This window comes from Mauremys reevesii, linkage group 2 (assembly GCF_016161935.1).
Source record: "Mauremys reevesii isolate NIE-2019 linkage group 2, ASM1616193v1, whole genome shotgun sequence".
In the NCBI taxonomy this organism is placed as follows: Eukaryota; Metazoa; Chordata; order Testudines; family Geoemydidae; genus Mauremys; species Mauremys reevesii.
In genome coordinates this window covers 195,079,408-195,223,586 of record NC_052624.1, presented here as the reverse complement: position 1 = coordinate 195,223,586, position 144,179 = coordinate 195,079,408, and the positions used below count along the sequence as shown (strand labels likewise).

Genomic DNA, 144,179 nt, shown 5'->3' with positions numbered 1-144,179 from the left:
AGGGGCAAATAGGTGCTGGAACTAGGGGTGCGGGGCAGCTTGAAGTGGTTTCTGTAATATACAGGGTTTATGGTTTGGTTCAATGGCTCTCAGCTCCCTCACTATCAAATTGTTCCAGCACCCCTGGGGGCCCCAATTTTCTTGGCAGTTTTGAGCACAACTATAATGAATACAGTTAATAAATAAATACATAATAATGATAATTCGGGGGGGGCAGTTGGAGAACAAGGTAAAAAATGAGAATGAGTATTTGTATTTGTTCTTTGTGTAACATTTCTAAGTGGAGTATTAAGAAATTGTGGCCTGAGTAATTGTATTTGGTGGGACACTGTCTCTAGTTCTCACAATGGGAATGTACATGCAACTGCGTGCGCACACGCGCGCGTGCACACACACACACACAGCATAAAGTACCCCAAAAAAGAGAGAGAAGTAGGATGTGTTATATTACATGGACGTGTCTTAGCTTGCCGGAAAGAAAGTTAAATAGAGAACAAAGCTAAGATTAACCATTTTAGTGGCCTCAGGCTTTCCAAGGACTTCATTGCTTGCAAAATAAACCTCTCTGCCTTCATGGTAGATTGCCTTGCTGACAGGAACGCTAGGCTTGATGATTGATCTATAGAAAATAATGTAGTGCTCAAAATGTGTTAAATTGTTAGCAAGGAAGGACACTACTTTTATACTAAACAAAGTTTAACCATGGTGAGCTTTACCTGTACCAGCCATGCATCAAGCAACAGTTCTATGTATTTCTAAGTACCTATATATGAGAAGGTTTTGTTGTTGTTTTTCCCCACGGTGTCTTACAAAATTACACACACAGGGCCTAATACGCTATCATGGTCTGGCTCCTTTCTACTGTTCCACCAGCACAAAGGTGCCCTAAAACTGGTAGATCTGGCCTGCTGGGATTACTAACTCTATGTTCCTTAGCTTGTGACAGGGTTTACTATACCTGGCATCAGATTCCATGGCATCTGGTCAATCAGCTTCACAAATGGCTCCTCTGTTTAACCAGACTTTTTTATTTGGAGAAGGAGGAAGGTTCTTCTTACAAGTTTATGATGTGAGAAGATTTATTGTAATTGTTAGGGCTGTCTATCACAGTTAATGAATGCAATCATGGCAAAAAAAAAACTAGATTTAAAAAATAGTTGTGAATAATCACAGTTTTAATCACACTGTTAAACAATAATAGAATACTAATTTAAATTTATTATAAATATTTTGTTTTTCTATATTTTCAAATATATTGATTTCAATTACAGTACAGAATACAAAGCGTACAGTGTTCACTTTGTATTATAATTTTGATCACAGATATTTGCACTGTAGAAAAGAGAAAAGAAATAGTATTTTTAATTCACCTCATACAAGTCCACTCAGTCCTACTTCTTGTTCAGCCCATCACTAAGAAAAACAAGTTTGTTTACATTTACAAGAGATAATGCTGCCCACTTCTTACTTACAATGTTACCCGAAAGTGGGAACAGGAGTTCATATGGCACTGTTGCAGCTGGCATGACAAGGTATTTATGTGCCAGACATGCTAAACATTCATATGCCCCTTCATGCTTTGACTTGTAGGCTCTAAAACTTTACAGTCTTTTGTTTTTGAGTGCAATTACATAAAAATATAATAATTCTATAGTTATGTTTCACTTTCACAATAAAGAGATTGCAATACAGTACTTGTATTATATTAATTTTATTACTATTTTTTTGTAAAATTGTCTTAATTATGACCCATCCACTGCTCCAGAGCTTGTCTCATCTGATGGGATCACAACACAAGGCTGTATAGGTGCAAACTAATTAGTTCTTGGCTAGAAGTACCTAGAGTGATATATTTATTTCTTTTTCAATCATTCCAAGTAGTAAGACACTGAGCTCAATAATATAAGATTAACGTCCGCGTATTTTCATCCTTCATACCATTTTTGTTAGTATTTCCTTTCAGGGCCATTAATGCATTCCTCTCTGCTGACTAAAGGAGCATATGTGTATATAGTACTGGTTAGAAAATGGTAAATATTTTTCACAGGCATTTTTGAAGGAGATGATTTTTTTTTCCAAAATGTTTTTAGATCCATTCTGGTTTCTTTCACTTTTCAAAAATAAAAAAAGTTTGTGGATTTCAGGTTTTCACTGAAAAAAAAAGAGGAAAATTTCAAAAGAAATAAAAATTCTCTGTGAAAATTTTAGTTTAAGGGGAAAAAAGCCATTTTTAATCCAAATGTAATATGTAAGCTTTCAGATATCAGAGGGGTAGCCATGTTAGTCTGGATCTGTAAAAGCAACAAAGAGTCCTGTGGCACCTTATAGACTAACAGACGTATTGGAGCATGAGCTTTCGTGGGTTAATACCCACTTCGTCGGATGCATGTCATGCATCCAATTCGTCTGTTAGTCTATAAGGTGCCACAGGACTCTTTGCTGCGTTATGTAAACTTTGCAAGTTCTGATGCTATTTATTCAGTACTCTGCCCTCTACTTTTGGTTGGTTTTTAATTCTGCAGCAGCTTGTTTGACTTTGAAATAACTTTAGTTTGCAGCATATTACTCTACATTTCATCCATTATTTTTCCCACTGCTACCATTTCTTGCAATGAATATAGTCAGTAGAGTGACTACCACATACAACACTTCTTATAAGACTCATATCTTAGTCAGGTAGTGGCCACTGGCCAGTGCAATCATTTCCTGAAAACAAAACAAAGCAAACATAGATGTCTACACAAAAGAAGAAATGGACACAAATCTGACATCAGGAATCATAACATTCAAAAAACAGTGGGAGAACACTTCAACCTCTCTGGTCACTCAGTAACAGACTTAAAAGTGGCAATTTTGCAACCAAAAAATCTCCAAAAACAACTCCAATGAGAAACTGCTGAGCTTGAATTAATATGCAAACTAGATACCATTAACTGGGATTTGAATAGAGACTGGGAGTGGCTGGGTCATTACACATATTGAATCTATTTCCCCATGTTAAGTATCCTCACACCTTCTGGTCAACTGTCTAAAATGGGCCATCTTGATCAGGGGCGGCTCTAGAGCCCAGCGGGGCAAGCAGCTGCCTGGGGCGGCCCTTTCCCAGCAGGCGGCGCGCTGGGCGCGACCTGCCGCAGTCATCATGCCGGGCGGGAGGCCGGACCCGGGACGGACTGGGCGCGGGCGCAGGCATGACTGCGGCGGGGTCGCTGGGCTGGCGCTGGCTCCGCAGGCATGACCGCGGCAGCGCGCAGAGCCGCCCTCGCGCCCGCCGGACCGCGCGGCGCGCCCGCGCAGGGTCCAGCCCAGCAGCGAGCCGCGCGCGACCAGCGGCCTCATCGGTCATGCCCGCCCGCTGCTCCCCCGGGCGCGGGGCTGGCGGCGGCGCCGGGCATGATTGCGCCAAATTTGTTTGTAAGATCTTGATTATCATTACAAAAGTTTTTCTTCTCTCCTGCTAATAATAGCTCATCTTAATTAATTAGCCTCTTACAGTTGGTATGGCTACTTCCGCTTTTTCATGTTCTCTGTATGTATAAATATTTTCTTACTATATGTTCCATTCTATGCATCTGATGAAGTGGGCTGTAGCCCACGGAAGCTTATGCTCAAATAAATTTGTGAGTCTCTAAGGTGACACAAGTACTCCTGTTCTTTTTGTGGATACAGACTAACATAGCTGCTACTCTGAAATAGATCTTTTTGTTCCTCTTCTCTTTTATTAAAGAATTTAAAAATATGCCCAAAGATATTCACACACATTTTGTAAAACAAAGATATTTGAAGATGATCGCCACATATAGCCATTTTAGATTTTAAAGACTTTATTTTTCACACAAACTAGTGTATCTGAATTAGACCCAAATACTACAATTGAACTCATGCAGGCAGACCCCAGTGTCTATGTAGATCCCCATTGACTTTCATAGAGCACTTTATGGGAGCAGGGAGTACACCATTTCAGAGACAGTTGTGCGATCCAGATATTAATGAGATAGGCATGGCCTAGTCAGTGACTATGGGCCAAGGGGATCGTCCAAGGTGATCATAATAGTCTCTCTAGCCTTTCAAATCTATGAATCTAAAAATCAATATGCCTGCAACAATCTCTACCCTAAGTGTGACTATGCCAAAGCTAATTATATAGAAAGGCTCTATATCTCCCTGTCTGAAATATTCTTCCAAAATAATATTTATCTCTTTGACTGTTTCTTCTCCTTCACTTACTCTTAATAAGGAATCCCATTTAGAGTTGGGGCATAGCCCTCAAGGATTGTGTAAATGTAGAAACTGCTATTGCAAGCACGCCATTAATGATACAGAGTTTATTGGAACTGATTCTCTTCTCACATATACAGCTTTTACATGCATTTAACTCCAATGAGCTAAGTAGAAAGAACAGGAGTACTTGTGGCACCTTAAAGACTAACAAATTTATTTTAGCATGAGCTTTCGTGAGCTATAGCTCACTTCTTCGGATGCATAGAATGGAACACACAGACAGGAGACATTTATACTCCTCCTGATGATAGCTCATCTCAATTGATTAGACTTTTCCTGTTGTTATGCATACTTCCACCTTTTCATGTTCTCTGTTGTATAAATGTCTCCTGTCTGTGTGTTCCTGTAACTGTAACTCTCTTACTCCCCTTAGTGCATCATTAAAATGTGTCTGTTTCCACAGGCATTGACTTTTGTTTTTGCTGGTGGGTTCTTCTCTCTCTCCCTCCACCCCCGGCAGGTGGGGACATGGGCATAAGTGGCTGAATGGGGGCGTGGCCTCAGGGTGGAGCATAGGTGGAGTAGGGGGCAGAGCCATGGGAGCCAGGACCCACAAAAGATTAATCTGGCCTACGGGTGCTGAGCATACCCTATTTTTGTTTGCTGGGTGCTTGAGCCCTGGAGCACCCACACAGTCAGCGCCTAGGTCTGTTTCTAGGCTTCCATGTGAAATTATTGCTCACTAAAGGGAATGGCTGATAGCACTGATGAGGGCAAGACAGTGTGGGTAAGTTCTGACTGTATGCAAAATGCAAAATATGGAGAGAGAGGGATGAGAAAGGCACTCATAACTGTTTCATTCACAAAGAGTGAAGATGAATACAGCTTAAGCTGAATAAGTGAATAAAGCAGAGTTGCTTCCAGCCTAATTTCCCAAACTCCCTGTTTCACTGGTGACCCATCGAGAACAGTCCCTCTAGGAAACATGGGCCCTCTGATTGCAGTTCCACTGATCGTGATACAGTAACCACCCTCCAAGATCCATCACCCATGTGAGTCAACTGGTTGCTTTATTCACAGTTCTCTCACAGTGCCCTGGGCTCCAGAATACCAGTAGCTCTGATGTGGGAGAAAGAGAGGCTGGAAAAAAGACCAAGTCCATGATCCATCCTCCCTTTCCCTGTATTTCCCTTTGCATGATTTCTCAAGGCATGCAGTAAGTATTATTATGCATTTACTGCAATAATATTTTCCACTGGTTCAGAACTCCTTATGCATCATTCTTTTTATTTATTTTATTCTAAGAATGATTTGGAAAATAAATGTTGTTATTAATTATTAATTATTATTATAAATAATAACAATAATACTTAATAATAACACACACACAAGCCCACCCCAGATCTACTGTAGTAAACAGAGCAATTTCCCAAAGGGACAAACAATAGAATTTTATGACCCAAACATTCTAAAAGTATTTAGTGAACGTTACACATTACAAAAGTGGATCTTCCATTGTAAATCACTTGCTGTCACATACAGTGCTCTGTTTTACAATTAAATCAGTCATATAAAGATTATTGCAACTTGGAAGATTAACTCATGAAATGTTATGAGAGCAGAGCTATCCATTCCAAACTAGCTGTAAATTCACCATATGCTGTGATACAATAAAGGTTAATTTTTTCCCTTGAATAGCATTCACAGTGGACATCCTATGGCCCTAAGTGTTACTTCATCAAATACATTTCATTCATTTTTATACCACATATAATCTCATAGAAATCAAGATATTTCATGTTATTCTCTAAATGATTTCATGAAATGCTGTACAGTTAAATGTTAGAGTAAATTTGATCACAATATTATTAAGCCAAATATTTGAGGCTTCCTACTCTGTACGTCCAGTCAAAGCCATAAAATTTGATAATTCATGGATTTCCTATCTCAAAATCCCAATTGAATTGAAATTTAATCTACCTTTCAATAAACATTTGGAAATTATGGGTTAGATCCTCAGCTAGTGTAAATTGGCACAGCTCCATTGACTTCAACTGACTTGAACGTCTGAGTGTTACATGAATTTACACTAGCTAATGAGCTGATGCTTCATGTTTACATATAGTTTTATGATCTTATATATAGAACATACATTCCATGTGGCAATTTGCCAATAGTTCTCTAATATTCTTCATTCTGCAATTTGCTAGATTCATTCATGAAACCTAAACTCAGTTTCTCTGATGCTTGATTCTCAGAATATTTCATTTTGCATCCCATCAGGAAGAGCTCTGAGAACTATAGCCCAAGAATTTGTGTGACACAGCATGGTACGTCAAAGAGGACGGGGCCAGCAGATCCAAAGTCCACATCATTGGCTGATATAAGACATAAGACTTTTTCAGCCATAGATCCCAAAGCACTTTGAAAAGGTAAAGAAACCTCATTGTTACCACATTAAAGATGGGGAAATGGAGACAGAGAGAGATAAAGCTAATATTTTCACATTTGGATGCCTAAAATCAGGCCTCTCTCTGTATATATTTCAATACCTAAATTTGTAGTCTGATTTTCAAAGATGCTGATCAACTTCACCTTTCACTGAAGAAAATGGGCCTATTCATGAGGGTAAACTGCACTCATGATAGTGAGTGTTTGCATGACCTAAATGCCGGGATTCAAAATAGGATTAAACATGTAGATAGATAAAGAGAACTTTAGTTTCATTAGATAGGATTATAAAAATCAAATTGTAGATGCGTCCAACCTTCAAATGAACTGGGCTTCAAGAAATTTTTCCTCTGTGTTGAGTGTGTAATTCCATAATAGGTGAGTTCCAGGTTTCTTACAGCTTCCGGTGAGCCATCTATGTCTAGCCACCATCAGAGGAAGGCACTGGTTTAAAACGACCAGTGGATTAATCTAGAATGGTATTATTGATATTCCTGAGCAAATTTCTAGCAGTTGCATCCTAGGCTCTCTGAGAGAGGTGTTGATGGTCTCCACTGATCCTGGACTCTATCAGATTGAATTGCCCATTATACCTGTGAATATTGAGAGTAACTCCATGAAAGCTTATTGTAAAACCAATATAAGTGAGAGGAGATTCTGGACCATTATGGCTGCTAGATTTTATTAAGCAAGAGTGAGAATTGTCTAGTTTGTGAGTGATGAAGTGAAGTTTCTCAAACCCCACATCTGGAACAGAAGTCAAGACTAACACTCAGAATATCACATGTTTGTGCTTCTGCACCAGAAATGATTCTGCTGCCAAGGGGAATTAAAAAAAAATTATAGTTGATTAACAAAAGTTTAAATTAGAGGGAAGAAAATGTTTCAAACTTTTACTAGCTTTGAAACCAGAAAAAACTATTTGAAGAGACTCATGAAATCTTCAAGTTTGCAACCTTTGCCTATGTCTATTTTGCAAGTCAATGTTTAAGTATTATTTGCAGAAATGTGTAGTAGGAAACCAAAGAAAAGAAAGAATAAAGAAGAGAATACAGACTAAAGAGATGTTTATGTTAAAGTAGAATATTTCCAACTGAAATGTTATGCTGATAACAGACATACATTTATTAAGCCCCGGAATGAAGTATCCCATCTAGCTGCAACTGAAAAGTTAATCACAATGTGAAGCTAATCCTGGATATCGGGATTTTCCCACCAATAAGCTCTATGCTATAAAATATAGACCCTATTGTAGCACATCTATGCTTTACGTGCTCAGACTTGAACCCATATAAATCACCTTAAGTTAAAAAAAAAGCAAGAAAGAGAGAAAAGAAAAGAAACACAATAATCAGCATTTAACCTAACACAGGAGCATGAAAGGATCTATATAATCACCTACTTAGTGGAAGCTGCTTGTAAAGTAATTCTCAGTAAGCACTGGCTCTAGAGTTCTCTCATAAAGCCATGAACATTCACTACTTAAATAGATGACAAAACTATTTTCCATTGTCAGCAAATAAAAAGTTGCAAACATAGCCAGAATTATTAACGTTAATAATTTTGCAAAAATACTGCAGATAAAAAATCTATGCTTTTCATAGGCACATTATAATGATGCAGATTCTTTCTGAACACTTGTTTTACTATAGAGATTCCAATATCAACATACTGTATTAAAATTCAAAAACTCTATCGCCCATCTTCTCTCCACTCCAGGGCGATCCTGGAATGCTCTCACCATGCAAAGCAGCCCCAGCATAACACAGGAGCGGGACCAATATTTTCAATAGTCTTTCAGGGCCACATTGGAGGCAGGGATAGCTCAGTGGTTTGAGCTTTGGCTTGCAAAACCCGGGGTTATGAGGTCAATTCTTGAGAGAGTCATTTAGGGATCTGGGGCAAAAATCTGTCTGGAGATTAGTCCTGCTTTGAGTAGGGGGTTGGACTATATGACCTCTTGAGGTCCCTTCCAACCATAATATTTTATGATAACATAAGAATAATATACCCATACAAATGCAGAAGGTGAACAAATTAAAATAAAACAATTTAATGGGCCTATTTGCTGATCAAGGAACTCACAGTCTTCTATGCTACGGTTATGTTATTGCTTTGTGTTTCTTTCTTGGTCAATATTAGGCTTAGCAAGCCTACATTAGCAATAAGTAACCTCATGGCCAAAGCACCACTTTACAATATCCCAGAATTTTAAAATATCTCCAATATGACTTTATTTGATTTTTAACACCACTTCTAATATATATGTTTTATTTTTTCTTGATCTTTTATGTGGTTATTCAGTATTGGTCACTGAGGCGTCACTGCAATGATTTTCTAGGAATACTTTTTTTTCTTTTGAGCTTTGATGGGCGCTTGCCTGCTCACAAGCTCTAGAAACTACAGCAGATTGAAAAATCTCATCTTTCTCTAGTATCAGTTTTGCAGGCTATGCCATGTAGCAATTTAGGGAACTGAAAATAGAGTTTAAAGGATAGTTTTCATTGCTCTTATTTTGTAAATGATGTGGTTAAGTGTGCACTGGGGATTTGGTGTACCAGGTTCAGGCATTAGGTGTTTAGAATGTGTTGTAAATTGGATAATTAGCTTTTTGATGAGGAAGCATGGAGGATAAAAAGGAGGCATCTGGGAGCACAAAGAGGAAGTTTCTGAAAGCTGTAATGTCAATTGGTGCTGGACTGCCTGAAATGTGTCCCTGCTCAATGATTAGTTTATGAACCAAAAGGGGGGGAGGGGAGATTGCAAAATTGTTTCTAGATAGGGCAACCAAAACCTGGCATTAAAAAATAAACACATTTTTGAGAGTGTAGAAGGTGAGTGAAGAGCACTGGCTACTACTGCAAGGTACTCAGAGAAGAGAGAAATAGGGCATTTGTGCATTGCAGCCACCTGTCAGAAGGGGATGTATGGAAATATTTCTAGTATGCCTACCTTTAAATTATTAGCAGAGCTATGCAAAGGCCAATGGATTTGTTCCCCAGGGGCGTTGCAAAAAATATTTTTCCTTTGGTTTTGAACCAGATAGACCCACACCTTCTGTCTCCTTGCTCTTTTCATTCCTCCCTTTGAATTTCAACTTGAAATGAACTCAAAACTCAGTCAAACTATGCACTTTCACTAGGCTTTTCAGTGGATTGCAAATGAATGGTTTCAGAGTAAAACCATGCAAGATATGCTCAGCTTCACTCTAAAATTTGGCCATGTTTGTGAACTTTTGATGAACCTGCTCTAAGTGTTAAATTTCTAATAATTCATGAATTCAGGTAAATTTTGGATGGTTTCAAGTCTTGATCTAATTGTTATCATTTTTGCATAGCAAAGAATTGTTGGATATTATAGAAATAGTAGGCACTTAAGAACTCAGGGTTTATATGCTCTCCTTGTCTGAATATATGAACTACAATGCATGAAGCAAACTTAGTTGCCTCTCCCACAAATCTGGCTAAAAAATATCCTTTGCCTTGGGCTCAGATTCTGCCAGCAGCCTTTTAGGTAGCCAGATGGCTTTTGCTAGTTAACAGCATGTGCATTTCTTTCCCCTTAGCTAGAATCATTTTAGATATAATTAATATATAAGATCACTCAGTTCCAGCCCTTAAAAATTTATTGCCCATTAAGTTACCAAAAGAGCTTTCCTGTTTGAGGAGCCTTGACACACAAATACCATACATAATGGGTCAAACTTTACTTTCTGTTTCATTGCTGCAATTCCTTTAACTCGGGTAGTAATATCTACCCTCTTCTGTTTTTTTCTCCCATATAATTCCTTCCAGTATTCATAGATTTTTACAGCCAGAAGGAACCATTATGATCCTCTGGTCTGATTGCATGCATGTAATGGAATAATGTTAATCTAGAGGCTCTTTTTCTGGTTTTGTATGGCATTCCTATCTTTGCCTCTAGAGAAGGGTATGGTTAAAGAACAAGCAAAGCTGCTGTGTGCTCCTGAGTTCTAGTCCTGATTAGCTTTGTTGCCAAAGTCGAGTCATTTGATCTCCATCCTTTAATGTCCACCTCTGTAAAATTCTAAGAATGCCTACTTTGGAGAGTAAGATGGCAAACACTAATTAATTAAAGTTTACGGAACTTTTAAAATGCTATTTACAGTAAGGGCTAAGCATTATCTCATACAGCTTCTATACTTTTTAAAGGATGGAGAGTGAGACTTTGAGTTGAGGAATAGGTGAAATTTCATTCATTGGGCTAGAGTACCAATTGTCCACATCTCAACCTCAGTAGCAGTCCACACTTACAAATACAAGGCAGTAAATTGCATACAGCTAGAAGTCTGGTGTTGATAACACATTTTCACTCAATGGGTTTGGATTAAGAAGAGAATTCAAAGTGAACTCAGTTATAGCAAGATCTATGGATACTCAAGTAGAGTGACAGCTCCTAATTCTTTTAGTGCATTGCAAAGGTGAAAACTGCAACTCCAAATAGAATGAACGTGTGTGTTTAGTGAAGTTGCTCTGAGAAAAAAATTGACTTCACTATGGGGTTCAGTGAACGACAAAGGTGTTTACTAAGTGCACCATACTATATGTACTTCATGTTTTTTGCACCAGGTCAAAGCTTTTCCATGTTGTATCTATGGACTCCACTATTTGGCCTGTCTAATGTTTTCCCTCCATATATTCCTTAATAGTCTACTGACCTTGTAGGTTTATATGTAACTACTTATATGTCCCTCACCACCACAGTACCAGATCATCTTATTGTCGCAAATAGCCTTCTTTTCATGGGAAATGTAGTTGCACTTTTATTGCATAGGGTGGGTAGATGCTTTTTACTTTTTTATTATTTGTCAGTAGTTTTTGATTTTTTTGTTTTTTAACACAGTGAACTCTGCGATTAGACTTTTGCTTTTCTTATTTAACCAATTGTCCTGACTAGCCTTTCCTAATAGTTTTTCAAGAATCTGATGTTACTGTGTCAGAATTATATTGAGTCCCGCATTTAAAACAATAGCTCTTCTTATATTTGTCAATATAGATATGAATGGCATCTTGTGCCTTGCAAAGGACAAATGAAGTTCCATGTTATTTGTTCATCAGACTTTAAGCAGTTGAGCAGCCAGGCAGATCCAGCTCTGAGTGTGTTTGACAGCGTGTGCTGCAATGGTATATAGACCTAGCCGAAGTCTCACATAGCTTGTTGGGTTTATTTTCTTACTGGTCATGCTTTGTGGGAATTTGCTGTTTGAAAAAAATGGTTTTCTTCCTGAACAGCATGAGGGGCTCATCAGTGGAAATGCTCTGACCAAAAAGTGCACACCTGGTAAAATTCTTCAGGCCAGTAGATCAATAAGTAGATATAACTTCAAAAGCTGAAACTGTTTGGATAGTCTCTGGAGAGAAAGCCTAAAAATTGTAATATTAATGAGTGAATCTCAGGAGCAGTAGATTCATGCCCTCCGCACTGCAAAAGAAAATCAGAGAGCTAATCAGTACCTTTTTATTTGGATCACTTCTTGTGCCTGACCTAATACATTATCTCAATAATGTTTGCAAGAACCCATTTAACCTACAAGAGCTGGAATATGACACCAGATTGTTCTCATTTTGCATTAGCTGTTACACTGCAGTCTATATACTGTCTCAGTAATGAGTGACATTTTGATGTTCTTTTTATGAATAACAAAAACAACACTACAAAAAAACTCCAAATTCATCTCTATATTTGTGAGTTCTTTGGCTACGTTATTTGTGAATTCTTAGATTGCGACTCATGTCCCTGAACATATTTGCGTACCCTGAAAGTTTTGTCATTCTCCTGATAAAGTTTGTCCTCTGATCGAGAAGCAGCTGTTCAAATGTTGAAAAACAAACAGTTGAAATCAACAGTTTGTGAAAAATCCGTCGGAAAATTATTCATCTGACCTGTTTGGTGGATACTTACAAATAGCAGATATTTGCAATTGGAACATATTCAACTCAGGTGTGAGAGGGGTTTCAAACTAAAGTTTTAGTGAGAGCTCAAGTGATTTAACCTTGAAAGCCTGCATGTTGTCTGGCTCCAGGAAGAACTGAGGGCCTAACTCCTTTGGATCCTGGGACATCTGTAGGGAGGGCTAATCTCTGTGTTATTTAGTGGGGCCCCCTTCCTCATGCTGACACAGACCATACAGGAGTCATGCTGCCACCTACTCCTTCATTTGCAAGTGACCATTCACCAAGGTGTACTGGAAGCTGCAGAAGGGAGTTAAAGTGGAGTGGAACACCATTAATTCCCATCTGAATTGCCTCTTGAAATTTTTCCTAGTTGCTGAGAGAGAATGCCATGAAGGGGGAGGGGGATCTCTTCCTCTTATCGCATTTCATCACACCTCTCCCCCACAACTCAACCACATGGAGGAGTTTCATGGATCATTAGTATTAATCCACATTTGAGTGGACTTTCTGCTTTGTTCCCTTCTGCAACAGGGAACCCAAAAAGCTCTAAGAAAAGGTACATACAGTTAATGGAGAATAAAAAGAGCATCCTCTAAAATGTTTGTGGTGCTCTTTATTTCTAACATACAGCCTTGCTCCTATACTGTGCCCTTAACTTGCACTTGTTTGTATTCTAAAAAGCCATTCATATGCCCTCATGGTCTAGTTCCTGTGGGGAAAAATCATCATAAACAAAAACAAGCAGTTGCATTACTTTGACCTGACTTCACAGTGATCACATGAGAAAAAATGTTCAGTGTGACCTACAGAAACAGAGAGGAGACCTAGTAGCTCAGATGAACCCAGCATATTTAGTTTAATGGCTGTATTCCCCTGAGGCACTGGGGATTTATGCCTAGAGCTACAAAAATTAACTGAAATGTTCTAATAATGCATCAAAAACAAAATATGTATTTTAGTGAGAAAGGCACTGGACTAGTAATCAGGAGACTTGGGTTGTATTTCCAGCACAGCTGCTGGCCTGCTGTGTGACTTTGAGCAAGTCATTTCACCTCTTTATGAATGCTTCCCCTCCCATCCTTTGTCTGTCTAGTGTATTTGGATTGTACAACCTTCAGGACAGGGATTTCCCAGTGCATTGCACAATGGACAACTGATGTTTAGTGGGGCTTCTAAATGCAACAATACAACAGTAATATAACAAAACAATCATCAGATCAAGATTGTCAGATAATCACTGTAAAGAAAGATGTTTATGAAATGGATTTTAATTGCTAAAATTTGTGTTGTAATTTTTCTGGTTCTCCAAAAATAAGATTTGAAAACTAGCCCTCGAAATAGGCCTCAAATGTAAAAATAAAAGCATGCTTGGTTAGTTCCTCTCTAATAAGAATGATTAAACCTTGTTAAATGAAGACAAAATCCTCCTTTTATGCTCAGAGTTTGAAGATATGGACTCTGCACATGAGTGGTTCTAGGGAAGAAAGAATCTTCCTTTTCAGCCCAGGAAATGTCAATGGAACTATACCATAGTCACACATGTCCCCTTCTGAAGAGAGTGGGGAATAGCTGGTGGATTTGTGTAGTTGTTCATTGATTGTCCACCCCACCCCAAAAAAACACTTTTGCTGTTGTTCAAGGAAAGTACAAAAGGGTTGGGGATAGCATGAGATCCCTACGTCCTTCTCCCAATCCACACAACAGAGGAAGAACAGACTTGGCTTTGGGGTGATTTTCATTACAAGATCAGATTCTCTGATGGTGAAAAGAGAATTTGGTCCACAATGTGATGATGAAGAAGAAGGCCCTCTTCACTGTGAATCCTCCATGGTAGCACTATGTGTGAACTAGTTGCATAGGGGTCCTCTGCATATCCTTTGTCTCTGAAGTGGGTCTCCGAATCAGCCAGCATGCAGAAGGCCCCTTGGAGTAGATTGCAGATGCACTTACTGCAATTAAATACTATCCAGTTACCTGGAATCTTTGTTTATGAATGCAGAGGGGCTGTAACAGATGTTAGGTTAGAACAACTGTTGCTGAGGGCCAAAATTCTCTTTGCAAAACGTGTCTGTTTGTGCTTTGTGTAGGGATGGGGTGAATTTACTCCTAAAAAAACTGTACTATGGTATCAGGCATATCTAAATTATTCCATTTTTTTTTCACATACCAGTTTCATTAGAACTCACAGAGGAGTAAACAACATTACTTTATATATTGGCCTGTATTGACCTGTATATTACTAAAGAAAACAATACAGTTCTGAAACACAATGAACAAGTTTCAACATTCAGATAGCACAGATTATTCTATTATGGCCTCTGTTATTGTAGATCGCTGTTAACATTCTCTAAAGTACAATGTCCTCTCACTATTACTACTTCCCCTTTTTTCCAGGTGCTTTTCACTACTGCCAATGCTTGTAGATTTGTGTTTGAACCTCATACATGGTCTCGATCCTTGTTATATTCCCCTACGTCTTTATGGGTAGAATTCACCTCTGTGCCAAGGGCCAGCACACAACCAGTGCACCATTTAATTTCCGCTGCCCTCTTGCACCCTATGTGTAGGAACTGAGAGGAGAATGTAGCCCTTTTTGTGAAGGATTAATCTTTTTGTGATATGTGAATATGAGATGTAAATTACTGCTGTGAAAAGGAGTCTAACCGTACATAAATAATACCAGACCATATTTTTATGTATACACGCTTTTACTGGCATGTCAAACAATTCTGTGTTCTATTCTCATGATTTGTGAGCCAAGGGTAAAACACATTCTTTGCCAGTATGTAATATATAAACTCTCTTAACTCCCACTTCTAGAGTGGAACTTTCAGAGAAAAAGTGTGCATTAAAACCACTTTAAGGCATAATAATGTATGCTGTCTGTTGAGTCATATATTCCTCTTATTTGACATGGTTACCCTGTATGATTAAGTATGCATGCTAAAACAACTGTATTTCCAATGCAAATTTAGCAAGCAAAGCTAGTATAAGAATGACAGTATTTATGGCAGGAGATGTGGATACATTATGTGAATTTAAGATTCTCTCTAAAATGTTGGAAAATATAATCTCAACTATACACACAAATGATGGGGGTCTACATTAGCTGTTAGCACTCAAGAATTATATCCTGAAATCATTGTGGATAGTTACCTAAAGTCATCTGCTCAGTGTACAATGGCAGTCAAAAAAGCTAAGAGAATATTAGGAAGTATTAAGAAAGAGAGAGATAAAAAGACGGCTTTCTCAGACCCAAAGTCCAGAGTTTGGTCAAGAGACCAGAGGCCTAGCAAATAGTGATTAGCTAAGAGAAAGCTGGGGTAAACAGATAATCTTGTTTTTGCTAAAATAGGCCTGGTCAGCAAATTGCCAGGTGTTGGAGCTAAGAACTAAATAATTGTGTCTTATTCAGAGTTTCAAACTGAACAAAGGATCCCTGTTCCTATTGTGTCAGTCTCTTCTGTAGGGAACGTTCTTCCAGCAGATCCAACCTTGAGTTTATGAAAAGTTGGCATATGTCAGTATAAGATATGGCATCCTTCCACCTCCCTTCCCAGGGACCAATGCCCTGCCTTAAGACATAAAGGGGACAATCTTTATTGTCATATACTTTCACTGTTTCTTTACTTTAACCTCTAGGAATGTACCTGTTGGACAATCAAAGGAGTTGCTCCATTCCTATGGACCTCAAATCAGAATTCAACATATATATTTTATACTAATAACATTTTATCAAAGTATTAATTAAATGTTAATTTGCTAACTGGAGACCATGGGCGGAGACATTATGTAATCTTTTAACCATTGGCTAATGTGCTATCTTGTCTTGCTGCAAAACCTATCCCGAGGTGTGGAACTGCCTACCCCATCACTTTCCCCCGCCCATGGAAAATCTATATATTCTATTATAATCAATTGATTGACAGTGTCTCTGAGCCTGATAAGCCAGGTGACATTCCGCCAGCGCTGTGTGTAATAAACTCCTATGCTTGGCCTCTACACGGTGTGGATTTATGTCTTTCAGGCAACAAAAATGATTAGGAGTATGGAACAGTTTCCCATGTGAGGAGAGATTAAAAAGACTGGCACTGTTCATCTTTAAAAAAGAGACAGCTTAGGGTAATATGATAACGGTCTATAAAATCATGAGTGGCATAGAGAAAGTAAATAGGGAAGTATTAATTATCCCTTCATATACACAAGAATTAGGGGTCACCCAATGGAATTAATAGGCAGCAGGCTGAGAACAAATATAAGGAAATACTTCTTCACACAATGCAGAACTCTTTGTGAAGGGATGTTGTGAAGACTAAAAATATAACTTGGTTCAAAAAAGAATTAGAGAAGTTCATGGAGGATAGGTACATCAATATCTGTTAGCCAAGAATGTCAGGGATGCAACCCTATGCTCTGGGTGTTCCTAAAACTCTGACTGCCAAAAGCTGGGACTGGACAACAGGGGAGGAACCACTTGATAGTTGCCTGATTCTGCACATTCCCTCTGAAGCACATGGTACCAGCTACTGTCAGAAGACAGGATACTGGTCTAGATGGACCATTGGTCTGACTCAGAATAATGTTCTTATGATTATTTTTAGCAGCAACCAAGAGATAGTTTTGTCAGTGTTCTGATCATAAAACTACAATTTGAAATGCAAATGAAGACAAGTGAAATATTTTACTGGGAAGTGAGTGAGCAAGACTTTTCCCCCCTTGAATCAGAACAATGACTCATAAGTCACAATGTGTTAACACAACTTTTGCTTTGTTATACCAAATTTATAATAAGTTTACAGACATCTTTTATTTCCTTATATCCCAAAGTGTCAAATCACTAGAATACCAGAAGTTAGAGGTGGAAAAGAACTATCATTAGAATCATAGAATTTCAGGGTTGGAAGGGACCTCAGGAGGTCATCTAGTCCAACCTCCTGCTCAAAGCAGGACCAATCCCCAACTAAATCATCCCAGACAGGGCTTTGTCAAGCCTGACCTTAAAAACTTCTAAGGATGGAGATCCTACCACCTCTCTAGATAACCCATTCCAGTGCTTCACCACTCTCCTAGTGAAAAAGTTTTTCTTGATATCTAACCTAAACCTCCACCACTGCAACTTGTGACCATTATTCCTTGTTCTGTCATCTGGTACCACTGAGAACAGTTTAGACCCATCCTCTTTGGAACCCCCTTTCAGGTAGATGAAAGCAGCTATCAAATCCCCCCCTCATTCTTCTCTTCTGCAGACTAAACAATCCTAGTTCCCTCAGCCTCTCCTCATAAGTCATGTGCTTCAGCCCCCCCAATCACCCCCATTGCCCTCTGCTGGACTCTGTCCAATTTTTCCACATCCCCCCTGCAGTGTGGGGCCCAAAACTGGACACAGTACTCCAGATGAGGCCTCACCAATGTCGAATAGAGGGGAATGATCATGTCCCTCAATCTGCTGGCAATGCCCCTACTTATACAGCCCAAAATACCATTAGCCTTCTTGGCAACAAGGGCACACTGTTGACTCATATCCAGCTTCTCGTCTATTGTAACCCCTAGGTCCTTTTTTGCAGAACTTATGCCTAGCCATTCGGTCCCTAGTCTGTAGCTGTGCATGGGATTCTTCCTTCCTTAGTGCAGGACTCTGCACTTCTCCTTGTTGAACCTCATCAGATTTCTTTTTGCCAAATCCTCTAATTTGTCTAGGTCCCTCTGAATCCTAACCCTACGCTCCAGTGTATCTACCACTCCTCCCAGTTTAGTGTCATCTGCAAACTTGCTGAGGGTGCAGTCCACACCATCCTCCAGATCATTAATGAAGATATTGAACAAAACTGGCCCCAGGGCCGACCCTTGGGCCACTTCACTTGATACTGTCTGCCAACTAGAATGGAGCCATTGATCACTACCTGTTGAGCCCGATGATCTAGCCAGCTTTCTATCCACCTTTTAGTCCATTCATCCAGCCCATACTTCTTTAACTTGCCGGCAAGAATATTGTGGGAGACTGTATCAAAAGGTTTGCTAAACTCAAGGAATAACACATCCACTGCTTTTCCCTCATCCGCAGAGCCAGTTATCTCATCATAGAAGGCAATTAGGTTAGTCAGGCATGACTTGCCCTTGGTGAATCCATGCTGACTGTTCCTGATCACTTTCCTCTCCTCTAAGTGCTTCAGAATTGATTCCTTGAGGACCTGCTACATGATTTTTCCAGGGACTGAAGTGAGGCTGACTGGCCTGTAGTTCCCCGGATCCTCTTCCTTCCCTTTTTAAAAGATGGGCACTACATTAGCCTTTTTCCAGTCATCTGGGATCTCCTCCAATCACTATGCGTTTTCAAAGATAATGGCGAATGGATCTGCAATCACATCCACTAACTCCTTTAGCATCCTCGGATGCAGTGCATCTGGCCCCAATGTCTTGTGCTCATCCAGCTTTTCTAAATAGTCCTGAACCACATCTTTCTCCACAGAGGGCTGGTCACCTCCTCCCCATGCTGTGGTGCACAGTGCAGTAGTCTGGGAGCTGACCTTGTTTGTGAAGACAGAGGCAAAAAAAGCATTGACTACATTAGCTTTTTCCACATCCTCTGTCACTAAGTTGCCTCCCTCATTCAGTAAGAGGCCCACACTTTCCTTGACCACCTTGTTGCTAACATACCTGAAGAAACACTTCTTGTTACTCTTAACATCTCTTGCTAGCTGCAACTCCAAGTGTGATTTGGCCTTCCTGATTTTACTCCTGCATGCCTGAGCAATATTTTTATACTCCTCCCTGGCCATTTGTCCAATCTTCCACTTCTTGTAAGCTTCATTTTTGTGTTTAAGATCAGCAAGGATTTCACTCTTAAGCCAAGCTGGTTGCCTGCCATATTTACTATTCTTTCTACACATCAGGATGGTTTGTTCCTGCAACCTCATTAAGGATTCTTTAAAATATAGCCAGCTCTCCTGGACTCCCTTCCCCTTCATGTTATTCTCCCAGGGAATCCTGCCTATCAGTTCCCTGAGGGAGTCAAAGGCTGCTTTTCTGAAGTCCAAGGTTCATATTTTGCTGCTCTCCTTTCTTCCTTGTGTCAGGATCCTGAACTTGACCATCGCATGGTCACTGCCTCCCAGGTTCACATCCACTTTTGCTTCCCCTACTAATTCTTCCCTGTCTGTGAACAGCAGGTCAAGAAGAGCTCTGCCACTAGTTGGTTCCTCCTGAACTTGCACCAGAAAATTGTCCCCTACAGTTTCCAAAAATTCCTGGATTGTCTGTGCACTGCTGTATTGCTCTCCTGGCAGATATCGGGGTGATTGAAGTCCTCTGGGAGAACCAGGGCCTGTGATCTAGTAACTTCTGTTAGTTGCCAGAAGAAAGCCTCATCCACCTCATCCCCCTGGTTCGGTGGTCTATATCAGACTCCCACCATGATATCACCCTTGTTGCTCACACTTCTAAACTTAATCCAGAGACTCTCAGTTTTCTCTGCATTTTCATACTGGAGCTCTGAGCAGTCAGATCGCTCTCTTATGTACAATGCAACTTCTCCACCTTTTCTGCCCTGCCTGTCCTTCCTGAATAGTTTATATCCATCCATGACAGTGCTCCAGTCATGTGATTTATCCCACCATGTGAATTAGGTCCTCTAGTTCAGCAGTTCTCAACCTTTTCCAAATTGTTACTCTATGTTATAAAAGAAAATAAATATATATTTGTCCCTTATAGACATGAAGAATGAGAGAGTGGTCATGATTCCACTGAAACATGTTTATAATCTTCCCATGGGTCATGAACCCCAGACTAGGAACCAATGACCTCCTGCCATTGAAGGATTGTTTTGTTATAGTACCTATTCAACTGAATTGTCCAGTCTGAGTTTAGATGGCCTAAGTAATGGAGGCTTTCCTTAGGAGGACTATTCCATGTGGCGTTTTGATGACCAAGTTGGAATTGCAAGGTATCACTTTAAGAATAGGGGTGATTTCCTGCTCATGCGTACAGGATAGGGGGCTCTGTAAGAAAGCATGAAATCAGACTCATTATGCAAAGAGACAGCCTAGAAAATGGTGGGGTGAGTTGTCCATCTCTGCTGTAGGCAGAAGCCTGCTCTGTCTCTGTGTTTTCTTGTGTTATCGTTCTGAATTATAAGAAATAGTGTTAAGTTGCAACTTTTCCATCAAGTGTATTTATGTTTTTATCTAACTTCTCTTTGTTTATGCTGTGAACGTAATATTCCACAGAGTAAGAGATCTTACAATCAGGAATTATTGCCTGGCATTCACACTTTCTCTTTATTGGTTTTATCCCATTATCCCTTATTATATATCCCTTTAATCTATTTACGTAATTCCTGTCTCTTCTTGGTGATTACATTCTTATATTTGTAGACATCTAATAATATCCCTCTTTAGTCATTGCTTGGCCAAATTAAACCTGGTTTGCTCATATAATGTTTGATCATGTCCATATAGGAACACAGGAATTGTTACATTTTATCAGACCAGTGATTTGCTGTTTTTTTTTTATCATATATAAACATGAGTCCACAAGGTTAATATTGGGCCTGATTATCAGAAATCTTTTTGAAATCCACTCCAGTGCCAACTTACAATGACCCCTGCTTACTGTGAAATTTAACTGCAGGACCCTCACTACTAGAAGCGTAGTCCTCTATCACTTGAGCTAAAGGAGTAATTTCTTTAGCTGGTAACAGTAGTAGTCTCTTACCTTTTATGTGGAGCAGCTACTAGAAAGAGATATATAACACAATGAACCAGTAGGACACAGTTAAATAATTTTGTAATTATTATATGAACATACACTCAAACTGGATGATATATGGAGCACAACCTCAAGCAGGATCAAAGGCAATATCAGCATAAACATGGATTGAATCCTACTCCTCTGTCTGAACAATTGAACAGTGACCATTTTCTTACAATCCACATTGAGATACAAAGGCTGACATCCTTCTTCCCATGAATGCTATTCCATTCCACAGGAGGTTCAATTAAATGGGACCAACTGTGGAGTATGGTACCTCTTACGGTTTCAGAATCTCAATGTAGATATGTACTCCCTGTAAAAGACTCCCCTTAGGTTTTTCTCCCAGATGGTGGAAGACACTCACCACGTCTAGGTATTTACAATGGATGGCTCATGCACAGGGCCCAGATTCTTACTTCTTGCAAAGGGACCCTCCTCTTTGTGGGCCTTCTTAAGTGCCTTCTAAAGGAGGATCATAAGGAAAGTTAAACACCCAAGCATACCCCAAAATAACTTTTCACTGGGGCCCCTCAAATGGAAAAAGTCCAACAGTACAGCATCTGTGCAATGGTTTTCAAGGAGTCCCTCAGGCTGGGCTCCTGAATCACGCTCACACTGTCATGCTTGCTCTGGGAGTTTGCTGGACTCTTGATAGGGTCACAGTGGAGATCTTCTGGATGGAAATTCTCCTCTGTGGCGCTGCTTCAGCAGTTTCCTGCTGAAGGTGGTCTCTCCTCCCAGCTGACTGCAGTTTCTTCCTTTTTAAAGGTCTCCTCCTTTCAATACATGGTTGACAGGGATGGAACTAGCCCCCCCCCCCACAGGGACTCTGGTCCTTTCCTCATCTGTGTGAGTTGTATATAGCCCTTCACACTCCCATTCCGCAAAACAAACAAATACAAGCTCATTTGTTGTCTCATTCCTATTCTTTTCCATGGAGCTAATGATTGATATGCACAATATTATCTAACTAGAAACCATTTTGTCACATCTGTCTGAGTGCCATTGAATACAAGCATTAGATCTATCATTGCAATGCTTCATTGGCATGCATCTTTTAAAGTTACTCCGTGGCAACTCTCCTACGGAGGAACCTTAGCATTGTTCTCACAAAAAAAACCAACTTTCCCCCATTATGCATGTGCTGGTTCATCAGCTGCTAATCACATGCTTGTCAATATTGTTCAAGAACAAATAGCATCTGTAGTTTTTCTTTTCTGGACACACACCCCTTTGTGTCCTAATTCCCTTACTTTCTCCTGTGCTTTATTTTTAACTTGCAGGCATTTACAGTGTCTCTGTAAATTATTTCTGCTTAGCTGACATCCCTTGTTTTTCTTTAATAAACAAATAATTTTACAAGCTCTGTGATGTTTGCTATGCTCCATGCATTTTCATTTCTTTTATAAGATTTGCCTAGTTTTTTGTAATTCAGTGGAGCTTACCTGAGAGCTTAAATAAAAAAGCTAATTGCTCTGTTTTTCTTATCCTGATGCCAGCTTTCAGCTGTTGAAATGTTTCAATTGATTACATGTTGCAGATACTGTAAAATAAACAGCTAATAGAAAATGGTGAATAAATATAAGGTGGACCCTTCTATACTTAGCCAGACATTTGAATATATTTGATGGTTTTTAGAACATTAATTTCTGTTGATCCTCCATACAGATAATTGAAAAGGAATAGTTCTGAGACAATTTTATACTCACTACAGACTGTGTAAAAAAATACAGTAGGAAATTGATTTTGAAGTCTGACTCGATTCCTTCAGAATGATGGGGGATCATTTTCTGAAGAACTGGATTAACATTAAAGTGTTTTACTATCTAATGTTATACATCAAGTTTTATATCCACCAGCTTAGCATTTTAAAGATCTTTAATACTGTTACAATAAAATTGAGTACTGCAGCTAATTTTATATTCCATAATAAAAAAATATCTGTGCTGGGAAATCAGTCATCTTTTAAGCTCTTAATAAAAGGGGAAAAAGCCCAGATGTGAATTGTATTTGACGCTATGCACAGTAAAATGTAACATGGTTGATTCTATTGTATTTAAGTTGAATATTGATTCAGACTTGAACCTAATACTTTTTGTCCTTTATAATTTTTTAATGCATTAACTGATAAATTAATTAGGAATTTGACACACTTCCCAACAGTTTAATAAAAATTCAAATGTAATAGTGAATAAATGTTGACTGTAACAGGCCTTTATTTCTACATGGCTAAAAACTGCATTTGCTTTAGTTTTATCCTAAAAAAAAATAAATAGAAGACTTTGTAAGTGTTTTTGACAATCCTTTAAAAATATGTCTGGTGTCTACATTTTTACACAATAGTATTTATATTATGAAACATAATACAAATATGCAAGCTTTAACTTTGGTTAATTAATGTGAAAAAACAAAACAAAAACAAAACCCAACCAAGTCAGCCTTAACTTTGGAAATAGTTGTAAAGCCTAAGCTAGGTCAAATATTTCCAGGAACCATAGTTATTTTGTTTTGTTTTATCCTGTGCTTGTGGGACCTGTTTTAAGCACCCACCATTGGAACTAGATTTTCAAAGGAGCGCAGCTTGTATTCAGGCACCTGAATAAGAGCTGACTTTCAAAAGGGCTGAGCATTCAGCACTTCTCAGAGTGACACTCACAGGCAGATTTTCGAAAGGTTCTCAGCATCCACCATCCTTTTGAACTGCTGTTCTTGAAATCCGGCCACTTATTTTGATGCTTAAATTGGTCTCATTTTCAAATACAGACTTGATTTTGGCTGCCGAGTACTTTTGAAAATGTGGCCCCATACTGGTTGCTAATCCCTTGTACTCTTATTGGGGTCATACATGCATGCTAGTTGTTTAAAGTCCAGCCCCCGCTCAGTAAGGTAATCATAATTCTCACCCACATATGACATGCTTGATCCTAAAGAGCTGAGGGATCCAGCCAATGAGCCAGTCCCCTCAAATGCATATGTCTGAAGGGAATCATATGGCGGAGCAGTAGGATCTGCATTAGCTTCGTTAAGCTTTTCTAAAATGAATTCCCTGAACACAGCACTGTCAGGACCAACTTGCAGAGATTGTCTGTAAAGGCTTTGGATTTCAGTTGTGATGTTTCTTCTAGATTTGTGCTCTCTCATGACAGTACGAGTCCTGAGTGTTGAAATATCAAAAGCCTCTGTGTCCTCCTCTCCCCCTCCTTCATCATCATACCTGACAATGTTCTCTCTGAACTCTTCAGGCTTGTCAGGAAATAGAGACTGCTTCCTCCGCTGCCTTAAAACCAGCATTGCCAAAAAAAACACTGACAAGAAAAAAGAAAAGAACCAGAGACTTTTTATGTGTTTGGAAAGTCTTAAGAGTGGTAAACCTTCCTAATGTTGAAGCATGTGCAAACTCAAGCAATCTAGGTGGATTTGTAGAGCTGTTTTTTGTGTGTGTGGATTTATGGTTGTAAGATGTAGTATTTTTGGTGGGGAAATGGCTACAAAGGGACTTATAAAATGGGTTAAGGAAATGGAGCAATTTGTTTGGTCAATGAGAGTTTGGAGCAGTGAGGGAATCACAGGTTACTTGTGCTGTTTGAAACTAGTTTGTTTTATTACATAATATATCAATGCTGCATTGAAGATTTCATTTCCCTCTCCCAGGTCAAAACACTGTAAGGGCTGGGAAATAAAAAAAGAATGTTATTGGGTTAGATCCTCCTCAGTTGGAGTCAATTGGTTCAAATCCTTTGACTTCAATGAAGCTAAGCTAAGCAGGTGAGGATCTGGTCCAATAGTTTCTCGTAATTGGTTTTGCACATTTGAGAATTTTTGAGGATGTTGTACCTCATATCTGTGCACCAGCAAACTCTATCTGTAAGAATACCTTGTTTGTAACTGACATAAAAGCTTGGATTGTAGAACGACTGGCTCAGATAGAATTTTTAATTTGTTTATTTTTTTTAAGTAAGCATTCATTCCCCCGCCGCCTCCCCACAACAAACCCTGGCTCACTTCATCCCAAACCAAAGTGTCCATTTCAAATACACGATTTCAGTTTGTAACTAATTATAGCTGGAAACTGAATACAGTTTTAAGCTTAAAAAACAAACCAAACAAATTTGATTGACAAATTTGATTCTAATATTAGAAAATATTTATCCATACAGGTTTGGACTGTTAATTTAAAAAATGCATTGGACCTTTTTTATAATGATTTTTCTCATTTCTGATGTTACATCTTTGGTGATAGTTTTCTTAGGAAGAATTCTGAAGGCTTGAAAAACAAGTACAATTCATGCCATGGCTGCATGATTTAGAACAGTAACACCTCTTCATTATCATGCCCTTTGTAACTAGTGGAATCAATTTTAAATTGGGATTCTATTCATTTTTTTTAATTAAAATTTCACTTCCAGTGAAACAATTATGTTTGCCTAACTTATGACTTTTAAATCACACCATCTGTGAAATAACTCTAGTGATGGTGAATTTATATAGTTCTGATAGTAGCTGATAAGGAGGCACTGAAAAAGTTGTCCTTGCTTTTGATGACCCACATCTTTAGATGATGGATGATGTTTTGCCCATGTCATGCTATCATAAAGTGTAGCATGTCAAATGATGTGCTATGCCAATGTTACCATAAAACAAGCTCTTTAACAAGCTCACTGGGGTTGATACATCCCTCTAAGGAAATGCAAAATGAACACTCTAGTGCTAGCAGGGATTACTGTGTATTGCATTTAGATGGAGGTATGGTGGCTGAATGGTTAACACAGGGTTTCATAAATTATTTGCCTGTGTGAGCCTATTTTGAGGCTTATTGTGTCCTTTGACTCAAGATAGCAACAAAGCACCACAGCAGCCAAGGAATCCAAGGAATTTTCACATTAAGTACATTATTTAATGCTCTCTGTGATGCACGGGCTTCCGTATTGTGACACAGCTTCTTCATGTCCGGTGGTGAGGTAGAAATTACACATCTAATCTCTGATGTGACATCAATGGTAGATTGATAGTGAGACTTGATGGGCACAAGAGTGCTGAATCCAGCTGCACAGAAATACTCGTGAATGGCACTATCAGTTCTGAGGTGCATGTTGAGAGTTCAGGATATTCATTCTTGACCGTACATAAGAACATGAGAATGGCCATACTGGGTCAGCCCAGTATCCTGTCTTCTGACAGTGGCCAAAGCCAGGTGCTACAGAGGGAATGAACAGAACAGGTAATCATCAAGTGATCCATCCCCTGTCACCCATTCCCAGCTTCTGGCAAACAGAGGATAGGGACATGGTTTTGCATCTCTGCCCATCCTGGCTAGTAGCCATTGACCGACCTAGCCTCCATGATTTATCTAGTTCTTTTGAACCCTTTTATAATCTTGGTCTTCACAACATCCTTTGGCAAAGAGTTCCACAGTTTGACTGTGTTGTCTGATGAAATACATCCTTTTGTTTGTTTTAAACCTGCTGCCTATTAGTGTCATTGGGTGACCCCTAGTTCCTGTGTTATGAGAAAGAGTAAATAATACTTTCTTACTTACTTTCTCCACATCAGTCATGATTTTATAGACCTCTATCATATCCCTCCTTAGTTGTCTCTTTTCCAAGCTGAAAAGTCCCAGTCTTATTAATCTCTCCTCATATGGAAGCTGTTCTATACGGTTAATAATTTTTGTTGCCCTTTCCTGAACCTTTTCCAAGTCCAATTTTTTTGAGACGGTGAGACCACATTTGCACGTAGTATTCAAGATGTGGGTGTACCATGGATTTATATAGAGGCAATATGATATTTTCTGTTTTAACTATCCCTTTCACAATGATTCCCAAACTTCTGGTAGCTTTTTTGACTCCCTGCACATTGAGAGAATGTTTTCAGAGAGTTATTCACAATGCCGCCAAGATCTCTTTCTCTTTAGGCCCCATCATTTTGTCTGTATAGTTGGGTTTATGTTTTCCAATGTGCATTACTTTGTATTTATCAACATTGAATTTCATCTGCCATTTTGTTGCCCAGTCACTCAGTCTTGAGAGATACTTTTGTAGTTCTTTGCAGTCTGCCTGGGACTTAACTATCTTGAGTAGTTTTGTATCATCTGCAAATTTTGCCACCTCACTATTTACCCCTTTTCCCAGATCATTTATGAATATGTTGAATGGGACTGGATCCAGTACAGACCCGTAGGGGACATAACTATTTTCCTCTCTCCATTCTGAAACCTGACCATTTATTCCTACCCTTTGTTTCCTATCTATTAACCAGTTAAAGTTCAACAAGAGGACCTTCCCTTTTATCTCATTACATTGACACAGCTCTCTGGGAAAGAACATTAAGTATATGTTCCTTGCAGGAATCGATCACAGGAAATTTCTGAGCTGTTTGATTTCAGCTGCTGGCAAACCAATGGCATCAGCCTTGCACTGAAAGGGGTTTCATACCTAATCATACTTTGTCATGTCCAAGTCGGGGAAAAAGGATACAAACTGGTCCTTGAGTCATCTGAGATACTCAGCCATCACCTGTGTGTAACCCAGGAACTTGCAAAGCTTCAGGAAGGATTCATAGTTTGTCTTCAGCAAATTATTCTTCCAGAAAACAATTTTCTTTGTGACTCCTGTGTTGTGATCACTCAGTTGAAGGATGTGGTGTTCTCTCCTTGCAGACATGTATTCAATTCATTCAGTTTCCAAAATATGTCTGTGACATAGGCCAGAAGGCATATCTTCCTTTGGTCACCCAGAAAAATCAATGAACTTGGTATTTTTTGCAATCCATTACATAGGCACGCAGCTTGTCTCTCAGTTCAAAAAATCTTCCCAGTACTTTTCCTCTCAAGAGCCAACAAGCTTCACTGTCAAAGAACAACACATCATGATCAGATTCCATTTCTTCACACAGGTTTGCAAAGAGACACACGTGAAGAGGCTGAGTCTTGATGTAGTTCACAATAGATGAGACCTGCTGCAAAACTTCACATAGCTCTGGACTCAGAGCTTTAGATGCTAGTTTTTCTCTTTGAATCATGCAGTGAGTTCACACAGCAAATGGAGCTAATTTCTCTACCAAGGCATGCACACCTGCTTTGTGGCTTGCCATAGACAGAGCTCCATCTGTGCAAAAGCCCACCAAGCAATCACACTGTAAATTTTTGTTTTGCATGTAGCTGTAGCACATTGAACCATCTTGCGCCATCTTCTGTCCAGGAAGAGGAAGAACAGAATGTCTTAAAAAAATGTACCATCACGTGTATTTCACAAAAGCCAAGAAGTGTGCATCACAACCCTCAATGCTCATATCAACTTGAAGAGCAAAATAATCTGTGTTTTTCTGACACTCCATCTGTGTTTGATTGATCTGCTGCTGTCACTTTGATCCTTTGCTTCACTGTGTTGTTGGAGAGTGGTATGGCTTTGAGCTTGTTTGCTTCAGTTTCCCCAAACATTATGTTCATTGCCTCATTTGCGGCTGGCAAAATCAAAGTGTTTCCAATTGTATGAAGCTGCTTGGCCTGTGCAGTGTGGTAACTCACCACAAATGATGCCTTTTGAGCATGGTCAGAGATGGACACGGCTCTCTTGAATTGCAGTTGTTGATGTGAAAGTTCTTCTTTCTGACACTGAAAAAATAACCTTCATTTTTCTATGTGTTCCTTGTGAAAGGTTTTTCTATGTGTTCCTTGTGAAGTGTTGTTTAAGCTTATTAGGCTTCATGCTTTCACTAGGTGACACCGTGTTATAGCAGGCATTTTGGCCTTTCATCTTTCTTGATGAAATCACTGGTGAAGTCATAATCAAAGAAAGCCTCCTCATATTTTCAATCATGTTTCTTGGACTCTTGTTTTTTGTTCATAACTGCACCATAAGATTCACTGCTAGAGGCTGAAGCAGATACTCTGGGTTAAAAAGGAGTCCTCTGTGCCTCTTAGCACAAATCTGAAAGAGGAATTCACTTTTCAGCAAATGAAGCCAGGATTTAGGAAGGTTCTGCGTGGTGATACTAGGACAGCAAAATGATTCTTTATCCTCAAATTACAAGGGTACTCAGGGTGGCATGAAAGAAGATATGGACTTCGCCTTAGTGCAGATTCACATCTAAAAAAAGGCTAGCACAGGTTCCTACTAGTTCAAGCAGAGAGGAGTCTCTCTTGATGAGGCTGCTACCCACAGATAAGGATTTTCTGCATTCAAGTCCCTCAGATAGATACTTGTACAGCTGCATGGTGCAAATGGCCAAATTGGTGTCCGCACAGCAATCTCCACACAGCCAACGTGTCTGAACCTGCTCCACAAATGCTGCACTAAGAGGCCATTGTTTTGCTCTACAAAATGGTGGTCTCCACACAATGTGACCTCACACACATCATATATGCTAGGTCATGCTGCAAGGCTGCCATTCTGATCTACAAAATGGCAACCTCTGCACAACATGACCTTGCACGCACTGTTTTATTAATTATTATTATTATATGGAGATATACCTATCTCATAGAACTGGAAGGGACCTTGAAAGGTTATGCTGTGTGAAGGCCTCCATTTTGTAGACCAAAATGGGAACTTCCTGATGCAGTGTTTGTGGAGCAGGGCCAGGCATGTTTGGGGGCAGATGACATCACAGTTTGGCAACCTGTGAGTTAAGGCACTTGGGTTACAATCCTGAATGTCTGGATTTGAGTCTTGCTCAAACTCACACTGAAAGTTTGGATGGACCAGATTGCTTCCCCTTGTGCTTTAGCTCTACTCTGAATAGGGATGGGCTGAGGAGTGAGCAGAAGCAAACAGTTTCTGCACTTGGAGTGCAGGGCCTGCTACTGTGAGCAGTCCTTTCGCAGCAATGCCAAAACGGAAGCTTCTTGCTTGAACCTTCATCCCTGTGCAGGCATAAGGGGTTGACTCATACTCTATCTCTTTATTTATAGGGAATATATCTCAAACTAGTAGAATCCATCTAAATGGAGGAAACATTTTAGGTGCACACACTGTATATGTGACAACAAGCCTAGCACTGTGCTTCTCAAATTTGTATCAACCCTGGAGGGGGGGCGGGAAGAAAAGGGGAAAGAGTAGCATACGAGTGGTTGTATTTGAAGAAGTGACTATGTAAATATGTCACTTTATTATTCAACAGATCAACCCTGTTTGTATTCAGAGTCAGAGCTGCCTCCTTTACAACAAAAATAAATAAAAATAAAACAGTAACAAATTATCTTAGCTCTAGAGAACCACACAGTTATGGTGGAGAGAATTGGATTCTATTCCTTCTCATGCATCATCAGTAGAACTGTCAGCTAAATTTCAACTGTAAGGCTAAATTCTGCTTTAGTTTTACATGTGCTAAGACAAGATTTTAGCCTTCCACATCTTCATGACAGCTGATGATAGATGTGCATACAGGAACACACCTACACTTTGGCCAGATTTTCACGGATGGCAGTTACAAAGACATTTATTTTTTTTACTTGTAAACCAAACCGATTTGATTTATAATCAGTGAAACACAATAAATACAACAGCTTAAATAGCTCAGCCAATCCAAAGAACCTCTATTCAAATGATCAAGTCTAGCATATAGCAGAAGAGGGCAGTAGGACACATAAATATTTTTTTCTTACCTAATATTACTAGTATGCAGGCCAAAACTGCAACTAATGCTTCTATGCTGAGACCCATGGAAAACATGAAAGCTCCAAATCGACAAGACTGGGTACTAGCTTCAGTATCACAATCACAGACGCTGACAGTTAGGGTGTTTGTGCTGGTAAGTGAGGGGGTTCCATTGTCCACAATTAGGACTGGCAGGAAGAAAGAAAACTGCTCTTGTCGACTGAAGCCATTTTTTGCTGTAAAAATTCCAGCCGTGTTATCTAGAAGATAAAGTATCTGTATCAGATATTTGTCACTTTAACAAAAATAAATAAATAAAAAAACTGGCTATTAACTTATCCTTATTTGCAATCAATGACATTCTGAAAAGGTGCATGTCATTGGAGAGGAAAAAGAAGTGTGGGGAGAAATTCACTGATTTAAATGAGTGTTAAATCAGCAAAACCAGGTAAAATGCGGGGTGGTCTGAGTGGGATAGGCATTTCACTTTCGATAGATTAAAAAAGCATCAGTTACAATGCACCATGCAAATCAGCTTCCAGGGACAACTCATGACTGTTTATACAGCATATTTTTTTAGTAAATTAATATAAACATGGACCTAATACAAAGCCATTTATCCAAACCTTCTGTACTTTGGAATATTGATATGGTTCATCAAAACAACCCCCAGTTTTTGTTTTGTAAAACCAGCTTTTCAATGAAGTATGCAAAACAAATGAACAACCCTGCCCACCCCCACACACAAACATTCAGTTTTGTTTGTCCGCATGTCTGTGTTTGTTGGTAACCAAACCGGAAAAGGGCAAATTCTGCTCTAACATCGGTAGATCCAGAGTAACTCTATTTACTTCAGTGAAAGTACTCCAGATGTGATGGCAGACTTTGTTTTAATGTTCAAACCCGAAAGGGGAAAAAAAAACACCTAGCCCATATTCAAACTGATTAACTGATTCTTTGAAATGGACCCATGCAACCAGCTGCCATCCTATCCAGCTGCTTATAGAGCATATTGTATAACTGGCTAATCAAAAGGTTCAACATTCAAAGGACGGCTTTCTGATAGATGTGTGTGTGTGCAGGGGGAGACAGACAAACTTGGTTGTGAGCACCACAACCTCAAAACAGGAGCCAAGTGTGCTCCTGCTACTTTGGCCAGGGAACATTTCAGTTTAGAACAATGTTTCTCAAACTGGGGTCACCGCTTGTGTAGGGAAAGCCCTTGGGGGGACAGGCCAGTTTGTTTACCTGTCTTGTCCGCAGGTCCGGCCAATCACGGCTGCCACTAGCCGTGGTTCACTGCTGCAGGCCAATAGGAGCTGCTGGAAGTGGCGGCCAGTAAGTCCCTCGGCCCACGCTGCTTCCAGCAGCTCCCATTGGCCTACAGCGATGAACCATGGCCAGTGGGAGCCGCGATCGGCCGGACCTGCGGATGGGGCAGGAAAACAAACCAGGCTGTCCCCCCAGGAGCTTTCCCTACACAAGCGGCGACCTCAGTTTGAGAAACATTGGCTTAGAAACACTTTAACTATGTAGCTTGTTGGAAAAATATTTGGGGCAGGTGGCAGGAGGCAGGGGTGTTTGGTTCTGTGTGATTAGAAAGTTGGCAACGCTACATAGCATTCCACCTCCTGGCAGTGGGTCAGAGGTAAATGAGAACCAGGAATTTAAATACGTATTAAAACATTGCCTTTCCTTTTGGAGACATTAAGAAAACTAGTTTCCTATAGAGTAAACTTTCCAAAAGTTAGTCCCATTGATTTATTCACCTAGCCAGAACATTAAAATAATTAGCAAAGCCAATATAAGTAATGTGTATTTTAGTTGAGTTTAAAAAAGCTCTTCTGAGTCTCAGAAGACTGACTTTAACAGGTCATCTTTCCTGTAATATCACCAGCTGTTAAACTTAAGTTTTCCCTTCAGATTAGTTTTGATTGGTGACCATTCTTTTGAAGCATCTGGATCAATACCAAAATGGTCCAGCATTAGGATATGCAGAGAAGTCATTCATATCATGTCATCAGTAATCAATGCATACGGTTTTAAATGTAACAGGATGCAAAGTTACATAATGGTGAATTGTACTTCTGTTTATAATTCTATTTTTGCTGATCTGAGTAAAGGAGTGGACCCTTATTAACAGCATTTCTCTATTTTATTTGCAAAACATTCTTTTTTTTTCTCCCTTAACACCAACATGTGACAATTTAGGAGTTAAAGTTATGTCCCATAACACATGCTATATTTAACTATCTATTAAGTAATAGAAATCTATTTTTCTTGATTTTGTGCTAAGTATTTTTCTCTCTTCTGTAATACTATCTTTTGTTGATTAAAGTTATTTGGATTCTAAAAGAACTATTCTACATGAGGTTATTGAATTATTATTATTATTATTAAAATTTGCTCATGATAACTCTTTTGCCCTATTTCAAACTTAACACCAAACATTTCTCTATATGGGTGGACAAGTATACAAAAATGGTGATGTGATCACTATTAAAGCATGAATCTTTCATGAAGGGATTTTTAAAAAGCTACATGAATGACACTACCTTGATTATCTCTGACAGTAAAATTTGAGTTGTTTGTGGCCTCCCGAGCCAGAGTGAAGTAAAAATGATGGCCTTCTACTGAATCATCTTTATCCACTGCACTGATGGTCTGGATTAGCTGCAAACAAGCATTGATATACATGACTGTTTAAGAATAAACATGATTTACTTTCTTTTAACACAATACATGTCAGACATTATAATGAATTACTGAGGCTACAAATTTTACACCAAATAAATGTATATAATTGCAATCATGTTGAGGTTATTGGTTTTCTAATGTATTTTTAGTGTCCTGCCATTATGCCACTTGATTTTATGTTGATTTGAGGGAGATAAGCATTAAAGACGTAGGATAATGTAAATAGCTTCCAGAATCAAAATGCAAAGGGTAAATAAAGTTTTCATACGCAAACAAGAATCATATATACAATATTTTGCCCTTTCCTTTTTCCCGCAAGGTGAAAAATATATCATTCTCCATTTGAACCAACCCTCCAGTGCAAAAGCTATTTCCTTCCAGCCCACAAACACAGCAGCATCATTCAACTGATGTATTATAGTGGCAGTAAGTGAGAGATGGTGACAAATCCATGTGCTGAATTGTTGATTCTGGAAATTATGATAGACTGATTATGGAAGTTTTTGTTTTGGTTTTCAAGAAAACAAAATAGGCCTTATTTACAAACGTGTCAAAGCAGATTGTCATTTGCAAGCAAACAAAGTCAAAATTAACATCTTAGCTCTGAAAATAATATCTTCCATCTTCATGAATAAACAACCAAGTTGAAGTTAATATAATGAGCAATATTTCTGCTTGCAAAGAGCAAATATTTATCACTATTATCAGTTCAGTGAATCATGCATCATCAAGTACAACATTCAATGAAGATCGTCACAGAGCTCTATAAAAGCCAATTTGTTTCTTTCATTAGCAGAGACTGGTTTCTTAAAAGTATGTTTTAATTGGATAAGGACCCAAACCAAAAATCCAGACCTGAATCTTTGATACCTTGGAAAATCTCATGTCCATTTTGAATAACGTGACACTATTTTATCAGTCACTATGTCTTCATGTCGTATATGGATTTGAGCTCAGGACTACTCCAGTACACTAACTCCATTGAAACACAAGAAGCTGAGAGACTCCTCACTGTTTTTGGTTTTTTGTGGTTTTTTTCAGCCAATGGCACCTAACTGCCATTCTTTGAAAAATTGAAAAAAAACAAATATTTTACAAATATTTTCAGTTCAAAAAATAAATAAATAATTTTTTTTTTTTCTTTTAATAATAATGGAATAATCATGATATCTGTTTCTTGATATCTGCTTTTTTTGGAACTGCGAGGCAAAATGTGAAAGCAACAGGATTTGCTGCTGCTGCTGCTGTGGTGGCCCCCTTATTCTCTTCTTGTTCATGTGAGCATGTGCTTCCAGCATCTCATCTCTGTCCTATGGAGAAAGAGCCTAAAGAGAAGTCCTATGTAGCCTTATTGTGCCGCTGCTGCTAATGCATGCCTGCATCACACATCAACAAAAATCCAACATCACACCTCTTTCTTCCTTTCCTCCCATTCTCCAAGAGTAGAGTATCCCTGTCAATTCATAAATGAGAATAGGGGGAAAGAAGGAATGGAGATCATAGCCAGAAAGCTGCTTGAAAAAGAAACTAAATGAGAATTATTACAAGATTATCTTTTGAAAAGTGAATGTAATTGTCACAGACAGTGCAGAGAATGAAGAACTTTGCTTAAATTATGCTTATGCACACAACATAAGCAGGACAGGTCAGGCCAGCCAGCTTCTATCATGTATCTATTTCTAAATATGCTATACACTAAGTTTTTTTTTTCAGCAGTTTTATTTCAGCAATATTGATGGTAAACTGTATGGCTGTGTGTATTCAGCAAATATTTGCTTAAATTCAAAAGCAAATTACAATTTGTATTTTTAATTTGTGTTGTTCATGGTTGTTTGGTCATTTTTTTTCCATTTATTTTGAACTTTTTTCAGTTTAATGAAAAGTGAAATCAAGAAATTGAAAGTTGTTTGATTCTAAAACTGGTACCTGATTTATATCAATTATCATTATATTTATATTTACATGTTTATTTGTCATTCTATCATTTCCATATTTCATGATTATATAACTATATTCACAAGATAAGTAGTGTGCAAAGGAGCAGTAGTGTGACAGTCAGTCACAACTCAGGAGCATTCATTGAATTACACACATCACACAAACTATTAATTATATATTTGATTGTCAATTTAGATTGTTGTTATTTATTTGATGTAATTAGTAAGCTAATATTAAGTAACATCCAAAAACAAATCAAACCAAACATCACAAAAATCAATATCTTCAAATATCAAACAAATCAATCATTCTTCACTATTAATTCATGTATAGAAAGCTAGATAAATAAATAATGTATAAATAAATAATGTATAAATAAATATATTTTATTTTTTTTCCACGTATATATCTTTTATAACTTATTTCTTTAATGCTTTTTTTATAATAATAATAATAAATTAATGACTTTTGTTCTCGTTTTTGTGTGTTGTGTGTGTTTAAAAAAAAAGAAAAAAAAAAAAAGGGAAAAAAAAAAGGGGAAAAAGAGAAATCTTTATGCTATATGCATGTACCTTGTGAGTTTCATCCTAGAACTGAAGGAATACTGTCAAAATAAAGGAAGGAAAGGATTTTATCTTTATTTTATATTTTAATTTTTTTTTGTTATGTTTCATCATCTATATAAGTCTATAAGGATATTATATATGAGTATAACATCTCTCATTTTTTCTAATGATTTTTCTGAAAAAAAAAAATATAAAAAAAAAAAAATATAAAAAAAAAAAAACTCTCTTTTTTGTTTTGCATTACACCTGGGCACCCAGGTGCTGGCAGCAGTGCAGTCAGCAGCAGTGCAGACAGTCTGCAGCAGAAGGAGCTGACTCACTGCAAGTGAAGAATGTGTGAAAAATGTGATGAAAAAGATGTGAGAAAAATAAATAAGTTTTATAAGGTTGATTTTATAAGGTTGTATAAATCTAATTGCCTAAATTTGTGTGCCATATTTTGTTTAAAGCTCTAAGCTCTTAATAATCTAGGCCAATATTTGAAATTTTTTTTTGTTTTAACATCCATTTATTGTTTTTTTGTGTTCCCTAGAGATGTGGTTTTTTGGAGCAGGTTTTTCCAGCCCACTGAATTTCCACACAAAAGTTCAGCTCTTTTTGCCAAATTTGTTGCAGGTAGATGAAGCTGTCAGTCTGGGTAAACCATGGGCATGCCAGAAGTTTTGCTAAATGTTCACAACAAGTTATCCACTGTATTCATTGTCTGAAACTATTCACAAGTTGCATCCTTAAAATTCATTTAAATTATTTCCACTTTTGGACAACTCTTCTATGAGCACACTCTACCAGATCAGCCTCAACTATGTGGTCAGGAAAAGTTCACGCTTTAGCTAACCATAATTACAATACGACAACTTGGTCCATAGTACACACCCTCTCAAAATACCAGAAGCTGGACTCCCAGGCATCAGCAGATGCAGTTAGGGATATCCCCATTTCTCTTCCTCCCTGTTTTCTTATCACCGCTCTTTATGTGCTACTTGTACATGATCAATAGACATACCAAGGTAAAATAATAAATGTGGCCTTACCCATTAATTTCTTTCTCCTGATTTCAAAAATTATTTTAAAACATGGCTTGTTAGGAATGATCTATTTTTGCAAACTGCTCACTTTCAACCTGAATTACGTACATTAAGTTCTATATACAATTTGGTATTCTTTTGAGGGTGTGTGTGTGTGTGTGCAACAATTCATTTTATAGGGAGCTAATATCACATAAATTCTCTTCACTTGCACTGTAACTGCTGGCTATATTATTATATGCTAAGTAGTTGGGTAAATACATGGCTTTTTTCTGATCTCTAATTCAAAGTGCAGATTACATAGTCTCTGCTTTTGGATCCAATAAGTAAACTTACAAAGTAAATTACAACATCAAAGTCAGTTCATATACATTATAGGAATTCATGCACAGCAAATATACATTCGAGAAGACAGCACTAATTCAAAATGTAGGTGAACTCAGTGCAGCTTGTCTTCAGCTGAAATCTGCTTCTTGCCTGATATGAAGAAAGACTAGGAGTCACATCTAACTGGACACATTCTGGATACTCAACTCACTTACCCTATCCCAGAAAGTCATTTGATGTAGTACATTTAAAGCTCTCAAGCTGCAGTTTTGAGCTAGAGTCAATTCATTAATGCCCAGTAAGTAAGACTTGTTGGGCCAAATTCATTCTTGGTATGACATCTGTGGTCCTACACCAGGGATGTATTTGGTCCATTTTGCTTACTGGCCATTTCTATAGATTTTGGTATAGAATTCAACAGAGTTTGTAACTACTGTACTAAAAGCAATAAAGAAAAACTGTCACACTGTGGTCAACAAGTTCCTAAAATGGATGAGCCTATGATTTATATATATAGTTGTAAGGTCAAAGAGATCCAATGTGAATCCAAAGAGAATCCAGCAGCCTCATGGTTTACTAATATTATTCTATTAGATCTGATACTAGAAATAGCTATAATAGGATAGTATTTTATTTTATATAGCATCTTTCATGCTCAAGTTATTTTGAAAGTAATGGATTTAATACTGGTAGTGCAGTGAAAGTGGTTTCTCGATGTGCAAAAGGAAGCTGCCTTCCTGGCTACGATGCAGTTGATGTGTGGATTATAGGAAGGTGCAGAACTATAACATAAAATGGATAATGAAAAATCCACTCAAAACTTGATGGATGGATTTGGACCATAGCCAAAAATATCCATCTTCTTTTACATTCATTTTTATTGTCAAGCTATCTTTTCAGATGATAGTCCCAAGGACCCAAATTCAATTCTTTTATTTGAACCACTTCCAAGGGCTAAACCAAAGATATCTGTAACTCTCACAAGGAAACATAACATAAAGGATAAATGAGAGCAAAAGTAATTTGCTAAAAATAGACTGAGAACTTTTTAATAATCGAGGGAGAGGTTGGCAAAAAGAAAAGAAAATGTAATTCAAGGTTAGCATTGTTCTTGGATATAAGCTATAGTATCACCCCACTGTCTTTCAGTTTGGCTAAGCAAAAGGTCATTTTTATTTTATTTATTGTTATAGTTCCTTCGTTTTCTAAAATATGGCCATTTTATGATCTTGAATCATTCACAAATAATGTATTGGTATATGTTTGCTTTTTGTTTTCACTTACACACTGGACTGACGTCAACAATAAAATCCCCCAAATCCCACAGCATAAGGAACTTTCCCTCTTCAATAATTCCTCCCCATCCTGAAAAACCTGAGAATATAGGTAAGCTTTGCAGTGCACCATGAAAGTAAACAAACTCCAGCTCTGCCAGGCTAAGGAAGGAAGCAATTTCCAGAGGTAGGAGCCCCTCAGTGAAAATACCCCTCAACACCTTTTTCAGACATAAATAGGGGGGACGCTACCTCAAGCACTCCAACTTATCATGATGGCCCCATAAGCCCTGATCTACAATTGACAATGTGTGGACAACCCTGGGCCATCATAGTGTAAGTTGCGGAAAGATGGCCAAAAAGAGGGGTTGTAGTTGACTGACTGATCAAAGTCAACTGAAATCAATGGAAACCTTTCCACTGAGTTCAGTGGTCTGTCTGTCTATTTATCTGGAAAGCCTACAAAAAACAGTTTGTTAAAAGTAAAGGAAGGTAAAATGTATATTACACATCAGCCATAACAATCTCTTTCTTATACCATTAAGCTAAGTAAAACATCATAATCATTGACTGTGATAATTATGCATTTCAGTAACAATTTCTTATTATTCCTTCCAAGAGCATTTGGTGTTTAGCAAGTGACTTAACAAATCTGTTTTATAGTTTTCCCATTTGTAAAATATGGCAAGTATTATTTTCCTACTTCAGATAGGTATGGTGAGATTTCACTCATTAATTTGTATCATTATTTTCAGCAGTGCTTTTCTTCCTAGAGGATTCCAGAGCACTGTAAAAATTATATGCAAATTCAGAGATTTCTTCACTTACTCCTGAAAAGAAGTAATCTTTGGGGCAGAACACAACAGCAATTCATCAGCACACAACATTATTATGCAACAGTAGTAACTTCAGAAAAGGAAACAAATGTCATTTTGAATTATGAACAAATGAAAAAAATTATTGATCATATAAATCTTTGTTTGTACATTATATTATTTACTACAGTGGTATCATTGCATTTTTAGTTAAAGCATTAAAATATGCTAACAGGACCTGAAGGACTTCAATTTACTTCAATGGGCTTTTGATCAGGGTGCATAATTAAAGATTTAGACCTAACTGTATTCCAAAAGACAATGAATAATCCTCTCCAAATGGTATACACAATTGCAGCGAATCTCAGTCCCAATAGGATTTTGTCTCTGTGACATTAAACTGTATTAAAATTGTGGTGTTTTTTAACAGTTTCCTTCTCTACCTATCTAAGATTATGTTTCCTTGTTTGGTTTCCAGGGATATTGCTTTTATTGTAAAGAAATATTATACTCTATACTATTACCCTGCATTTGTAATATTGAAATAAAAAGGGTTAAAGCAAATAGCAATACCCTATGCCAAATGTCTTAGATCACTATAAAGGGAAACAATATGGTTACACAACAAATTTTCAGCCTCCTACCTGTCCAGATCTTGCATTTTCACACACATAAATCTCATAGTGTTTTGGGAATTCTGGAGCATGGTCATTAACATCAAGAACTTGAACATACACAGTTACTTCAGAAACTTGTTCTGGATTTCCTAAATAAAAGGAGGAAAGGACATTAAGAATCAATATTTACAGTCTAACCCACTGCATATTTTCAAGAAACAAGGCTATTCAAATTTTCTTTTAAGTGATGACAATCTTCAGCTGAGAAGGAAATCCTTACTGTTGCCCACAGATATTGTCCAAAATATTACATTGGGTATTCCAATCCATTGTGCTGTAAAATTATTTTAGCAAGGTAACACCTCTGATTATAAGATTGTATCCAAGAAGAATTTCTGATATTGTAAGTCATTTGGAGAAGCAGCCAAAATTGTAAAGCAGAATCTCTCTCTATTATTATTATTATTATTATTATTATTATTATTTTATTTTATTCTGTTAATTCATTGTCTAAAAAACACCTTCTCACAAACCACCATGTTTTTAAAAAAGGCAATTAACTTCAAAACTCTTTTTAATCATCCACAATGCTTTCTATATTAAATGTTGGATTTGTATTATGAATTGATTTATTTTTTAAAAGGAAGCTATGAGACCTGATACTACAAGCTGGTCAACAGTTGTACCAGCAGAGAGCTCCATAGAATATAACAGGGCTTTGCCCATGGAGAACACCGTAGAGTACTGGAGCCTTGGATGCCATTAGAGCTGGTCTTATTTGACATTTCATAAGTTTGGGCATAAACAAATTTCACCAAAATTCCCACTGTTTCAAACATATCCCGCCAGCTCTAGCCATAAACCAATCAGGATGGATGCACCATCCTCTGGTTCATGTCCACAGGTTGAGAAACTGTATTCTAGAGAAATGAGGCCTTGGGTAACAACATCTCCACAAGCCTCCAAGCACACAGATGGGTGCAGAAACCTGAATATTTCCAAACTTTCCCGAACTAGCACCTTTGTCTTCTGATTCAGCTTTGTTCAAAATATGCATACATATAAAAGGATGAACTCTTAGATCTTGTCTACATGAATACGTTGTACCATTTTAACTATATTGATACAACCCCCCCAGTGTGGATACAGTTATACTGGTGTAACTGTACTTATACCTTTTTCTGGTATGGAAAGGGGATTTAACTACACTTGTATAGGACATCTTTTATTGGTATATTTTCAAGGTTGTGATGCTTCCTGGGAGTAACTAGGGTTGTGAGACACCTCGCTACCACTTGCCATTAGCATGAGGAAACCTCATCTGTGCCTGCCATGTGTCAGTTCCCTGACTCCATAGGCCAAAGGAAACACAAGCATTCCCCTCCTAGTCAAAGCAGGATCTACTTTCCCCAAGTAGGTTAGTGATAGGCTTGCTACACCCCTCTGCGCATCTTCCTGGAGTGTCCAAGCCTTGGTCCATTAGAAACAGACTTCACAGATTTGCTGCTTCCCAAGTAGCAGCTTACAATTTTCCTCTTAGATCACAGTGCTCCTTAACACACAACACTTAGATATGTTCATAGTGAAACCAAGCAAAAGTTTATTTAACAAAAAGTAAAGATTCAAATGATAGCAAATAGAAATATTGGAAACAAATGATGATTACATATAAAATAAAATCATAATTCACATTCTGGAACTTAGATTTATTTAATTTCCCACTTTCATGTTTTAAAGATCAATGCTCACCCCAAAGACCTTGCAGTAATTTTCAACCAGGGTTGATCTTCCATTCATGAGATAAGTCACGATGCCAGTTTGCCTCCTCAGCGAAAGATGCCAGGGGGTACCTCTGCTCCCCCGAAACACTCCAACAATCCACTCTCTTTACTCGTAAATAATATTCCCTCCTGCTGCTTTATTTCTTCCTGTAAATATTCTCTCTCTTATATTTCACAATCTCTTGCTTCAAATTTTAGCTCAGTATGTAAATAGAACTATACTGTGAAGCAGACAATACACAATTCCCACCCAGTGAGATAGCGTCTATTACCCTCTGCCTAGAAGGAACTGGTATGAGGCATGTCACCATGTTTACCTAAACTCCAAGGCATTGAGAACATAATTTCCAGTATAGATACCCAACTCATTAGCTATTATCTATACATTCGTTTTGAGATAATTATGATGCCCAGTGAGCTACTGGCTCTCAGTAGAAATCTCACATGCCATACTTTTGTGAATTATTGTGCATATATTTGACCCAGGGGATCCCTGTAAAACTCCATGGACCTGCCTCCCATTCCCTCACCAGTTGGCACAAAGAAGTTCCTGGGTCACAGGGTACTGGTATAACTACTCCATTAAAAAAAATCAGACCCTAATCAAAATAGTTATACCGGTACACAATCTGTATGCAAATCAGATCTAGAAATATTCTTGTTCATTTATTAAAAGATTCACAGAATGTCTCCTATAGTCGATAAGAGCAGGGCAGTTGAGGGTGATCAACAAGTTTTGGAAGCACTCTTCACATTACTGGATCAAACCTCTACTGAGAGAAAGAGACGTACTCAAGAACATACATGTCACAGGCACTCTAATAAACATACCCACTTTGGCCCCAATACAGCAAAGCACTTGAGCACATAAATAGTCCCCCTGAAGTCAACAAGAATACTAACATGCTTAAAGCCAGGTGCTTTATTGGATCAGGAGCTTAAGCATAATATTTTCCAATGAATAGAACCATTGTAGTACATTCTTGTTGATGAATGGCACAACCTGGTCTGTCTATACAGCATGACTGATATTGGCAAGACCCTTCACAGTAGTTGGCAATGCAAACTGTTGTGTGCTAGCATAAGCTGCCTGCTGACTAGCCTTCCCAACAGGCTGCTTCCGCTACTCAGGAAAATGAGTCAAAAGGACCATAAAGATCAACAGCAAAATAAATAAATAAACAAACAAACAAATAAACAACCAATAACTATTTTTAAATGTGCAGCTCACTAGTTTCTTACAACAAACATTGGAATCTGAGCTGTCGACTTCTGAGTCTTCTGCAAAAGGGAATGGTATCAGAAATAACAACTGTAAATAAATCAGGTCAGATCTGTAACTGGTGAATAGAGGCCGAGCCCCATTGAAATCAATGGAGCTGGGGTGATTTATGGTAAGCCTTAATAGAAGGCATCAAAGTTCATGATAACTTTATATTAACCCTTTCATATCTTTCTTGAAATATTTCTTTTTGAGATGAAATTTCTCATGCTTAATGTTAATAAGAATTGATCAGGAATGCATTAATAAAATTGGTTGGACTAGTTTTTTTACATAATACAAGCATAGAAAAAAATCATCATGTATCTTAAAACAATTTTGACACTGCAGCCCTCACCCTATTTGCTACAGGTATGTGGTGAGGAGATTTGGCTGGGATGGCAGAGGAAATACATCTCTGGGTTCCTGGCTAGTTTCGGAGGGAATAGCAGCGCCTCCCACGCATCCCTCCTGACAGCTTCATGGGCAAAGCTTGAGTGGAGTAGGAAGATTTTAGTTCCTACCCTCAGAGCCTGATTGGCCCATTTATAGGCTGCGTGGGCATCTCATTGGCCTGCAAATGTGAGTGTGGGAAGTTTATATTGCTCCTCCTGGCCATGAACTACCATTCACACTTGTTTTCTTTCCCCAGTTAGTTATCCTTCCATGGGGTGTTTTTAGGTGTTTCACTGTTTTTACTGGTAGATTACCAACTTTACTCTGAACTTTTGGCCAGCACCATCCCACATTGCGGTTTGGCAGCTAGCCAGAACTAGCTAGCTAGCTAGTTCTCACCTTCCTCAGAGAACAGAAGAGTTTTCGCTTGAGAGGAAATACTGTACTATCGAGTTATTTGCCACAGCTGTGTAATAGATGTGTTGCTCATATCCATTCCAGACCCGCCCTCCTTCCCCACTGTCGGAGTAGCCGGCAAGAAGGAACTGAGGAGCGGATGGGTCGGCAGGGGTATATATTCAGTGCTATAGCGGCGCCACTCCAGGGGGCGCCCAGCCAACCCACCGAGTGTTGCTAGGGTAAAAATCTTCCGATGAACGTGCATGCGGCGCGCGCACACCTAACTGGAATGCATATGAGCAATCACTCGAAGAAGAACAATAAGTCATTTATACTCAACATAAGTAAGTAAAGGTACCTCAGTCATCACTATGTAAACCAAAACCAAAAAGGATTTCAAAGTAATTCATTGTTATTAACAGAATCTGTAAGAAAGAGAGTGAAACAAAGTTGTGACACTGCTGATTCATTGGGAAGAGTATGTGATGGATTGTAACAATTTAGTGAAGGCAGAGGGAGTGGGCATGCTTCAGAGTAGCACAGAAATGCACCACATCAGGGCTGAAAGAGGATGTCCATTATTGTCCAGAGTCATTCCAGAGCCAGAAATAGTGTGAAAGAGAAGAGCAATATGGGTAAAACTTCCCAGAATCTTCTCTGTTGTTGTGACTGACTGGAGTCATCCAATGTGTTGGCAGTGGCATTTTTTATCAGACTGGAAGGAGTGAGGTAGTGTGTGTGTGTTTGTAATAGGAAGCAAACAGAACAGTGTTGGGCTAAAAGCATTAATTAAAATGAGAAACAAAGAAAATGTTACAGATGAAATCCTGGCCTGACTGAAGTCAATGGCAAAATTCCCACTGACTATTATAGGGCCAGGTTTTCACGCTGAGTATTGGGCTGGAGGGAGTGGAGAGTGTTTCAAAGATAGAAGAGTGATTTAAATGGAAAAAAATGTATTTGGAATTATAGGAAGATGCCCAAACTTAGTTCGAGTAGCTTGGCTTTTAGGAGTACTGAGCACCCAGCAGCTCCTATTGACTTCAATGGGAGCTGCTGGTTACTCAGCCTTTTTGAAAATCAGGCTACACATTTAGGGGCCTAACTATGAACTTAGAAACATATCTGTAAGCATCCATTTTTTAAAATATTGACCTAAATAATTATACTGTGTATTGAATCAGGTAGTGAAATGTGAACATTGCTGGGAGAAATACATGAAAGTGCACCATCAGGGAAAATAATTCCTTGGAAACCTAAAAGACAAAAAGAGAGAAACAAGGCAGTGAGTATTTCCCCCTAACAATAAGCTCACTTGTAAATAAAATTTAAATGGAAAAAAAATCAGATCACTTACTTGATTAAGCTGAGCCAGGTTGTGACTGTGTGTTCTCCCACCTCATTTCCTAGCGGAGATGAGCAGGAAGGAAGTATCGAATGGTAATGCTAAAAGGTAAAAATATAAAAGAACTGTATATAAATTGAAAGGCTAATCGATAAAATCACACTTATCAGACAAAACTGGAGTGGTGAGTTAAATCCTTTACCTTCCACGCTTAAGAGCTGAAGAGAGTTGTGAGTTCTGAAGTTGAGTATAAAAGGTGTGGTGTGCTGAACTATTCAGGGCAAATGGTCCTTTCTGCTATCTCTTACTGGTAACTACTTAGAGCTGGTAGTGAACCACACCTCTGGACATCCAAAGAAATAACAAATTAGAGTCAAAGTTGTCTCATGTTTCAGTCAGCTGTTACCATCAGAAGTACTTGATGGAGATTTATACTTCAATTGACAGAAATAGGAGGCAGAAAACATTTTGGCCCCTAAGGATCTTCCTTTTGTGAATGAACAAATCACCTTCAAGTCAGTCTGGTGGCTCAAGTTTTCTTGTTCTGTTTGCATTATGAGAGTGCTAGTATTTCTGGTTTGGATTGTGTACTCTATGTAGGCAGATTAACATCTATCAAGAGACAGAAAATACTGGGCTTGATTCGGTCTTGAGTTGGAGCTCCACTCAGTGCAGGATGGAGGAAGGGTCATTAAGCAGCTGGTTCTGGCTCTGAGAATCTCAAGGTCAGACCTGGCACAAGTAGACAAACCATATGTTGTGCCACTGATGCACGCTCCTTAATGCAACTAATATCAGTGGAGGATTGCCGTGGAATTCGTCCCTGTGCTCTTCAGCCCCCTATACTGAGAAATGGTGGGCAATGGAGGCCTGACTATGGTGCAGATGCCAGGACACTTATGGGATTTGAAGCTGGATTTATGCCACCTGGTTGGTGCAAAGAGGCTGTAACCATACATGGCCCATATGGGATGAAATCCGGGTTCCACTGTCATTAATGGTAGTTTTGCCATTGGCATCAATGGAGCCAAAATTTCCCCCGTAATTTCTTTGTTTTTCAAGAAAAGATTGCTAAGTACACAGGATAGACATGATGATTATATTTCAGGTGTTCAATGTTATTGATTGATAAAGTAAATCATCTTCAAGCATATCCAAACCAATGTGAAACACCTTTAATACCTCTGGATATCATCCTATTAAATGGTGACAATATTATCATTGAAGAGCTGGAGAATAAATATAGCAAAATGAGAAGGGCTCCCTCCTCTTACAACACATATCTTAATATTTCTTGACATTGAAACCCTTGGCATTTCTTCTGGTTCAGGAGACATTTATTCAATTGTAACATCTGGTTCTCTCCCTTTTTAGTGTTTAGCTAATCAGAAAAGTCACAATCCTAGACTGAAGTCATCCTGCAATGTTTCCATAGACCTATTCAAGGTATGACAAAAATATCCCAGAGGTGCTTTCCATTCCACCATATCACCCGCCAGCTGTCCAACAAAGTGAAAAAGAAGATACATTTGTGTTTAAAAACTCACAGATAAACCAAGAAGTCAAACAAGACTATCAATTCAAAAATATAAAATGAGGATTGCAGTAAATATTGCTACCAACTTCACTATATTAAGCTCACTATTGCATCTACTGTTCTGATATATATATATATATATATATATATATATATAGATATAGATATATATAGATATAGATATATATAGATATATATAGATATAGATATATATATATATGCTTTCTTATGGGGAATATATTGTATTAACATATTTCTAAAGGTTGTCTCTGTCACTGGAGAGAAGAAGCTGGTCCAATAAAAGATATTACCTCACCCATCTTGTCTTACTCATATTTCTAAATAGTCATCATAAAAAAACAAATTTATATGACACAATGTCTAAATCATATGCTAGTTGTTAAAAATGCATGCCAATAAGTAGCTGATCCATTGATATCCTTCTATTTTGTTGACCTTTTCTCTTCCTGTGGATGATGTGATTAATTTTAACTAGGAAAAAACACATTTTGTCACATCCAGTTCCAAATTAGCAGGCAAGCATTTTCCATAATGTTGTCCCAAAGATAGGGCAGCTGGATAACTGAAAGCACAAACAGAAGCAATTTGCATTTGACTTTCAGACAAAACTGACAGGTGAAATCTATATAAAGGATGCTTCCCAGATTTAATTGTCACTGTAGAGAAGTCTAGCTGATTTAGTCCCGACATTAACCATTAATTTGAAATACAGGTTTCTGACTGGTGTTAAATTAGACCCTAGCTAATTTTATACTAGTCAAAAATCTGGTGTGAAATTAACCAGGGTCTAATTTAACATAAGATCTTGCACCAGGGGAGCAATTCATATGCTTCAGCATAACCTGAAAGTGTTAGAGTCTCCATCTCATTACAATTTCTTCTTTTTCTTCTTTTTTTATAAGGTCATCTTTTATGAAAGAGCACAAGACCTTGGAGCTCAAAAACATCCTGCTTCCACTGAACTCATCATTTTAATAATGCTCCTTAATGTAACAAGAAACAGCAATATAGTGAGAAAGTACCATGTATTCTCCATTTAAAAGAAGGGATGTTCAGATAATAATTACACTAAGTGCATGCAGGATATAAAACATAGTGTTCCTTAAATTCTTACTCACTCATTTCTGTGGCTGTAACAGTTATGTTGTGCCAAGCAGCTGTCTCTCGGTCCAGAAGCTTAGTTATAATGATTGTTCCATTGTGTGCATTGATGCTGAACAATCTCTTTAAATACGTGCTGTGGACAATAGAATACCTACACCAAAAAAAAAAGTAAAGAGATTGCCTAATACTGAAATGTTCCATCTGAAACAAGGACATATAAAGCTATTGTCAGTCGAGAAAACAGCTGTGGATATGTACATGTAAATGTGTGCAGCAGCAACTTAGAAATTATGAAAAACGTACACTTATAAACATTTAAAATTCACTGCTGCCAAGATCAAAGCTCTTCTTTTCATAAAACTAAATATGCCTCAGATCTATATTAATGTGAACTGAATCTAAAATGCATTATTCATTCTTATTTCTAAGTCGGTCTCACAGCAGGTGAATGACTTGGTTGAAAAGAAACAGCAAAAATTCCACTTGTGAAATGAATAACACTGGCAACTAAGTAGAGGTATAATAGTAAATCTATTTTATTGTTGCTGACATGTTATGATGTCGAAGGAATGAGCATTAGGGAAAAAGAGAGGCATCTGACTATCTATAACAAGATGTCTGCTAACCCCAGGTACAAAATCCAAAAGTGAGAAATGATTGTAACGAGCCCAACTTGGAGCTCTACCACAACAGCCATCATTTGAAAAGGTCTGCATGCCATGTTCATATACACACATACAAAATGCAGGGGGAATGATAGTTAAATTCTTATCATCGGCCACATATGTGTGACTATGAGAAAAGCAGAGCGTGAAGTCAAATATATAAATTAGAATGGCAGAGATTTTTAAATTATTGGATTTTTTTTTTAAAAAAGATAAAACTAAATGTGTGGCTTTATTCATAAGGCACAATAGGTGGCTATTTCTTGGATGTGAAATTTGCGCAAACTCAGAAAGTCTGCATTGGTCCTGTTCAGAATACCCGTACTTAACAATTCCCTCTTGTTCTCCAGCTTTCATTTTGCTTGATAAAGCCTTTATATTGCAAATTGACACTTAGGACTCCTCTCTGATAGCCCTTACTAAATGCCAGTGGCTGGATGACTCTCTAACTTTTAATTTATAGTTACCATGCAGCCTGTGTGAAAATCAGCAAAATATTAAATCCAATAACTACCATAATAGATTGTCATCTGTTCATTTCAGTTTAGCAAGAGGCTTGTCAATGTCTCCTTTATAAACTCTTATTTCAGGGATTTATAACTCAGCTTCCAACATATTTCATTTGAGAGTATCCTCTCAACCCCCCTCCCCACACAATCTTTTCTTGTTGTTGTTTCTGTTTTTTTTTTCTGATTTCAGACTTTTGTTTGTTTTAAATATACTTTATTAATTATAACATATACTGCTGTTTGCAAACTGGTGTCCATAATGGCAATCAGGCCTGGTTTTGTTTTGTTTTGTTTTTGTATGATAAGAAAACACTGACAGCTGAGTTATTGTTGAATAACTGGCTGCATATGCATATACTTTCCCCAGAACATACATATATATGTTTTAAAATCATAGTTAATGCATGCTGGGAAATGAAATGTTCCATCTTAAAGGAAGTCTATGGTGCAATAAACCTGCTTAAAAACATTGCTGGATTGGGGCAATAGATACACATGTACATCACAGCAACCCCTAGAGAAATATTTTATTTTGAAAAAATATACTATACAAATGTTATAAATATTCACAGTATTTACATGTTTTGGTACAGATGCTATAATTCTCTAAGCAAAAAAAACAAGCGTTTTGAAAAATTCTGTACATGTTGTACTTTGTTAACTTAATTTTACCCCAGGATAAGTCAATATAATAGGAAACTAGTATTTAAAAAGACAAAAATTTTGGAAATCTATAGTCTATTGAAGCATAGATGATAATAGAGTATGTCAGCTACTAAGAATTTGAAAATTTAATCCATACTAGTGGATTATTTTGTACCAAACTAGTTTATCCTGTACCTTAGTTTGTCTAAATTAAGTGGTGTTCAATGGTGTCATAAATAAATCAGATGCTAAAGATGAATCAATTGTGTCCTGCTGTAAGATACAGTGAAACTATTTTGTGAAATACATAGTTTGTAGAATCATTGACTACAACATTTCACTATGGGGAAAATACCAGTCCTTGAAAGCTGAAAGAGAAGGGAATGGGTACAATTATGTTACACAGAGCTGGCCCGATCCCGGTTGTGGGAGTGGACACTTTTCCTACCCAAGTCTAAAACAGCACTGCACTACAATATTTCCCTCTGTAAAGGAAATTTTGTGGAGCAGACTGGAGTAGGGATAGGGGCATAGCCAGTGGATCAATAATTATACAGAACATAGTGACATCTGTGCTACTGCAGACCTGAGGTTTTAGCTGTGGACATGGCACCACAGTTCTGCTGTTGCTCCATATCCTGTACTGGGCCACTATTTGTTCTATTTTTCCATCCACTGAGTAGTATGAAGAATTGATTTACAAACCCCATTTATTCAGGCTTTGTACAGGGGTCAGGATTAAGCCCAGAGGGGAGGAAGTGACATTTTACTATTCCAGACTATTTGCTTTAAGGATATCCAGGCTATCACAACGTGGGTGAACTTTAGCTCATTCGTGAAGCACAGACCTGTGGAATGGAAAAGAGTCCCCTGGAATTTTTCTCACTTAAATAGTCTGGGGGCCCCTTTGAAAATCTCAGCCCTGGTTTTTAAATCACTTCCTCCTAGCATACCTATTTACATTTTACATCAAGTGTACCTGATGGGACTGTTGGCATTGTCTGGATCTCTGGCAGTTATAGCACCAACAAAGGAGCCATTTGTGGCCCCTTCAGCGATTTCCATCACATAGTTTTGTGAGGTGAAAACTGGAGGCTCATCAGCATCTTCCACACTGATCTTGATAATGGTTGTGTCTTCAAAGGGCCCTTCTTTCATAAAATGGTCATCCATTTGCCTGTTGATAGCTTTTACTCTAACACTATATCTCCTTTTGCTCTCAAAATCCACTCTCTGTAGACAAACAAAGTTGGAAGTGGAATATTTCTTTTTTTTTTTTTTAGAATTTGAAAATTAATAATACATTAATGACTGATGTAAGATTAAAGACAAGAAATAGTGGTACACTTCTTTTGGGAATGGTTTAAAAGCAGTTACACACACATATGTACACATTGCAATAACAGTTTAATTATTAATCTGTGCCTTACTTTAGTTTGCTTTCACTATTAAGGATTGATTTCGTTGGCTTGCTCTGATGTTATGATTTAATAGTATTATAATGGATACCTTACTTTACTTTGTCACTTATGTTTAATGTAGGTTATGCTCTTAATGCCTTTATTTCACATGTAGAGTTAACACTATACAATACAGCATATAAATTTTCATGTAGATTAAAGGGAATTAATTAACTTTCAGATGTTCAAACTGAGTTTATTACAATTTAGTCTTCAGAAAAAATAACTCTGCCTCCCCTTTAAAAAAAAAACAAATGAAAATAACTCACTGACCACACTGTCTGTCATATCATTTGTTTAGTCAGGATTAGTAATACAAACTACAACAGGAAATATTAGCTAAAGAGCTTCCTTTCCTTGTAACTGTTCCAAACGGGCAAAAGATAGCAACATGAAATTCTTTAATCTCCCATACTTCACTGAAGTGCTGACATTGTCTGAGAAAATACCCTGTGCTCTCTAGCTCCATCACAGAATATTTTTTGACTTTCCATACCATAAGAACATAGGTAACCAATTGAATGAACTTTCTGTCTTTTCCCTCCCCTGCAAGGTTTAAAATGAAGCCTTGTAATCAGTTCAGTTCTAGTAGCTAACCCTTTTTCTCCCTATGTGATTCTAAAAAAAGTCCCATATACAACTGAAGCTTCCTGAGTGTGTTTCACTAAAGAAATCAAAACACTTTTCACTAATACACAGAAGTACCTTCCATCTCAAGATCTTAACATTCTTTACTAACAGTGTGTTATGCCTCAGAACACTCCGCTCCTATTATTCTTCCCATTTTACAGGTGGGGAAACAAGGCACATATTGGCTAAGACATTTTCCCACAATCACATAAGGAGACAAGTGCAAAGCTGGGAATAAAACCCAGATATCCTGACCCCGATTGCTTGAGCCACAAACCAAAAATATCAATTTACTTTCTAAGCTAGTGAGGTTGTTTTTTTCCCCAACACCATTCCAGATCCCTTTTTTCCACTCAGATTATTAGTGCTTAAAGAAGCCAGATAGAAAAAAACAACATGGAAACAACAACATGAAGTGTTGTTGTTTTAGTAGCAGTTGTTGTTATTATTTTACTATTTTAAAACATTAATGATATGTTTCATTTTAATGTTTTTTTTAATGTCTCACCTCTTTTAATTTAACAATTCCTTCTTGGGTCTCATTGTTAGTAATGATGTCAAAAACAAGTGATTCCTCTCCTTCGATGACATAATCCATGGCTGCATTCTCCCCTATGTCACTGTCCTCTGCCATGATTTTGCCTATGGTAGAGCCCACTGGTGCTGCCTCAGAGATATTCATGTAGTAGAACTCTTAAAGAAACAGCCAAATACCATCACATTAAACTTTGTCAACTTTGTCAATTATCTATAACAGTTGAAAACAGTGGTGTGGAACCTGTGGCCTGGGGAATAGTAGTTGCCTTTGAAACACTCACCTGAGGCCATGGGGGGGGGTGACTATTTAAGAAAAAAATGTTTGCCTGAATATAAATTGAAAATATGTTTCCTGAGCTGGGTAATGTGAGTATCAAAGGGAAGTGTTTGAATCAACCTCATTCCTGTGAGGAGGCACTAGGGGGCAGCACCTCCATAACTGCATCACAACTGCTCCCCTGCTGCCTGAGAAACAGCTCTCAGGTGAGCTAGGAGCCCTCTGAGCAGATACTGTCATATTCCTGCTACAGCTGCTCAGCAGTGACCCTACTGGTAGCCTGCTACTTTGCAGGGATAGAGGTAGGGTATCAGGATAAGGCCCTGGTGCCGCACCTGCTCGATATTCCTGACACCCTAATGAGCCAGCTAGGCTGCCTAATGGACTGCCCTGCCCTGTCCTGCCCTGCCCTGGTCGTCTGAGGAAGCCAGCAGGCCAGTTCTTAAGCTCAGAAGCTGCAGTAGCTCACTGGCTGCTCAACGGCAGGGGTGGCTCTATGTTTTTTGCCGCCCCAAGCACGGCAGTCAGGCGGCCTTTGATGGCACACCTGCGGGCGGTCAGGTGGTCACGCGGATTTGGTGGCATTTCTGTGGGTGATCTGCCAGTCCCGTGCCTTTGGGGCAAGGACCGGCAGACCTCCCACAGAAACGCCACCGAAGGCTGCCTGATTGCCACCCTCACAGCGACCGGCATGCCACCCCCCACTTGCAGCCCAAGGCACGCACTTGCTGTGCAGGTGCCTGGAGTTGTCACTGCTCAATGCCCACATCCTCTGTGCCTCCACTGGACTGCCCTCAGAAACGCCGCTGAAGGCCACCTGACTGCCGTGCTTGGGGCAGCAAAAAACATAGAGCCGCTCCTGCCTGTCTCCTGATAATCTGGTTCCAACCCTCGGCTGTGATTCCTGACTGCAACTGTGTCTCAACCCTGAGCTCTGGCATTCAGACTCTGATTCCCATTCTGAACTTCAGCCTTGCTTCTTGGTTCTGTCTCTGTCTCGATCCTTGTCTCTGGTATTTGGACACCGACCACGAAGCCAGACTGCCTACAACCCATTCTCCTGACAGTGTGAGCAGCCTGAAACTAAAACAGAGGGAAACTGGGCTGACAAGGGGTCCAGACCACTGGGTAGTATGGATCCCTCCCCAGCCAACCTTTCCCTGCCAGAGATAGGGGTTGCCTTACAGACCCTGGAGACCCAAGTTGCTAACCTGCAGGCCAACGTCACTGTCCTGCAGGCACAGAATGTAGCACTGCACAGGCAGGCAATGCCACCCCTGACTCTGCCTCCCACTTGGTGTGAGCCAAAGATTCTCCTGCCTGATAAGTTTAACGGTGATCGGGGCGTGGTTCAGGGGATTCTCAGTCTATGCTGGCTCCTCTTTCTACTGTGCCTGCAGTCATTCCCCACTGATCAATTCAGGATGCAGCTGATTCTCAGTTTGCTGACTAGGGAGGTTCTGACATGGACGTCCCCACTCCTAGAGAAAGCAAGCCCAGTCCTGGGCCAGCTTGAAAACTTCATTCAACCATGGATGTGGATCCTCAGTGACCCTGATCATAAGTGTACAGCCGAGACCACCCTTGGAGCGTTGCACCAGGACCTTGGCCTGTGCTGCGGAGTTCTCCTGTTTGGTAGCAGACACTGAATGGAATGAGACTTCACAGCACTATCATTTCCACATCAATCTGAATGATGACATCAAGAAGAGTTGGCACAAGTGGACACTCCACAGACTCTGGCTGCCTTGATTGACCTAAGGATAAAGACTGTCAACCATCTGATGGAACGCTGCCAAGAAAGGTCAGCTTCCTGACTCCTGCCAGCCCTGCCATCTCTGGCTCACCAACCTTCAGCACCTTCCTCACAGCCCATCCCACACAACTCAATGCAGAGAAAAAGCAGCGTTGGGCATTGGGGCGATGCCTATACTGTCGAAGACCAGGACACTTTGTGTCGGGCTGCCCTGCTAAGGTCCAATTGTTACCCTGGTCAGGGAATGCCAAACCCCAGCCACCGATAGCAGGGTCTGGGTTGGGGTGTTGCTCTCTGCCTCTCACTGGTACCCAACATTAGTATATGTCTGCTGGTATCTTGGCAATGAGCAGGCAGGTCCCAACATATCTCCAGCTTCCTCTACAAGTCTGAAACCTCTCCATCTCTGAGGTCCACCTGCAATCACTTGTGGATTTTAGTGTCTCAGGTAACTTCATGGATCAGGACTTTGCATGAATACACCAGATTCCCACCCAACGCAAGGACACCGTGGAGTTGGCGGAGTCTATTGATGGCTTGCTTCTTTCATCAGGCCTGGTTACCCATTACTGAATCACATCCATACCCTGGATCTGTTCTGGACATTTCACAGAAACCAGGCCTGGGGGTACCTAGAAGATGCCTTTAAGGAGAGAGGTACTGTTAGAGTAAGTCTCTGTAGCTGCAGCTGCACCTACTCAGCACTCCTGACACCCTAACAAGCCAGTTGGGCTGCCTGATGGACTGCCTTGCCTGATTTGTTGAGGAAGCCAACAGGCCAGTTCTTAAGCTCAGCAGCAGCAGTAATTCACTGGCTGCTCAACACCCACACCCTCTCTCCCTCTCAATGCTTGTCTCTTGCCAAGCCTTGCTCCTCCTCCACTCCTCCACAGCTCCAGTCCAGATCCTGCCCTGCAGCAAGCCTTGTTCCCCTCCTGTCCCCTTCTTGTTTCAGAACCAATCCTGCTTCTGCATTCCCTTACTCCTAATAAGCCAGTTCTGACCTTTGGCTCTGCTTCCTGGTCCTGGCATTCAGACTCCGACCACTAGGCCTAACTGCCTACAGCTCAGTCTACTGGCAAAGGGAAGGGAGGAGAGAGACGATTAAGGTTCTACACTACCTGTTTCCTTGCTAGATTGTGGGATCCATAGGGAGGACAGCATAGCAGCTCAGTTGCCTATGCCTGAGCATAGGGAAATACAAGACTGATTGTGGCTCTGTGGCTTTTTTAAACTATTGGATGAAATCTTAGCTTAGTTGAAATCAATGGCAAAGCTCACATTAACTGCAGTGGGACTAGGAATTCATCTGTTAAATTTAATTCTACTGCTGACTAGTTGGACCCAACTGGTTTACAGCATTTGTATGGTGTGCACTTGCAACATTATTATTATTTACGGTAGGTTTCTGAATAAAAAATATCAAAATCTGAATTATTTCCCACCAGTTCATTCTGAAACCGCCTTTGTTTTCCACACTTTTATAATTAATCTTTATTTCAGATTAGTGACCACAGGGTGCAGAAAACCAGTGGTGTAAAACCTCCTCTCTACATATGCACACTCTGGGAAGACTGCCATTAAAATATATTTTTCTGTATTAAGCCAGCATAGTGTGATTATTTCTCCTGAATGAAGCTGCATGCTAGATAGCAGTGGCGTTGCATGGCTTCCCTACTAGTTCAATTTGTATTTATTGTTTAATTAGTCAGTCCTGAAGAGAGAATTTTTATCCTTAGAGAAACATAATTTTACAGTTGTCAATATATTAACAGTAATAAAGAAAAATTATGCTCTAAATCCCAAGAGAAAAAAAATACGTTTTTTTTTCTATTTAACTTTCCAAAAGTAGGTATCTTGTTATCTCAAAACTATAACAAAACATAGCACTGGCTTAAGCTCTCTAGCTATTTAGTCCAAGCTTTTGTGTGTGTGTGTGTAGGGGGGGAAGTTATTGGTTTATCTATCTTTTATTTGATACAAAAGGCAAAATGTAGATCTGATCTCAATGGGTATACCACTGAACTTACTGACATTGCACTAGTACTAAATTTTCCCCACAGTTTCATGTGTAATAATAAAACTTCTTGCCATTTACTCACTTTGTTGAAATATGGGTTTGTTGTCATTGATGTCAGAGAGGTTGATGGTTACAGTTGTTGTTCCTGAAAATCCACCCATTTGCCCAACCATATCTTTGGCTTGGATAATGACAAAGTATTGCTCCTTAGTTTCTCTGTCCATTTGGGAAGAAATTCTAATGACCCCTGGAAGATACAGTTAGCTAAGCACATTATTTACGATATCTGACCAGACATTAAGAGTACAAAAATAAGCATCAGATTCAGTACCACTAAGAGGTTTCACAATTCATAACATCCATAGGCTGAGCTTATTCTTCCATTCCCACATTCCCACTCATGTGACACCCTCCCATTGTCATTTATTGCAGGGATTCCCTGCACCCTCCATTCTTTCCCTCATGCCATGGGCTCGTGTGACTCCTTCCCACCATGCCAGAGTCTCCTATTACCTCATGCGAGGGCTCTATATGCATTCCCATACCCCCATGCTAGGGATTCCATGTGCCCCTCCTATTTGCCATTCCCCCACACAATGTCTCCCCATCCTCTGCTCATGTCATGTTAAATTTTATTGGGAGGATGGACAAACATTGGATATTGTTATGCTCAAAGGCATTAATTGGTGCTATCAACCAGTCATTTAATCATGATACAGTTGCATAGGTACTTGAAGCTGGGTTAAACGGAGTAAAGGGGGCTATACATGTCCCCCATGATCCCCCAAATCAATAGGGTTCTGCTCATTGGTTCCTAGAATATTCCCTGAAGTTTTGGAATTGATCAGATGCTGTTTTGAAAAGTTGTTTTGTTACATACAAATTGACAGACAGACAGACAAATGTCATCAAGTTTTAAGTGTATGGACACAACCAATAATATACACAATGTTTAGTTTATAGCACATGTGACATTGTGCTGGAAGTTAGGACTTCTTGTTTTATATGTTCCTGGGTATCCCACTGTCTCACTTTCACCTTTAACTTTCTGTGCTTCAGCTTACTCATCTCTGAAATGAGAATAATAATATTCTTTACTTCAGAGAAGTATTGAGGCATAAATAAATTATGTCGATTAAATTTTGTTTGAGGTGTTAAGCATAAAATCTTATAGACTTGGGAGTATTATTATTATATGTCCTGGAATTTAATGTTTGCATCGTGACTATTATTTGAGCCAGTTTTATATATATCTTAAAAATAGGGAGGTATCTGAAATGCCTCACAGGCTGAAATTTTCTTAGATTTATGTGAAATTTATTCCATTTTATTTAATGAAGTGACTGTGGGCACCATCCAAAAACAAGTGAAGTAAATATGACTCATTCTATTTACTTAAATGGTCTCCAACTTGGGCCCTAAGGGCTTGATCCTTCACTAATCGAGTCAATGGGAGTTTTTCCATTGACTTGAGCAGGATCAGGATCAAGCCCTAAATCGAGAGACATTCAGATACTACAGTTGTGTGTGCTAGATAAGTAGATAGATTGTTTGATCTGAGGGCATTATACTTGTGCTGTCTTGAGAAAATAAGATTACAATCTGTTGTAATGTTTATCTGACACACAGATATTTTAGGCGAGTTCGTGAATGAAGCTCGGGTTATAGGAAGATCTAACAATACCTGTCTTTGGCTCCACAGAGAAGTAGGGCTGTCCTTGCAAAATACTATAGAGCAGTCGGGCACTATTGCCATAAGCAGGATCATCTCCATCTGTAGCTGTAACCTGTATCACCGAAGTACCTGAAAAGAAAAGAAGTGAAATAAGAAATTTCTTATATATATTTGTTTAAAATGAAATGACTGTTTGCCATATAAATAACATATAACTCTCTCTTGGCATATCTATAGCTTTTAACCAGTGTCATATTCTCTCTTCTTGTCTCATCTTTGTCTATGTCTTTTTTTTTTTTACCCATTTCATTTAATATAAATCAATTCATACTGTATGAATATATTCAGTACTGGCCAACTACCACCCAGTGTCAAATGTCTCATTCTCAAGCAAGGTCATATTGAAGCTAGCAAAAGGTAAACCCAGGGTTGTGAGTTCAATCCTTGAGGAGGCCACTTAGGGATCTGGGGCAAAAATTGGTCCTGCTAGTGAAGGCAGGGGGCTGGACTCGATGACCTTTTGAGGTCCCTTCCAGTTCTAGGAGATTGGTATATCTCCAATTATTACCTTTACCTTTGCCACCTAAATGCTCATCTAACTAAAGCTAACATTCTAAACCCTGCATAATCTGGATTCAGGCAAGGACTTGGAACTGAAACTGCCTTAATGGCACTGATGGTTGATCTTCTGCTGTCAAGGATAGAGGACAGACATCCATTCTCATCCTCCTGGACCTCTCTGCAGCATTCAGCATTGTTGACCACAAGATTCTGCTGTCTTACTTGAGAGAGGTGGCATGGGTTCAAGGTAATGCACTAAGATGGTTTGAGTCCTTCCTGGAGGGATGCACCTAATGAGTAATGATGGGAAACTGCACCTCCACCACTAGACCTGTTACTTGTGCAGTCCCAGAAGGATCAATTCTTTCTCTGGTTATTTTCAGGATTTACACACAACCACTAGGTCAGGGGTCTCAAACTCAATTGACCTTAGGGCCAGTGCCAGTCCTCCGAGTAGGCCAATAATGTCACTGAAGATGGTGTTCAGAAAATAAAATGTTTATATTATATTTTTTTATTTCAAATTTCTTAGAAATAATAAAAGTGCCATATAACTTTATACAATTCTTTGCCTGCCAGAGAGTTTTTAGTGTTTACCAGACACCTGGCAACACTTCAGTTCTGTCAATTTGTTGACTTTTGGCTGCAGTTAAAACCTTCCAGATTGCAGCAAGGTGTGCATCAGATAGTTGTGTTCGGTATTTTGACTTGTTTATATTCCTTGTGGAAAAAAGCGATGCTGCCTCCATAGCTGACTCTGCCCGGCAACTAATGATGCTGCCCGGAAACTAGTGATGGTATCTCTTTCCCTCTCCCCCAACCAATGGGAGCTGCGGGGGGGACGGGGGGTGCCTATAGCAGACATTGCCGGCAGCGTGGCTGCATACGTCTCTCCTCCACGGGCCACAGTGGAGAGGTTCTCGGGCCACAGATGGCCCATGGGCCGGGACTTTGAGACCCTTGCACTAAGTGAACTGGTCAGATCAAAACTTAAATGACAGCAATGTGCTGATGTTACACAGCTGTACCTATCCTTCAACAAATATGACCACATCACAACCACCACCAAAAAGGCCCAGTGCTTGGAAGAGATCAGTTCTTTGATGAAGAAAAGCTGGCTGAAGCTGAGGTGGATCAAGACAGAGGTGATGGTGGTGGGCAGATGACAGGATTTCGAAGAGTTTGCAACCACAGTGAACCCACAATTGGTCAATTCAGTCCATAGTCAATTCAGTCTGTAAAGGAGAACTTATATATTCCTTTCTGAGGTTGAGCTCTTACATATCATCATCTACAAATAAGATTTTCTACCATCTCCATCTGGCTTGGAAACTACATTCCATCTTGGTGCATGAAGACCTGGCCTTTGTCACCTCTCCGCTGGATTACAGCAATTCATTATAACTGGTCATGAATCCTTCAGTGCTTAGGAAACTCTAAATAGTTCAGAATGTTGTAGCACATCTCCTCAGCAACACAGGCTGCTACAAATACATCAAACCCACCTTCCACTTTCTATAGGCTTCCCACATAATTAAAAAACAAGTTAAAGGTCTCAGTCCTTATCTTCAAAACACTTCATAGCCTGGGCCCAGGGTGTCTTTAAAAAAAAAAAAATCTGTAGCTCCGGGACAAAGACTGTGGTTGACAACTATGTTCCTGTGGCTCAGTTGAACTCTCAACATTAAAAGTAAATCTTGTCTGCAGGAGACAACATCTTCTCTAGAGACTGTCTAAGGCGGTGGAATTAACTCCCCAAGGAAGTAGGGACCATTAAAAACCTCATCACTTTTTTTGCTCCAAGTACAAGGCTCATTTCTTTGATCTTGCCTTCTCCTGAGAGAACAATGCAGCAGTATGTGTATATAAGCCACACACTGCCCAAACAAGACACTCCACTGCACATATCTCTCTCACTGGAGAGAAAATGAGAAAACAAACCTGTGATAGATATGTAGTCATGCTGATTAATGTACTACTGGAAGGTGCTCAGGTACTATGGTGATGAGTGTGGTGTAAAAACCTCAGAAGCCGGTTCGTTTATAAGCTAACCCCTCCAAGATGGATAAGTAAAAATGGAAAAAATTTTATAACCCATTCATGAGCCGACCCTATAATTCAGAGGTCAGCAAACTTTGGCTCCTGGGCCAATAGGATAAGCCGGTGGTGGTCCGAGATGGTTTGTTTACCTCGAGTGTCTGCAGACACGGAGGTAAACCTAAGTAAACAAAGTGTCCCAGCACACCAGCTGCTTACCCTGACTGGCCGGGACAGCAACTGCTGGGGAAATTTTTTTGTGGGGAGAAGCTGGGAGGCAGGGGAGTAACCCCTGTGACCACCCCCCACATGACCCCACCCCTAGCCCGGGACCCCCCCACTCTCCCGATCCCATCCCTTCCCACCTTATCTGGTGAGGGCCAGGGGAGGATGTCTCTGACCTGGCTGGAGCTGTTCCGGCAGGCTGGGCAGCACGGTTGCAGCCTGCTCCGGCAGGCCAGACCGGGCAGCGTGGCTGCAGCATGTTCCAGCGGGCTGGGCCGGGCAGAGTGGCCACAGAGTGCTTCAGCGGTCGAGCGGCACGGTCACAGCCTGCTCTGGGGGGGCAGGGCCAAGCGGCACGGTTGCAGCTTGCCAGTCCCGGAGCTGTAGCTGCTTTGGAGGCTGGGGCCAGAAGTGGAGAGACTCTGGCGCTGCCTCTTCCCTTCTGTCTCCGCTGACTGTGCTGCTTCACCTTGCTCCCTCTGTTTGGGGGAGGGGCTGTGTCCCACCTCTCCCTCTCTATACCCATTCATAAGCTGACCCCCTTCTCTGGTGCTTCCCTTTTATACTAAAAAATTTGGCTTATGAACGAGTATATACAGTAACTTTAGAAGAGTACAATGTACCTGACTTTTAACCATTTCATGTACCCAGCTATGTCATCCTTCTGTGCAGAGAGAGAATGGTAGAGTGTATGTTCCAAAAATAGGCTCAATAGAAGGCTTAATATTTCTTCTTTTCTTCTGCCTCTCTACTAGTTCCATTCTCCTTTTCAATTTATATTAAAACAAAAGATTAACTTGTGACTTTCCAGTGGAATTTTTATCTCTATATTGGCAAATACTGTATATTGTCCTCAGTTTTTCTAATTTCTGATATGTGAATGCGCTACTTTCAGATTTATTTTCCACTGAATATGTTTTAAGATATTTTATTAAAGTGCTCCATATAAAAAACAAACCAAAACAAAAGACAAATATTGTATGAACGTCTAATTTAAAACCTACAGAGGAGCTGATAGAAATAAACTGTTAACAAGCAAAGCAGCCAGGAAATAGAACAAGACTCTGATAGCATTTTATATCCTTGAGGCCTTTAATGAGCCTTTCCTACTGCAAAAGAGATAGCAAAATCAATCTGCAGAACACGATTTCATCTCTAGTTGGGAGTCAGTCATGTCCTAGATCCAAAATTGACAACATCCCCATGGGCCATCCATGAGGATATCCTTGCAAAGCAATATTCCTCAGCATCATCATTTTATAATAAAATGATTATTTTTTATCTTATTTCTTACCTGACTTCTATATAAGAATACAAATAGCTACCTCTCTTGAGGAAAAACAAGACCCAGAGTCAGTTTCCATGACTTTCTGACATATGATCACATTATAACATCTTATCATAAGCCAGTCTCTTCTGTTGCATGTTTTCTCTGATAATTAAGTCAGCAACACCCTGAAGGTTTGGGGTCACTAGTGTAAAATACAGTATCTTCTCAAAATATCTTGATCCGAGTTGAGGCCACTCTCTGGATACTACAATACTCTTTTAGAAACTTCTCAGACTAAAGACTCAGTAGTCTGGCTAGTCTGGAGCGAAATGCTGTTCCTTTGCTGTTGACTTCAGGAGCAGTTCTATGTCTAGAGCAAGTATAAAATTCCACTCTCAGAACATGCCTATAATATCATTCTCAGAGTGAAACTAATGGGGTGGGGAGTGGAGAGAAGAGAGAGGCCCCCCCGACACACACACCCACTTGTGGCCTTTAGGTGTATATGTGGCATTTTTTTGAGCATATTATGTAGAATCCACTCTACCTATAGGCAGACTAAGCAGCTGCCTAGGACTGCAAATTTTGGGGGCCTCTGATGGGCAGAAATGGTATAAGTGGCAGTGGTGATGGCAGGATATGAAGGTGGTGGGGCTGCCCAGTGCAGGGGGTGGCTGGGGCTCTGAGCAGCCAGAAATGGCCCTCTACTGCACTAGTGGGGAAATGCTCCTGCCTTTTTCCCAGGGGCTCCAATGAGCAGGAAGCATCCCCCAAATAGGCTGTGCCTGATGGGGAAGCACTCTTGCCCCACCCTCAGCAAATAAGATCATGGGTACTACCAGGAGAAGCCCCGAGCTGTTCGGCACCTTTGTCTGAGGCTGGGACTTTGGCTACAAGGGCAGTGACTCACCCGGCTCTATGTTGGTGCCAGCCTGCACCTACTGCTCCGCACCCAGTCTCTGTGGATCTTGCTGCCCCAGCTGCTGCTACCACCACTCTGGGCTCATGCTACTGCTGCAAGTGGGCCAGCTAGGGGTGTGGAGTATGGGAGGACAGGCAGGGGGCCCCATTGTGGTTGAACTGAGCAGCTCCAAGGGGAGCAATGGCTCGATGTGGAGTGTGTCCCTGGCCCCAGGGGATGGAGGAAACCAGGAAGCATTGCAGGGAACAGATAGGGAGCACTATAATGGTGCAAGGCAGAGGGGAGGTGCAGTCAAAATCAAGGGATGCATCAACCACACTTTTTCAACCCATTATCCCCCTAGTTGCAAAATCTGGCTCTGCCACTGATCAAACTGGTGATATAGACATCTCTCTATTGCTGGTGAGAAATTTCAAAGATAAATTGACAGGTTAATCTTCAACAACCACAAACATCTGAGGCTTACAACTTCAGAAGCAACACTGTTCTCAAATATGACTGACAAGTAAGTACACTCAAGTACATAAACGTTAACTCAAAACAAACTGTGATCTAGAAACAGAAGGTCACCAGAGATCAGTCTCACTGAACCACTCCTGGCATACGAAAATCACTGTTAAGCATGAAAATAACGCAACCCTTTTGAAGGAACTGAGTATTAATATTGACAAAAGCTACCACTGTGGATAATCCAGTGGATACAGTGTATGATTGATGCCATCTCTGAAACAGGAACCCAAATACAAACAGTAAAGCTCAGAAATGTGCTGTTTTATGGGATTATATTTAATAGATCAGGGATATAGATACACAGAAAAAGAGATTGCTTATGTGACTGCAATATGATGATTACAGCCTATTGGGTCTCATTCAGTTAAAGCCATGTTTTATTTCTTACCCATTTTATTAAAAAATGAATACTTGAAGCTGTGATTGGTAGTGCTACCCATTTGGGCAGTTCCAGTCCAAACCCTCTGGTTCTGTGTTGGCTCTGCTGAGGTATAGAAGCAGACAAGGAAAGGTTAATGAGCATGGAGCTCCTACAGGTGGGCTCTGCCAGGCCCTGGGGCAGGGTATAATAGGAGAAGTAAGCAAGTAGTGGTAATCTGGTAAAGAGAATCCAATCTCAAGGTAGGGGTAAATGCTCCTCTCCTGCTTGAACCTCAGATGGAAGAGAACTTCCATTTTAAAATTTGGAATATATTTTTGAAAGGGGTGAGCTTTATTTTGAGGGGATTGGCTTCTCACATCTCTCAAGGAATGAGATTCCACATCATGGGTTAAATGTGAATGTGGTACTAGGCAGCTCAACACTACACATTCTCCAAGGAGAGATTCCTTTCCAATTTTGAATTTCTCACCTCAGATAGAAGATATTTCTGTATGAGTATTACCTGTGTTAGCAAAAGCAAGAAGTTACCTCAGTGGAATAGTGCTTCATTAAACATGTCAACGTGGGTAGTTATGCCTGAATAATAAAAAGTTGCAACTGCTATAATGCTCTTAGCATCCCTGAAATGATAGTATAAATGATTTTTGCAGCTTCCTGCTTGGAATTAAAAATATAAATCAGCAAATACAAATGTTATACTTTATACTAATGGACTCACACATTTTTAAGCCATTTTCTGAAGTTCCAGAAGAAAAAATGACATAATTGATGGCCTAATTGGTATTGTTCAGGATTATGATACCATTTCTGGAAGTATGGAAGTTTGGAAAGGACAATGAAATTGACATTGTTATGCCAAAGATGCAAGTTATTCAAACGTACCCATCAGCTTTCACACACTTGTGTCTTTGAATACAGTACATTTGGATTACACAATACATCTAAAACAGTTCAGACTGAAATATGTGTTTTATGTGTTCAAACATAGATCTGGATAATAAATCTATTTACACTTTCTTTATGATACTACTCTAACATCTAACTTGAGTACACTGCTTTCTGGTACATTCTCTTTAAAGATAAAATTGTTCTCTTTATTATTGGAGCCTCCTATGGTGCAAACATCAGTGGCATTTTCCTGTTATAACATATTAGGTAGCTACAGGACAGTCATATGGGAAATATCCTTTTGTTTTTCTAACTAGGGCCCCGAATAGATAAAAAATGTTACATACTGATATATCATTGCATCTGACTCCTACCCATTCCATAAGATGTACTGCATTTGTAGAAGTTTAATAGCACTATGGGAAGCACTTTATATAAAATCATACAAATGCCTGAGGGAAAACCATAGTCTTGTACTCCCAGAAGAGTCCATTTACAGATACATGTTTCATTTACTATGACACTTGTATATAAAATCCTAATAAAATTTAAATGCAGCAGATAAGGGAGAGCTTAGAAAGCATACTAACTCTTATACTAATTTGCATTTATGTTAATATAAATATTGGTACTTGAACCTAACTTTGAGCTAAATTTTCCAATGTGTGTGAGGGGTCAGAGGCATTCTGTGTGCACACTTGGGAAAGCAATGCATTGTTGTCTTTGGCTATGTAGTGCTTCCTGTCACCTTATTTTCCATGATCTGTGCTTGTCTGCCAGCAGAGAACTCTTTCCCAAAGGCAGAAGATGAGCACAGAGCCTTGTAGTGCTGATTGCTCACTGGGTGATGCCCAGATCTGAAGGGAACCTAAGCTAGAAGGTACAAGAAAACTGACATGCTTAACTCAACCAAGGGGAATTCTGTCTGCTGGCAGAGAAGAAAGAACTGGTGTGCTGAACTGGCATTGGGTTGATGTCACAAAGCTTTGCTGTTTCCAGTCTCCATCGGCTGATAGGTTAGAGGACCCTCTACTGGAATTGATGTTTTAGGATGCCGAGAAACTAAGGTCTTTGGCCTGTCTCGACTTGCTTTGTCCAGATTCAGGGTGCAGTCTCTACACACAATGCAACAACTGGTAGCCAGTATTTAACACCACTCTAAGGCTTGGTCTACACTGGGGGGGAGGGGGATCGATCTAAGATACGCAACTTCAGCTATGAGAATAGTGTAACTGAAGTTGACATATCTTAGATAGACTTAGAATCACTTACTTTGCATCCTCCCGGCGTGGAATTGACGGCCGCTGCTCCCCGTCAACTTTGCTTCTGTCTCTCGCCAAGCTGGAGTTTATCAGTCGACAGGAGAGCGATCAGGGATCAATTTATTGCATCTACACTACACGTGATAAATCGATCCCCGATAGATCGATCACTACCCGCTGATCCGGTGGGTCGTGTAGACGTACCCTAAGAGTATGTCTATGTTACCTGCTGGATCGGAGGGCAGCGATCGATCCAGCGGGGATCGATTTATCGCGTCAACTTCAGCTATGTTATTCACGTAGCTGAAGTTGTGTAACTTAGATCGATTTCCCCCTCCTCCCCTCTAGTGTAGACCAGGCCTCTGTTCTAATGACAGTATGAGTGAGGATAAAGGGGCATGTTCAGCCAGTGTGGGTATGAGAGTTGTCTGTAGCAGTACTCCTGAAATGACCATGTTGTCAGTGCTGCAGGGATTCCCGCACCCTGGTGCATCCAGAGGAAACTGCTTCATGTGGGTGTCCCAAGGTCTGCAGACTTTTACCTAGATTTATATTCATGACTCGGGATGATCAGAAGACCATGAATCTATCACTTCTGTAAACCAAGTGTCCCTCCAAGAGGGAAGAAGCATGCAGAGATTCTTCTCAGAGATCACCCATTCAGGTAAGATTGGGGGAGTTTACTTCTGTACTTTCTGTGCTAAGGGGAGGATATAGGCACTAGATCTGTAATTGTCAAAGTACAAGTATCTCTTACATGATTTTAGAATAATATCTTAGATTAAGAAAAACCTTTAACCAGATGGAATATTTAATTCATATTATTCTGCACTCCTGTGATATATTAGAATGGAAAGATATAATAAATGACTCAGGGGATTGGTTATAGGGCTTTGAGCCTTTCATTTTACATGGTCAGTTTCTATCCCCGGTCACTAATTATTTTAGCAGCATCTAAAAGCAGTTTGCTGGACTATTTGAAATAATGTGATGGTTTAAAAAAAGTTCCTAGGGAACAGGTCTACACCCCCCCCACCACCACCACCGCTACAATTGACCCTAACTGGCACCCTTGTTGGAAGACTCAGCTAAAAGGTCAAGGCCCGAGTTTATTCCTGTGGAAATGTAACTACCTTATAACCCTCCTTATAGGTAGGACAGAGCAAGAAAGCTTTCACAACTGCACCCCATGTTGTAGCTCTTTGAAGGATCATAGAAAAATATTGATCCAAAACCAAGATGATGTAAAGTGGCCCTGCTTCACTGAGCTGAGGATCTGCCCTACAATCTCTTGAGCTATCAAGTCTTCACTTTTCATGGACAAGAATTTAACTGTCACATAATTAATGGAAACAAATATATAAGTAACATACAAAATATTAATGTACAAATGTAAATTCAGAAAACAGAGGTAAGTGAAACATTTTTGATTAGCCATTATTTCCTTATTAATTCATCTTCCATTGTGGTATTTTCTAGAAGGTTAACATTTAAAAACCATTTTTCATGTTTATGCTCCTATTTTTATGTTAATTCAATGTTCGTATCAAGTGTATAGTCAATTCTAAACATCAGTTACATAGACTAAGGGCCAATTCTAGGTTTATGCCTGTCTCCATGCATAAATGGAGGGTTTTAAGGCCAAAATGTCTGCCAGGACAGAATTCTGTGGCAGTGGAGGGCCCAGAACAGGCCCCAAAGAACATCCCTCGGCCTGCGCCACTTCCCGCAGCCCCCATTGGCCTGGAGTGGCGAAACGCGGCCAGTGGGAGCCACGATCGTCCGAACCTGCAGACGCGGCAGGTAAACAAACTGGCCCGGCCCACCAGGGTGCTTACTCTGGCGAACCGCGTGCCAGAGGTTGCCAACCCCTGTTCTATGGGAAGCCCAAATGAACGTAAACTGGCCTCTCAGAGTAGGTTATCATGTTATACTTTGAAATACATCCAAGGGTCACCCTATCCCCAAATCACTGACCATGATTTAGTAATGATCCATCATAATGGTGGTATAATTTACTCAGCAGATGACAGCTGGGGGTAGGGTGTGGGTGTTACACCATGATAAATCGTTATTTAATGATAGATAAGATGGTTGTAAAAAAAAAACCAAAAAAACCCAGGGATTTTATTTAAATCAAAACAAATGGAACTGGTTTCCATCTACTTACAATAACATAAAATATATGAAGAATATATATAATAAAAATAACTATTTGAATAAACACACACACTTTAACTTACTACTAAGTGCACTTAACTAAATATAACTCTCTAAATACAGAAAAAAACCCTATATCTATCTCAGTATGTACAGGCTATTATCTTATAGGTTATTGTTATTGTTATTATTATTATTATTATTATTAGTTCTAGGTTCCCCTCTCCCCAGATATCTCACTGGGTGCTGTCTAATACCCAAGTTAATCTTTGAGCCCTAAGTGCCTTTCCTGACTTCCTGAAAAGATGGACTTGACTCCGGTGGTGCTTACTTGAGGGAGTGCACATTAAACCAGACCCATGGGATCTGAAGGACTTTTGGTTCTCCTGTTCCAGATCTCTGGAGAATTATGAATCATTGACAGGAGATGACCAGATCTGATGCTCAGGAGCCTACAGGAACGATTACTCAGGAACATGCCATCAGACACACACTGACTCAGGGGACCCTCTCCTGCACTTCTGTCTGTCCTGCTCAACCTCAGCTTCTCCACTCACTCACGGTTTCTCTCAGTTCTGGTTTCCCTCTGTCCATCTGGCTGCTCTTCCTCTCAGCCTGTTTCTCTCAGTTTACTCACAGACTTTGTTTCTGTCTCTCTCAGGTTCCCCCCAGCCTGCCTCTGTCCCTCCACCATCCCCCTCTTCTCCTCCAACTGTCACTTCCTCTCCTCCCACTTTATTAGAGAGAGGGGATGGGAACAATGACAGTACACTCACCCTGAACCAGGGGCAGCTCTAGACATTTTGCCGCCCCAAGCACGGCGGCATGCTGCGGGGGGCGCTCCGCTGGTCCCCAGTCCCACGGCTCCGGTGGACCTCCCGCAGGCGGCCACTGAAGCCACAGGACCAGCGGACCCTTCGCAGGCACACCGCCGAAGGCGGCCTGCCTGCCGCCCTCCCGGCGACCGGCATAGCGCCCCCCGCGGCATGCTGCTCCAAGCACGCGCTTGGCGTGCTGGGGCCTGGAGCCACCCCTGCCCTGAACACACTCTAAATCATATATCCCAATACTGGGTTGAATCTCTTTACTATATTTACATGAGGGAAGCACTGCCTCCTGGCCTCTGGACTAAATCTCTCCTGCTTGGTAGCCGAGATCCAGACTGTCACAGGAAGTTGTAGTTTACATCTCTTAGTGAGGCTGTAACAGATTCAGTGAAGCTGCCCTAACAGTAAATGGGTAATGCTGAATGATACATAGTTTTTATTAGCTTTTATGATCACTGATGTTATTGAGGTAATGAGCTTATTAATTCACACTGTTTTAACTGGCACAATGTTTGACTTTCTTTTCAGTATTATTTGCAATGGAAATAACTGAAGTAGATGTAGGTAGTAATTAAAGAGACTAGTGGGATCTGTTGAGTAAATTTTAAAGGATCTATTTTTTTCCTGTCTTTCAGGACAATTTGGACATGATAGTTATCTATAACCTGCTCATTTGTGCCAGTTGCTTTCTTTTCCTAATTTTCCTTTTTTGACAGGAGGGAATCTTTACTTATTACCTTCAGTACCAACCTTCCAGACATATTCCAAATCCTGGTCCAAATTCTGTCTGGTCCTAACATAAGGATGCAGGGACATAGAGGGAAAACAAATTACCTTCAAGACCCTTCCCCTCTAGTGCAACGTATCCAAGGGGCAGGGAAAATTTCCGTCTCCATGTTTAATGAATACAGGGGTGTTTCCCTTATTGCACCTCCAGAGCACTGTTCATCCCGAATGGAGAGAAACTGACTGGGCGAGGATTAGGGAACAAATGTCACCAGTCTAAAGGATGGTGAAGTGTGAACACTCTCACTACATGCCAGAAAGATTGGGAAGGAATTGCACCTTTGGACAGTGCAGCTCCACGCCACCCTATTGCATCCCCACACAATCCCCAGCATAAACCAGATTATTAAACTCAAAATCTGGAACTAAATTAGGGGGAAAATACTGACTACCCATGATGTGAATGGCACTCTTCTGTTCCCTTTACAGTACATGGTGTGTTACATGGAGTATAATAAAACCTTATGATTTAATCATTATACAGACTCAGAGTAGCCTGAAAGAGGTTAATAAGTAATTTTCATTTAGTTTGATCTCACATTTATGTACTTAGAAGAGTCAATAGAGGTTATAGACCCTTGCTGTTTAAATGTATAGTGTTAGTTTTCCATGGATATAAGCCTGAAGAACAGACAGGATGTGACCAGTAAACATGATATGTGACACTTTTTGAGAGATTAGAGGAGTGGTGTTTTAGCCAACTTTAAATTTGAATGTTACATTCTGTTTCCCTCACTTCTCCTTTGCAACCTCAACTTGATACAATATTCTGCCTGTCTTGAAATGTAATGTTGTTGTGTCCTGATATTCAGCAGCTACTATTTTCAAGCCTAGAAGTTGGCTGTGTTTCATTGGTGTATGAAGGGATGTATACATAATTATATATCTGCTCATTTTGACCCTGATTTTACAGAGATTTATGCACATGGAACTACCCACATGCTTAAAGGTAAACATAGGACTACTCACATATTAAAGTTAAGCCTTCATTGTAAGTCTTTGAAGGGTTAGATCTCCCCTTTGGGATAATGCTCTGGAGCCCTTCTGAATGAAAGGCACTCTATAAAATAGGATATAAATATTTTTAAATAATATAACTGTCCAGCAAAGTGGGAAAAAAGAGTTTGGTTCTTGACTTTCTTTTACCTTCGGGAGACATCTCTGGAACAGTAGCTTCATAAGGTCCATCCAAGAACTTTGGTTCCTGATCATTGATATCCTGAACTTTGATGATAAATTCTGACTCAGGTTCAACGGGCAGCTGGGTATTCCTGTTAATTGCCTGTGCTCTTAGAGTGTAGAAAGGTTTCTCTTCTCGATCAAGCTTCTGTGTCACATGAATTGTACCTGTATACTCATCGATAGTAAAAATGCTTCCCGCTCCATCCCCCGTCAAAATGTATTTGAAAGTGCCATCATGTTTGTCGGAATCAGACTTCAGCTACAAGGGAAAAAGATAACTATTTATTTTCTGGATAACAAATCAAAAGAATTATAGCTTTTTTTGTTCAGACCTATATGAGTCTGTTCCACGGTGAGAATTCTTAGGGCCTTATACTAAGCTGAGGCTACAGGGTATTGTGATATATCCATCCAACCATGCAGTAGTTGTTGTTGTTGTTGATTTATGGCCACAATTGAGCCAAACATTTAAGCACCTGCTTAACTTTAAGCACGATTAATTTCAATTGACATCACTGTTTGATGTCTGAGTGCTTTGCCGAATCAGGCCCTATATACCTATGTAATGGGGTACTGAAGGGATGAAAAACTGTTCAACTTTTTTTTCTCACATATAGATAGATAGATAATATATATATATTATATATATATATATATATATAGTGCCACTCTTGCTCAGATTTAGATTTGCTATTGTTAATAGTATAGTATAAGAGTATAGTATAATAGTATATAGTACAATAATATGAGGATATAGAGAAATATATATATATATATATATATATACACATACACTCTTATATTAGTGTACTATATACTATTATACTATATTCTTATACTATACTATTAAGAGTAACATGGGGTACTGAAGGGATGAAAAACTGTTCAACTTTTTTTTTCTCACATATAGATAGATAGATAGATAGATAGATAGATAGATAGATAGATAGATAGATAGAAATTATATTATATAATTTATCTATCTATATATGTGAGAAAAAAAAAGTTGAACAGTTTTTCATCCCTTCAGTACCCCATGTTACTCTTAATAGTATAGTATAATAGTATATAGTACAATAATATGAGTATATATATATATTTATATTTTTATTATATATATTTATCTATATACTCTTATATTATTGTACTATATACTATTATACTATACTCTTACACTATACTATTAACAATAGTAAATCTAAATCTGAGCAAGAGTGGCACTGTACCTGTACAGTAATAGTAAATGTATACAAAGCCATTTGGAGGAGGGGGGGAGGAGTAATTCTGTGCTATTTATTTTGAAATAATTGATTGCTGTTTCCCATTTCTTTACAAGGTGGTGGTTTATGTTCCTGTAGCTAAGACTAGGTTTATGATGAGGTATATTCTAATCAGGCTGAGCCACAGAGATCATTTTGGTCCAGCCGCATTTGTTCATGATGTCATGATTATTTTCTTAGTATTAACACCAGTTAACAGCACTTTTGTCACCATTTATGCAGTTCTGACATGCCAAAGATCTATAATTATGGTATTATGAGAACAACAATTTCCAACATGTCTTTTATTTTATAATGTTCCATTTATTTCCTTTTGATTTTGAATCATAAACAGTGCCCATACACAATCTCTGAACACACTGCCAATTATATAAAATTAAAAATCCAGTCTCAGTCATTTCATTCCTTCTATCAAGCAGACGCTCCCTCCAAATACAAATCACAACCCATTAGCTAGTGCTTCACTGTTCCCTTCTTCTCTGTAAAAGCCAGTGAAACAAATGGGCTCTATATCACACCCTGAAAGTTGGCAAATCAACGCTATTTGGGACCAGGGAAAAGAAGTCATGTCAGAGTTCCATCATGGCCTTGTGAAGAATGAACTGCCAGCCATCCCCCTCTCTTTTTTATCAAGGGGGATATTGAATCAGGGCCTCTGTTGACTACTACTGTGGCAGTGTACCATGAGCAGAGAGATAGTCCCTCATGTGGGCTGTAATTGTGGGTATTCACTGCCAAAAAAACTTCACTAACGCATATTTACCGTTAACTGGCAATGTCTCATAGCATTCCAGAATGTCAAGTGCACCCATATTTAAACCTCTAAAAACCAGGATACAGAGTTAAGGTACACACCAGCCTTGTCCTTTCTCACACGCTAAACTCTTCCGCCCTGGAGCTGGCAAGAGCCACTGGGGTAATACTGTAAGTACGTTTCAACCAGGGGTGCCCTATGATTAGGACCCTACCAAATTCACGGTCCATTCTGGTTAATTTCACAGCCATAGGATATGAAAATTAGTCAGTTTAATGTTTTCAGATGTTTACATTTGAAATTTCACTGTGTTCTAACATGGGGGTCCCAACACAAAAAGATGTCATGGGAGGGGATGCAAAGCTGTTGTAATGGGGAGATCACAGAATTGCCACCCTCACTTCTGCACTGACTTTAAACCTGGGCTCTGAATGCAGCACCCCTGGAGTTTTCCTGGAGGTTCCTAGAGGTGGAGGTGGGGCTGATCTCCCCCATGCTGCTGGGAGCACCTCGGCTGGAGGTTCCTAGCTGCTAGTCCTGACCAGGCTGAGGAGGCACAGGACTTGCTCTTCCCCTGAATGGCCATCCTTGGGGGGAAATCAGACCCACCTCCAGGTACCTCCCACAGCTGCAGGAAGTTTTGGGATTGGGCAGCAGCCTCAGAGCTTCCTGCAGCTACAGGAGGTTGCCAGAGTTGGAGGTGTGTCTGCCATGCAGAGGAAGAGCAAATCCTGTGCCTCCCCAGCCCAGCCGGGACGAGCAGCTAGGAGCCCCTGGCTGGGGCGCTCTCGCAGCATCGGGATGATCAGACCCACCTCCGGCAAGTTCCTGCAGCTGGAGTAGGTACCCAGAAGTGGGTCTGATCTGTTCAGGGGAAGAGTAAGTCCTGTCCATCCCCAGTCCAGAGGGGACTAGCAGTTGGAGCTGGGGGCCTTCCTCTCCCTCCTTCCAATAGCTAGATTTCATGGGAGGGGTAGGTATGATTTCGTGGTCCGTGACATATTTTTCACAGCTGTGAATTTAGTAGGCCCTATCTATGATAGAGAAGACATGAGAAATGACTACGTAAATGTGCTACTTTATGTGATGTGTTGTGTTGCACACAATTGTATTTCTTCATTTATCTGCATGCACTTGATCTGCCTTTTACTGAGTTGGGGACAGCTCTTTTGACTGGTTCAGGGATTACTTGCAGGAGGATGACATAGTTCATGTTGTGGTATGCGGAAAAGAGCAAATGTTCCCAAAAGGATCACAATCCCCTGGTTTCAGTGTTGAGTTATGTTGTCTGTGCAAGCAGAGGAGCACAATAGCGAGTTCTAGCCATGGGAATTTGTAACAGTCTGGTTGTGTATGTGCACTACAAGGCAGACGTAAGTTCAGGTGATGTTCCTTAGTACAATGGCCAAAGGGTGGTAACATCTGGTGATTAATGGGTGGTTTGCTCAGTGTAGGGGAAGTGGTAGAGTGGAGGCCAGGCAGATCCAGTTGGTTTTCACTAAGCTTGCTTTAAATGTGACTTTTGCCTTAGTGTGGATGTGGTCTGACAGTTTATCCTACTGTACCCACATTCTGTGTGCTCTGCAATGTTCCATATCATATGGAAGGATAGAATGCTACAATGTCTGTTGGGGCAGATTGTGGCATCACTCAAACAGGACAGAGTTAAACTTGTGGAGGTGGGGATGATGTGAACCTTAATTCTGTATTTTCTGATTTTCAGAGCTTTAAATTTGACTGAGGTGCACCTGTGGGGTGCACATGGACACTTTCTGAGAACAGTTCACTGCAACTCAGCTATCAGACTGGCCTTTCTCTTTGCCTCTCTATGGCCCCAATAGGGCTGAAAGGACCCTGGGGAGGAAGGAAGACGGTAACTGAAGGGCTGTGAGTAGATGTGTGCAAATAACCAATTTGTCAGTTCAGTGGCTGACCTGAAAAAAAAAAGTTTTGGGCCAACCTACTTTTAAAAAAAAAAAATTTCAGCAAAACAGATTAAAAAAAATGTTTAAGGTCAAACTAAACATTTTGTTTAATCCAAAATTAAACATTTGGACTTTTTATCTTTAAAATATAAATAAAATCCAAGTACAATTCAAAATGAAAAGCCCTTTTGAATTGAAAAATCATTTTAACTTTTTCAGATTTTTCTTTTTTTTTCAGCCACAGCAATTGTGCAAATTCAACATGAATTCATGAAATGTTTCATCAAACCAAATCTGCATTTTTTAGCAAAAAAAAAGTCCATTTTTTTAACCTAGCTCTAGCTATGACGAGGAGGACATCTACAAGCTGTAGTCAGCAAGGAGGAAAGGCTTAGACTCTATACTTCTCTTCAGGGGCAGTGCAAAAACCTCTGTGGTTCTTAGATGAATCAGAACACCCCCGGAGAGGTGTTCTTTATTTTTATATGTTTATTTTTATTATAAACACAAATTACTGTTTTAACTGATGGCAGTGACCTGTCACTGTCAAGCTTACTCCAGTCCTTAGACTATGGATCTCTATTATGAACAAGGATCCTAGTTTTCCATTATTAAAAAAAAAACGCAAAGTTTTCCAATAAAAAAACAAAAACATAAAACCATAATTTTTCCGTGATTAAAATTAAACACTGAATTTTAGTTTTCCTACCCACAATATATACTGGTATCAGTTTAACACAATGTTTTACTGATATGGGGGAACCCTGTTTATATAATCTAAGTGGGACTGGGGCCAGATCAGATCATCAAAAATTCAGATAATCTGGAGAGCTTCAGACCTGAGCAACAGGGCTCCCGCTGTCAGCCCCAGTTCAGTTAATATGGAAAAATGGATAATGGAGGCTCAGATAAATGGGATTCTATTGTATTTTTTAATTTTTTTGCAAAATATAAAAATTAAACATTCTCTCTAAAAATGCAAATTCCACATTTTTCCACATTTTCACGATTATAAATACATTTCCTGATTCTCAATAACCTCTTTGATCATGCTGACATTGATGAAAGTCACAGCAATTGCTTTCCTTTGATCACACTCAGTCCCCTTGTTCACAAAATAACTGAGGAGCATATACACCATGATTACATTACCTATATATATAATTGGAGATATACCAATCTCCTAGAACTGGAAGGGACCTTGAAAGGTCATTGAGTCCAGCCCCCTACCTTCACTAGCAGGACCAATTTTTGGCACAGACCCCTAAGTAGTATCCTCACGGATTGAACTCACAACCCTGGGTTTAGCAGGCTAATACTCAAACCCCTGAGCTACCCCTATGCTGCTGCTTATTAGAGTCTTTCATTTTCTTTCTATTTACAAAATGGTACTTTCCTTGAAAATACTTCTAAAGTAAAATCTGAGTGTGCATGTGGATTTCAGAGTATTTAGAATATCAGTTGTTAAACTGGAGGCTTTGCTCTCAGGTCCAGAAGGAGCCCTGCAGATTGCAGGTATGTACACAATACACATTCTCAGAAAGCTCCCAAGTGTAGGATTCAACCTCACAGTATATAAGAATGACCATAATGAATCATATCAGTGGTCCATCTAACCCAGTATCCTGTCTTCTGACAGTTACCAGTGCCAGATGCTTCAGCAGGACTGAACAGAACAGGATAATTATCAATTGATCCATCCCGTCATCCACTCCCAGATTCTGGCAGTCAGAGGTTCAGGGAGATCAAGATCAAGGGCTTGCATCATTGATGGACCTAACTTCCATGAACTTCTCATTCTTTTTTTAACTCAGTCATACTTTTAGCCTTCACTACATCCCCTAAGAACAAATTCCACAGGGTGGCTGTGCATTGTGTGAAGTACTTTCTTATGTTTGTTTTAAAGCTGCTGCCTATTAATTTAATTGACTCCTGGTTCTTGTGTTATGTGAAGGGGTAAATAACACTTCTCCCACCCCATTCATGACTTTATAAATCTCTGTCATATTCCCCCTTAATCATCTCTTTTCTAAAATGAACTGTCTCCATCTTTTTAATCTCTCCTCATATGCTGTTCCAAACCCCTAATAATTTTTGTTGTCTTTCTCTGTACTTTTTCCAATTCTAATGATCTTTTTTGAGATGGGGTGACCAAAACTGCACGCAGTATTCAAGGTGTGGGGGTACCATGGAATTATATAATGGTGTTATGGTATTTTGTGTCCTAGTATCTATCCTTTTCCTAATGGTCCCTAACATTTTGCTAGCTTTTTTGACTGCTGCTACACATTGAGCAGATGTTTTAAGAGAACTATTCACAATGATTCCAAGATTTCTTTCTTGTGTGGTAACAGATCATTTAGACCACATCATTTCATATGTATAGTTAGGATTATGTTTTCCAGTGTGCACTACTTTGCATTTATCAACACTTAATTTCATCTGCCATTTTGTTATCCAGTCACCCAGTTTTATGAGTTCTCTTTGTAACTCTTCTCGATCAGCATTGGACTTTACTATCTTGAGTAATTTTGTATTGTCTGCTAACTTTTCTACCTCACTGTTTACCCCTTTTTCCAGGGCATTTATGAATATGTTGAAGTACACTGATCCCAGTGCAGATCCTTAGGGGACCCTGCTATTTACCTCTCTCCACTGTGAAAACTGACTCTTAACTGAATCATAACATTCAAAAACCAGTAGGAGAACACTTCAGCCTCTGTGGTTACTCAGTAACAGACTTAAAGGTGGCAATCTTGCAACAGAAAAGCTTCAAAAACATACTCCAATGAGAAACTGCTGAACTTGAATTAATATGCAAACTAGATACCATTGATTTAGGCTTGAATAGAGACTGGGAATGGCTGAGCCATTACACACATTGAATCTATTTCCCTATGTTAAGTATCCTCACACCTTCTTGTCATTATCACTGCAAAAAATTTTTTTCTCCTGCTGATAATTGCTATTTTAATTAATTAGCCTCTTAGAATTGGTAGGGGAACGCCCACCTTTTCATGTTCTCTATATGTGTATATATATCTCCTTACTATATGTTCCTTTCTATGCATCTGATGAAGTGGGCTGTAGCCCATGAAAGCTTATGCTCAAATAAATTTGTTAGTCTCTAAGGTGCCACAAGTACTCCTGTTCTCTTTGTGGATACAGACTAACATGGCTGCTACTCTGAAACTTGACTCTTCATTTATACTGTTTTCTCCCTATCTGTTAACCAGTTACTGATCCATGAGAGGACCTTCCCTCTTATCCCATGACCTAATGAGGTTAATTTGAGTGATATGTTACATACCACAGTTAGTAGTTCTGCAATTTTATATTTGAGTTCTCTCACAACTCTTTTGTGAATACCATCTGTTTCTGGTGACGTATTATTGTTAATGTATCAAATTGATCCAAAATTACGTCTACTGTCCTGTGATGACATACACACAATCAATATGGGAATAGTTGAAATCCCCCATTATTACTGGGTTTCTGCTTTTATAGCTTCTCTAATCAACCTGAGAATTTCACAATCACCATAACCATCCTGGTTAGATGGTAGATATATTCCTAGTGCTATACTGTCATTACATCAGCATGTGATTTCCATCCATAGCAATTGATTCATTTAAGGTTTTACAACTTTTAACTCAATGCTTTCTTTCACATATAGTGCCACTCCCCCACCACCATGACCCTACTCTGTCATTCCTATATATTTTGTATCCTAGAATTACTGTGACCCATTGATTACAATTGTTCCTTTACGCCTTTTATATCAATATATTCATTTAATACCAGGCGCTCAAGTTTAGTATTTAGACTTCCACTATTTGCATACAAGCACTTAAAAAAAAAAGTCAATATCTAGTGGTCTGCCTTCATGTGATATAACTGAGTGGGACTCTTTTTCATTTGACTGTTTCTCTTCAGGTTCCTTCCTGTACTTTATCAGCTTCTATCCTTTCTCTTTAGTTGGCTATTGAGTATCCCCTTAATAAGCCAACCCCTAACAGATGTCTCTGTCCAAAATGTGTGCTTGTGTGTACCTGTTGGCTTTCCTCCAGCCATTACTTTAAAAACTCCATTATGACCTTTTTATAATTTACATTCAAGGACTCTGGTTCCATTTTGGTTTAGGTGGAGCCCATCCTTCCTGTATAGGATCCTCTTTTCCCCAAAGGTTTCCCAGTTCCTAATAAACACAAATCTCTTCTCTGCACACCACCATGTCATCCACACATTATGACCCTGCTGTTCTGCTGGTCTAACTGGCCTTGCATATGGAATAGGTTTCAAGGTAGTTGCTCAGGTTCAATGACTACAGCAGGTCACCTTGATCCACACACTTACTCTGAGATCAGGTTACCTACAAAAACTAACTTGCAACAGAATAACATACTGCTGCACATGTACAAATAACTCTGGAGCGTCACCTTGGCTCTAGCTACAATGTAGACCCAACTTTTACCTGGAATGACTTTTTAAAATATTGCTTCCCCACAAGGACAGTAGGTGCTAGACATTAACTGAGATCAGTCCTAGGTAGTTGATATAACTGTGAAGAAGGTCAGCATAATAGTTTGAGCTCCAGGTGTGTGCAAAAAAATGTGTTATAAGAACCAAAACATTTTGATGTCACATTATTATTTTAGCAGGGGCTGTATCTTGCTTAAATAACCTCACATTTAGACCATTAACTAGACATAGAGGATGAAAAAATTGTTTTGTAGCAACTTTTAAGGTTTCATAAATTGTTTTCATTCCCCCTTGGAACAAAACCCAAACTTTTAAAATATTTTTATGAAATGTAATTGGTTCAAAATGTCTGGGTTTGGATCACAACCAGATCTTGTTGATAATGCTTCGAGATATGGGAGACTCAGTTTTAAGTGCCTGTTCTGTCTGTTTCTGAGCAGAATCCTTCATCCCAGATCAGAATGAGCCTTATAGAGACTTGGACTTAGATTTCTTACATCCCAGGCTAGTACTGTAACCACCAAGCTATAGAGTGTGAGAGACTCTTTCTCTCTCTTCTCCTCTCTCATTTCCAACAAATACTTAATCAAAACCAGAATATCGCTATGATATTCTTCAGCTTTCATGAAATTAAATTTCAATGAAAATGTTCCAACCAGCTCTACCACTAACCTTACCCCCAGATGCCCATAGGATGCACTGATTTTCAAGGCAAACCACATAAGCCAGTGGATTTTATACCATTTAGAAAAATCATTTGTAAAACAGTCAACTGGTCTCAACCTTAACCAATGTTGTACTACCATCCTTGTAACCAAAAGATTGTGATAGGTGACATGACCGTATTACATAAAAATAGGAGACTTCTTATATTGAACATTTATTGCAGATACATAAAAGGACCTAATTATTATTTATACTAAGATCTCTTTGCACTACCGTGGTGACGTAAAAGGACTTTAGAGTACATGTAAATTATATTAAGTCAGAGGGGCATAACAGCAAAGTAAATGGTCCTGTATTACAAATGAGAATTAAGCCCAAAAGGTTTTATGTACTTGGTTTAAGAATGTATCTGGGGTTATAAATACATAGACTCCAAGGCCGGAAGGGACCATTGTGATCATCTACTCTGACCTCTGCATAAAACAGCCATAGAACATCCCCAAAATAATTCCAAATGTGATGTTGATGGACACACATCTTTTCACAAATGTGATCACTGCAAAGAGATTCATAAGATTTGTTTACATTTGGAAATCTAGGAGGGACTGATTCAAAATTGAAGTTACAGAAACATAAGCTCTGATTGTACAATCAGAGTGTGTAGGGGAGTTGTGAGCTGGAACAAGTGACAGTTAATAACAGAGACAGTCTGTCTTTGGACTCTTGTTGATGCAGTTCCCCTAAAAAGTCACTGGCTGATCTTAGACTGATCACTTCCTTACTGACAACACACCATATGCTTCTTAGTGGAAAATCACAAGTAAACGTGGCTGATTTAAACAGCAATAAGTTAATCATAATCCTCAATTACAATTCCATATCAATTTACCTGTAGCACTGTGAAGAACAAATAAGAAAGAATATAAGAATTATATTAAGGGTCAGGGAAATCATAGCATTTCTTTGGCATGAAATTAAATTCCTAGCCACAAAAGCATATGCTGTATCTACACTTGCTCCTTTAGAAGTGAGACATCATACTTCCACAGTAGTTACTTTGAAAGAGCTGTAAAAAAGTAATTAATGAATTTTGAACACTACACCCTTTGGGCCCAATTAAATTTTAGTGCTAGTTAATTAGTGGTTAAACTTATTTCAGTTCATTCATCTAGAAAGTGCCTTACAGAAAAGGACACCAGATCTAGAGATTACAATTATTTCTGTTTTTTAAAAAAAGGCAAATAAATTAATAATAATAATAATAATAATTAATAAAAATAAATAAGCAGAGAGGGAGAGCTCATTGAGAAAATTATCTTAATGCACAATTTTAAAAGAGGTTGAAAAATAATTGCTCATTGTGCTAAAGCTTACATTAATCTAATGAACCATGCAGGTTCCTATAGCTTCTCAGTGGTAAAAGGATTTAGTATTAATCTGCTTCATTAAAAATTAATGAGGGGTAAATCACCTGCTACTTAGTGTAATAGAAAATCATGCTAAATACTGTTTGTAAACTGCATTGCACTCAGTATGGCTGCTTCCATACAGTGCCAAAAATAGCATAAGCAAATTGCCAGATGTTGATAAATGAGTCCTTAGCTTTCATTCAGAAGATAAAAGGGAAATTTAAAGTCTGATGTCAACATCTACTGTGTGTGATTTTACTTTTAATTGCGTAATGAATTTGGTGTTGAGGAAGGTGAAGGACTTATATTGTAGCACTGGTAAAAGCGTGGCATATGTAGGGCTCTAACCCTCCAATTATCTTCCTGTTTGTAAGATTAGGACCATAATAAGGGCAAATGTGCAGACATCTGACAAACCTTTCTGCCAATGTGCTTTCCCTCCTGCTTCTGAGCACAGACTTCCAAATCACTGGAGGTGATTGCTCTGTCCATGGCCAGATTTATGTGATGCAAACAGTTGTTAATCAACTTGTTAAGTCAAAGCATTGCACTCTATGTTACTGTATCTCCTACAGAACATACCTGGCCAACACTCAAAGGCTCTGTTAAAATCTGTTCTTCCAACACAAAAAACTGGCTCCATACCCAGCCACGTTTCACTCTCTGAAGTGTTGCAAAAGGTTGGTTCATTTTGTGGGTGTTATGGTTCTGCATACTTGGAAGGCAAGGCCATAGATGACCAAGTGTTAGCAGAAGAGATAGCCAAGCATAACAATTCATACTGAAACCTCCTTTCAATCAATATTCATCTGTGGAAGGGAAAAAAAAGAAAAGCTTTTACAAAGTAGCACTTCCCCAACCCCTTACAAATATTGATTCTATGTTAATCTAACAGATCATTTTTACTATTACAAATTCCTCCTATTCCTAAAAGAGAAGAACCAGAACAGTCAACTTCTGATTAAAAAAGAGAGGTATTTTATTAGGGATTCAAAGGTATAAAAGTCAAGCATTCAATTTTCTTTTTATGAAATCCCTTCAGAGGGACCTTCTATGCAAAATAGAAAATCATCCTTCAATTAATTCCTCCTCCAAATTAAGCTGGATAATTGTATTGTGTAGGCCAGCAATCATTTGATTGGAATAATTGTACATTTCTGCTTAGACAGGGCTCATTTTGAGCTGCAGTCACAGAACTGCCTGAAGGGTGAAGAAGTAGCCTCCGTGATCCTAATGACTGACAGCTAAAATGGAGGAGTGCACACAATTGTTTTTAACCTCCTCATTCCCTCCCTCCTATCACAACAAAATCACCCTGCTGAAAATGCCAAAGGAGCTAGCATGGTAAGAAGAAGCAGCTAAAATGTGCACAGCTCTTCTTTCCTGATCAATAGAAATTAACTGTCTCATCCAATTCTACCTCCTCTGACATTTCATGTTTTCAATTAAACAGACAAAAGGAAAATACAGCCTGGAAGCCCTTGGGTTCTACCAGTCAGTTTAACTGATCACACAAAATATTCTTTAGGTAAGCCAAATCTTTGCACAAGATGTATGCTATTACCATTTGTTGTGAGTGGTTCCTGCATTGACAGAATTAACAGAACTGTCAGTTTGAAATAAAGTGCAGTGCCTGACTGAAAATGGCCATCCTCTCTGAGGTGAAATAAAGGATTCTGTGATACTTGCCCACACACACTTGTTAAAGCCTTACTCGGAAATCCAGTCTCTGGGGGTGATGGGGTTATCTAGGTATGAGAAAAAATTGTTTTTGAGTTGACTTCATGTCAGTCTGCTCTTAGAATATAAGGAAGGTTGCCAGCACTGAAGACATCTGGCTATACATCCATTTAACCATGAACAATTGTCATGTATCCTTACCTACCCAGGCACAACATTTATTCATCTACCCTTAACCATGCTGATATTAATAACAATAGTAAGTAATAGGGGTGTATGGGGGTGCCCAGGGAGGGGTAGTACCTCTGATGGGGTGACTTGTCATACCCCTTTGGGAGTAGTCCATCCACTTTGGTCCCCACCTGTCACTCAGCTCTCACCTGTGGCTCCAAGTAGCTGCAGCATGCGCAGTGGCCACACCCTGGGCAATGGCTTCGGCAGGCCAGCCAAACCAGGTGAGTGTAACTGATGGGACCCAAACCCTCAGTGAATTAGGGATATGCCTACCCGCATGCAACATCAGCTCCGGCGGACTGGGCGAAAGAGATCACTATGATCCAACGGCCAAGAAGGTGGTTCTGCAACGCTTTGTGGAAAGCGAAGGGCTTGACGAGGCACAAAAGACGTCAAGGCCATCCACTGCAACCAGAGAAGTTACCAGTTGTGACGATTTTTCGTACCATTGGTGTTTGGCTTCTAAGGTCGAGAGAGTGGGATTGCTCCCGTGCAGCAGCTCTACCACTTAAAAAGCTTTCACGCACAGGTCCTGTGCAAATCATCAAACATCATCATCATACCACCCAAGTCCTGCGGCGATGGGGGAGGGGCAAAGAGACAGGTGGAGGTTACTACTGTGAGTCGTAGTCCCAATCCTGCATGCAGGCAGCCTGTGGATAGGTGGTCGTCCAGCTCTGTACTTGGGGCAGCAGAGTTGCCCGGCAGCATCCCAGGCGTCTGAGCAGCCCTCTTTAGGACAGCACTGCTCACCCTAGTAAGGTAGGGGCCTAGAAAAGGTGGCCTAAAAATTGCCTGCCCTACAACAGCTGGCCAGCAAGCCGCGGCTGGCAGTTTAACCCAGTCTGCGGCTGAAACCAAAAGAAAAATTTGAGAAAACTTACCATTTGTGTATGGAATGTTTGTACCCTCATGGATCGAGAAGCTGTTGCAAGACCTGAGAGAAGGACAGCTCTCATTGCTCGAGAACTAGCCCGCTACAACATTGATATAGCAGCATTAAGTGAAACAAGATTGCCTGGGGAAGGTTTCTTGAGTGAACCAGGAAGTGATTACACCTTCTTCTGGAAGGGTAAGACTGAAACAGAGGACAGAATACATGGACGAAGTGAGTATTCACCCACGAAAGCTCATGCTCCAAAACGTCTGTTAGTCTATAAGGTGCCACAGGACTCTTTGCTGCTTTTACAGATCCAGACTAACACGGCTACCCCTCTGATACTTTACAGAATACATGGAGTTGGTCTGGCAATAAAAACCTCATTGATGCATCAACTCCCAGACCTTCCAGTGGGTATCAATGAAAGATTGCTGAAACTATGCTTCCCACTAAATGCCAAACGTCATGCCACCATCATTAGTGCATACGCACCCACTCTAACATGCTCTGACAACTCAAAGGAACAATTCTATGACGATCTCGACAGCCTGATCAAGACCACACCTGTAACAGACAAACTACTCCTACTTGGAGATTTCAACGCCCGAGTCGGGGCTGACAACAAGAACTGGAAAGGAGTAACCGGGCCACATGGGGTAGGCAAAATGAACAGCAATGGACTACTCCTTTTGAGCCTTTGTTCTAAAAATGACCTGACAATTACTAACACTCTGTTCAGACAAGCTGATAAATACAAAACGACGTGGATGAACTCTAGGTTCAAACAGTGGCATCTGATAGATTATGCAATTGTCAGAAGGCGAGACATCTGAGACGTACTGATCACCAGAGTAATGCGAGGCGCAGAGTGCTGGACAGACCACAGATTACTCAGGACGTCTCTCCAACTTTACATCGCTCCCTCTTGGCACAAACGCCCTAAGCATGTGCGACCTGATTTCAACATGGCCAAACTGAAGGATGCTCAATGTTTCAACAATTTCCAGAAGAGTCTTGATGACAAACTGACATCCCACGGACAACTGATCAGTACTGCAACCGAAACGTGGGACCAGTTCAAGCAGATGGTGACTGACACAGCAATAACAGCTCTTGGACCAAAGAAAAGAACACATCAGGATTGGTTTGATGAGAACTAAGAAGAAATGTGCTCAGCTCTGGAAGTAAAGAGAAAAGCCTTTATCAAATGGCAGAATGATCCCTCCTCAGTCTCCAAACGGGACCATTTCAAGTACCTTCAGAGCAAAACACAGAAAGACCTCTGTCAGATACAAGACAACTGGTGGAAGAGCAAAGCCAAAGAAATTGAGCACTATGCTGAGACCCACAACTCAAAGATGTTCTTCAGAGCTATTAAGACTGTCTATGGACCTTCTAAACTAAGGACCACCCCACTGCTCTCATCAGACAACACAACGCTGATTAAAGATAAAGAAGGCATCAACGAAAGATGGCGAGAACACTTTAGCAACCTTCTCAATAGACCATCAACCGTGAATAATAACATCCTCAATGAAATTCCACAACAACCTGCTCTGACAGATTTCGACTCTCCGCCCACTATAGATGACATTAAGAAAGCTGTTAGCCAGATGAGTTCAGGAAAAGCTCCTGGAAAAGATGGGATACCAGCAGAGATATACAAAGCAGCAGGTCCAGCAGCACTAGCAGCGTTCCACAGTGTGATCATCAGCATCTGGGAGGATGAAAACATACCACAGGACCTACGCGACGCTACTATTGTCTCTCTTTTCAAGAACAAAGGCAGCAAAGCAGAATGTGGAAATTGTAGAGGCATATCCCTCCTCTCTGTTCGAGGGAAAATCGTCGCCCGCATCATCTTGAACTGCCTAATAGCCAGTATTTCCGAGGCAAATCTACCTGAAAGTCAATGTGGTTTTCGACCTGGCCGAAGCACAGTTGACATGGTGTTTGCTGTCAGACAAATACAAGAGAAGTGCATTGAACAGAACATGCACCTGTATGCTGTCTTCATAGATCTGAAAAAGGCATTTGATACTGTCAACAGGGAAGCCCTTTGGACTATTCTAACACGACTTGGTTGCCCAAGAAAATTTGTCCAGATTATATACCTTTTTCATGACAGCATGACAGGTGAAGTATTGTCTGATGGAGCCACATCTGCCTCCTTCAACATCACCAACGGCGTGAAACAAAGATGTGTTCTCGCTCCTGCCTTATTTAACCTGTTCTTTGCATGCGTCCTTAACCATGCAATGAAAGATCTGGATCGAGGTATATATTTGAAATACCGGCACGATGGTTCACTTTTTGACCTCCGTCGCCTGAATGCAAAGACTAAGACAGTGCAGAAACTCCTTCTTGAGGCACTCTTTGCTGACGACTGTGCCCTCATGGCTCACACTGAAAATGATCTTCAGCACATTGTCAACAAGTTTGCCAAGGCCTCGCAACTCTTCGGACTAACTATCAGCCTCGGAAAGACAGAAGTTCTCCATCAACCTGTACCTGGATCACATACTTCTGCCCTGAGTATCTCCACTGATGGCACTCAGCTTAAAGTAGTGGAGAACTTTAAATACCTGGGTAGTGTCATATTCAGTGATGGATCACTGGATAATGAGATCAACACACGAATATCCAAAGCAAGCCAAGCACTTGGCTATCTGCATGTCAAAGTTTTAAACCATCACAACGTCCGGATGTCAACAAAACTGCTTGTGTACAGAGCTGCTGTTCTTTCATCTCTTTTGTACGGGTGTGAAACATGGACACTATATAGGCGTCACATCAAGCAGCTCGAAGCATTCCACATGCGCTTCCTCTGCAACATCATGAAGATCCGCTGGCAAGACAAAGTGCCCAATCTCAAGGTCCTTGAGAGATCCCAAATGACAAGCATCAAAATGATGATCATGAAGTCACAGCTATGTTGGACCGGTCATGTCAGCCGCATGGATGCCAACAGAATCCCCCGCCAGCTTCTGTATGGTGAGCTCTCCCAGGGCATCCGGCATATAGGTCATCCACAAAAATGTTACAAGGACACAATCAAAGCCAATCTGCAGTACAGCAGTATCAAACCCAGGGACCTTGAGGACACCACCAGCGACAGAACACAGTGGCGTTCAACAGTCAGAAATACCTGCATCACCTTCGAGGAAGACTGCTGCCGGCGTCTACAAGAGGCACGCGAACGACATCACAGAGCATCAGCAGCGCACAACCCACTGACTGCGAACTTCCCATGCACCATCTGCAGCAAAATGTGCACCTCTAGAATTGGCTTGTACAGCCATCAGAGGGCACACCATGAGACCAACAATAGATGATTTGCTCAGATTTGTCATCATCGGATCGATGGACTACCAAGAATGAATACCAACACAAACTTGGCCTGGCCTAGGGTTGGGGACACATACTTGCCCTGGAGGAATGGAATCTCACAAGGCTGCATTACTTGGAGAGAAACTATAACGTCTCTCACTTATAATGCAAAGTGTCATTTACTCATTTTTAGGTGAGTGTAAAGGAATTTAAGTTGAAGAAATTTACATGCTGAGGGACAAGAAGAAAAGAAAAAATGCTAATAGGAAGGTATAAAGAGTTGTATGTTTCAGCTTTTAAATTTGTACACATTCTTCTGTTTCTTCCATATTAAAGCTGTAGTATCATAGGGGAGATTTTGAAAGGAAGGAATTGGAGTTAGGTGCTCTATTGCCTCAACTTTCAGTGGGAGCTGGATGCCTACCCACTTTGTACCTTTGAAAATCTCCCCCTTATATTCCTTAACACTCACTAAGGATTAATTTCCTGGCATGTGAGAAGGCCAGAAAAAAGTACACTGTAGCTCTGAAAATAAATCTACAGAGGAATTAAGTAGTGCGTAGGCCTTGGGCTGTTCTTCTTCACAGAGGGTGAATTTCACCCTCAGTGATGTGTGACTTACAATATCTCTCAATTTGGGCAAAGAAGCCATTGGAATCTGACACATACCGTTCATTGTATTGTATTTCATAGCAAAGAGAAAACATGCTGAACAAAATCAAAACCAAGTGGCCTTTTCAGATAATTCATAAAGAAAATTATTTCAATCATGACTTAAATCAACTGACAGGTGTTCAGCTTGGGCTTAGGCTACTTCTGGCTTAGCCTGCTTCTGGCTACACATTAGCTTGTGTTTCAACCATCCATTCTGATGCTACCCACCTTACCCATCCAGTTTAATAGACTCCTTCAAGCATATTATAAACTAGTATTTCAAGCAGAAGGAAACAGAAGCTTGTTAGTAAACTCACCTGACAAACACTGTATGTATACACATCAACTTAATAACTATACAGAATAAGACAATGTTGCTCTGCTATTGCTTACCCATTAAGAATGCACTCAACAGCTAGCCATCAATGACAGACAATTGAAAGAACATAATTAATAAATTTCTCCTGTATTTCTTATTTGTGATGATGGCTATGATACTCATGGCATAGTATCATAGCTGCTGTATGCTGCAGTTACTTTAGTTGAAAACCTCCAATTTAAGGGGGATGCAAATTGTTCTTGGCTTCAGGTGTTGCATACTGTTCACTAAATATGTAAAAAATATTAGTCCAGTTTAAAAAAAGAAACTAAGGAAATGAAAAAAAATATTGTGAGATTTTTGAGGGTGAGTGGTTGTAGTTTGTAAACTCATAAGCGATCCTCTTATGAGGAAAAAAAGAAACAAAAGCCAATTTATTATCAAGTGGGGGTTGTAGTTGGGAAGGGGTTGGATGGATAAGCAAAAGGGCTGGCACATGGAGCCACATGGAGCAAGAGAGAAACAGGGACCAGATTGTGCATCTCAACTTAATAGTCTGGTGTCCGCCCTACTCTTCAGACAATGTGGCTACATGTTGCCCCATACTTGGGTTGGATTGCACTGTTACATTGACAAAAATAATAGGAATATCAACTGCAATAATACTAGACAGGCTAACAAATTTTAGGGGCCTATGATGATTAACTTGCTATGGATTAGGAAGAAATTTGCCCCACGGACATCATATTGCACAGTAGTCATATTCCTGGGGTTTGTGACGCAGAGGCTCCTTAGCAAAGGGTCCCCCTTCTTTGGAAACAACTCTCATGTCAGATCTGACAAACTCACTACACCAAACAGGATATTTATTATATAGAGTAATGCAGAGGTTCCCTAACTATTCTTATTGCATACACCCTTCCAGAGCTAGCAGCTGCCTGCATACCCTTACCCTTCTCATGACTGATACTATGTGTGTTCTTCTTAACACTAACTGTCTTTAGCCAACTGTCCATATTTCACTGTTACGTACAGATATAGTTATTGTGCAACATATACAACCAAAAAGAAAACCCTAAGTTCTGAGCTCAGTTACACTGAACAGTTGCTGGGCAACTGAACCCATGCTGTACAGTGATTGGAGGTGAGGCCTCTGTATGCCAGCATCTCTATGTAACTGTTCTCACTGGTATATCTTGAAGTAAATAAACGACTGTATTTTATATAACAAATGCCCAAAGTGTTATAAAACTTATGAAAATTATAAAAATTCAATAAATAAAGAAATTAATACATAGAATCCACCATTACACAATTTATCCCACGTGCCCCCAGAGATGTCTTGCTTATTCCTAAGGGTACACATACCACAGTTTGGGAACCCCAATGTAATGTATATACAGAAAGCTCGTAACTTGTCAAGATTCCTAACAATTGTGAAATACTTAAATAATACCCATATATGTATTTATATTGAAAGGACTTGGAGTAAAAAATAGTCATCAGAGCATAAAGTGTCTCAGTGATGACCCATTCAGGCAGAAGAGAGTTGTTACCCACTATGGTAGCTGGTGATGCATTGCAAGGCTCATTTGTTTCACCTTGCACAATACTAAAACTTTCAATGGAAAACCATCAGAGGCAACTGCAAACAATCAAAACCACTTAAAGTTAAAAAAAAAGGAATTTTTACAAGACAGGTATTGCTCTGTCTATAAATAGAAACAAAAGACTGTTTCAGTAAAACACAGAGAAGGGGAAGGACCTCTGGATCTATTCACTAAGGCAGTGTTTCCCAAACTTGGGACGCCGCTTGTTCTGGGAAAGCCCCTGGCAGGCCGGGCTGGTTTGTTTACCTACCGCATCCGCAGGTCCAGCCGATCGCGGCTCCCACTGGCCGCAGTTCGCTGCTCCAGGCAAATGGGAGCTGCTGGAAGCGGCATGGGCTGAGGGATGTGCTGGCCGCCGCTTCCAGCAGTTCCCATTGGCCTGGAGCAGTGAACCGCAGCCAATCGGAGCCGCAATTGGCTGGACCTGCGGACGCGGCAAGTAAACAAACTGGCCTGGCCCAGCAGGGGCTTTCCCTAAACAAGCGGTGTCCCAAGTTTGGGAAACACTGTTTTATATAATAAGCTAATGATAATTTTACTATATTAAAATGTAAGCTGTTATATGTTTCTTTGAAAAAAGATTACCTCTGCAAATGTGCTGCTGTATACCACCAGCCACTTAGGATTCAACCAGTAAGGATGGAATTTATTTGAAATGTTATCTTCATTATTTCTGTAATTCCCAAGGGAGGAGTCATATTTAGATCAAACTACATAATTAATGTGTTTGGTTTGTTGTTTTTCTTTGTAACTTTTTTTTGAAGAAAAAAACACATGCAATTATAGGTGTGAAATTATTAATTCTCTTCCTTTGTGCAAAGTGGTGGGCACCCTACTAGATGGCCAAAAAGCCACAATCCCATAAAAGGTCATACTGGTTAAAAACTGACCTGGTTTAGTGGAAAAATGAAGACAGTGCATTCTCTCTCTCTCTCTCTCTCTCTCTCAACACAGATGGGAGAAAGGAGAAGTTGATGAAAATTAATGTAAATCACAAGTTAGGAATAATAGAAAATTGATAAGTGAAGCAAAGTGACACAAGGGGCAATCTATGGCCTAGATAGATAGATATAGCTTCATTACTAAATGGAGTTGGTAGAGTTGTCAATAATAATTCAGAAAAAGCAAAAGTGTTCAATAGTTGTATACTGTATTTTCGATGGATGATATAGTCTCATTATATGATGATAACACTCTTTCCATTCCTCTGGTATTGCTGAAGAATATTAAACAGAAGTTACTCAAGTTAGACACTTTTAAATCAGCAGATCCAGATGACTTGCATCTACGAGTTTTAAAAGAGCTAGTTTAGGAACTTGCTGGACCATGAATGTTGATTTTCAATATGTCTTGTAACATGGGGGAAGTTCCAGAAGACTGGAGGAAAGCTAATGTTATGACAATTTTAAAAAAGGGTAAATGTGATGTCCCAGGTAATTAAAGGCATGTCACCCTGACACTGATTCCTGCAAGATAATTGAGCAGCTGATATGGGACTTGATTAATCAAGAATTAAGAGGGTAACCTAACTAACACAAATCAATAAGGGTTTTTGGAAAATAGATCTTTCAAACTAACTTGATACCTTTTTTATGAGATTACAAGTTTGGTTGATAAAGGTAGTAATGTTTATGTAATATTTTTAGACTTCTTTATGGTGTTTGACTTGGTATCACATAATATTTTGATGAAAAACTAGAAAGAGATAAAATGAACACAGCACATATTAAATGGATTAAAAAATGTCTAACCGACAGGTCTAAATGCAATTGGAAATGCAGAATCATCAGAGAGCAGGCTTGTTACTTGGAGTCTATGAATAATCCCATTCTTTCTACTTCTGTTGTTGAATTCCACCGAGATGGTAAATAAAGACCAATTACTGCAGGCTTGGTGTGATAGAACCTCTTTATTATTATTTACTGCTTTTTAATTATAGCTTTATATTTTTGGAACCTATGTGAAGGATAGTCTGATGTAACTTTTTTACTCTTTAGTTCTTTTAATAATACTGTGCATACTACACTAGAAAAAGGAATACACTAGATCTAGTGGAATGAGTATGACATTGGGAATAAGGAATTTGTTAATTCGAATCTTGGCTCCACTGAACTTTCTTTTTGGCCTTAGGTAAGTCACTTCAGTGATCAATACGCTTATTAGAGCTACCCTCCCCCTTCCCCCCCCCAAAAAAAAAACAGGAGCGGGGGGGAATGTATTAGAAATTTTGCAGAAGTTTACAACTTTTTTTTACTGAAATTTAATTTTTGACTAAACTTCCCAAACAGCTCTAATATCTACCTTCCAAGAGTGTTGTGTGGATTAATTAGTTAATATTTATAAGGTGGTTTGAGCAAGTGAATTGTAATATTCATTGCCAAAAACTTTGTTAACACATAGTTAAGGTTGACCAGCCTTGTCTTGTACCTGCCAGAATATCAATATATTTAAACCTCTGAAAACCAGGAAATACAGAATCAAGTTACATGCCAGCCTGCCCCACAACCTTAATTCTGCCCTCTGGAGCTGGCAATAGCTAGTGGAGATACGTTTCAACCAGGGCTGCCCTATGATAAGCAGACATAAGGAATGAGTAGGTAAATGTGCCATTTTGTATGGCATATTGTTGTATGGCAATCTTCATGCACTTAGTCCGCCCTTTGCTGTGTTATGACCAGCTGAAATGGCTGAGTAAAAGCTAGGTGTAGACAGATGGAGTTTACTTAACCCTCCCTAAATACAACTTTTGCTTCAGTGAGGACACAGTTTCTTTTACTCTACTCAGGTGCTGTGTCCTTGCAGTGCTTGATATCATCTGGGATAATATAGGGTGATACAATGTCTGTCATGGGTGGATTCGGGCATCATTCAAAGGGTGCTACCAGGATGACTTGTGAGTTGTCAGAGAGGAGCATTGTTTTTGAAAGATGTAAGGTATCTTCCCCCTTTTTTTTTCTGTAGCAAAGCTGAGGAGGCCTATCTCATTTAGCTTATGAAATGTTTGCACAATATTTCTAGATTTACACCATTTCTCCTGTTTTCCACTTTGACATTCTCTTTTTAAAAAAAATAAATTATTGTATGGATAAGTTTTATGCATCTCTTCCTCAAGAGAATGAATCCTGCCACCTCTACGGAGAGGTATACCAGTATGGATAAGCCTTTCGCCAATCTGAGAATGGCTAATGTTGATGTTTGTATTCATGTAATTTGTTTCCTATGCACGCTCCATATCTGAATGATTGTCTGACAACTGTGTCACAATCTCTGTATACCTACAGCGATCATTAACTGCTGTCATGTTTTGTTTCCTACCAATAAATCTCATTTCTGAGATCTTAGTTAGCTGCAACATGTGTTTTATTTCAAATGTCACAATATACATTGGCCTGGCATACGTATAATATTTATGTAGGTCTGTAACTAATGGGTTATCTGGGTCCAAATCAACCCTTTTTTAAATAGGCACAAATCTGAAGTAGCTCCTTTGATTCCAGCTGTCTGGATTTGCATCTGCGTATGTGATAACAAAACCTAGACCATTCTTGAGGCCTAGTATTCAATCACTGCCCTACAGCTTAGAACGGTGCAAACAACTACAGTGTGCTGGAGCCCAGGACTTCCATCTCTTTCACTCCGCTGCAAGAACATGTATAGCAGCCATGGGGACAGGATCACAGTGCATGACGAGGGGGAAGAGTGGGAGAAAGAGGCTAGGCACAACATAACCCTGCAAAGGGGTTACTAGTCCCTTCTAACCATGTCCCAAAATGTATTTTTGCAGGGCAGCATATTGATAATTACTTCTTACCTACTCCTCCCTGAACAGATCATTAAAAATACACAAGGAATTGGTCACAATAGCAAAAGCTAAAGGACCTGATTTAAATGTTAGACATGATAGAAGAATCAGCATCTTTGTTGTCAAGCTGCATTTCCTACTGAATCCTACACGTGGAAGTGCTGAGAATGAAAAGCAAATTTGGACAACTACTAAAAGACAATATGGTGTGGTGTTGTAACATAAAGAAAGGCATAGGACACTTCTTGGGACAAGAATCAGGACTCAGGGAGACTAATATTGTCAGAAGCAAATCACTATCAAATGCAATTGCCTTTTAGTGCAACCATTTATATTTTATTCCTCTTGTTGTCATTTCTATCACATAGTCAGGTGTGTTAACACTTCAATTTAACTCAATAAATGCTAAAGTCCCTAAGATCCTCCTCAGGCAAGGACTACACATCCAGAGTCTCCTTCACTCCAAATTACTTCCCAGTACCTCTCCCTCATTCCCTGTTATCTCCTGCAAGAGGGAGATTCCACAGTGCTCAGGAAGGGGTGGGGGTTGGAGAGACATTTTCAGAAGTACTTATGCCCTGTTTTCAACATTGACGTAAGCAGTTAGGTTCTTAAGTCCCATTGACTTTCAATGAGTTAAGCCCCTAATTCATTTAAGTACTTTGGAAACATTTACTCTCAGGCCTGGTCTACACTGGTGGGGGGGGTTGAACTAAGGTACGCAACTTCAGCTACGCGAATAGCGTACCTGAAGTCGAACTACCTTAGTTTGAACTAATTACCCGTCCTCACGGCGCGGGATCGACGTCTGCAGCTCCCCCGTCGACTCCGCCACTGCTGTTCGCGGTGGTGGAGTTCCGGAGTCGATGGGAGCGCGTTCGGAGTTCGATATATCGCATCTAGATGAGATGCGATATATCGAACTCCAAGAAGTTGATTGCTACCCGCCGATCCGGGCGGGTAGTATGGACATACCCTCAGGCTTCAGTCATTTGCGATGGTGTTGGTCTATATGGTAATATGCTGCATAAAGTAGCTGGCCCCTTGTGCCCCTCCCCTCCAACCCAAATTCCAAATGATATTTTCCAACATGTTCCTACCAATTCTTTTTGGCCAACATATTTTTTTGGAATAGAGCAACTGGTCTGTTGGTCTTCTGGTTCCTGGGGCTATATGTTCCTGAGACTGGATTAAGTCCTAGGCTCAGAGTTGTTAGGCACAGAAGCAGTATCAGCTTCACACCTGAAGTATGAGAGCATTAGCCTATCTCTGATGCTTGTCTTCCACCGAGCCAAGGCCACTGCCTCTACTGCCATTGCTGTGGCTCTGGGGAGGGCAAGTGAGGATGAAGATCCTGGGTGTTGTGGAAGGGTAGGACTTCTCTACAGATTGGCCTGTCACTCACAGTTTGAGCCACAGTCTTCCCTGCCCACCACTGCCATTCTTCTCAGCCTCCAGCTTTTCAGACAGCTCTATGAAGACTGCCTTCCCCAGACAGACAGACAGTAATGGGGCAGACGTCATCCATACCACACCCGCCACATGGGTAGAGGGCTCTATATGTGGGCGAAGGACATTGAAAGGACTATCCCCAAATCCAAGGGTTCTGTGAGGGTGCTGTCCTTCCCCCACAGACAGTGGGCTCTGAGGCAATAATGGCTCCTCTACCTTAGCAGTAGTTCCTATGCATCCTGGTTGCATATAGAGTAGATATAGAGAGAGTTGCAGGGGGGTGAGGCTGAAAGCAGGCTTATATTTGGGTCAGGCCAAATAGGGCCCAACTTTGCCGTAATCCTTCCCTGTTAGTTCCTAGAACTATTGGTCTTTCAACTGAAACGAATAGAGACTATTTTTAAAAAAATGAATAGAGATCAGAAGAAATTAATAGAGGACAGTTGAATGAGTGTGATTGAATTTATTGGAATTCCCAGTAGGGCTATGCATGGAACAACCAGGGAGGAGCTTACACAGATTCTAGGGCGGTGCTGTGGAGGCTGCACCACTCCTGCATTTCCCTAGCCCGAACAATGCCAGAGGAGCGCCTGGGTCCTCAGACTGAAATAAGCAATTTGAATAATCTAATTTGAATGAGGTTGCTTATATTAAACAATATAATGTTATTGCTTAATATATGCTGTCTGATTTTAATAAAAAAGGAATACTACTATTTTGGCTCATTATCAGCAGTATTTTTATACTGTAATTAAAGAACTGTTGCTCCAATGATTTCAAATACTTGTTTTAAGGAGTTTAAGCTTGAAAACTAAAAGGTTGTTCCAAGCCATCACCATGATCAGAGCAATACATCATAGCAGTTACACAAAGGAGATTATGCACAGAGTTTATGATATACCTGTAGAAGAGCTCAATCCCAAATCCCCTTGGATTACTTAGCATTTGCCATCAGATATTAAAAAATGGGTAAGAAGTTTAATGCATCTGATTAAACTTCTGATTAAAAATAGTGTTTATCTCTAACACTGACTAATAAATAATTATCTCCTGCTCTCCTTCACAGATTACACTAGTACAAAACCAAATCCTATTTAAATCAAATTGCAGCTGGATGCTACCAAGCTGAAGAAAAATTGAAATCTTTACCTGCAAATTGAATATTATGACAAATTACATTCACTTTTACCGTCATTCAGTAACTACAGCAATTTTTTTAGAGATCTCAAATCAAGAAATCAATTTAGCAAACAGATGCTTGGACTCTAAAGATTTAATTATGTCAATGCTCGAAGTAAAATCTACAAACTAAAGTAAGAAAATGTTATATATGAATTGTGGCTTTTTCTAAGTATTCTGTTAACTAGATATTTCTGAAGATAGTTTGTGCATTGTGTATTTAAAAAAAAAACTGACACCATGTCCTTAACATAAATGTTTTGATGATTTAAAAAAGTAAAAAAAAATAAAAAAAACACAGTGGCAACATCAAAAATCACTCCCTTCGGTACCTAATTTATATTGTTGAGAAATGGCAAATCTAAATACAAAATATTTGACTCACTGAGCAAATTCTGCAGGAACACTGCCAACTCTTCAGGATATGACTTAGTACGGTAACACCACTTGTCAGCATAACTTTGTAAAGGGCCACATTCTGTGACTTAACACACTTGAATCCGTTTGTCAGATGATTTTCAGGAAAGTACTTCCTGAGACATTCCACTATGTTTTTTTAGGGTTTGGTTCCTTTTTGTCTTCATTCAAATTTGTCTTCTCATATAAAAACTAACAACATAAATGCCTGAATCTTGCTCACATTGAAATCAATGAGATAGGCTCAAAGATGTGTAAGGCTTTAGTATCCTCAGCTAGGTCTGTCTTTTTTGCCTTATCTGATGAATCATGATGGGATGATTTTTCTCTCACTTACGTTGGTGTAAATCAGGAATAACTCTGATGGAGTTACCAATGGGAAACAAGTATGGGATCAGATCAAGGCACTTATATGTGAGTAATATTACATTCCATAGTCATGTAACAAAATCCCTCAGGTAAACATAAAAAGCAACCATAACAGAGGGTGAGATTTTGGAAAATGCTGTTAGGATAATAGGTGCAAGAGGAAAATCAGTGGCAGAATCTGTTGAACACCTTAGATGCCTATTGTATAAATGCAAGGAGTATGGGGAATAGACAGGAAGAACTGAAAGTGTTAGTACATAAAATAAACTATGACTTAATTGGCATCATAGAAACTTGGGATAACTCTCATGATTGGAACATTAGTGTAGATGGATATAGCTTGTTCAGGAAGAGAGGTGGTGGTGCATTATACATCAAGAATATACAAACTTTTTCTCAGGTCCAGAGGAGATGAGAGGCAGAACTGTTGAGTCTCTGTGTAAAGATAAAAGGGGTAAAAAATATAGGGTTTAGGTCACGGAATCAGGAAGAGGAGGTGGATGAGTCATTTCTAGAACAAATAAAAAATATCAAAAAATCAAGTCCTGGTAATCATGGACGACTTTAACTAGCCCGACATATGTTGGAAAAGTAATAGGGCAAAACACAAAATTTCCAATAAGTTCTTGGAATATATTGGGGACACCTTTTTGTTTCAGAAAGTGGAGGAAGTAACTAGGGGAACAGCCATTTTAGACCTGATTCTGACCAACAGGGAAGAATTGGTAGTGAATCGAAAGACAATTTACATGGAAATGATCATGACATGATAGACTTCATGACTATAAGGAAAAGAAGGAGTAAGAACAAGAGAATAAGGGCAATGGAATTCAAAAGAGCAGATTAACAAACTCAGATATCTGGTAGGTAAAGACTCATGGGAAGAAAATCTAAGGAGAAAAAGGAGTTCAAAGGAGATAGTAACTTCAAAGGAGACAATATTAATGATACAACTGCAAACTATTCTGAAAAGGAAAGAGAGAAAGAACAGTAAGAGGCCATGATGAAGTCTTTAAAGATCTGAAAGGGTCAAAAAGGGATCCTATGAAAAATGGAAATATGGACAAATTACTAAGGAGGTGCACAAAAGAATAACACAAGCATATAGGGACAGTCAGAAAGGTTAAGGTACAAAATGAGTTTCACCTAGAAAGGGACATAAAAAGCAATAATAAGTAATTTTTAAAATAGTTTAGGAGCAAGAGAAAGAGGAAAGAAAGTGTAGGTCCTCTATTTAAGAGAGCTGATAACTGATGACATCAAGAAGGCTGTGGTGTTTCACATATGTTTTGCTTCAATCTTCACTAAAAAAGATAATGGTGACCAGATACTCAGCACAATTAATATTAACAATAAGGGGGAAGGAACACAAGCAAAAATCAGGAAAGAACTGGTTAATTGTTTAGATAAATTGACAGGGCCTTACGAAATTCAAGCTAGGGTACTTAAGGAACTAGCTGAAGCAATCTCAGAAGCATTAGTAATCTTCATGAATTCGTGGATAGGTGAGGTCCTGGAATAATAGAGAAGAGCAATCATAGTTCCTATCTTTAAAAAGAGGAACAAAGAGGACTTGGGAATTATAGACCAGTCAGGCTTACTTTAATACATGGAAAAATACTTCAGCAAGTTATTAAACAAACAATTTGTAAACACTTAGAGGATAATGTGGTTAAATAATATCCAGACTTGATTTGTCAAGAGCAAATCATGCCAAAGCAACCTAATTTCCTTTTTTGACTGGGTTACTGGGCCTAGTTGCTAGGGGGAAAGCTGTGTATGTGATCCATCTTGATTTTAGTAAGGCTTTTGACACAGTCCCACATAACAGTCTCATAAGCAAATTAGGAAAACTAGATGAAATTAAATTGGGTGCGTATCTAGTTGAAAGAGTACACCCAAAGAGCAGTTATCATTTTTTCACTGTCAAACTGGGAAGGAATAGCTAATGAAGTCCTTCAATCTTGGCTCAGGTACTATTCAATACTTTTGCTAATGACTTAGATAATGAAGTGGAGAGTGTGTGTACAAAATCTGCACATGGCATTAAGATGGGAGGCGCTGCAAGCACTTTGGAAGACAGGATTAGAATTCAGAAGGATCTTGACAAATTGGAGAATTCGTCTGAAATCAACAAGATGAAATTCAATAAAGAGAAGTGCAAAATACTTCTCAAAGGATGGAAAATTCAAATGCACAACTGCAAACTGGGGAATAACTGGCTAGGTCAGTGGTGGGCAACCTGCTGGCTGCAGGCCGCATGTGGCCCATCAGGGTAATCCACTGGCAGGGCACCAGTTTGTTTACATTTCACGGCCACCCGCAGCTCCCAGTGGCTGCAGTTCACCGTTCCTGGCCAATGGGAACTGTGGGAAGTGGTGTGGGCTGCAGGGATTATCCCTCTTAGTCATCTCTTTGCCACTGCTCTGCAAAGTCACTTGTATGGTAGCATTTTATATTTCCCATTTGCACTTACTCTGCATTTGTATTAAATGGGAGAATCAGATCCAAAAAATCAGTACAGCCAGAGGCCTCATGGCACAAATGCCTCAGAAATTAAAGGTTATTGTTATTATGATTGTTATTAGTAAAATAATCAATTTTCTTCTGGGTTACTGTGTTTTTCTGGAGGCAGGTTTAATCCTTCTAAATCCCTACTCTCTAAACGTCATGCTTTCTTGGATGCTGGCAAAGTATTGTGTATCTAAAAGAAACAGGACTATATGAACCCCATCCTCATCTCTATGATGTGCTCTCTATCTTTCTTCTTTGACCTCACATCCAGTAAATTCCCTGCCCACTTTCTCTGTCTGTCCCATTTATCTTCCTTGACTCACTGCAATGCTGAATCGCTTTTTTACTTGCTCTCCCCAGCCTACACAGAATTCTCCCTCCCCTCTCATAAAGATATTAAATCAATTTATTTCTTCCAATCTTAATTTAAAACCTGCCTGTTTGTTTGAGCCTAAGATTGATCATCTACCTGCTCACTAAAGCACCTGTCAGTTCTATCACCAGTACTGTAACTTATCTGCCAGAATACTTTATTGCATCTTGATCCAAGTTTCCTAACTCTCTTCAATCTTTGTATGTCATTATTCCCTCTTTACCTATATGAGTCTCTGTAGCTAACTCTGTTAAATGTTATCTCTCAATCATAGCTCTCTGTACAGTGTTTTTGATATTTTACTTCAAAGAACACTATTGTAAAAAAATAAACTGTGCTATATTATATTGTTAAACCAAAGTCTCTGTGACTCATTCAGAAGGTAATTTGGTCGACCTCAAGAGCTACTATAACTTTGTAGTCTCATTTTTCATATCTCAAACTGAATAGTGTTTGATATCTTCAGTGCTTTCTATGTTACTGTAGTGTTAAAATGCATAATCAAACTGTAGATTTTTAAACTTTATTACATACTTTTCTCTTTCCCCAAGAGATACAACTCAAGCTGAGAAGCCAGCAGAGGGAAAAGATAGAAACAGAATGAGTCCACATTAAAAAATAAATCCTGGCCAGTCTGAGAGCGCATGAGAGGATTAATGGAGCGGGAATCTGAATTAGAGGCAAATGACAAAGGAAAGTGAGTGACTGGTAGAGGCTGTCGTTCAGAATGCAAAACAAAATAAAGTTTGCTTAATTCTCCTGCAGTGGTTGGGAAAGTAGCCAGGCACTGAGTTAGAACCTAGACGGAGTTAGAGGGAAACAATAGCAATAGCGGGTCTCCAACAGTTTATTCCATATAGAGCAGTGTCCTGTGCCCACAGTCATATACTAGGTTACCAGCAATCAGGATGGAATGTTGTCAAAAGCTGCAGATTTCTTCCCCATTTATAAGACTCATTGGAGATTTTAGACAAAATCTGCAAGGGGTTTCCATTTAGTTTTTGGCTCTGGTAGCGTAATTCAAAAATACTATTGTTAAAGTAATCTTCCATTGGTGGGTTGAACTTTGCAGAAACTGTGCAAGCTCCACTAGAAGAGTCCCGTATTTTGTAGATGGCAGAACTGTATTCTAAATTTTAAGGCCTGTCACAATTGTCTCAAATTAATAAGCAAAACATTATATATTAGGGCTGGCCTTGCTGCTGTGTGGTTAGTGTATAACATTGCAGTGTCTGAGTTGAGATCTACCTTCCAGACCCAGGTGAGTAAGAGATTGGAGCAGGAAATAAGAATGTTATAGATGCTGTGTGATCAGAACTTGTTAAAAAGGGAGACTATTCTGTAGTTCTGAAATAAATCATGTAGCTGAACAACAAGCAGAGTTCATGGGATGCAAAGGGAGTCACAGCCTTCCTTCAAAGACCAGGAATCTCATTGGGACAGGAGAGATGTGGACGCTAGGTTATCAAGTTGGGGAAATAACATGAGGCTCTGGAAGATGGTAGGATTGTCCTGGGATGTAGGAAGTTTAGGCAGCTAATAAACAATTAGACAATTTATAACTATTCTTAAGACTATGTCCTGGGACTGGGGAGGGTTGTTTCTTTAAATAGTTGCTCAAAATGTGCAATGAAGATGTGCGGATACATAAAGAATCAAAGTAACAAGGCAAAATTTAAAATAATTATGTGAATCTTGTAAATATATTATTGCTAAAGCAGAGTTTGTGTATCTGCATTTTTCACATTATCTAGGTTACTGAATAGAAGCTATTGCAGGGGTGGGCAAACTTTTTGGCCTGAGGGCCAGATCTGGGAATAGAAATTGTATGATAGGCCATGAATGCTCACAAAATTGGGGTTCGGGTGCGGGAGGGGGTGAGGGCTCTGGTTGGGGGTGAGGGCTCTGGGGTAATGCCAGAAATGAGGAGTTCAGGGTGTGGAAGGGGGCTCCGGGCTGGGACAGGGGGATGTGGTGAGGGGGGAGGTGAAGGCTCCAGCTGGGTGTGCAGGCTCTGGGGATGAAGGATTTGGTGTGCAGGAGGGTGCTCCAGGCTTGGACTGAGGGGTTCGGAGGGCAGAAGGGGGATCAGGACTGGGGCAGGGGGTTGCGGCGCAGGGAGAGACTCAGGGGTGCAGGCTCCAGGCAACGCTTACCTCAAGCAGCTCCTGGAAGCAGTGGCATGTCCTTTCTCCAGCTCCTAAGCGGAGGTGTGGCCAGGTGGCCCTCCACCCTGCCCCATCCATAGGCACTGCCCCAGCAACTCCCATTGGCTGTGGTTCCAATGGGAGCTGCAGGGGCGGTGCTTGGGGCAGGGGCAGCATGCAGAGCGAAGCCCCCTGGTGTTCCCTATGCGTAGAAGCTGGAGAGAGGTGATGCTGCTGCTTTTGGGAGCTGTGTAGAGCAGCTCCTGACACTACTCCGTAGCTGGAGTGCCAGATCAGGGAAAGCCCCAGGCCCCACTCCCCAGTGGGGGCTCGAGGGCCAGATTAAAATGGCTCATGGGCCAAATCCAGCCCACAGGGCCATAGTTTGCCCACCCCTGAGCAATTGTATCATGTTTGAGAGAACCTAAATCAATACATGGTTTTGGTAACTTTGTCAGAAAATAATTAAAGAGACTCAGACTAGCTATGACCTGGCTTGCTTTCTCTCATAACAATTTGTAAAGTCCATTTAATTACTATATTTATTAATAACATATTTATATAATACCAGAGAGTTCAATCAACAGTGAACAATAATAATATTTAGAAAAGGACTCTGCCTCCCATAAATCATGCATGTGCAGGGCTTTGTTCTGGAAAATATTTCGAACTCTTAAAAAATATCCTATCAGAGAGACAGTGTTTATGATCAGAGGGGTAGCCGTGTTTGCTGCTTTTACAGATCCAGACTAAGAGTCCTGCGACACCTTATAGACTAACAGTCGTATTGGAGCATGAGTTTTCATGGGTGAATGCCCACTTCGTTGGATGCATGACATGCATCCGACGAAGTGGGTATTAACCCACGAAAGCTCATGCTCCAATACATCTGTTAGACTCTCATAAATAACCAAACTTCCATACAAACGGACTTCACTAAAATAAGACAGGAGATCTACATTACTCACTTCACCACTCTACAAAGGAAAAAGGACTGTAAGCTGTCTAAAATCCTACCTGCCACATGGGGCCACAACAGTGGTACCCCTAACCCACCCAGCAATATCGTCAATCTATCCAACTACACACTCAGCCCAGCAGAAAAGTCTGTCTTATCTCGGGGACTCTCTTTCTGCCCTGCCACCCCCACAAACATGATACAGTTCTGCGGCGATCTGGATGCCTACTTTCGCCCATGCATCCGACGAAGTGGGTATTCACCCACGAACGCTCATGCTCCAATACGTCTGTTAGTCTATAAGATGCCACAGGACTCTTTGCTGCTTTTACAGTGTTTATGAGCAACCCTATGGAAACACACTGGTCTTTTGAGGAGGTAGGTAAATCCTGCATGAGGAAACTGATTTAATTTTCAAAGGAGTTGTTATAAGCAATAGTTGGAAGAAAATGTTTTCACAAGTATGAAAAATATTTTGTGTCCACTAAATGGTTTGATATTACTGGTGATTATGAAAAATGCTATTTGCATGCTGATATTTTTTTATATAAAAATGGGATCTGTTACATAAGGAGTCCTTAAATTCACTCTCTCGTGTACATTCACTTCTTCCACACTCTGCACAAAGCTCAAAGTGGACTTTGTGTAAGGAGCTATGGAGAACTAGATAAATAGAAATTGTTTCCCAGTGTTAGGCAGGATTGTAGGAGGTAGTTCTTCAGCCCTGCTGTGTCTACAACTGCACCCTGAGCTGACTAGAATGGTGGTCATGAACTTTGGCAGCCCTCTATATTTTTCTGACAACTGGATTTGTGTAATTGTGGACTCAGTGGTCACACCTCTCCAAGCTCCACCACTATACCTGACACACTGACCTATGCAAAGCTGCATTGAAGGAGACCCTGCTCCTGTCAGGATCTGGGGTAAAGGTAGGCATGACTAGTGGCAAGAACAACCATTGGGGTTTGAAGTCAGTCTCAGGGCCAATAGTCAGGCCCATGATCAAGCCTAGGTTCAGACAGAAGAGCAGGACTGGAGACAGGTTGAGGATCAGGCCAAGGGTCTGTACCAGGTATCAGGTCAATTGTGTGTTGTTTGGAAAGCCAATTAGGCACCATGAGGCTGCTGTCTATTCAACCCCTTGAGGCAGGACTTTCTGTGGTCAATGACTGCAGTGGGGCATGGGTAGGGAACTGTGAGCTGGTTATAGCTGCCACTGGGTGGTAGTGTTTGCCCGGCAACTCTACAGGCCTGGGTTTGAGACCTTCTGGGCCTTACAGCTCCAAAGTCCATTGAAGCAAATGGGCATTTTTGATCAACATCAAAGGCCTTGGGTCAGGCTCAAAGTGTAACATCTCCCTGTGCTCCTGCCTTGTAGCTATTTCTGTCCCCTTTCAGCTACCCTGCTGCACTGGGACATTCTGCAGAAAAGGACCTAGGGGTTACGGTGGACGAAAAGCTGAATATGAGTCAACAGTGTGCCCTTGTTGCCAAGAAGTCTAATGGCATTTTGGGTTGTATAAGTAGGGACATTTCCAGCAGATCGAGGGATGTGATCATTCCCCTCTATTCAGCACTGGTGAGGCCTCATTTGGAGTACTGTGTCCAGTTTTGGGCCCCACACTACAAGAAGGATGTGGATAAATTGGAGAGAGACCAGTGGAGGGCAACAAAAATGATTAGGGGGTTGGAGCACATGACTTATGAGGAGAGGCTGAGGGAACTGAGATTGTTTAGCCTGCAGAAGAGAAGAATGAGGGGGGATTTGATAACTGCTTTCAACTACCTGAAAGGGGGTTCCAAAGAGGATGGATCTAGACTGTTCTCAGTGGTAGAAGATGACAGAACAAGGAGTAATGGTCTCAAGTTGCAGAGGGGGAGGTTTAGGTTGGACATTAGGAAAAACTTTTTCACTAGTAGGGTGGTGAAGAACTGGAATGGGTTACCTAGGGAGGTGGTGGAATCTCCTTCCTTAGAGGTTTTTAAGGTCAGGCTTGACAAAGCCCTGGCTGGGACGATTTAGTTGGGAATTGGTCCTGCTTTAAGCAGGGGGTTGGACTAGATGACCTCCTGAGGTCCCTTCTAACCCTGAGATTCTATGATTCTCTGGCCTCTATACTGATGGCTGAATGTCATCCAAAAATCTTTGACACGCACAAAGGTGTATGTAAATATATATGTTTAAAACACACAAACACGGTTTTAATTTCCATTGCCTTTTAGAATTGCTTACAGTTGCCTAGAAAAAGTAAATCCTTACAACAACAACAACAACAACAAATGAAATCAATTTCTCCATATAATCTTTCTCCTTTAAAGTTGGTTTTCCCCACATAATTCTCCTTCTTTCAGAAATCAGAGATACTGACCATTGAATACAATTCATCCTGAGCCGGAAAAAATTGGGTAGGCCATAATGTTGCCATAGTAACTGATTAGACGAAGAGTTAATTCAGTGGTCTGGCTGAGCCAGAACCAGATTCAGTAGACAGTAAAGGTTTTTAATTATTTATGTATTGTCTATAAAGTACACTGCCAATTAAATGTGTATATATATTTAATAAATAGGTGCCAGTTCCTTAATAGTAAGAGATGTGCTTTGATTGCCCCATACTGCACAAAAGCACTTTGTGTTTGATATTCAGGCAGTCAGGAAGTCAAGGTGGATGAATAGGAACAGGAGAACACAATTCAGTAGCACTAATTCTTTTCATGTTAAGGTACAAAATGTGATATGTATCATTAATTTATTAGACATTTATTTTGATAAGCATAGTAAAAACTATCTCAAAATGCAACAGCTAAGCTCTGTAAAAATAGAATGGACAATGCAGTAGCAGGGGGCAAAGTGCTTCTGGTTTCGTAATCTAATGAAAATTGGTGGGCCAGTCCTCTGTTCTGCCTGCTCCATTTCACAAATATAATTTGTGAAGAGCACTGTTTGCCCAAATAATGAACAAGCTGTGCAACCGGGCAGGGGAAAAGGCTTTTGGAAAATATTTGATCCATTACATCAGTATGTCATGAGATGTGACATTTATTTTGATTTATTGAATTCTGTTATGTTGGAATATGTGTGATGCGATGCAGTCATCTGTTATGTTCTGTGATGTCAAGATGGAATGTGTCAAAATTAAGTAATAAAAAATGACACATTACCATTAGTTCAGAGAGGTGGCCTGCTTCTCTATGTATTTGTCTCTGTCATGAAGCAGAGAAACTGCCCACCAGCATGGCAGGAGTTAAAGAGAGTCCCTGCTAGCCCGCCCTGTTATGCAGCCAATGCCAGGTCTGGAGGGGGAGAAAAGGAGACAGCCTGGCTTAGTTCACAGCTGATGGGTAAAGAGGTAGGAGCTAGCTGTCTGAGCACATACTGTCCCCCTAACCAAGGGTGACTGGGGAGGATACCTAGGAGCCTCTGTAACTGAAGCTCAGAGACATTGTGGGGTTTGGCCTCACTAAACTTGCAGCTGCCCTGTCCAAAGGAGTCTATCCCACATCTGGAACACAGGCCTGGGGTCCTCAGACAGTTGCCACATCCTAGCCTCTACCCAATGGCTGCTGAAACCATGTGGGCTGGGAAGCAACTAAGGCTATAGTCCCAGCTAAGACACCACTCACGGGAGCTCTGATTGGAGGATCGCCCTGCTCCGTCGATCAGTCCAACTATGCTACTTATACCAGAAGGAGGAAGAGGAAATTTGAGCAACAAAGTGGTTTCCTGTTGTGGCTGCATTGGACTTTGCTTGTACCTGCCTCTTGCACTTAACCTGCTCTGCTCCTGCCTTACTCCCGCCTGTGCTCCTCTTTCCATTGTGCTCCTGCTCCGTAGTTGATCCTTGCCTCTCCTCCTGTCTTTATGACTCACATCCAATCCTCAGTGACCAGTCTTGGCTCCGACTCTGAGTTCTGACCTTGACTCTGTCTTGACCCTTGGCTCTGACATTTGGTATCTGACCTCAGCTCTGACCCTCATTATCGATTCCTGGTTCTGACTCTGGCTTGACCCCTGTCTCTGGTAACTGGCAGTTGACTCTTGGCTTCATTCCTCAACCTGGATGCCGGCTCTGCCCACTACATAGGACTCCTGCTTTGATTATTAGACCAGACCACCTCCCTCCCAATCCATAACACCATTGCAGGGTGCCACCCAAGATCCATGAGAGAGCGCTACAGGAGGCAAGCCACCCCAGAAAACTGGACTATAGGGGCCATGCCCCAGACTGAAGAGACATTGGAAGGAAGTAGCCCAGGGCAGTGGATTTAGACTCCTTGCTGAGAGGGCTCCCTGTTCAAGGGTTCACTCATACAGGGCCCTGGGCAGGGACCCAGAGGAGAGGGTGGGCCCAGGTCCTCTACCCCACCACCTAAAAAAGTTAGGCAACTCAAGGAGGAAAACAAGGGGCCAGAGGTCAGGCATGCCAATTGCTAGGCAGCCTGGCCTTCCAAGCAGCCTGTTACAGTCTCTAACACCAGATCTTTGACTATTAATTGTATGGAGATGACACACTAGCTCTGATCACTTACGAGTGTGTTCTTCAATCAGTGCACAATTTCATATGTGAGAACTGGGCTTACATCCCTGCTGTTATTTATAACGGTGATATGCTTAAAATGCTACCATTCTGATTGGCTAGCATGTGAAACCTATTTCCTATAGTGTAAATTGGTGGTTTTCAAACTTTTTTTTCATTTGCCAACCCCTAAAAACTTTCAAAGGGAGGTGTGAACCCCTTTGGAAATCTTAGACATAGTCTGTGGACCCCCAGGGGTCTGCGGACCACAGGTTGAAAACCATGAGTGTAAATGATTACACTAGGTGCAAAGGCAGTGGAGAATATAGGCTCCTGTGTTTTAATTGCCCTAACTCGTTCTAACTATCCATAATCCTTGTACATAAGATTAATAAATGTACTATTGGAACCAACCCTACACTGGCAGGGAGATGGACTAAATAATCTATTAAGTCTTTTCCTATCTCTAGCTTTCATCATTTTATATAACCCATACAATAAAATCTAATAGCCTAGATATATCATTTCATGGGACCACTAGATTCTCCCATCGTGCTACATCACTTTCTCTTGGGGTTCCTGAGGACTACACTTACATTAATATGGCGTGCTTGATATGGGTAGCACAGGTGGGAACCTGAGACTAATGCTTTCGTTATTTTAAATATTCTAACCTTGCTGTCACCTTGTGTTTACAGTCCAGGGATGAGCTGTACTTGTGACCTCTCTCTCCATCCCCTCCCCATGGGAACTTCTTACAGTTGACAGACCAACACCTATACTATACTCTTAGAGTGGAATCCCATGATTCACCCCAGTTTAAGGCTGGATCAAAAGGAAACAACACCCTCTGTTTTCCAAACATATTCCCTCCAGCAGGCACGATTGGGTTTAGCCCCTGCTACAGAATCCTCTTTGGGAGCTGTGACCAACCAGTAAATGCAATAATAGAAAACAGCTTGTTCAAAACAAAGTATAATTCATTTACTCCTGTGAATCTGATAAGCAGAGAGAAAAGGATTAAAAATACCAAAAGCCAAAACACAAATTGTCTTACTTAAACTTAACCTTTCCTTGCAAGTTTAAGAAGGTTCCACTTAGTCTGCATCTCTAACAGTCTGACCCCCCACCAACCACCAGTTAGTGTGTCTTCTTCAGGACATCAGATGTGTTTTATCCATTTCAAGGTCCTTTGTATGAAAGTTCCCATGCAAAAATCTCCTGAGGTTTTGAGCTCTTGATTAGACCTAGTTTATGCATTTCTCCAGAGGGACTGGAGGTAGTCTTCCAACAGTGGATTCCCAGTATTGTCCCTTTGAGCATCAGCAATAGGGCTCTGGCTACAGCCATTATTTTGGGTTCCTGCAGGATTTAACCCTTAACTACATTTTTCCCAGCAATGCAATAACCTCCAAACACAGAGAAACAGAATATACATAAAAATGAAATTAAATATCTCCCACATTCTTCACACGGTTCCTTCCCCTTCCCCTTACTGCTGTAGGCTGTCTATTGCATCCTCCTGCTGCGGGTATCATAATGCTAGATTGTAAGATGACTAGAGCAGGGGTTGTTTCTTTCACTACATTTTTACTGTCCCTAGCACAATACAGCCCTGATCTTTGATTGGAGCTTAGTCACTGCTGTAATGCTAATGATAAAAAATAGTGATAACACTCAGCTTTCCTCTGAATAAATGTGTTACTCTCAGAAGCATGCCCATCTTTGATTTTTATCATCAGAATATTTAAAACAGCCTCAAAGTGTCAGTAGACTCAAGAATTAAGACAAAGTCCAGCTGTTTGATGCAAAGCAGGAGGCAAGCCAGTTTAAGTAACTACCTGGGAATTCTCTTTTCATAAGAAGAGTTTCTGGTTGGCATAAAGATACCAAACCAGCTCTCTGCCACCATGATTTAGGAAGCATGGATAGAGAAAAAGGACGATTACATTATGGCAATCCTCAACTGTTGGAATGGACCTTACGATGCTTTAATGTACACCAGTGTACCCAGCCACCCTCAGAACCAAGGGGCAACGAAGGTGGTGTACAGCCACCTTACAGCTTATATAGACCAGTTGTTGGCTTCCGGTTTTGGTGCCTCTGATTTTGAGTGCCTAACTTTAGATATGTACCGCTGATTTTGTGAGCACCCACAAATCCAGCTCAAGTCAGCATCTCCTAGTGAAGGTCCTAAGGATTAGATTCTGTTCTACACCCCTTCCTCATTCCCTCCCATCCACTGCATGCCTTCTATACTGGAAACTGCAGAAGATGGTGTGCTCCTTATACTAGCTCCGTGCCCACTCAGGGCTACACCGTTGTGTAGGAATTCCTATCTGGGGAGATCTCTTAGAGATGTGCTATAGATCCTTCAATATTTCTCATCCTGTTTCACCATCAGAGTTGATTTCAAAGGAAGAGTCTGGCCCAGGGGGTCTACAGTTGGATGCTCTAAAATAGAGGGCACTTTTGAAAATTTTGACAGGGATTTTCCCAACCATGCAGCATTGGCCTGGCCACTCCTACTGACATCATGGTAATTCCCACTGACATGAATGGTTGCAAAGTTTTTGAAAATCCCACCCAAAGTGTTAGGAGATGTGCAAGTGCTCTCAGTAAACAATGTAGACCTCATGCTCATCAAGGTCAAAAGGAGCAGTTAACCACACTTCCACAGTACATCAAACATTATACTGATGCTTTGCTGAAGCAGATTGAGGAGAGGGAATTTTAAATGACTATTCTGGAATAAATTTTATGTGGCGGGCCAGCTTGAGATTTACATCAATTGTTGGTCCTAGTGTGTTTTGCCATAAAAAAACACAGGTTCCTGAGAGAGAATTAAATACATTTTGGTTTAAGCCTCCATTCTGGATGTTACCAATACTCTATTGTTCTATCTTAGGCACCTAGATGGCTCCATTATTGTACTGAGTGTCTCACAATCACTAATATAGTTATGTTCCCAGCACTCCTGTGAGATAGGGAAGTGCTATTATCACCACTTTAAAGATGGGGAACTGAGACACAGAGACCAAATTGTCTTGCCCAAGTCACACAGGGAATCTGTGATAGATCAGGGACTTGAACCCAGGTCTCCCAAATCCAGGCTAGTGCACTACCCAAGAGATCATTGTTCCTCTCTCATGTCATGCTTTTTTTTTTTTAACCATGCCTTTAAAACAGATTAAAATGGACTTTCTGAATATGGAAGACAGAGGCATAATGATTGCTAAGAGGCTTTTAAAATTGTTTCAGTGGAAAGGAACAGTGAGATACTATTTACAGTACATATTTATCAGGAGAACAGAAAGACACTGGGAATGGACAATCTGCTAAGTGGGTTCTGTAACAATGTGGCTTGCCAGTGGACTGGAGAGCCTCAGGCTAAACCAGCCCTCATTACAAGATGAGCCCAACCTGAAAGGTATGACCTGATTATATAAAAGGCAGTTGCAGGGAAGGGTGTGGGTGAGAGAGTAGCTGAGACTATAGGAGGCAGGAAGCTGGGAAAGCTCAGGAAACAAGCCTGAGAGGCTGTAGCTGGTTTGAAGAAGTAGCTTCAGGGAGCAAGACATTGAGCCGTGACCCACCTTTGGAAAATCTTATGCTTGTCATCTGCCAACCTCTACATAACGGCCCAACTTCTGTACTGCAAAAAAAATCTAGCCTGCAAAAAATATCCCTATATCTGGTACAAATAGTCTCAGACTGATCACTCCAATGTAAGGAGCTTCTTAGGTGCTACAGGAATGCTCCTAAGCCAGCCTTTATGCCCCCAGTAGTATTGTAGGGGCTTTCTGTCTAGCTGCCATATATCTCGCTTGAGCACTTGGATAGATGGTATAAAGTAGAGCAGACTACAGGCACTGTGTCCGCACCCACCCAGCCCAAGATCAGTCAAGCAAAAATATGAGCTTTATGCCAACTTTGCACCTCCACTTTCCCTTGTTGCCAATATTTATGCTAATTATGCCAAAATACTGGCAATCAAATAACTGATACCTAAAGATCAGATATCAAATAGGATTTTCCAGAACACAATATTCAAATAATTTTATGGATGGTGGAAATGAGATCTAGGTTCAATTCCCCTTTCTCTGCCAGAAGGGGAAAAAAGAATTGAACCACTTCTCCAAAGGGTACTCTAAGCATTGAGTTATGGGATATTCTGAGCTGGGGTTCCCCTGCACAAGGTGTTCCACTGTGTATAAATAATGAAAGAGTGACTGGAACAGGGAAACTGGGCCCAGGGGAGGGTATTCTAACCATTGGACTGCAGAGTCCTATTTTCTCTCTCTCTCCCCCCCCCACCCATGATTGTTCATCTCTGGATAAATACTTAAATAATCATCTAGTCTATCCCCATGCTAGTGAAAGATTTCCTCCATTATATTACATAGTGCTTTATCCAGTCCTACTTTAAATGACTCAACTTATTTTTTTAGCATGTGATTCCAATCTCCTTCCTCAAACTGCATATCTTTTTACTCTTTTAAGCAGTCCCACTTACCTCAGTGTTTATAATAATATTAAAAAGAAGACCATCTTTTTTAAGAATGTTATTGTTAAATTAAAGTTTAAGCCTGTGTAGTTCTTTCATGATATATATATATATCCTAGCTTGGTCTAGTATTAGCTGGGATAGTGTCACAATGGAAGAATCGCAGCATTTCCAGTTGGCTGAAACCAATGGAAATTCCTCTGTGAAGCCTGTTCTCAGAAGATTTCTAGCTCAGTTTTAAAACTGAAGATGTTCAGATAAGATTTGGATAAACAGCTGATCTCTTGGATGTGTTTCCTGAATTGAAACTCTAAAAAAAATCAACGCTTCGCTTTTCTCAAGTATCACAAGAATTGAAAAATGTCTTTTTGGACAAGACTAAAAATCCCTTAAGTCTCTGTCTTTTCATGTTCTTATTTTTGAGTGTGTGAAAGAGTTTATTATATTAGAGTCTCTTGCCTGTTTAGTGCAATATTTCCAGTGAATCACAGCAGATTGTAATGCTTTGGGAACTTGCCGCTCAGACTTGTGCTGATGGTTAGTTCAACCCCCCTGCCCCAGCAGTCCCCAAAATCAGGAGTATGTGAAAGGAAGTATATCCCTCCCTTTGCAGAGGTATATATGGAAATATCCAAAAAAATCAACAATGTGTCCTCAACACAAAGTTCCTCACCATAAAAATTCTTGCTTTCCAAAATTCAGTTATCAAATTCTCTTCATGAAGTTACTGGAGTTGGGCCAGCAGATAATTTAGTCACAGCTATCTCTATGTAAAGTGTATACTTGCTACTTTGACATTTGTATTTGAACATTTATGATTAACTAAATTGGACCCTATAGCGATATAGAGTCTCTTTTTTTTCCCCTTTTTTTTTTTTGATGCAACACTTTGTGCTGCCTTGTTTTGGTTTGGAACAAAATGGACTTAAATAGGTAAGAGACACTGTTTCTTTGGTTGAAAACCTGCTGTCATTTTGAGAGACTATCTGATCCAAACTATAGCTGAAAAGAAAAGCAAGAACCCGTAATTTATGGTAACTTGACAGTTATTCACACTTCCACATTATTTTCATGTCCTGTTTGTATCATGTGTATCGAGACATGATTTTAAAGATTCCTTGGACACTTCATATATCCTGCAAGCCCAATACTTGCAAATGCTGCATCTCATGTGGTGTGAGACCTCACTTTTCATTCTCTCTTATCTACAGAATGAACTGTTTTATTTGCTGGGGGAAAACATATTACCTTCAGCTTAATTTCAGACTATGGGATTAAACCAGGGACACAAATGTAATTGGAAATGTCACATAAAATCCCTCGGTGCAGTGACGTTCTTTAAAATTCCATTATATTCTTGTGTCTGAATGGGAAATTGCTGGTTCAGGGAACTCCTACTATTGCTAGAGAGCACTGGAAATTTTTCATGGAGATATAAGAGTTGCTGTAAAAATACCTCTTGCCTCAGTTTACATAGGTGATGTTACAGCTGTGTTATTCACATTATTGCTTAGTTGTTCCAGTCATGTATTTTGGTATAAGTAATATAATTCCGATCAAAAATATCTGCAATGTACCTGGAAAGACTTGGGGAAAATATGTGGAGTGGTTTTCTATAAATTATGAGACCTCTAGTATTGTCCAAGTGTAAAAAGTTTGCTAACTGGGATCAAACTGCCACCGCATTATTCCTAAGCAGTTACTTGCAAAGATAGTCCCATTGACAGTAACAGAACAACTTAGGTAAGTAACTGCTCACGAATGTGAAAAAAGGACTCGCAAACTGACCCCTGGGATAAGCACCTCAGGGTTCACTGAGTTTCCATTAAAGATATGGTTACATGCAGCTTAGAACACCACTATTATCATATTTTTATATACCTTTCTTACACTAGTCCCTATTTTTATATAGCTGTACTTCAGTTCATGTCTCGTTTTCCCTTAAGCTTTCAAAGGAGAAAAGCTTTTTACAAAAGGAAAACTGAATGATTAAAGACTGAGCTAAGGAACTGAAAAGCACAATATTTTACACACAAAGCACTACTTATCATATGCTCTTCAAAAAGGCCTTATTTTATAACATTAGCATACTTCTCAAATGCACACATGAAAAGTTGAACCATCATCACAGTCTCTCTCTCTGTGACATTTCCAAATGCTTTTTATATATTTCATGGGTCAGTTTCTTTATCAAAATAACTCTGCACATCAGCTTTCTAATGATCTGGCCTTTTGAAACCAATTCAATTTATATGTTACATTTGTTGTTGGGGGAAAAACAGATACTTGCCATATTTTCTTTATGTAGACTGGTTATCGTCTTCTTAATTTGTTTGGAACTCTTTTTATTTTCCAGAGCTATACCATGCAAAACCATGAATGAAATAAACAATGCTAGCTTGATTACCTTAGGGGGTTACTGTTAGGGCCAAAATATGGCCTAGCTAACATGGTTTCACTGGTGAGTGTCAAGAGTTTAAGGAAGATAGAAGGAAGGGAGGGATAGCTCAGTGATTTGGGCATTGGCCTCCTAAACCAAAGGTTGTGAGCTCCATCCTTAAGGGGGGCATTTAGGGATCAGGGACAAAAATCTGTCTGGGGATTGGTCCTGCTTTGAGCAGGGGATTGGACTAGATGATCTCCTGAGGTCCCTTCCAACCCTGATATTCTATGATTCTAAATGTAACCTCTGATGCTGGATAGAAAGTGGGTGGAACCTTCAGCACTGCCTCCAAAATGATGGTATTATGGGAATATAACCTGCACTAGGACTAGTACAGATTACTTCTCCACACCTCGTGCATGTATGGGGGGGGGGGGAATTGGAACTAGACTGTGTCACAAGTTGGTTCCTGGACTGCTTCTTGTGGAGCTTGGGGACAAAGCCACAGTTTAGCCCTCAATCACTAATATGGAATTTTTGAAAACATGAAATTATGTATGCTACAAGTTTGCCTTAATAAGAAATTTTGGGAGCCTTATTTTAAAGCATTATTCAGAATTCAACAGCAAGAAAGTATAAGAACTTAAAAGCAGCAGAAGCAGCAGCAGAAATCCAGTCATTGAAAAAATGTTGGTACTTTAATTGACAGGGCCGCCCAGAGGATTCCGGGGGCCCGGGGTCTTCGGCAGCAGGGGGGGCCCTTCTGTTCCAGGACCCGCCGCCGAAGTGCCCCGAAGACCCGCGGTGGGGGCCCCCCGCCGCTGAATTACCGCCGAAGCGGGACCCGCCGCCGAAGTGCAGCTCGGTCTTCGGCAGTAATTCGGCGGCGGGGGGCCCCTGCCGCGGGTCTTCGGGGCACTTCAGCGGCGGGTCCCGGAAGGGAAGGGCCCCCCGCCGCCGAATTACCGCCGAAGACCGAGCTGAACTTCGGCGGCAGGACCCGCTCCGTCTTCGGCGGTAATTCGCCAGCGGGGGGTCCTTCCGCCCCGGAGTGGAAGGACCCCCCCGCCGGTGAAGACCGGGAGCGAAGAAGCTCCTGTGCCTGGCCCCACAAGAGTTTTCCAGGCCCCCCGGAGCGAGTGAGGGATCCCGCTCCAGGGGCCCCGAAAAACTCTCGTGGGGGCCCCTGTGGGGCTTGGGGCCTGGGGCAAATTGCCCCTCTTGCCCCCCCCCGGGCGGCCCTGTTAATTGATAATGTTTTCTATCTCCCCCAAGTAAAGAGTCATTTTGTATAAAGAGATTGTGGCCATTTCTAGTGTTCTAACACTCTGGGAAAAGAGTTCAATTTTCCACAGGCCTAGAAGACATATTGTAGCTGAATCAATTTCATAGTGTCAGAAGAGGTAAAATGAAAACTCTTCATCTTTCAACATTCAAAAGGGAACTCTCTTCTGCTGTTTTGTGAATAACCATATTAAAGTTTCTAGTGGTATTTTTTAGGGATCAATCCTGTTACTACTGAACTCAGTTTTGCTACTGACTTCAATGCAAACTTCTACTAGTATCCCTGGAATTCAATGTATTGGCAGGATTTCCATAGACTCATAGTTTTATTTTATTTGTTTAAGGCCAGAAGGGACCATTATGATGATCTAATCTGCAGAACAAAGATCAAAGAATACCACCTAATAATTTCCCCATCAAATCCATAACTTTTGTTTCAAATATAGCATCTCTTTTAGAAAGACATTCAGCCTTGACTTAAACACGGCAAGTGATGGAGAATCCACCACATCCTTAGCTAAGCTGTTCCAATGATTAATTACCTTCACATTTTCCAGTCTCCATTCTGTAAAGTGGTAGTGTTGGAAAGGTGCTCTGGCACCCTATGCTATACTTGTGCAGTTTTGTTCCTTGCAGTCTAGAGGATTTAAAGACTGCAGATTGTATGGTTGTAGGTGCTATGTAAATACCTGCAATGAATAAATAAATTAAATATGGTCTATACAATCTATATGACTGAGGGGAAAATGGTTACAGTGCCATTTTACATTTAGGGTTGTTACTCATTTTTAATACATTTGTAGGAATAAAATGTTCAGTTGAAATGACCATGAGGAATCTAACTTCAGGGTAAAAGGACCCACAATTGTTATCCGCACCAAAAGTAAAATCCCTGCAAGCTGCATGGAAACTTTTTAAAGACACCATAATAGAGGCTTAACTTAAATGTATACCCCAAACTAAAAAACATAGTAAGAGAACCACAAAAGAGCTACCATGGCTAAACAACAAAGTAAAAGAAGCAGTGAGAGGCAAAAACGCATCCTTTAAAAAGTGGAAGTTAAATCCTAGTGAGGAAAATAGAAAGGAGCATGAACTCTGCCAAATGAAGTGTAAAAATATCATTAGGAAGGCCAAAAAAGAATTTGAAGAACAGCTATCCAAAGACTCAGAAAGTAATAGCCAGGTTTTTTTTAAGTATATCAGAAGCAGGAAGCCTGCTAAACAACCAGTGGGATCACTGGACAATCGAGATGCTAAAGGAGCACTCAAGGATGATAAGGATGATAAGGCGGCGAAACTAAATGAATTCCTTGCATCAGTCTTTACAGTTGAGGATGTGAGGGAGATTCCCAAGCCTGAGCCATTCTTTTTAGGTGACAAATCTGAGGAACTGTCCCAGATTGAGGTATCATTAGAGGAGGTTTTGGAACAAATTGATAAACTAAACAGTACGTTACCAGGACCAGTGGCTTAGCCAGGTTCTAACATCAGGGGGAGCGAACACATAAAAAAAGGCGCCACCCGACATATCAAATTACACCTCTACCTCAATATAATGCGACCCGATATAACACGAATTCGGATATAACAGGACAAAGCAGTGCTCGGGGGGGCTGTGCATGTACCCAGTGGGACAGCCCCTCTCCATCTCTCCTGAGGGGGTGTTCTGCAATCTGTGGCCTCTGGAAGCAGGCAGCACACAGGAGCGGCGGGGGGGGAGGGGCACAGTCCCCCACATAAGAGAGACAATCGGACAGAGGTGGGCAGGGTTTGTTGGGGGTTCACATGGGGGAGAGAGGGTGGGGGCTGCACTGGGAGACTCTCCAATGCAGCACCTAGCCACCCTGGCTCTGTGCATCAGAGGGGAAAACTCGGGAAAAGGAAGCAGCAAGAGAGAGAGAGGCCGAGGAGGAGTGCCTTTCCCCTCCCAGCTGGGTCTGTGAGTCCCTGATCTCACAGAGTCTCAGTGCTGCAGGCACCCAGCCCCCAGATACTGGGCTGCAGTACAACCTAGAGGGGCTGATACAGAGAAGTGAGGACCAGTCAGAGCACTTCCCATGTCACCATGAAAACTCACTCCTGGAAAGCTGGGTGAGGTAATATTGGGGGGGGGGTAATATATATAAAGGTGGGGGAGGTAATATATTTTATTGGACCAGCTTCTGTTGGTGAGAGAGACAAGCTTTTGAGCTTTCACAGAACTCTTCTTCAGGAAGAAGAAAGAACTCCATGAAAGCTCCAAAGCTTGCCTCTCTCTCTCTCTCTCTCTCTCTCTCACCAACAAAAGTTGCTCCAATAAAAGAGATTACCTCACCCACCTTGTGGCTCTAATTTCCTGGGAACAACAGGGCTACACCAACCCAGCATACAAAAATGCAAGATTCACATGAACAGCACAGAGTGACCACCATCACACCAGGACACTATTTTAACGATTCATCTTAGCATAATGTCATCATCACACCAAGGAAGTAGCACTATCAACACAATGAGATAAATATAGCCACATGTGCATGCCAAAAATTCATAGCACAAGCACACTGGGATCCACACAGCAGGACAGTAGTGTCAGTTTAGCTCTCAGTCACTGAGTCCATCCCCACTCAACTAAGTCCAAAGTTTCAGCTAAACACAAGGGCACCTGCAAATAGTTGTACTAACAGCAGGATCTACACTGGCACAATAGGAGGAATTGCATATCAGAGCACTAATCCCCAATCCCAGTGGAAGGCAATATGGGATCCAGGCACCAGGTCCTTAGAACCAGAATTTGTACTCACGGGAGAGTGGGATGAAATTAGAGAAGTTATAGAAAGCAACTCTCAAGAAATCAACCATCACCAGCCATTGTGTGCAGCAAGTGAATGACAATTAGTAACTTAATGACCACCATCACAGGAGAATTACTCAACCCTGGGACTCAGCAATGCCTCCCCCTCCTCCCAACATGATCACAAGCCCTTCCCTTAGGTGGTCAGGTTTCCCCTGATAGGAGAGGGAAAAATCAGGCTACCGCTCCCTGCCCCCCAACATGGTGCTTGGACTTGTGTTTGCCAGAGCTCATGGACTAAACTAAACATACTACAACAGCAGATAGTTTGTTCCAGCCTTCCCTTGGGAGACAATTCCATCCACACCCCCAAGGCAGAGATTGTACTGCTATGAAGATTTCCCCGGATAGTCTCAGTTTTCCTCTCCTACCCCCCCACCCCTATCCCTTCCCCACTGCCTCTTCCCTTCCACCCCTCACCCCCTAAGAGGCAGTCACCCAGATGCCAGGGAGGGGGAACCAAGCACACTACATGGCCACTGTCTCTGAGAGGCAGGCGTCTCTGCCTGGGCTGGGAGGGCAAGCAGGGACACCACACCCCTCAGGAGACGTGCCTCTCCCCCCACCCCCAATGCCTGTCCTGGTCCAGCTGCCTGGGTGCAGAGGATGTTTTTGGAGATGCGTCTGGCTGAGCCCCCCGCCCCCCCATCATGCAGACAGCTATCCCACCAGCAGCCAGGTGCTGGCTCTCACAGCCACCTGGAGGGTTTCCAATCCCCCCCCCAAGCCGCCCTCACCACAAGAAAGACCCCCTTTGAAATACACTTACCAGCTGCTGCTACAGGCTGCCTTTAGTTGGGTGAGAGGATAGGAGTTGCTGCTGCAGAGCCAGAGAAAGCACACCTGCCACAGTGACACAAGAAGCAGGTAGGAGAAGGAGGTGGGGGTCTCTCAGCTGCTCAGCCCCTTGGTCCAGGAGCAGTTCGCCTCACTGATTGGCTGGTGGCCAAAATCCAGCTAAACAGTGAGCACTCGCACTTCCCTAGCTAGCTACCCTACTGCCCCCGCCCCTGCCGAACAGCTGATGGCTCTTGGGCCCCCACGAGCCCCATAAACAGTTGGCTGGTGGGTGGGTGCTCCTGCCCCCTATAGGGGCATACTCCAACCAACCCCCTTCTTCCCCAAGGCCCCAGCCTCTCCTCCTCCCCAGGAGCTCAGCTTGCTGGAGCTCAGTTCTTTCCCCCTACCCTCACTGCCTCACCGATTAGCTGTCTGTCTCCCTCCTCCTGAGAGACAGCTAATCGGTGAGGCAGGGAGGGGGCAGGGTTTATGCAACACACTAAGGGAAGCTAGCAAAGCCTGCCTGCAGGAGCCCAGCTTGCTGGAGCTCAGTTCTTCCCCTCTCCTCCCTGCCGCGGGATCAGCTGTCTCCCTCCTGCTGGGAGACACAGCTGATCAGCGGGGGCGGAGTATGCAGCAAGCTGGGGAAAGCCAGGCAGGCCAAGCTTCAGAGTGGAGCGTGGGCCCCGCCCCTGGTGCCATGGTAACCCCGCCTAAGGCGCAGCTTTTTTGAAAATGTGCTGAGGGGAAGCAGCTGCTTCCCCTGCACCCCACTAGCTACGCTACTGACAGGACCAGATGGTATTCATTCAAGCGTTCTGAAGGAACTCAAATATGAAATTGCAGGACTACAAACTGTAGTCTGTAACCGATCATTTAAATCAGCTTCTGAACCAAATGACTGGAGGATAGCTAATTGTGATGCCAGTTTTTAAAAAGGGCTCCACAGGTGACCCAGACAAGTACAGGCCGGTAAACCTGACTTCAGTTCTAGGCAAACTGGTTGACACTATAGTAAAGAACAAAATTGTCACACACATAGATGAACATAATTTGTTAGGGAATAGTCAACATGGTTTTTGTAAAGGGAAATCATGCCTCACCAATCTACTAGAATTCTAGAGGGGGTCAACAAGCATGTGGACAAGGGGTATCCAGTGAATATAGTGTACTGAGATTTTCAGAAAAAAAAACAGGAGTACTTGTGGCACCTTAAAGACTAACAAATTTATTTAAGCATGAGCTTTTGTGAGCTACAGCTCACTTCTTCGGATGCATAGAATGGAACACACAGACAGGGGATATTTATACATACAGAGAACATGAAAAGGTGGAAGTATGCATACCAACAGGCAGAGTCTAATCAATTGAGATGAGCTATCGTTAGCAGGAGGAAAAAAACTTTTTGAAGTGATAATTAAGATGGCCCATAGAAGGTGTGAGGAGAACTTAACACAGGGAAATAGATTCAATTGGTGTAATGACCCAACCATTCCCAGTCTTTGTTTAACCCACAGTTAATAGTATCTAGTTTGCATATTAATTCAAGTTCAGCAGTTTCTCTTTGGAGTCTATTTTTTAAGTTTTTTTGTTGCAAAATTGCCACCTTCAAGTCTGTCACTGAGTGGTTAGAGAGGTTGAAGTGTTTTCCCACTGGTTTTTGAATGTTATGATTCCTGATGTCAGATTTGTATCCATTTATTCTTTTGCATAGAGACTGTCCGGTTTGGCCAATGTACATGGCAGAGGGGCATTGCTGGCACATGATGGCATATATCACGTTGGTAGATGTGCAGGTGTATGAGCCCCTGATGGCGTGGCTTCTGGGTACTCTTCTGATGGATTGTAGTTTCCTCAGGAAGTCAGTGGTGTCTCGAAGTGAAGTGAAGTGAAAAAACAGATTGACAGAGCCAGAAGAGTACCCAGAAGCCACCTACTACAGGACAGGCCTAAAAAAGAAAATAACAGAACACCACTAGCCATCACCTACAGCCCCCAACTAAAACCTCTCCAGCGCATCATCAAAGATTTACAACCTATCCTTAGAGATGATCCCTCACTCTCACAGATCTTGGGAGACAAGCCAGTCCTCGCTTATAGACAGCCTCCCAACCTGAAGCAAATACTCACCAGCAACCGCACACCATACAACATAAACACTAACCCAGGAACCTATCCTTGCAACAAAGCCCGATGCCAGCTCTGTCCACATATCCATTCAAGTGACACCATCATAGGACCTAATCACATCAGACACGCCAAACATTCAAAAGTGAGAAAATGCAAAAATTAAAGTTGTCTCTGCAAAATGAGTTTGTGAGCAAATAATTAGAGATTGTATCATAATGCACAAGGGGACAGAAATGAGGTTGTTTGGGCAACCTTAATTCTGGCATTTCTTAACTTGATTTTGCATCCTTAAAGACAAACCAAAAAAATGCAGATTTTTAAAATTTCTTACACGATTTAAAAAAAAAGAAAAAAATCAGTTGGGTAACAACTTCCCACATGACTCATTAGCAGGGTTTGATTTACCCCTTGACCTAAATGGGTAATAACTCAATCAACTGATAGAAATAGGATGTTATGCTCTGTGTACATCAGTCATTTGAAGGGGAAATGATACATATTTTGCCAGTTGGTCACACAGTTGTTCGTTAGACACCAGCACAGTGCTGAGAATCTGGATTCCTGGATTCTATTCCTGGTGCCTAAAGAGTAATGCAGTGGTTAGAGCTTAGAGTGAGAGTTATGGGTCTTATAAGCTTCATTAAAAAAAAACCATTCATTTACTGAGGCCTTATTCATTTGTGTCTTTCAAAAGGAAGTATATAGGAGTAACCCCATTTTAAAGACACCATAGCTGGTTGCATATATTTGTCATATTCATTCCTATAGGCAATATGTTTAAAGAAATGACATATAAGTCTGCCATATTAGAAACTTGGGTTGCATTTCCAATTCTGCCCAGTGCAAGATCTTCTGCAAGCTCTCTAATCCTCAGTTAGTTTCTCTGTAAAATGTGGAATATGATGTTTGCCTTATTCCTAATGTAGGGGCATGAGGCCCTATCCAATAATAAGGGTTGTGATTAATGCTAGTAACCTGGGGTCTTGGCTCCAAGTCCAGTGCATCTTCTTCTAGGCCAAAGAGTATTTTCTTGGGATAAAAGTGTTGGGGGAATAGCAGTAAGTGGAGAAGGAGGTAATATTTGGTTGAATCGCTCTCCTAGCTAGAGCTCTAGCTTTGTGTAGTTTAGGTATTCACTAAGGGAGGCTCTGTGGAGTCTGGGAACAAGGTGCAGTGCAGTTGCAACATTTACTAAATGAAGGGACAGGTTGGAACAAGCTCTACTGCACATGTGGAAATGAGATTTTCTGTGGCATATAACCCTGCCAGATCTCCATGGTCTTTCTTGGGGACAGAATGAATCTCTCCAGTCTCAGCGTTGCCCCCTTGTAAATTTCAAATTCCTGCTTCAAACCACATAGGCTGTAAAGAGGTTTGCAAAACCCCTTATATTGCACTAATCACATTCTTAGTAATGGCCAAACATTTTTTGATTAAACCTAATAAAATAAAGTTAAATTGAACTTGAGACAGAGACTAAACATGGAAAATGTCAGCCCAAATAGTTAAAATTTATTAAAGTTACAAGCAACTGAGAGCACAGCATTAAAATGAAAAGTGATCAGCAACCTTAACTATAGGCATCAATCCAGCTCCAACTATTAAACATACCATATATTGACTTTTTATTGAATATAAGTGAATATCGAGATTTATTGATCTTGGTTAATATTTACTGAGAAGTTATTGATCTGAGTGGTAGTCACTGAAATAGGAAGTCATTATTGTGAGATACTTTCTGAAAACTCTAAACACTGGTCTGTGTAGATATGAAATCAATACTAGCATTTCATAGAATATCTGACATAGCTAAAAATAGTTTAAATTGCAGTTCTAATAGTAATTCAAATGTACTGATTTGTTATATCCTATTCTATTATGTATGGCTCTCCTCGGTGTATTTTGATACCCCAAGTGATATTAAACTCTTTCCACTCCTCCCTTAATTAAAAATGTCTCCACGCATGGATTATATTGTCCATTGGTTGGTCATAATTCTGATGAATTAATTAATGTCAGAAAAGGCAATAAAACAGAGCTCTATAGGCACACATACACCACATTATCTGTCTGGTTCAATCATGTACAACAGAGATATGCCAAACTTTTTAAAATACATCTCTGCAATCATAGTTGGTTGAGTCCACAGACCGAATTCTATATTTAGTTATACTAGTGTGCATCTTAAACGATTTCACTAAAACTAAGTGAATTTTTGCATATGAGAGCAGAATTTGTCTTCAAGTTACCATATATTACAGTAGTGAAATAATCACCCATATCTGTTTCATAGAACAATGATGTTTAAAGTTCAACACACCGGTATACATTTTGCATTGAAATGATGTATTTTCAACTATTAAATGCCTCTTTTTTTTCTGATTGTTTTCTTTAGTTCAGTCTAATCTCGGAAATGTACATGAAAGAAAAACAAAATACCCCACCAATATTCTTGGAAATTTTACTTCTCCTGGCTAATAGCAGATTTGCAAAGGAAAGCTCAATTAGAATATATTTATGGTATAGTGCACTAATGTTTGAAAAATCTTATTTTTCTGGCAAGCACCATTTTACATGTGAGATCTAATAAAAGCACAGGAATAACCTTCTGCAGCCTGAAAGGCATTCTGATGGTCAGATAGAGGATTATAAAGTGAAATAGGATCAGATATGTGTATGTACAGCATAGAAGACTAAAAAGTTTCTTATTGCTGCAGTAGGATGCTGAATTGTGGAACAGATAACACGTCTAAGTCTTTCTGCAAGACAACAGGAAGCGTTTCTCTCATCTCTATAGGGTCACAAAAATTGTGAACACATTAAATGAAAATCTCCTGGATGACTATGGAGTAGATGATGTTTTCATAAATTGTCAGGAGAGGATGCCTTGCAGGAACACAGATTGATAATCAGCAGGAGAATTCTAACATGCGAGGTATACAAAATAAGTTTAGTAAATGACTCCATCAGGTGAATCAGAGTAAATAAAGTCAAGTTTCCAACAATTACAAGATTTTGAGTATGTTTTGAGAAAACAGTACAGAAGCAGAGCTCTGCTATTGAAGGGTTTTTGAGTGGTTTCTGGTTTTGCCTTTATCAGTCTTTCAAATGTATACTAGAGGCACCCAGTTGAAAATTTTGCATTTGATTGGTACAGATAATGAAGAAAAAAAATCACAAACTTACCTGTGAGACCTCCGGGTCCTCCTAGCCTTAAAGAAATGGGTAGTATAAAATCAGTTTAAACATCTGATGGAGAAAAGGAAGGAGTTCTTTTTTAACTTCTCAGCCTCCTCCTCAGAAAATTTGAGAAGTTACAGCTTCCTGCCAGTAAAAGACACTTGTGCTTTTAGTTTTGAAAACTCACAGTATGTCACTGCTTACTGCGTGCTATTTTCAGTGCTTGGAGTAAAACTATGAACACAGGCACTTTTGTGCTAAACATCATAAGGCCCCTCTGAAGTTCACCGAGAGTCCAGAATTAAAATGCAGAAGGATCCAGCAAGTAAAATACAAGCTTATTATTTTCTATTTTCTAGTGGAAAAATAAAGTACTTCTTGGTATGTAACTGAAGTGGTAAGAAGGTAATTCATCTTGCGTGAGTGTATTTCACAAGTGAAAGGGACATGGTGTCTGTCTTTAGAGAGTAATCAGGAAGCAAATGATAAATTTACAGCAGTCACAAAAATTATATAAAATAGGAGAGGATTTCATCAGTCTTTGTTTTGCTCTCCAGCAATGACTTTATTGAATCTTTTTCTTATTTCTGAACAGAAATGGTACTGTGAGAAAACCATATCCATAGTATAGCTTTATGTCTTGTCTCATGTTTTCTGACACTTTATGAACTGTCATTTTATCCTCCTTGTAACTGACTAATAAAACTAATTTTGACTATTAGTTTCCACAACTCCCCCCCCCAACCCCCTCACCCCCAAACTCTAGTCTACCATAAAAGAGAATATGAGAGAATATAATTTGGGATGTCAAATGATTTAAAAAAAATTGCACTAATTGTGAGATTAAAAATATAGTAGTGATGAATCAGTTTTAATTGTACTATTAAACAATAATCGAATACCAATTTCAATTTATTATGCATGTTTTTGGATGTTTTCTACATTTGCAAATATATTGATGCCATGGTAGGGGTATACTGTAAAGCACCTAACCAGGAAGATGAGGAGCATGAGGCTTTTCTTAAATCAACTAACAAAATCATCCAAAGCACGGGACTTGGTGTTGATGGGGTATTTTAACTACACAGGGCCGCCCAGAAGGGTGGGGGAAGTGGGGCAATTTGCCCCAGGCCCCGGGCCCTGTAGGGGCCCCTAAGAGAATTGTCTGAGGCTCCCCCCCCGGCCCCGCCCCCACCTTCCTCCATACCCCGGTGCCTCAGCACACCGCATCCAGGAGCAGCCCTGGACAGAGCTAAAGCGGCGTGGCTCGGGCAGAGACTGAGCTCCTTCCAGCTCAGAGCCGTGTGGTAAGGGGATGGGGCTGGGAGCTCCGGGCCGACCGGTGGGAGCTCAGGTCCCGTGGAGCCAGGCCGCTGCAGTGGTGTCCAGGGCCGCATCTGGACACAGAGCATTGAGGCTCCGGGAGAGGGGGGAGACAGGGGTAAGTGCCATGGTAAGGGGACCGGGGGGGGGGGGTTGGATAAGGGGCAGGGAGTCCCGGGGACAGTCAGGGGACAGGGAGGGGCAGAGGTTGGGGGCAGTCAGGGGATAGGGAACAGGGGGTTGGATTGTGGGCATTCCGGGGGTCTGTCAGGACTCGGCGGGGGTTGGATAGTGGTCGGGGCAGTCAGGGGACAGGGAGCAGGTTTTTTGGGGGGGGGGGGGTAGGGTCCCAGGGTGGTGGTTGGGTGGCGTCTCCAGGGGGCAGTGAGGGGACAAGGAGCAGGATGGGTCAGTGATTCTGAGGGAGGCAGTCGGATGGGGGCAGGGCCAGGCTGTTTGGGGAGGCACAGCCTTCCCTACCGTAAAGCTCATTCAACAGTTTGAGATTTGCAGACAGGTATTTAACACAAAGAGCCAAGCTGTTATCTTTTCCCTTAGGGCTACCATCCCTTTCACTTCTCAAATGCCAAATTATAGTCTACATTTAATTTCGGTGCCATAGGAAGATTCATTAGCCACTTTAGATTAACAGTGATAGAGCCAAGAGAGCCATGGGGGAGGGATCACATGAGAAGAGCAATATTCTACACCACCTACTTCCTTCCCAACCCTACCAAGGGAGACCCCCCACCCCTGCATTCCCTGAGGCTCCAGAGGGATTAATTCAGTGGTTCTCAAACTTTTGTACTGGTGACCCCTTTCACATACCAAACCTTTGAGTGAGACTCCCCCCTTATAAATTAAAACCACTTTTTTATATATTTAACACTATTATAAATGCTGGCGGAAAAGCACGGTTTGAGGTGGAGGCTGACAGCTCGCAACCCCCAGTAATAATCTCATGACCCCATGAGGCGTCCCGACCCCCAGTTTGAGAACCCCTAGGTTAATTTAATTTTAGCACCCTGTGTCCATTCACATGCATGTGCTATTTTGAGCATTTCAGTTTTCACAACATAGGCTCATCCCAGATTCTGGAACAAGCTCAAATGCTCAATCTGTGGAGTATGTACATAGTTTATACTAAAGACAAACCCACAGTAACCATCTTCAGTTTGTGAGGGATCCCATGGAGCCAGTCTCCAGGAAACAGATAAATTCATGGAGGTTAAGTCCATTAATGGTTATTAGCCAGGACGGGTAAGGAATGGTGTCCCTAGCCTCTGTTTGTCAAAGGATGGAGATGGATGACAGGAGAGAGATCACTTGATCATTCCCTCTGGGGCACTTGGCATTGGCCACTGTCGGTAGACAGGGTACTGGGCTGGATGGACCTTTGGTCTAACCCAGTATGGCCATTCTTATGTACTTATGTTCTAACCTAAATGGAGACAGATATGAGTCAAGAAAGACAACAGAGTATCAGAAACCTGGAAAAATCTCTGATTGGATGAGCTCAGGCATTTGGTCACAAGCTGAGGTGGTTCAAAAAATTTGGATTTTTTTTTAAGCAGAATTTTTTATTGTTTCTTTAAAGAATCAAACACAGCAAACAGCAAATATTTGGCCACACACTTCTGAAACCCCAAACCATGTTCAGGTTTTGGCAGACTAATTTCAGCTTTTCAATTTAAAAAAATTTTTGGAAGGAGAGCAGACATTGTCCGTGATTTTTTCTGCTTTTTAAAACCCCCTAGTTTTCGATCCAAAAAAAGTTTTGATGGAAAATATTTGTCCAACCCTTTTAATGAGCTTTAGTGCCTTTTAGCACTAGCTGATGCTGAGAACCAGTGATACCTTGTAAAGAAGTTTTCTCAAAACTGGGTTTGTGCTGAGATGCTGAAGGTTTTTAAATGTTTATTTTTCCCAGGGCCCCGCAGGGGTCCCCATGAGAATATAGTATTCTATAGTATTGCAACTTTTTTTTATGGAAGGGGCCCCTGAAATTGCTTTGCCCCAGGCCCCCTGAATCCTCTGGAAGGCCCTGCACAGAGAGCTGATATGGCAGGGTAGATTATCCAAACCAGCTCTCGGAATGCATTGGAGATAACTTTTTTTATTACAGATGATGGAGAAAGTGACTATGGGTGAGGTTCTTCAAGATTTGATTCTGACAAATAAGAGGAACTAGTTGAGAATTTCAAGGTGGAAGACAGCTTGGGTGAAAGTGATCATGAAATGATAGTGTTAATGATGCTAAGGTATGGTAAGAGGGAAAACCACAGAATACAGACAATGGACTTCATGGATGCAGCCTTTAGAAAACTCAGAGAATTAGTAAGTTCCTGTGTGAATCAAGTGTAAAGAAAAACGTTCAGGAGAGTTGGCATTTTTTAAAGAGACATATTATTAAGGGAATAGGAGCAAATTATCCCAATGTGTAAGAAAGATAGGTTATATGGTAAGAGACCACCCTGGCTGCATCAGGAGATCTTCAACCACCTGAAATACAAAAAAGAGTTATACAAAAAAATTGAAACGAGGTCAAATTATGAAGGATGAATATAAAGAAACCCACCACCAGTAGCATGTAGGGACAAAATTAGAAAGGTCGAGGCACAAAATGAGATTAATTTAGCTAGGAACATAAAAGGTAACATGAAAACATTTTACCAATACATTAGAAGCAAGAAGAAGACCAAGGGCAGGGTAGGCCATTAGTATGAGGAGAGAAAGATGATAACAGAAAACATAGCAATGGCCAAAGTGTTAAATGCCTTTTTTTGTTTCATTTTTCATCAAAAACCTTAGCAGTGATCAGATGATAGTGCAGTGAACATCAGTGTAAAAGGGGCAGAATCTGAAGCTGAAATAGGGAAAGAACAATTTAAGAATTACTTAGACAAGTTAGATGTGTTCAACTCAGCAGGGCCTGATTAAATACTTCCTAGAATACTTAATGACCTGGCTGAAGAGATCTCTGAGCCATTACTGATTATCTTTGAGAAATTGTGGAGGACAGGAGAACTGAAAAAGGGCAATTTTCATAGCCTATCTATAGAAAGGGGAATAAGGACAACTCAGGGAATTATTGGTACCTGTGACAGGGTCCACTTACCCCTCACTAGCCCAGACAGGGTTAAGCCCCAGGTATTGACAGCAGAAGTCCCGCCCCCCTGGCAAGACTGGGCATGCTCCAAGTGCTCTAGTAGTATAAAGGGAGGGAGAACAGCTCATTCTGGATGAGACGTTGCAGGGGAAGGACCTGCCTGAGAAGCTCTTGCAGAGGGCCAGCCACAGCCTCTGACTGTGCCGGGAACAATAGCTATCCATGGCCCGCCTGCACCCTGGCGACTGGAGGAAACCCTGGAGATGACTGGCTCTGCTGAACACAGAGGACCCGACATCTCATGGGAAACCCCAGCACAGACTCTGGTAGGAAGTGACCCAGGGAGGTTTCAGTAGGACTCCCCTGCTGAGTCAGTGGCAGGCCACTACACCACTGTTAGGGCCCTGGGTCGGGGTCTGGTGGAGTTGGGTGGGCCCGGGCCCTTCTACTAGGGCTGCCCACCCCATAAGGGGTGCCCCAACACTATAGACTCTGGCCACTAGGCCTCGCTCCCCTGTGCCAAAAGGGCTGCTTTATGGACTCCAGCCGTTAGGCCCCACTGCCCTGTAGCAGAGGGCAGCTCTGTAGATTCTGGCTGCTAGGCCACACTGTCCTGCACCGAAGGGTGGCGCCATAGACTCCGGCCACTAGACCACGCTGCCCTGCACTGAAGGGCTGCTTTATGGAACGTGACCAATAGTCCACGCTGCCCTGACCCTAGGGGCATGGACCATCATAAACATAATGGAGGAAATAATAAATCAATTTGTAATCAACTAGAAGGTAAGGTGATAAGTAACAGTAAACATGGTTTTGTCAAGAACAAATCATGTCAAACCAACCTAATATCCTTCTTTGACAAGGGTAACAAGCCTTGTGGAGGGGGGGGAAAGCAATATATGTGATATATCTCCACTTTAGAAAGGTTTTTGATAGTCTCACTTGAATTTCTCATAAACAAACTAGGGAAATACAGCCTAGATGAACCTACAATAATGTGGGTGCACAGCTGGTTGGAAAACTGTACTCAGAATAGTTATCAATGATTCACAGTCAAGGTGATTGTGTCTAGTTTAATTCAATACCTGCATCAATGATTTGGATAATGACAGAGTACACTCATAGATCATGTGGATAATGCCAAGTTTGGAAGGGTTGCAAATGCTTTGGAGGACAGGATTAGAATTCAAAATGATCTTAAACTTGAGAAATGATCTGAAATAAATAAGATGATATTCAGTAAGGACAAGTACAAAATACTATACTTAGGAAGGAATAATCAATTGCACCAATATAAAATAGGAAATGATGCCTAGGAAGGAGTACTGCAGAAAAGGATGTGGGGGTCGGGTGACCAGATTTCCTAATTTTATAGGGGAGTCCCGATATTTGGGACTTTGTCTTGTATAGGTGCTTATTACCCCCCACACCCTGTCCAAATTTTTCACATGTACTATCTGGTCACCATATCAGGGGTTATTGTGGACCACAAACTAAACTAAACATGAGTCAACAATGTCACACTTGCCACACACACACACACAAAAAAAGGCAAACATTCTGGAATGTTATAACAGGAATGCTGTAAGCACAGATAAGGCCTCAACTGGAGTCCTGTGTCCAGTTCTGGGCCTCACACTTCAGGAAAGATGTGAACAAATAGAAGAAAGTCCAGAGGAGAGCAACAAAAATGATTAGAGGTCTAGAAAACATGACCAACAAAGGAAGGATTGAAAATATTAGATTTGTTTAGTCTGAATAAGAGAAGACCGAGAGGGGAATATAACAGTCTTCAAGTATGTTTTAAAGAGGAGCATGATAAATTGTACTTCTTAACGACTGAGGACAGGACAAGAAGAAATGTTCCTAAACCACAGCAAAGGAGATAAAGGTTAGACATTAGGCAAAACTTCCTTATTTTTAATCATTGGAACCAAATACAGGAAGATATTGTGGAATGTCATTAATATTACGTTTTTAAGGACAGGTTAGACAAACAGCTTTCATGGATGGTCTATATCAGTGTTTCCCAAACTTGGGATGCTGCCTGTGTAGGGAAAGCCTTTGGCGGGCCAAGCCGGTTTGCTTACCTGCTCCGTCTGCAGGTTCAGCCAATTGTGGCTTCCACTGGCTGCAGTTCACTGATCCAGGCCAATGGGAGCTGCTGGATGTGGCAGACAGTACATCCCTTGCCCCGTGCCGCTTCCCGCAGCCCCCATTGGCCAGGAGCAGCAAACCGCAGCCAGTGGGAGCCGTGATCAGCCAAACCTGCAGACAGGGCAGGTAAACAAAACCGGCCCGGCCCGCCAGGGGCTTTCCCTACACAAGCGGTGTCCCAAGTTTGGGAAACACTGGTCTAGATAATACTTAGTCCTGTCTCAGTGCAGGAGACTGGACTATATGACCTATCAAGGTCCCTTGCTGTCCTACATTTCTATAGTTTCTATGATTGTCTAATTTGACCCATTTAGTTATTTGGGCATTTGATGCACTGGATGAGGTACACCAAATGTTGTGACAGGCATGTGTCAGATGCATACATCTTGAAAGGTGTGTGGTAGGGGGTACTGATCATCGTATCAGTGGAGATTAGGGCTGTCAATTAATTGCAGTTAACTCAAATCATTAATTCAAAAAAAAATTGTGATTAAAAAAATTAATCCCAATTAATCACACTGTTAAACAACAGAATACCAACTGAAATGTATTAAATATTTTTGGATGTTTTCTACATTTTCAAATATATTGATTTCAATTACAATACAGAATACAAAGTATACAGTGCTCACTTTATATTTATTTTTGATTACAAATATTTGCACTGTAAAAAACAAAAGAAATAATATTTTTTCAATTCACCTAATACAAGTACTGTTACTGTAGCACAATCTCTTTACCATGAAAGTTGAACTTACAAATGTAGAATTATGTACAAAACCGCCCCCCCCCCCAAAATCCCCCTGCATTCAAAAGTAAAACAGTGGTAAACTTTAGAGCCTACAAGTCTACTCAATCCTACTTCAACGAATCGCTCAGTAAAACAAGTTTGGTTAAAATTTGAAGGAGATAATGCTGCCCACTTCTTGTTTACAATGTCACCTGAATGAGAGAACAGACATTTAATGGCGCTTTTGTAGCCAGCATTGTAAGGTATTTACATGTCAGATATGCTAACATTCGTATACCCCTTCATTCTTTGGCCACCATTCCAGAGGACATGCTTCTGTGCTGATGATACTCATTAAAAAAATAATGTGCTAATTACATTTGTGACTGAACTCCTTGGGGGAGAATTATATGTCTCCTGTTCTGTTTTACCTGCATTCTGCCATATATTTCATGTCATAGAAGTCTCAGATGATGACCAGCACATGTTCATTTTAAGAACACTTTCACAGCAGATTTGACAAAACATAAAGAAGGTACCAATGTGAGATTTCTAAAAATAGCAATAGGACACGACCCAAGGTTTAAGAATTTTAAGTGTGGCCCAAAATCTCAGAGGGACGACGTGTGGAGCATGATTTCAGAAGACTTAAAAGACCAACACTCAGATATGGAAACGATAGAACCCAAACCACCAAAAAAGAAAATCAACCTTCTGCTGGTGGCATCTGACTCAGATGATGAAAATGAACATGCGTTGGTCCGCTCTGCTTTGGATCATTATCGAGCTGAACCCGTCATCAGCATGTCTTCTGGAATGGTGGTTGAAGCATGAAGGGACTGATAATCTGATATCTGCACTGTGAGATTACTCACTTAAATCACATGGGACTGTTTTTATTTCCTGATCAAATGACCTGACTTTTATATGTCCTCCTTGAAAAAAGGTAGAGACATGTCTATGGGTTTTTTACATGAACTAGTTAATCGCTAACTCTTCATCTGAGGACCAAGAAGTTGCTCTGGATTTAATAGATTTCTTCTTGAATTTGGCAATTCCATATTTTGCAGGTTCCTCATTAGAAAATGAGATTACAGGATGCCTATGCTGGACTTCTTCACCATGTAGCTCAGAAAAGTTACTTTTGACAGATGTCTCACTTGAAGATGATCAGGAGGTGAAAGGTTTTCTGTTGATATGCTTAGGTTCCCCTCTAACCTTTAATTTGACCCATTGAGCACATGCTAAAATACAGCTTGCTTTGTCCTGACTAGAATTCAGAGCATGTTAGAAGAACAGGAGTACTTGTGGCACCTTGGAGACTAAAAAAATTATTTGAGCATAAGCTTTTGTGGGCTAGCTCACGAAAGCTTATGCTCAAATAAATTTGTTAGTCTCTAAGGTGCCTCAAGTACCCCTGTTCTTTTTGCGGATACAGACTAACACGTCTGCTACTCTGAAACAGAGCATGTTAGAGTAAGGTAACTAACATGATCTAACATCACACCTTTAAATCCTGGTCTAGCCTAAGCTTTAAAGTCAGATTTTCCTTCTTACCTCTGAAGTGGTAGTTCTCAGAAGGAGTTGTAACTTCCTAAGAAATGTGAATCTGCATCAGATTCAGAGCATGTGAATAGGTGGTAAATACCATCTGACAATACAGACTTTTGGGAAATTAAGATGTCTGTCTCCAGAATTATCTGTCACATCACAGCACTTCCTTAAAAAATAAAGTGAGAGGTCTAGCCTCTAGCAGAGGACCTGAAGGGCAACACATGTAAGACTATGCTATAAAAGCCCTCTTTCTGTATCTGAGAAGAGTGGAGATATACGGATGGCATTACAGTGAGATGATTAGATTTGCCACATTAGAAATATGTTTGCTCTTATTATTTGTGTCATCCTTCATTATTTTTCCAATGGAGATGAAGGTTAACTCAACAGAACAGAACCAGCAATAACAACATGGAAGTAGGCAGAACACAGCAATATGCTCACTCACTGAGGAGATGGAAAAAGGCTGTGGACAGAATCTGGTGATGGGAAATGACCTAAGCTATCTACACAGACCTGCAGCTAGGAGCCTAAGTTGCTGTGCACTGTTGCAGTTAGGGTAACTATATCTTTATTTCCCCTTTATGGTTCAGCAAGGGCACCCAGTCTCAAGCTTCCGGCTCCCCAGTCATTGCCTTTCTTGGGTAGACACCCATGTGTGTCTTCCTAGACACTACAGTGCTAACAAGCGATGGTCACATAACCACCAACCTATACTGAAAACCTACTGACCACTATACTTACCTACATGCCTCCAGCTTTCATCCAGATCACATCACACGATCCATTGCCTACAGCCAGGGGCGGCTCTAGAAATGACGCTGCCCAAGCGCAGCGGAGCGCCGCGCCGCCCCGCCCTTCCCGCGTCGCCTCTTCCTTCCTTCCGGTTGAGCTCCTGCCCGCCGCCCTGCCATGGTCGGCAGGCCGACCGAGCCGGGCGGACGGGCCACTGCCGCGCAGCCGGAGCGGAACGGAAATCGGGGGGGGGACCGACTCATGCCTCGCATGGCGGCAGCCGGTCCGCTCGCTCTCCCCGGGACCTGCCGCCGCCGCATGCGTGCAGGGGAGCCAGCCTCCACAGCCGCGGCCCGCCCCGCGCGCCGGCCTGGCCGGGGCGGCTGCTGTCTACAGCCAAGCTCAAAGATACAACCACATTTGCGAGACAAACACCTACCGAATCTCTATCAAGCATTCTTAAAACTGCAATACCCACCTGGTAAAATGAAGAAACAGATTGACAGAGCCAGAAGGGTACTGAGACGTCACCTGCTACAAGACAGGCCCAACAAAGAAAGTAACAGAATGCCACTAGCCATCACCTACAGCCCCCAACTAAAACCTCTCCAGTGTATCATCAAGGATCTACAACCTATCCTGAAGGATGATCCCTTACTCTCACAGACCTTGGGAGACAGGTCAGTCCTCACCTACAGACAGCCCCCCAACCTGAAACAAATACTCACCAGCAACTACACACCACACAAGAAAAACACCAGCCCAGGAACCAAACCCTGCTACAAACCCCGGCGCCAACTCTGTCCATATATCTATTCAAGGGACACCAGCATAGGACCTAACCACATCAGCCACACTATCTGGGGCTCGTTCACCTGCACATCTACCAATGTGATATATGCCATCATGTGCCAGTAATGCCTCTCTGCCATGTTCATTGGCCAAACCAGACAGTCTCTATGCAAAAGAATAAATGGACATAAATCTGACATCAGGAATCATAACATTCAAAAACCACTAGGAGAACACTTCAGTCTCTCTGGTCACTCAATAACAGACCTAAAAGTGGTAATTCATCAATAAAAAAACTTCAGAAACAAACTCCAACATGAAACTGAAGAACTGGAATTAATTTGCAAACTGGATACCATCAGATTAGGCCTGAATAAAGAATTGGAGTGGTTGGGTCATGACAAAACCTAAACTTAATTTCCCCATTACAAATTTCTCCCTACTATTACTCACACATTTTGTCAACTGTCTGTAATGGGCCACTATCTTACCACTTCAAAAGTTATTTTTCCTCCCTTGGTATCCTACTGTTAATTTATTTATCTCATTAGACTGACCTCACACTTTGTAAAGCAACCCCATCCTTTCATGTATTGATACCCCCTCCTGTATTTTTCACTTCATGCATCTGATGAAGTGGGCTCTAGCCCATGACAGCTTATGGCCAAATAGATTTGTTAAGTCTCTAAGGTGCCACAAGGACTCCTCATTGTTTTTGCTGATACAGACTAACATGGCTAGCACTCTGAAACTTCTGACCATAGTATTTTCAGGATGAATGGTTCCTTGCCTTCACTGTGTTACTCTGAGCTAAAGATTGGGAGCCTAAACAGAGACTAATTATAGAGTAATTGCCAACAGTTATCACAAGGTACTACCTATGCATGCATATTTACTCTTAGAATAAAAGCATTACAGAGGAAAATATATTAAAAACAATAAAAGAATGTACACACCTGCTAATAAGCTTACCAGAGTTCCCTGCAACTGTCTCCAACATGGGTTCTTCGACCCCACGCCCCTCCAAGAGATCTTTTCTATGGTCACATGTCCATAACACCCTCAGATCAGAACTACAACACTCATGAAAAATTTAGCCTATCATTTACACAGTTCAGAGATCCTTTATCTGGAGTGTTCAGGAGCATGTAAACAGCAGGCAATGAGTTTTTCTCAATGCGCAGCTTCAAAATTTGGAGGTGGGTCATTTGCATTGACTTCAACCCAAATATTTCTTAGGAAATCCACTTAACAAATATCATTACAAAATATTTTGAGGTTCCTAATCCTTCCCAGAGATTGCAATACTCAATCTCCAGGAGAAGTTACATGCACTTTCACAATTAAATACACACAATTGTGTTTTTAATACAATGGACCCCAAAGTATTAAACTTAATTAAATAATGTTTATCTTAATTTCCTAATGTTTGTCCAGGACACTGCAGAATATTGTAATATCTATTACATGTGCATCAAAGTTGTATCTGCCCTGTGTAAACCCTGCTGCTGTAGTGCTGCTGTGTTGAACTGCTAGGACTATGTTAATGTGAACTAGGTATCTTTAAAAAGAACAGGAGTACCTGTGGCACCTTAGAGACTAACAAATTTATTTCATCATAAGCTTTCGTGGGCTACAGCTCACTTCTTCGGATGCATAGAATGGAACACACAGACAGGAGATATTTATACATACAGAGAACATGAAAAGGTGGAAGTATGCATACCAACTGGAAGAGTCCAATCAATTGAGATGAGCTATTGTCAGCAGGAGAAAAAAAACCTTTGAAGTGATAATTGAGATGACCCATAGAAGGTGTGAGGAGAACTTAACATAGGGAAATAGATTCAACTAGTGTAATGACCCAACCATTCCTAGTCTCTGTTTAAACCTAAGTTAATTGTATCTAATTTGCATATTAATTCGAGTTCAGCAGTCTCTCTTTGGAGTCTGTTTTTGAAGTTTTTTTCTTGCAAAATTGCCACCTTCAAGTCCGTCACTGAGTGGTCAGAGAGGCTGAAGAGTTCTCCCACTGGTTTTTGAATGTTATGATTCCTGATGTCAGATTTGTGTCCATTTATTCTTTAGCGTAGAGACTGTCCGGTTTGGCCAATGTACATGGCAGAGGGGCATTGCTGGCACATGATGGCATATATCACATTGGTAGATGTGCTGGTGAACGAGCCCCTGATGGCATGGTTGATGTAATTAGGTCCTATGATGGTGTCACTTGAATAGGTATCTTTAAGTTTGCTCTAGCAGGGTCTACATGGGGCAGTTACAACACACTTTAGTGTATGCTGCAATTCACACTCCCATAGTCCTGACTGTGGGGCTATGTAGATAAGCCCTAAGTAGGGCATGCTAAGTTCATACAGAAGAGAATAGGGGGCTACTGGAAGTTAGAGGTTGACAAGAAGGACAGTAGAACTGATTAAATGGACTGGCCAGCTATGCTAAGCACACCTATCACATGAAATGGGAAACCATTGACTAGAAGCAGATGAGCTTACAGCAATAAATGGCACTGAAAGGTGGGCTAGGGTGGGCTGCACTGTGCACACACACCTTTCAAAGCTATGAAAACATTAAGCAACGTTTTTTTGCTGCATTAAAATGGCTATATTGAGAGGGGGAGGGCCTCCAGTGTCTGTGAGAGGAAATCTCCCAGCTAATTTCTTTTGAGGAGAGCAGAACATCAGCTCCTAGACTGTGGTCATAGCGAATTACCTCAAAGGTGACAACCAGATTGGGAGATGACTGATTATATGAGAAAATAAATGGAACATTTAAGTAAGCTCTTGGCAATCAAGGATAAGAATCACATAAAAACACCCTGCGTGTGTGTTGTTGTGTGTTATTTGGCTAGTGGTGCACATCCCAATGTGTTTTACTGATGTGTAGATAGTTAATACATGTACTAATTATCACCAGAACTTTGTTATTAACATTCAAAGTAAATAATTAGGACTACATATATTGACAAATAAAATGACCCTGATATTTCTTCCCTGAATCTCACAGGTCACAGTCCATGTTACTTCCAACAGAGAGGTATTTGACAGAAAGATGGTACCTTTCAGCAGCCACTGTCACCTTGACTGTTGTCACAGCTTCCCTCCAAGACACATGAAAGGCCTAACATCAGCTATCTCTACAGGGGAGAACCTCTCCTTGCTGACAGTAAAATCTGTATAATAATCAAAAGGAATAGGCAAACCAGTTCAGCTAGTTAAGCAACAACCTGAACATTTGTCCATCACTTTTGAAAGAAACTTTTTTGAAGGTTGGAAGAAGCTGAGTTTAAAAAAAAATGAAATTTTAATTTTCATACTAGTGATTATTACCTGGGGAATTATTAATTATTATTATTATTATTATTATTTGGTGGGGGGGAAGGCTAGAATTCCAGCTGATTTTTTTTCATATTATTTTTACCTGGCCAGAAGAAGAAATTTTGTATAGCCAAGAGCGCTGGATACTTCCAATAGGTGCTTATCTGGATAGTTAAAATAAGGTGCCAAAAATGGGTACTGAATAAAATCACTAAATAATTTTGAGGATTTGCCCATTAACCAATCCTTCTAAACAAACCGCAATTCAACCTCATTTCACCCTTTCCCTAGGAATTTAGTCTTGCATTACTGTTTAAATATAATGAAATGAGACTTTTTAAATGTTTTTATTGTGATGGCTTAGTGGAAGAGAATTGCCGCAGAAGTTTGTTTAAATATCCAGAAAATAATAATTAATTACTCTGTATGAAGAACTCATACATTTTTTCCTCTGGTTAAACAAACGTTGGCTATAACACTTTCTTTTAATGAAAATGACAATGGCAACCTTAAAAAAAAGATTTTAAAATAAAACAAATTAGAGCAGGGCAAGCTCTCAATTTAGCACAACAGAGGGCAGGCATAACTGAAAGTTGCTTTCTAACGCTACCACTCTGGTGGATTCATCCAGATGTATTAGTGGTTGTGATGTTTGTATTCCCCACACTGGAGAACAAGGGGCTAAGGAGAAGCTCTGGTTCAGGCAGTGCTGCCCTGCCTCACCTGCAGAGACTGCACAAGCTGGAGGTGGGGTTCAAAAAGAGAAGCAGAGCCACTCGGAGTAGGCAGGCGGTGAAAGGAAGCAGATCTCTCCTCTGAGCTCTGGGGAAGTGCAGCCTGGAGTTCTCATTGCCTGAGGCCTGGAACTCTCATTGCCTGAGACCTGGCAACGCAAACCTGATACAGTTTGCAGAGGAGAGACTAGTGAGACTGACTGTGAAGGTCAGAAACTTTCTTTGTGGTTCTTTAATTTGCTGTGGGGGAAAGTTATTCTGCAGGTCTGGAGGGTCTGAGCCCGTGTTAAGCTGGGACCTAGGGCTCTGAGCCCATTTGCTTTCCTGTGTGCCCAGGGCCCCAGCTTGACTAGGGTTCTGGAAGTCCTCTGAATGTTCTCGGTGGCAGAGGAGCAGCACTGCAGGCAGCCAGCTCAGTTGTCCGGAAGCGCCATTACTGCCTAGCTGAGCATGCTCCCCATTCCTCCTCCTCTTGTGGTAGCAGCAGTTCCAGCTTCATCTCCTCCCCACTGCTGTGCAGAGCTTGCCCAGAGCAGGGAGCAATGCTGACAGGTGGGAGGCAGCCCCCAGCTGTGCCGAGCCAGGAGCCCTGCCACTCCCCTTTCCTGCAAGGCAGCTGCTTGGCGCCAGCTCTGCTCTCTGGCCCTTGCTCCTGGCTTTCCCCTGCCCCTCTTGGGGCTGCATGTGCAGAAGCACTTGGGCTGTCAGGGCAGTACATGGGAATCAGCCCCAGTTTTGGGGCTTGTTCCCACTTGCCACCCTGACAGCGGCAGGGCCACCCAGAGGATTCCGGAGGCCCGGGGTCTTCGGCAGCAGGGGGCCCCGCTTCAGCGGTAAGTTGGCGGCGGGGGGGTCCTTCCGTTCCGGTACCCGCCGCCAAAGTGCCCCAAAGACCCACGGCGGGGACCCCCCTCCACCGAATTACCGCTGAAGCGGGATCCGCCGCCGAAGTCTTTGGGGCACTTCGGCGGCGGGTCCCGGAATGGAAGGACCCCTCCGCCGCCGAATTACCGCTGAAGACCCGGCTGCACTCCGCCGGTGGGTCCCGCTTCGGCTGTAATTTGGCGGCGGGGGGGTCCTTCTATCCCGGAGAGGAAGGACCCCCCGCCAGTGAAGACTGGGAGCGAGAAGCTCCGGGGGCCCGGGCCCCGCGAGAGTTTTCAGGGGCCCCCAGAGTGAGTGAAGGAGCCCGCTCCAGGGGCCCCGAAAAACTCTCATGGGGGCCCCTGCTGGGCCCAGGGCCTGGGGTAAATTGCCCCACTTCCCCCCCCCGGGCGGCCCTGAGCCTGGGTAACCCTGAACATACACCCCCAGGGAGGGTGGAGGGAGCCAGAGAGCATCGTGTGGACCAAGCAGCTGCTCTGTAGGGAGGGGAAGCGGAGAGGGTGTTGGGGGTCATCCCTCCCCTGGCTGTGCTGAGCTGGGAGCTCTGCCACTTCTCCTTCCTGCAGGGCAGCCACTTAATCCATGCTCTGCAGGAGCTGGCCCTAAAACTTCCCTGAAGCCTCGCAGGGATTTTTATCCTTGCCTTCTGGGGTATGGCAGAGGCCGAGAGCTGGGATCCCCAGGGGGCTCTGGGGTGCACTGTACCCCAAGCACTGGGGATACACTTCACCTCTCCTCAGCCAGCAGCAGCCAGGCTGGGGTGTGTGTGTTTATCCTCTGAAATCTACATTTTTGCCAAACTTCAAAACAAACAGAAAAAACAAATTAAAAAAAACCAAGCAAACGAAACCACCTTCATCCAACACTCTATTTTCAGAATGAAGAACTGCAAAGTTTCATTGTAATAGTCTGACAGCCCTGGGGACTGATGTCCCTATTATCCTCAGAGCAGGTGCACATGGGCATCTTCCTGCCATGGGACTCGGCCTAGAGGTGGAGAGCCCAATTCCCAGATTAGATAGTAGTTCAGTATAAAGCCTTCTCGAACTGCATTCATTCTACTGAGACAGCCACCAAAGGAGCTAGTTATGCAGTTTATGTGCTCATGTGCTCCTTATGGGCACTGTCACAGTTAGGACACAGGGTGGGCAGTAGAGTTTTCCCACAGTGCAACACCTTTGTAGGGCTTGACACTGGGTGGGGTGGTGCTCTGAGATGGGGTTACTTTGACTTAGATCTATGACTGCACTGCAGTGTAGATGCCAGAGCCCTAGTTTAGAGCATAGGTCAGACAATCAATCCTTAACCTAGGCTTATAATGCATTGTAGACGCTCAAACACAGGGTTCCCTGACGTAGGTCAGCTGACTTGAGTCCCACTAACCTTAGGCTTACATTATTGTTAATACAAACCCTGAATGTGCAAGGGCCTAGACCCGAAGTCCACAGACTAAGTGTGCAAGCCCTGAAGGCCTTGTAGCTGCTGAAATGCTTCTCTGTGGTCGGTTTTCTTTTGGTATATATACCCTGAAAGGAGTGGACAGGGATGTGTGACCCAGCCAGTTAGAGGATGGGGGTTGAGCCACAAAAAGAAGAGAGAGACCCCAGAAGACAGGATATAACTGTTAAGAGGAGTTTGTCAAGGAGGGAGACAACTTGCTGCAACCTCGCCCGACCACTAGGCAACACCGATAGTGAGTGTTCCCCTTCAGAAAAATCTGTATCCATTCCCTGCCCATTATGTGGAGGTTTCACCATAGTGAAGGATGTCTTAGAGTGATTAAACCAAGGGAAAATGTGGGAGTTCTTGGCATCCCACGGGGGGAGTCTGACAAACCCTTTTTCCCTTCAGGGCAAAAAATTTGATTCAAGCCTTATAATTTTTCTTCTTGCCTTGTTTGTTTAAAATTATCCCTCTAAAGTACAGAATGGGCTGACAATACAGAGAGAGGCTTAAATGGGATTTCAGTGATGGATAAGCTTTGTGCTGGGCCTCTGCACAGAGTTGAATTTTACACACTGAATATAAGAACCCTGAAACTAGAGCAGAGTATGAAAAAGAATGAGTATTGCACCAGAAACAAAGCTCCCCCTTTTTATTGTAGAAAGATTTATGGATCTTAGAGAAGGTGAAAAAATAAATCACAAGTGCAGCATGGTCATTAGACTAGAGAGAGAGAAAGAGGGGGAAAGAAAATAATCACTTTGTAAAACAACTGAACATTTTGGCAAGAGGTTAATGGAAACCGGTGAAATGGCTTTCAAGTTGCCACATTGCTGGCAAATTGATGTGTTTTATGGGAGTGCTGTATAAATGAGATCTGTCTCTAGAAATGCAAATAGTTAGCTAATAGATAAATTGCCAATAGATGGTGCTCCTGAATATATTAGCATCTTTTCTGGATTTTGAACAGGGCCAACAGAATGGGAAGGTGGTGTGCACTGGAACTGGCTTCTTGTGTGTATCTCTTTACATGGTGCTTTTATCAATGTGCAGTCTATAACTTTTCAAAATTGTACAGTGCTGATAAGCAGTATTAGGGAAGGCTATCCCCAGGAGTTTCATTCTTATGAAAGGGCTTTAATCTGATGAATTCTCAGCTCATAGACTCATAGACTTCAAGGTCAGAAGGGACCATTATGATCATCTAGTCTGACCTCCTGCACAATGTAGGCCACAGAATCTCTCCCATCCACTTCAATAACAAACCCCTAACCTATGTCTGAGTTATTGAAGTCCTCAGATTGTGGTTTGAAGACCTCAAGCTGCAGAGAATCCTCCAGCAAGTGACCCGTGCCCCATGCTGCAGAGAAAGGCGAAAAACCTCCAGGGCCTCTGCCAGTCTGCCCTGGAGGAAAATTCCTTCCCGACCCCAAATATGGTGATCAGTTAAACCCTGAGCATGTGGGCAAGACTCACCAGCCAGCACCCAGGAAAGAATTCTCTGTAGTAACTCAGATCCCATCCCATCTAACATCCCATCACAGACCACTGGGCATACTTACCTGCTGATAATAAAAAGTCAATTGCCAAATTAATTGCCAAAATTAGGCTATCCCATCATACCATCCCCTCCATAAACTTATCAAGCTTAGTCTTAAAGCCAGATAGGTCTTTTGCCCCCACTACTCCCCTTAGAAGGCTATTCTAGAATTTCACTCCTCTAATGGTTAGAAACCTTCATCTAATTTCAAGTCTAAACTTCCTAGTGTCCAGTTTATATCCATTTGTTCTTGTGTGGACACTGGTACTAAGCTTAAATAATTCCTCTCCCTCCCTAATATTTATCCCTCTGATATATTTATAAAAAGCAATCATATCCCCCCTCAACCTTTTTTGGTTAGACTAAACAAACCAAGCTCTTTGAATCTCCTTTCATAAGACAGGTTTTCCATTCCTCGGATCATCCTAGTAGCCCGTCTCTGAACCTGTTCCAGTTTGAATTCATCCTTCTTGAACATGGGAGACCAGAACTGCACACAATATTCCAGATAAGGTCTCACCAGTGCCTTGTATAACGATACTAACACCTCCTTATCTTTGCTGGAAATACCTTGCCTGAT

The 144,179-nt window shown here is 40.9% G+C and overlaps 1 protein-coding gene and 1 long non-coding RNA gene across 8 annotated transcripts; one reads left to right on the top strand and one right to left on the bottom strand.

Moving 5' to 3' along the window:
* Positions 1–23,419: 23,419 nt before the first annotated feature.
* Positions 23,420–120,591, bottom strand: CDH19 (cadherin 19). 7 transcript variants are annotated; one of them, XM_039526780.1, is made up of 15 exons: positions 119,942–120,591; positions 83,921–84,052; positions 83,423–83,481; positions 82,316–82,542; positions 71,182–71,476; positions 64,119–64,214; positions 58,215–58,334; positions 56,613–56,777; positions 52,449–52,633; positions 50,830–51,083; positions 48,046–48,182; positions 40,215–40,336; positions 33,484–33,601; positions 30,937–31,188; positions 23,420–24,640 (listed from the first exon to the last, which is right to left on the bottom strand). In XM_039526780.1, the coding sequence occupies exons 4-15, from the start codon at positions 82,511–82,513 to the stop codon at positions 24,150–24,152; spliced, it is 2,433 nt and encodes an 810-aa protein (XP_039382714.1). In that variant the 5' UTR covers positions 82,514–82,542; positions 83,423–83,481; positions 83,921–84,052; positions 119,942–120,591; the 3' UTR covers positions 23,420–24,149. The 7 variants fall into 7 exon arrangements, with proteins under 7 accessions (XP_039382714.1, XP_039382715.1, XP_039382716.1 ...); XM_039526781.1 differs by lacking the exon at positions 64,119–64,214 and having other exon boundaries at positions 23,421–24,640; XM_039526782.1 differs by lacking the exons at positions 71,182–71,476; positions 82,316–82,542; positions 83,423–83,481; positions 83,921–84,052; positions 119,942–120,591 and adding an exon at positions 64,615–64,708 and having other exon boundaries at positions 23,421–24,640.
* LOC120398965 lies at positions 73,333–92,297 on the top strand. The gene is made up of 3 exons (XR_005594848.1): positions 73,333–73,421; positions 74,975–75,138; positions 92,198–92,297. It is a non-coding gene; the product is annotated as an uncharacterized LOC120398965 (long non-coding RNA).
* Positions 120,592–144,179: the final 23,588 nt, after the last annotated feature.

Bases quoted from the DNA above. Each gene is read 5' to 3' on its own strand.
- CDH19 (XM_039526780.1), bottom strand. From the start codon at position 82,513: ATGAATTGTTATGCTTGGCTATCTCTTCTGCTAACACTTGGTCATCTA. The intron at 33,602-40,214 runs GTAGGAGGCTGA...GCTTGTTTGCAG, and splicing joins AAAATGCAAGATCTGGACAG to CTAATCCAGACCATCAGTGC. The intron at 24,641-30,936 runs GTAAGAAAAAAA...TTTTCTTGTCAG, and splicing joins CTGCATACTAGTAATATTAG to TGTTTTTTTTGGCAATGCTG.